The following is a 121896-nucleotide window of genomic DNA, read 5'->3' as shown; positions in this document are numbered from 1 at the left end:
CACCCCTAGTCCCGAGTGGTTTCTCACTTCCAACCTCATCTCAAATCTTTTGCCAGACTGGGCACAGTCGCCCCCCACCCTCACCCCACCTCCCAGAAGTCAACCGTCCCTCTAAGCCTGCCGTGGCTTTCTTCCCTCCTGCCTCCTCTGAGGCCCTCCAGGTGGCTTCTCCCAGCCCTGGGGGTGGGGAGGTAGGGGCCAGAAGGTGGGGTTAGTGGTTAGAGAAAGGAGGCAGGGTACGGTTCCTGCAGGGAGCTCCTCTGGGCCTCTGGGTCCCTGGCACTTAGCTCTACTGTCTGGGCTTCTGGAACGTCAGCAAGGTTGCGCAAAAATGGAGGAGGAGAGAAACAGTAGTACACAAGGGTGGGGGAAAGGTTAGGCACAGGAAGTGTGGGGCAGACCAGCCGGCACAGCCCATCCCGATTTCCCCAAAGTAACCACTGCTCCCCTTCCCCGGGAAACCTGTTGGTGAAGTCCTAGGCATCTCCTTCCAGAAGAGCCTCCTTGAGGTCACCTCGGCCACCCCCCTGCCTCCGGGCAGGCTGTTTTCTCTTTTCTTCCAAGCTGACTGGCTGAATGGTATGAGCCTTTCTGCCAGGGTAACCGAGGTCTGGGGAGGGAGAGGGGCTCGCGGGGGAACCAGGGGCCTTGCGGGGGGCGGGGAGGCAAGGGGCAGAATCGACAGGCCGCATCCCAGCTGTGACTCCTGCTCTTGCACTCCCACCTCCTACTTGCCTGGTGTTCGGCGGGGACGATGGTGATGTCACAGGTACAGAGTGCCAGCCACATGCTGGGCGCCAAGCAAAACAGCCAGGGCGAGTGTGTGCATCATCAGTGCCTGGGAAGGAAGGCCACCAAAAGAAGTGAGTCTGGTGGAAAGACTTGAAAGAAGGAAGGGAGGCACCTTCTGGATGGGGGCGGAGAAGACCAGCATAAAACGGCTGCAGCGAGGGCTAGAGAGAGAAGGCCCAGGCTGGCACTGGGAAGGGATGCCCCTCATCTTCCCCTTCTCTCCTTCTCCCAAAGCCTGTAAATGCCCCAGACATGAGCCAGCCCAGGCCCCGCTACGTGGTAGACAGAACTGCATACTCTCTTACCCTCTTCGATGATGAGTTTGAGAAAAAGGACCGGACGTACCCACTGGGAGAGAAACTTCGCAATGCCTTCAGGTAACGTGACCTAGCGCCCAGGCTCCTCTCCTTTGCTCCCCACCAAAATTCTTCTTGCACCAGGCATGGCTCCTGCACCAGTATTTCTAAGGCAGAGCTTGGGGAAGCACTGGAGCGCGGTGGTTCAGAACCCTGAATTGCAGATCCTACAATTTCATCTGTTCTGAGACTCCCAGGGAGGATGGAGAGTAGGAGGAGCAAGGACCACCCACAGCTTCAGAGGGACCAGCCCCAGCCCCCTGTATGAAGTGTTGCCATATTCTCTGTCCCTTCAAATCTTGAGCTCTTCAGGGAGCTGTAGATGGGCTTGCTGCAACGTGGGTACTGGGGCGCATCAGAGCTCCCGTGTCCTGTCTCCTCCTTATTAAGAAATTCTGAAGCCACCACCAGCTCATGCCCTTTGCCCTCTTTCCCTCCTGGATGCTCCTTTCTTCTCCTAGTCTAGAGAATGCCCAAAGCCAGCCCCTAAATTCCTGGGCTCTCCTAAAGTGTACCTACCAGGATGTGGTCCGACCAGCCCTCAGGCTGTTTCCGCTCTCAGATCCCTGGAACTGTAATTGTGGGTAGTGAGACCTTGCCTTTAAGGAGGGCCTCTACCAAGGTGATCTAGACCCACACCTCAGGAGCCCGAGACTACGAACTTCACCTTCCCCCTTCCCAGACTTTTGGCAGACTTCGCTCAAGCCTCACTGAGGGCTGGCTTACCCTTCCTCACTCCCCAGGGGAAACAGCTGATTCAGTTACCTGGATTGAGGTCACTGGCAATGGCTGAAGTGGAGATGCAGGTGGAACTGGTTCAGATCAGGGGAATCACCCACTTCAGTTTTCACCAAAATCCCAGGCCCAACCCTACCTCTTCTGGGAGGCTGCATCTCTGCCCAAGGTTTTAGGTGCCCGGTGTCCAAGCACTATAGCCCCTACTGTGCTCCTTGAATAGGTGGGCTCTGCTAGCCTTAGTGCCCAAGGAATTTAAGTTTGAGTTGTTTCTGTGCTAGAGGGATAAGGCTATCTACTGTTGTCCTAACAGATGAGGATGATGAAAACTCTAAAGGGATGCAGGGCACTATCAATTACTATGAGGCTGGCACAAGAGCCTCGAGCAGTGCCTGGCACACAGAAGGCGTTCCAATGGATACTTGTTTAATGAATGAATGAATGTCTAGAAAGCTAATCCTTCTGCTCATTTCCCTCGGCTTCTGGAGCCTCTGTATAGGTGGTTGGCATCAGTTTCTAGCTCTTCTCTTGGGCTTCAGACTGCTTTACTCAGCACATGGCAGGCTTGCAAGTGAAGCTGGGCAGATACAAGCTCTCAAATGGGTTGTTTTTCTTTCCCTAGCCAGCTCTCTATTCATGAGTCCAGTTTTCCCCGCCGTAAACAAACCTGAGAGAGTACCTGCAGGGCTGATTCTCTCTTAAGACAAGCCTTTAGAGATGGTTTATACCATTTGCCACCAGTCCAACTCCCAGTTCACCATCCCAGGGATGGGAGAGGCACCCAGCTGCCCCAGAGGAGACCGGGGAGTCAGACGTGGATGGTGATGCTGTTCCGTGGAGCATTGGTTGGGACAGGAAATCAGCCCGAGCTTTACAGGGTACGAAGCATTGTCTGTGTGGATTTCAGTCTTGGGTGACACCCAAGGGACCTAATGTCAGGAAACTATTGTTGAGCAACAGCGAAGAGCAGGAATTGGTCCCGGGCAGGAAAGGAGGCCTTAATCACAGAGGGCCAGTGAGTCACCACATGGGCCCTGAGTATGTGAGCTCCCTAGGCTGGGAGAAGAATAACAAATGCCTCCCACCCCCGTCTAGCCATCAATCCCCGGCTGTCACCCTCGCATTCGTAGGCCCTTGTTCTGCCGCCTCCGGATTTCCATGAAAGGACATGGAGGTGTTCAACAAACAGGGCAGGGATCAGCTCTCTCCACCTTGCACTGACCAGCAAACAGCTCTCTGTTCTTCCCTACCCCGGTGAATGAACAGCAGAAAGAACTCGGTATTGGAGTCATCACACGTAAAAGATGGTGGGTCCCCAGAGGCTCACCTGCAGGGGCAATAGAGCTTTCCTTTTGGGGGAAGTTCTAAGAAAGGTGACAGCAGTTCCTATTCAGAAGGTTTCTTTTTCTTTCCTTTTCTTTCCTTTTCTTTTTTTTTTTTTATACCGTTTGAATTTTTACAGCAAAAACATAGTCACTTTCTAGAAAGAAAGGTTTAGCAGCAGGCATGAAACCTCTTCCTTCTTTTAATCAGGGATACTTAGGGGGAAAAGAAGATCCCCACTCAATCCTATTGCAAACACTCTAGTAACCAGAGCTTCTGGTACACAAAAGCCTGGTTTTCACTAGTAGAAAGATAATTATGAGTCTATGGCTGTATAATGTGTTTAGCAATATATACTTACTTAGCCTGCCTGGATGGCTTATTGTAAATGCACTTATACAGACTGAGTTTCAATACCTGCCCACCCTTTCATTTGTTCATTCATTCATTCATACTTAGTAAGCATTCAACAAATGCTTACTAAGCACCCCAGTGTAATGTACAAGGTATACAAAGGCGAACAAGAGAGCCAGACTTCTCACCATAGTGGGTTTGCTGTCTAGTGGGGGAGAGATTGAGAAAAACAGACAGACAGAGAGAGAGAGAGAGAGAGAGAGAGAGAGAGACGAAAAACACGTCATTACAACACAGGACACACACAGAGCTGCAGGAGCCCAGGCAAGGGGGCCCAGGCCTGTGTTCAGTTAGGGGGGAACTCAGAGAAACCTTCTCTGGAGAGGGCCAACTGAGACAGGGGCTGGACCTGACACTTCAGAAGGTTAAGCCACCGTGAAATCCATGCCTTTAAGCCAAGTCTCATAGACTTCCCAGGCAAGCGGCTGGCAGTCAGAAGACCTTCGGCCCGTGCACAGAACCTGTTGATGGTTCTCAAGAGAAAGCCCCTGCCTTTTCTTCTCAGTCCCCCCGCACACAATACAACACAGGTGCTCACCAAATTTTGAATAAATTTTAAATGACTGGATAACCAGCAACAGGATATTGTAATCTCTCCCCGACTTCAGCACCCAAGCTAAGCAGTGCTGACTGGAAATACGCCCTTTTCTCTCCAGATGTTCCTCCGCCAAGATCAAAACAGTGGTGTTCGGGCTGCTCCCTGTGCTCTCCTGGCTCCCCAAGTATAAGATCAAAGACTACTTAGTTCCCGACCTGCTTGGGGGCCTCAGCGGTGGATCCATCCAGGTCCCACAAGGTGAGGGTCCCTTCGGCCAGGCCTATCGCTCTCCCACCGCCTACTCTGTGGCCTTCATAACCCACTGAGCCCCTGAGCCTTCTTCATCCCTCGTCTTCTGCAGGCATGGCATTTGCTCTGCTGGCCAACCTTCCTGCAGTCAACGGCCTCTACTCCTCCTTCTTCCCGCTCTTGACCTACTTCTTCCTGGGGGGTATACACCAGATGGTGCCAGGTAAGGGCTTTCCCTTCCCCGCAGGCAGGATGGCCTGGACCATGAGAACCGGTGGTGTGGAAAAGGGGTTCCGGTGATCTTCCATCTCCATTCTCTTCTAGTTGGTGCCATTTAATCCGAAAGGGACATTACTGTGTCAGTCCCAGGTCCTCTGTGACCTTGGAAAAACCACTTAGCTTCTGCGAGCTTAGCTAGCAGTATCTATTCTGCCTCCCTCCCCGGAATGTGGGGATGACTTGGTGGAACAAGATAAACCGTATGGGGTAAAGTGCTAACGGTTGTGAGAAATTGCCATCTAACCCCGAGGCTGGTCCCCGCACGCTGCTGCAGGGACACTTGGAGTTCTCTGGTGCTAAGTGAAATGGAGTAAAAGGGCTTGATCACAAGACCTGTTTCTGGGCTGGGCCCTGCTTGTATTTCCAAGCTTATTTCTTCACATGTCCAATGAAATAATATTAACAGTAAAGATAAAAAAACAACAAAAAACAAAACAAAATAAAAAGTATAGCTCATGGCTGGATGTGAGTGATGGTTGTTATGCTGGAGAGCAGCCTTAGAGACATAGGGCTCCATCCTCTTAGGGATCAGGGAGCAACCTGGGGCCCCTTGCTGATTTCCATGGGTGTGGTCCAAAGCTCTGACTCTTGCTGGCTGGGTGGGGCACCACAGGTACCTTTGCCGTTATCAGCATCCTGGTGGGTAACATCTGTCTGCAGCTGGCCCCAGAGTCAAAATTCCGGGTCTTCAACAGTACCACCAACGAGAGCTACGTGAACACGGCGGCCATGGAGGCTGAGAGGCTGCACGTGTCGGCGACACTAGCCTGCCTGACTGCCATCATCCAGGTGAAGGGGATGGCTGCTTCCCTGCCAGGACACCATACCACCCCGCCCCTGCCTCAGAGCCCCCACCGTGATATCAAAGCCGAGTTAGGGCTCTACCTCCTTCCTCTTTGCCATTCTCAGGGCTGCCAAAGACCTTGAGAAGTCGGATATCTCCTCATCTGTCTCCAGCAGGTCCATAAGACCAGCGTGCACAGTTAAGAACTGAGTTAAGAACTGTCTCACAGCCTCTCTTCACTCTCTTTCCAGAGCCTGGCTCTCTGCCAGGGCAGTCCTCTGGTTCCCTAACATCCTTTATTCCCCTCCAGCTTTCTCCGCTCCAAGCATGACGTAATTTTCAGTTCCAACTCATGCAAAAGACTCTGCATGCTAGATTTTGTGAAGGGAAATACAACCTGACAGAATGTAAGAGCAGAAAGCAACCTCATTCATTCATTCATTTATTCATTTAGTTAATATTTCTTGGTCCTTTCGCTGTGCCAGGAATGGGGCTAGGCCCTGGGGATAAAAGATAAGTAAGAAAGAGGCCCAGTTTTCCAGGAGCTCCCAGCCCAGCAGAGGAAGTAGCCATGTCAACAGATAAATTTGTAGGCAGTGAGATAAGCAACACAATAGAGCTATGTACAAAGAGCTGTGAGAACACCAGAGAAAGTCAGGGAAAGCCTTTCCTCAAAGAGAGGAGGTGACACTTACCTGAGTCTTAAAGCATGACCAGAAGTTGACCAGTAACCAAATGACAAGGCACAGGAGGGTGGTCCAGGCAGAGGAAACATACCCCAAAGCACTGAGGCATCGGACAGCATGAACTGAATGGAGAATGGCAAGGCAAAGAGTTTGGGGGAGCTGGAGGGAAGGGGACCTTTGGGGAGGCTGGAAAAGTAGACAGGAACCTGACAATGAAGTCTGGGGGAGCTGGAGGGAAGGGGACCTTTGGGGAGGCTGGAAAAGTAGACAGGAACCTGACAATGAAGTCTGAGGTCTGTTCCCTAATCAGTGGTGTTGGGTCCCATTGGCAGTTTAAGGATCATTTGGACTACGGAGAAAATGGTAGGTGGGAGGTGGATTAGAATCAAGGCAGGTGACCTGTTGGGAGACTGTGCAGTGGACCAGGCAAGAGTGTTGAGAGCCTAGACCAGGGTAATGGCAATGGAGAGGGCCCTGGAGATGAGGGTGAACTTGAAGAACATTTTGCCAGGAGTAAAATTAACTGGGCTTGGTGATAGATAGGACATGGGAGGTAAGAGAGAATGACTCCCAAAGTTTGGGTTGGCCAACTGGGTGGCTGGCAGTGTCATCCCCTGGGCCTCTTTCTTACTTATCTTTTATCCCCAGTGAGAGAGGAAACACTAGGGGAGGACCGGTTTCATTTAGAGATGAAGAAACTGAAGCCAGAGAGGTGGAGTGACAAAGAGACTGGTGTCCTAAGAGACCAAAGCTTTGCTAGCACAGTAAAGAACAAGACAAGGACTCGTTTCCTTAGAGCTGCTGTTGTCCAGGGCTGCATAGGACTCCAGCCCCGGGTCTGGGTCAGGCAGATGTAGGAGCTGATGTTTCTCTTGGTCATCCTCCTCCCCCAATAGATAGGCCTGGGCTTCATGCAGTTCGGTTTTGTGGCCATCTACCTCTCTGAGTCCTTCATCCGGGGCTTCATGACAGCCGCTGGCCTGCAGATCCTGATCTCGGTGCTCAAGTACATCTTTGGCCTGACCATCCCCTCCTACGCAGGACCAGGGTCCATCGTTTTTGTGAGTCTGGGACCAAGCCCCTGAGAATGCGGAGGGCAGAACAGACAGGAGAGCACAGGTCACTGTTCTAAGAAGTTGTGAGCTTCTCATCGTGAGATGCTCTCAAGAGCCAAGTGACCCAGTGTTCGGGAAGGATTTTGAGGGGCTTTCCACATTGGGAGGGAGGTCAAATACATGACCTTGAGGGTTCGCTGAGCTTCCCTGTGGTTAATCCCCGCAGTAAAGGAGATGTACGCTCTCCATCAGCACCCTGTTCTAGGGCCTGGGAAGTCCTTCCTTACGTCTAGTCTCCATCCCTCCTCCTTTAGCTTCAACTCTTTCTAGAGAAAGAGAAAGGGAATCAGCATGAGCTCCAGACATGCCCTTTGGGAGAAAGTAGTTGAAAATGGTACAGAGTCATGACCAGGAGTTCTGCTTTGGTGTGCCTTCATGAGCACTGACAGCATTTCTTCACTGGGTCAGACACCCAAAGGTGGGGGCGGTACGGGAAGAAGGGATGGGAGCCCATGAGCTTGATGCTCTCTCTTCCAGACCTTCATTGATATTTGCAAAAACCTCCCCCACACCAACGTCGCCTCGCTCATCTTCGCCCTCATCAGTGGTGTGTTCCTGGTGCTGGTGAAGGAACTCAACGCTCGGTACATGCACAAGATCCACTTCCCCATCCCCACCGAGATGATTGTGGTAAGGACTTCACCTGGGGCTGGGTGTCGGAGGCCAGGCTGGAGAGGCCTTGAGAAAAGGAATCCATCTCCAGCCAGGGCCAGGGAGCCCCTACCCTCTCTCACCGCTCTCCACTGTCAGCCAGTGGAATGGGAAGTTAGGGGTAAATTTCTTCCATTCCCCTGAATATGGCTCCCACTCTTCCAGCTCCTCAGGGTGTTCCCCCTTAAGAAGGCAGGGAAGTGGGATTTGGGGTCCCCAGAGAAAAAGGAGGTTTCAGAGTGACTCCTGCCCTGACCCAACTTCAAGCCAATCCCCATTCTCCACTTTGGGATTTGCAGGTGGTGGTGGCAACAGCTATCTCTGGGGGCTGTAAGATGCCCAAGAAGTATAACATGCAGATCGTGGGCGAGATCCAACACGGGTGAGTCCAGGGGGCCAGGAAGCCTGGCACCTGCCCTACCACACCCCCCACCAAGGCCTGGGCTCAGAGGGCGAGCTGAGAGGAGCTCTACGAAAGTGCAGTATAAACTCTATGACACTGACCAGCTGTGAATTGCTTATTAGGAAGAAGAGCCACACATCCAGCCAATGCTGGCTGTTTTATGAACAGTGAGTCTTAACTGCCGCACTTCCCCTAAAAGTCTCATCCAATGGATGCTGTTTAAGCAACATCTCTCTGATCAGCCCTCGTATGGCTCTTCATCCTAGTCTAATGCATTGCCTCTTTTTATCCATGTGGAAAGGAAGCTATTAGGATGAACCAAATTCATTAAACGTCTACTCTGTGCCAGCACCATGCTGAGCCCTGGGAGGGAACCAGCAATGCTCTGCTGCAGAGTAAGAGTGGGGTCAGGGACCTCACAGCACTGGGGCTGGGGCCGGGGGCCACCGAGCGTAGAGTCCACGACCAGAGTATGAACAGATGAGGCCCTACCACTTACTGGCTCTGTAACCTTGGACAAGCCAGGTCCCCTAAGCCTCAGTGTCCTGCTTTGTCCATGGGTGTGATGGCAGCTGCCCTACATACAGCATTATACTCAGGATTCGGACTGGAAGGGTAATTCACATGAGACCCTGGCACACAGTGGGACCCGGCTGGTCCCTCTGGGTTGCTGAAGGACTCGGCGCCCTCCCTCTCCTCACACCCTTGGGCCCTGCCTCCTCTCTGGCTCCTCGGCAGGTTCCCTACTCCCGTGCTGCCTGTGGTTTCGCAGTGGAAGGACATGGTTGGCACCGCCTTCTCCCTGGCCATCGTGGGCTACGTCATCAATCTGGCTATGGGCCGGACCCTGGCCAGCAAGCACGGCTATGATGTAGATTCTAACCAGGTAGGTCTGACCACCCCTGGCAGGGCTGGGCAGGATGGACTGGGGCCCACAGAGGCCTAGCAAGAGGTATCTTGGAGATCTAGACTGAGGTGAGTCAGGCTGCCTGCCAGTATGGAAGGGGGTCTCTGATCCCAAGAGCTGACCTCTGCTTGATTGGGAGTATATGGCTTTATAGCAGTAGGTCAGGTCCTGGGCCCAAACTCCAGCTTGCATGGCCTACTAGGTTTGGTCCAGACCCTGCCGTCACACAACCCCAGTGCCCAACCCTGCCTCTGTCCTCACAGGAAATGATTGCCCTGGGCTGCAGCAACTTCTTTGGCTCCTTCTTTAAAATCCATGTCATTTGCTGTGCTCTCTCTGTCACTTTGGCTGTGGATGGAGCTGGGGGAAAATCTCAGGTGAGTGCCTATGCTGGGTGGATGGGAGTGGGATGGGAAGAGACCAGAACAAATGCCCCAGAGAATCCCAGAAGCCAGGCCAGCAAGCCAGGTCAGCTGTTTCTCCAACCTTCCTCTCTCCTTTCTAGTCTCCGCTCCACCAAAGGCACCTAGTAGAAATGAATCAAGAGCAATTCTCCCTCTTCCCAACTCTTTCTCTCAATAGGTGGCGAGCCTGTGTGTATCTCTGGTGGTAATGATCACCATGCTAGTCCTGGGGACCTATTTGTACCCTCTTCCCAAGGTAAGAGCCCAGCAGGAGAGCAAAGGCCAGTGAAAGAGGCCAGTGAGAGCAACCCCTAAGAGCCATGCAGCACTTTATAAAGTGTTGTCATTGTCTCACTTTGTCTTAATCCCAACCTGTGAAGCAGACAACACAGATTTACTCTCCCCCATTTTACAGGTGAGGGAAACTAAGTGATATGCCCATGGTAGCACAGCTCACAAGTTCAGGGCTGGTCTCAGACTCTAGTCTGTTGACAAGTGTCCATGAGTGCCAGCAGAGGCAGGTTCTTAGGCATGGGCCATTGGGGTCAAGGGAGAAAGGGAAAGGCAAGATGGAGCCAACCCTAAGCCTGAGTGTAGAGATTTGGAGGCTCTGCAGGAGAAGTGTTCTGGAACTTTAGTTCTGCCCCACCAGGGTCCAGGGCCAGGTGTTGGTAGAAAGGGCAGGAAGAAGGAGACACCCTAGTGACAAGGAATGATTTTCTGCTTTCTCAGTCTGTCCTAGGAGCCCTGATAGCTGTCAACCTCAAGAATTCCCTCAAGCAACTCGCTGACCCCTACTATCTGTGGAGAAAGAGCAAGCTGGACTGTGTAGGTACCGGGCGGCCTCTGGGCACCTGTCTGTGCCCTGCGCCTCCTCCAACGCTACCGCCCCATCAGTTCTCTTTGTTAACGATTCCTCCATGGGCTGCTCCCTAATTCATGGAGCCACTTGCCAAAAGCTCAGGTTTTGGACCCATCTAGGGCTGCTTATGAGGAAGAAATGAGATAATATAAGTAAGAAGCTCATTGTCCAAATTGTATCTTGTGTTCAATGAAACAGCTTTTATTATTCTTATGGTTTATGGTTCCAAAAAAAAGAGAAAAAAAAATCTATAACATAAAGCCAACAGACCAGAGTCTTAAGAAAGTTATCAGACTTCTCTGGAGTTCTATTTCCTCATCTGTAATAGGAGTGACAATCATGGCTGACACACTGGTTCTGAGAACTAAATGAGAGTGGAATGGGAGAGCACCGTGTAACCATAGAACACTCGGCAAACATGTCTTATTGTTATGATTAGTCACATTCCCACTGCATCTTTCACTGGACAATAGTAAGGAAGCTACCATGAATTGACAACGCTGCTTTATCCCCACTTAAGCCCCACCATAACTTATGAGAGGGGACTTACTAGCCTCCTCTCAAGATGATGAAACCAAGGATCAGATAGGCTAATAATTTGTCAAAGGCCACAGAGGTAGCAAGTAGTACACTCAGGATTGGACCTCCAAGTGTTAGACTCCAAACCTCTAGGCTGTCCTGTCTCCTAGGGGAGGAGACTCACCTGCATGGTATGGGAAGGACATCCTCAAAGCCAGAGAAGGGATTGGTCCACCTGGAGTCCCCCCAGTGAGTGAGTAAATGATGAGGATAGGAGAAAACAATGTCTCAGTGATCTTCTGCCGTGGCAGTTAGTCTTCGATATTCACATTGTGCTTTGGATTCCCATCTGATCCTCACAATTCTCTATGAAATCAGGCAGATTTATTTCCTTTAGAGAAATTTGGGGAACTCTAAAGAACCATAGGGGGAAACTACCAAAACTGAATTCAGTCCTGCCCCCAGGCCCCAGGTTGTCAGGCCAGGAAGCATCATGAGCTCATGTTGGCCATAAGCAGCTTCCTGGTAGACGGAGAAAGGGAATTCATGTTTATCGATCACCCATCGGGTGCCTATCACTAGGCTAGGACATTTACATTCCTTAATTCTTTGATCCTTTCATGAGGCAGGTATTTTTATTCCCTCTTTGTATATTAGGCAACTAAGGCTCTCCTACCTAGGAAGTAGGAGAACAAAACCTGGAACTAAGGACTGACCCAAGATGCTTCCTCTTATCATTATGCCCTGCTGCCTCCCTGTGTGTGCCAGGCTTGTCTATTAAAAATCTGACAAAGTCAATCTAGAGGAAATGGGCAAATGTAATGAAAGCACAAAAACATGTAACATTACAAATATGTCACAAAAATAGAAGAGGGACTCTGGGTCGTGCCGGCAGAGAATGGCCTTGGCTAATACAGGAAGACTTCCTAAAAGAGGTGGTTCTCTCCCTAGCCCTGCTTTGGCATCTCTCTCCTCACAGTGTGTCTGGGTGGTGAGCTTCCTCTCCTCCTTCTTCCTGAGCCTGCCTTACGGTGTGGCAGTGGGTGTCGCCTTCTCCGTCCTGGTTGTGGTCTTCCAGACCCAGTTGTAAGTAACAGCCCCTCCCCCCAAGACACAACAGAGGCCTCTTGGCCAGTTTGCCAAGGTCTTCCATGCCAAGGCCTGGCCCAACCCACAGCACCCTGCCCTTTCTGGGCCTGGAACTGGAGGTGCTGCCAGGCCTGAGGAGAGCCCAACACGGCCAGGACTGTGGGCACAGGCTGGGCTGTCTGACTTCCATTGTCCTGAAAACTCCAGAAGAAGCCATTATGGTCTTGGAGAGCTCAGTGGGGAGAGGGGGCAGAGAAAGTAGGGGAAGAGCAGGTGGGTAAGACAGCATCCTTCCAAAGGCACTGCCAGACCCCAAACCAAACGTGACCCCATCCCAGGGGAATATGAAGCTAAAGGATAGATGCTATGTCCTTCTTATAAACAGAGTAAGCAGAATAGGCCAGGGCAGGAAAGTATCCTGAATGTGAGGGAACCCTCCCTCTTCCTGAGAACTCAGGCCCAGAAAGTGATGACTTCAGAGACACTTAAGTTTGTCACCTTGTGTACACCCCTCCCCCCCTTCTCCCTGTTGAGCCCTAGTCTGGGAGCTATGTCAAGGGCATGTCATCCCTCTAGTTATAGCTCAGCCACAGGCCACCAGGAATCTGCCTCCAGTGCAGAAAGCCAAACTCGACAAGATGAGGGGTGAGGCAGGCTCTGCCCTAGCCCCCACCCCGGTATCCCTTCAGGCTCATTTACTATTAGCATTTGCTTGTTTGTTTGTTTGTTTGTTTGTTTGTTTTGTATTCTTCTTCATCCAGTCGAAATGGCCATGCTTTGGCCCAGGTCATGGACACGGACATTTATGTGAATCCCAAGACATACAATAGGGTGGGTAATCCAAGCTTCTGACCCCCCTCTTTTGCTCTGCCCACCCCAAATAAAAGAGGAGGTTTTTTAAAGCCAATGAGCTCAGTCTCCCTGTCACAGGTCCAGGAAATCCAGAGGATTAAGATCATCACTTACTGCTCCCCTCTCTACTTTGCCAACTCGGAGATATTCAGGCAAAAGATCATTGCCAAGGTAAGGCTCAGTCCTTTGGTGACCAGAGGGGCTTGAAGATGGAAGAAAGAGGGATGAGAATCAGGGGCAGATGGTCCCCAAAGAGGCTAGAGGTCAAGCCTGTTGTTGCCTCTCTCCCTACAGACAGGCATGGATCCCCAGAAAGTATTGCTGGCCAAGCAAAAATACCTCAGGAAGCAGGAGAAAGGGAGAGCGATGCCCACACAACAAAGGAAGTCTCTATTTATGAAAACCAAGGTGAACTGAGGCCAGGAACAGCCAATACCCTCTCTTTTGCCCCCTCTAATCTTGTTCTCTGGTACCCCACCTCCCAGAACCCTTTGAGGCAAAGACAGAAGTCTGCATGGCCATTACCTGGTGGCTACTAGACATTCTCCTCCTTGGTTGAGGGACTTCCAGCTCTGGGATAACCACTGAACTCCCATGGCCACCCCCCCCCCCCCATTCTCTGGCTAACATAGGATATGGCTCATGGACTTATGGACAGCCCAGAAGGGGAGCAGCAGTAAATTTCATGGGGCACCCAGCCGACCTAGAGCATAAAAGTGGAGGTGGGTGTGGGAGTTCTGGGGAGAAGCAGGCAGTCAGTGACAAGCGCAAGGAGCTCAACTTTTCCCAAGGGACTTCCTCCCAGAGCAGAGCAGGCTGCCACTGCGGCGTCTCTCATGAAAGATTCCAACTTGGTCTGCTTTGTGAGAGACCAAGCTGCAGGCCCCACCTGAGGGAGGAGCATTGGGAGATTCCTCTTCCACGGGGGTTTCGGGACCAAGTTCAGGGATTCTCCTCCACCTACATGTTCCTTGCCCCCGCTCCAGCCAAGCCCAGTTCGGTTTGTGATCCTTGACTCTCTCCCCCACCCCCACCCTCTAGACTGTCTCCCTGCAGGAGCTCCAGCAGGACTTCGAGAACCCCTCCCCAACTGACCCCAACAACAACCAGACACCTGCTAATGGCGCCAGCGTGTCCTATATTACCTTCAGCCCCGACAGCCCCCCAGCTGCCCACCGTGAGCCGCCGGCCTCTGGCGAGGCCCCCAGTAAGCCAAGCGACGTGCTGGCCAGTGTTCCACCCTTTATCACCTTCCACACTCTCATCCTCGACATGAGTGGGGTCAGCTTTGTGGACTTGATGGGCATCAAGGCCCTGGCCAAGGTGAGGCCCTCGGCAGAGGGAGTGCCAGTCACCTCCCACTCGCCCTCTCCCACACTCCCTTTCCTCAGAGTATTCATTCCGACAAGTGGAGGGACACAGGCCCCTGAGGATCCCTTCCTCTCCCCCGGACATGACTAGAACAGGATGCTCTGTGCAGAGCAGGGCCAGATAGCCCAAGACAATCAGTGGCTGAGGAGGGAGGCCAGAGATCCAGGCCCTGCCGTTCCACTCTGCCCTATTAGCCCTCTCTAGCAAAGGCCATCCCAAGTTCCCTCTCAGGCCACCAGGAACCCACCTCAGGTTCCTCTGAGCAGAATCCAGCTTGGCCCTGGTTCATGGCCTGCCGCATCATCCCACACTCACCCGGACACTCTAGCATCAGCTGGTTCCAGCCAGCCAAGGAAAGAAGAAATGATATCAGTGTTCCACAACCTGAGGCTAAACAGGCAGCCCATAAGACACCTTGGATAAATGTATTCATCTGACAATGTTTCAATGGCCACCTTCAATAGCTAAGTCAATCAACCTCAGAGCTGGCTTAGACGGAGGAGAGCTGAAGAGAACAGAGAGCATAAGGGCTGACGTTATCATTGGCCGGGTACAAAGAAAGCTCCATCCCTAGTGAGGGGCTCAGCTTGCTTCCCTGGCCTGGACCTGGAGTTGAGGCAGGCCTTGGCAGATGCCCTGTCCTCTCTGGGCCTTGAGCCTCTCCTGCAGCTCTTGCCCAAAATCACAGAATCAAGAACGAGATAGAGTCTGTGAATCTAAGTTACAAAAAGCAAAGATCTGGCCCCATCAGAAGGAGCCATGGTGACTTTAAGTGCTAGCCTCTTTGGCAAAGCCCCATTTCCTCCCACTTTCCAGAAAAGCCGTCAGTCAACACTCAAGCGAGAAGTGGTGTGCTTTGCTGCTATTTTTATCATTGGCTGCCAGGGCTCAGAGGGTTGCTTATTTGTTTGGCTTCCCCTCTTAAGAGCATTTTGTGAATCACTTTTGAGACCCACTCAGAACATTCCTTTCCTTTTGTCTCCCACCCCAACACCTCTAGCTAAGCTCCACCTATGGGAAGATCGGTGTGAAGGTCTTCTTGGTGAACATTCATGGTAAGAGAAGGAAGACGTACAGAGGACTGAAGGACTGGCAAGAGGTTGGGCTTGGAGCAGGTTGGAGGGATGCTGAACCGTGAAGTGGTGGAAATGAGAGCACCCGTACGTTCCCCCCAACTACTACCTGTTCGTAGGAGCTTCAGACACAAGTCAGAAGAGAATGTGACCAGAGCGTGTAAACATCCCAGGGGTCTCAGTAGCAGAGTGGGAGATCATGGAGTTTAAAAAGAACAGCTAGGATTCTAATGTGCCCCACCACTAATTTGCCACGTATCCTTGGCCAAGTTACTTCATCTGTCTAGGGATCGATTGCCATCTATGTAAAATGAGGAGGTTGACCCATGAATTTCAGGATCTTCTCCGAATCTGAAAGTCCATCATACATGACCGTAACTACCCAGGAAACTCACAGATACACAGTTTTACATGCACGTAATCTCCAAAGGGCACATACACGCAGCCGCCTGAAGATGTGTCCACATAGCAGTGGACTTTCCCATCGTTAGCACGCACGTGGAGTGCAGGGTCATAGACGCACAGCTCGTGCACCCTGACACACAAGAGAATGTGAAGGGGCACACACTCACACACCCCACTTCCCAAAGAGGGTCCGAGCCCTTCCGGGGGGCCTGCCCAACTTTAGAACTGCCATGAGCACACCCCTCACTCCCCGGAGGCCTCTATCGGGGAGAGAATCTGCAGTGGCAGTGACTTGCACGTGCCTGACTTAGATCAGAGCATAGAGCATTCCCCCGACCCTGACTGACGCTCCTCAGGAAACCTGCTTTAAACTTGGTAGGAATAAGGGCCCCGCCACACACTGGAAGTTGCAGGAAAGGTCTAGGTAAACAAGAGAAAGGATGGACCTTCAGGGGATAGAACCGGCACAGCTCCTCACAGATGTTTTAGCCTTTGCCTTTCATATCGGCCACTAAGTACCAACTCCCTGAATCAAGCTGCTTCCTTCCGCCTTGGGTTGAAGGTTCAGTTCAGCATCCTCAAGCTCACGTTGCCCTCTGCCGTCCAGAACTGACATTGCAAGGCCGATGCCGTCACCCTCAGATGCGCAGCCCTCAGACCTCTCTCTCCTTCCCTTGCTGTCCATCCCCACTTGCAGCTCCAATCCACAAAAACTGTTCTCTTTCTGAAAGTGCTCTATTTCTCCCTCCAGCCCAGGTGTACGATGACATTAGCCATGGAGGTGTCTTTGAAGATGGGTGTCTAGAGCGCAACCATGTCTTTCCCAGCATACATGATGCAGTCCTCTTTGCCCAGGCAAATGCCAGAGAAGCGGCCCCAGGGTGTGACTTCCAAGGGGTAAGGTCCGGGCACTCGGGGAATTCTAGAACCCAGGGCACTGAAACAGCAGGACCAGGAGCCTTAGAAAGGACACAGGAGATGTTTTGGGTTCCAACACTAATTCTGAATCTCAGTTTCCTTACCTATAGAATGGGTACCTTAAACTAACATTATCTACCTCACAGGGTTTTCTTTTGTCTTTACTTTAGGAATAATTAACAGTTACAGCTTTTGTTTCAAGTGAAAGTGCTCCATATATTATAAAATCCCTTCTTATATTAATGCCTGAGTCTCGCAAACACCCAAAGCGCATTAGGTTATGCCCAGTATTCCGGCATTGCTCATCCCTCCTCCTCCTTCACTCTTTCTAGAAGAGGCTTTGGCGGAGAAAAGGCAGTAAGCCTGTCTGTTTTAATTTAGCAGAGCTTGAAGATTTCAGGCTGGTGATGAATGAAGAGGCTGGATCTGAGTTTTGTCTCAGTTTCTTGACATTTTATTTACTAGCTCATAAGTGGGATGCAAATGAGCTACCAATAACACCATCTAGGATTCCAGAAAGCTGGGGAGGCAGAAAAAGCCCACCCTACTGAGGTCTCTGCCCCGGCCTCCCAACCATTCCCAGGGTCCTCTCCAAGTTCAGCCCCTGCTCTTGGCCTCCCAAGACTCTAAGCCCGAGCCCTCTCTAAACCCTCCACTGCTCTCTGTGGGTCATAAGAAAGACTTTCCTGGCCCTAGAGCAACCATTTGCTCTTTGCTTTAAGAGACTGATGAAGGTGAAGCCATCTGTTTTAAGTGCTGAAAGTGTGCCCAGAATGAAAGAGTGCCCAGAACGAAAGCGTGCCCAGAAACACACAGGACTTTGACTCCCACTCTCAACACGTGGAGGAAAACTAACTGTGGGAACAATAGTTTTCTGGCTTATGAAGGTTGTCCACAGGGCAAAAAGAGGGAGATTTCGGAAGAATTTTCTCATTTGTTATTACAAAAATAATGTCCAGTTATGATCGTTTATATATCTACATGTAATAATTTATATCATATGTAATATATTTACATATTACAGAATATATTCATATATATAAATTACACACATACACCTTTTTTCAACAACATGGTGAGGTAGAAAGCCAGCAAAGCGAGTTCGATTGCGGAAACAGGGAAATGGATTCCCCGAGGTCAGGAGACTAGCCACTTGTCCTTTTAAGCTAGGCAAACCTTCCCTGCCTCTAAAATGCTGGCAGAAGACAGATTGTGATGCATACCTGTCTGGTGTCGGGAGGCAGACTACAGCAGTGCTAGAGTTTGTGAAGCAGGTGAGGGAGGGGAGGGAAGAGTCAAGAGGGTAGTTATGTGTCAGAAAACATGGTAACCGCCCGGAGCCTGCCGTTTGCAGCAGACTGTCACTAGATCATGGAGCTCATTCCCCACCGGTGTTCCCCCTCTAGGACCCAGTGGACCCTGAGCTCTCCTCATATGATTCCGGGGAAGAGAGTCCCAGCTACTGGGACTTAGAGCAGGTAAGCTGAGGGGTGGGGGGCTGTAAAAGAGGAAGAAAGGAGACTCTTTCAAATCTAAGATGTTCACCGGGCTCTCTCACCTCAGGCCAGAACAGTCACCTTGAAGGCAACAACATGTCTTTCTCATCTTTCTTTTAATAGCATATCTCAATTCTCTTCACTCCCTGAAAGGCACCTCAGGGGAAGGGAGAGGCACTGGACCAAGTCCTGCAGAATGAATATCTATTCTTAACTCTCCAACACATCAACCCCGTGACCCTGGGCAAGCCACATAACACCATCAGGCCCCAGTTTTTATCATTGCAAAATAAGGGAAATATAAGTAATATTCGTCCCATCTACCTCACAAGACTAGCGAAGGATTCATTTGTTCATTCATTAATTCAACAGGTATTTATGGAGTGCTTACTTCCTGCCTCCACAGTTCCAGGGTGGGCATACAGCCACGAACAAAATAAAGACCCCTGCCCCTATAAAACATATTCTTGTAGGGTCAGATGAATTTTGGGGTGCAAATTCTAGCGAGACAAATGTTAGTGCATGTGACAGGCCTTAGGAGCTATGCAGATGGGAGGGGTTAGTATTTCCACAGAACCCTGTTGTTCCAACTTGAAAAGTAGCGCTACCCCAATGCTCTGAATTAAAAGAACCCAGAGAGAAATAACATCTCACTCTGTACCTCTTCCCATTCTTTGTGGCCTTGAGTTCCATGTCCTCTGAGAGCACCTCTGGAAGTGTTAATGGCATGCAGGAGACATTAAGAAATACAGCTAGAGCTGCAAAGATTTGGCAGACTAATTCCTGGGCTCCCACGGAATCTCCAGCATGTTCCAAAATCCTGAGCAGGACCAAAATAGTTTATCAGACCCAGAAAGGGCTTTAGAGCTTGTCTGATCTAATTTCATCCAGCAAAGAAAGTGAAGCTACAAAGGGAGAGGGACATGTGGAAATCGCAGCACACCAGAGGGGACTCCGAATTAGTCTCCAAGCATGTTCTTCTGTCACCTCTGAACCCTCTGTCACCTCATAGGCTGACCCTGCCTCTCTCTTGTCTTCACACACACACACACACACACACACACACACACACACTCATGCACACGCTCTCACAATGCCTCCTTCTAGCCAGGGTCCGTAAGGTCAGCTCTTGGTCACAGCCACTGAATCCAACAGGTCTAACGCTGCTCCTTCCACGCCCCTTTCCTTCCCCGACAGGAGATGTTCGGGAGTATGTTTCACACAGAGACTCTGACCGCCCTGTGAAGGCCCAGCGGTTTCCATGCTGCTGCCAGAGTTCTTGGCACCTGGGACTTCGGGAAGGATGAGCCTGGGATCGCGCGGGTGGTGGGTAGAGGAGAGCACCTCCCGCAGGACTTCTGCTCCTCTCCACCCTCCTCCTCCTCCTCCTCGCATCTCTCATTCTCCTACCTCCCTCCTGGCATCTCTAGAGCAAGCCAGTCTCAGCAGCAGGGAGAGCCACCTCTTCGCCCTCCTGCTGACCCTCAGCACCCTGGCCAGCAATGAGCCAGCCTCCTGCTCACTCCGCTGCTCAATCCCTGCCCTGCCCTGTCCATGGCAACTGATGGGAACCCCTTACAGTTGAACTTGAAGCATGAGCCAAGAATAGAAGTGAAAGGGTGACTGCTGACCTAGAGTGCAAGCTTCAAAAGTGTCCTTGGACTTGCATGGCTTGTCGTCAGGTGGTGTCAAGCTGTCACAAGACACAGGGATGAAATCGCTTAGGACTCCACGCCTTACCCCCTCCAGCTGCCCCAACTCTGTTCCTGGCAGCTCTACACCTCTGGGACCATGTGCTCCCTACAACCCAGAAATCTCTGTCTTGGTGACTGCCATTTTCCTCTTCATCTCCAGGCTGCTGGGACTTCCATACTACTCAGCACATCAGACTTAAGCCTTGGGAGTAGCCAGGGCCCTCAAGGCCACCAAAACTACCTACCCAAGGGTAGTCTGCCAAGGCGGCTGGCCCAGCCTCCTGAAACATTATCGCTCCCCCTGCCCTCAGGGGCTACTCCCTTCCAGCTGAGATAATAGAAACCCAAAAGGGAGGGGAGGGTAGCTGACAGAATCCTCTGCCAGCTTAGCAACCTGTACTAGTTATTCTACACTAGAGCTTTTAGACTCCCTCTTTGTACTAGAGACTTGGTGGGGGAGAAGTGCTAGTGCCAACTTAGAGCAAACTGGTGGGAACTGGGTCCTAACAGTCCCCCTGACCTCAGGGCCCATTGGGGAAACACCTCCTCCTCTTGGAAAATCTGCCTTGTCCTTCTTTACTTGGCAAAGAGCCAATTAATTTAGCTCTCTCTTGCCAGCTTGGGGCCTGAATCCTTTGGCCAGGCAAAGGAGGACACCTCCCCACCCAAGGACCAGCTACATCCCCCAACTAGGTGCAGAACGTGGAGAAGGGCTGGCCCAGATTGGGTCTTCTTCCACAAGGATCCCTTAACAAGTTCAAGACCTGAGGTCACCTCCTTCTAGGAAAGATGAGAAGAGGGATTAACTTCTCTCTCTATATATGGAGGTATTAGAGGAACCCCACTGTGACTTGCAAATAAATAGGTTCCACGTGTGTTTGGGAAAATACCATGTACATGCACAGAAAACCTTTCGGCCTCTCACCACTGCTTCCCCAAGCTCCTTCAGCTTTATGACCCCTGCCCAACAGGTTGGGCTGGCCCAGCCTGGAAAATGTCCTAATTCTTAACTTCATCCTGACCTGAATTGTGTGTCTGTGTGCTGAGTGGGCTGGTCAGCTAGCAAGTCTTCTGAGAGTTAAAAGAGAGGGTGCTAACAAAGAGCCAACAGATTCTTGGCCTACGAGCATGGCTTCTCTGTGAATTCATTATGTCATCTGGCTGCCAATGGAACTCAAAATTTGGAAGGTGGAAGACAAAGTTCTGGGATTCACCATGCCCAGCACTCAAAGTACCAATTTCTAGGACAAGACCTTAGCCAATGACAACTCATTCTCCCCTACTCAATCTCCGTCAAAGTCTAGCTCAGGCTTAGGAGGTAGGGAAAGGTCACAGTCTCAGGTATGGTCTCTTTGTACCAAGTGTCTAGATCCCTTGAGGACTTGATGAAGTCACCATTAACCCATAAGGCAGCCCCAGCCCTAAAGGAGATGGCTAACTCACAATGGCCTGGAGTTGAGGTTCAAGGGGGACACCCTGCAATATGTCCAAGGTTATAAGTACTCACAGGGCCCACAAGTGGAGGTAAGACTGGAAACACACGGGGTGGAAAAAGACATTTAAAAAAAAAAACTTCATTGTTGGAAGACTTTGGAAAGAAAACACAGATTCGCACAGACTGCTCTCTGGACATGACTAAAGAAGGGAAGGAGGGCAAGGGCATGGAGTAATCCAGAATTTCAATACTTTTGAATGTTCTTAGTAATACTGACTTGTGATGATACAGTTCCTGGGGAAGGCCAGAACTCTTGAGATATTTGCGTAATTTATTTAATTTAAATACCATTCTCCTTTTGTTCATTTTGGTAATAAAGTGCTTTTGAAATGTGAACAAATTCATGTATTTGGGTGGTTTTATAGAGAGGCAAAACACTTGGCACCACTCTCCACCTCCGGGAAAAGCTGGTCTTGCTTTGCACTGTACTAGGGGGAAACGAGAAGCTAAGACTTCACCATGAGCCTCTCACCTCCTCTCCACGTTTTGGTCTTCCACTCCTGTGAATGAATAAACTGATCCATGATGCAGCTGAAGAGCAAAGATTAGGATGAGAAGACTGGACTAAGGGATCCGCACACTCGGGAGTACCTCCCAGACCTCACCGTATGGTTTCCGTGACTATCAGAGGAGCGGAAGTCCCATCAGCGCTCTGTATACCCCTCACACGCTGATTCTCCAACATTCGTGAGATGTCTGTAAGGGCCAATCCCAACAATACTCAACAAAGCTCGCAGAATCCTTGGTCTAGGGGAGCACACGATCGAAGCCCACCTTTTCCTCTCTGGTTTGTGAGACAATGCAAGGAGTGTAAGGACGTGGAACTCAAGTGTCCAACAAGCTATGTTGACTCTTAACTTTGTTTACTAACAATAGGAAATGAAAGGAAATAAGAGGAATCAGAAAAACAGCACAGGCATGAAGGAGACAGAAATATGATGAAGCAGAAAGAGGGGGCCTAGAGAAACTACAAAACAAAGGAAGATGAATGGTCAGTTGGATAGAGACATAGGAGAACAAAGATTAGGAGAGAGAGAGAAAAGGACAAAACGGGTGAAGGAGGTAGAGGACATATTGCAGAGGCAGAGGAGTCAGTGAGTTCTAAGTGATATTTATGTAAAATAATCTAATCTTGCTTTACCCTACTATTCAGCTGCCCTGCAAGATGTGAGTAAATTAGCAAGTAGCATCCCTCCCATTCGAATCATATATATATGTATATATAATGCTATCTTAGCCCGATGCTATCTTAGCCTGAATCCCTCTGAAAGTAGAACATAAGACAAAAGCTTGTGTCAGGCATTTGAGAAATGATCCCAAGGAGCAGGAGTGAAAGCGAGGAGGAGTGAAACAAGGAAAGAAGAAAAACAAACACAAGAATGAGTCACTGAGGTAGCCACCACGAAGGGCAGCTGGGGCTTCGCCCCGCTAGGCCTTCCCAGGAGTTCTATGAAATGAATCTGAAGACTATCTTGGAGAAACAGTTAACCATCATTTCCATTTTCCACCGCTCAAAGTAATCCCTTGAGTATTAACTCTCCAACAATTACAGGTCACATGAATATAAGTGCAGACCAATTCCCAGAGGATGAAGGAAGAGGTGAGTGCAGCTCCAGAGAGAGCCTACCAGGTAAGACTGCTCAAAACTATTACGCCAACGGAGGCTTTTGCAGGAGAGTATTGAGTGGTACTTAAGCAGCATCTAACTCAGATGCAATTCTTTAACTTCTCACCTTTAAAACCTATGTTTACCTTTTGTTGTAAAACTACAATGTGGCTTTAGCCATCTTTGAGATAGTGCCGAAACATTTATAAGATGATCATGTCACCATTCTAAACTGGAATGAGGTACCTTTGAGACTGTGAATTCCTCTGATACCATGCCTCGCTTAAAGAAACTAGAGTTCCTCAGGTCGCAGGAACCAAACTGAAGCAGCTTCTACTACTAGTCACATGTGAGACAATCTGAGCACCAAAATAATTACCTACAATGATTAATTTTATTTTATGTTTTAAAAACAAATCATTTATTGAAAGAATCTGAAAATAGCAACATTTTAACAACATTTAACAAATTTTCAGGATATTAACAATATGAAACATTAAGAATTTACCTCAAAAAATCCAAAGCCTTCCAGATTATCCCACCATCATGCTGCTTTAGGGCTAACACTTGCTTTTTGTCTGAACAAGTGACCTATTATAAATGCCACTCTCTCCTTGACCTAAAGCCAGGAGTTGGGTTTGGCTCCCTCGGCCTGAGGGAGGCTGGCCAGGCTGGCGGGCAGACAGCAGTGAGAGCCCACCTCCGATGGTCCAACACTAAGCTGACTCCTGAGCACACACTGAGGTCCAGATGCTGAGGCACACAGAGGGGCAAGAGTAGGGGACAGCACTTGATCAACATGTGCACAGATGGCAGAGATGGTGCTCAGGCTGTAGACCCTGCCAAGGGTGGCCACATGTGTGGCCCTGGACCCTCAAGTGGTCAAGGTACAGCCCTGCCCATCACTCCAGAAGTGAGGCCCAGGGTAGGCGCCCAGCCCTTCCTTTCCTGCCAATTTAGCAGATGAAAGTGCAGCTCAAAGACAAATAAGTCACTCAAAAACAGGCCCGTATTTAGGACGCCTAAGGCCATGGGCCAAGGCCAAGTGCAAACTGAGCCTCAACTCCAGCCATGGGCCCCACACAGGCTCTGGGCGCCGAGTGGCAAATACACGTGCACACGCTCGCATATGCCCCACCTGGCTGGCTGAGGGAGGAGCAAGTGCTGGAATGAGGGAGTCTCCGGATACCCCAGGGCCCACAGGGAGAAGCGAGCAGAATCAACACGAAATGTTGGCACCACTCTCCACACTAACCCGTTTGTCCCAATCGTGTCACAGCCGCAGAGGACCATGGCTTACTGAGAGTCACCCATTTCCCTCCAGGGACAGTCACCCACACCTGTAGCAACCATGCTGGACTAGACAGATGGTCCCAGCACATGTCACACAGAACACATGTAAGTACAGAGCAAGGTTCCATTTCATGACAGTACAAACCTCTGTCCCCTGAAATCTTCAATGTGTGCACAATAAAATCTGTATATAAGCACCTTGGAGAGTTTAAAAGAATCACTAAAAACTATACACAGGATTAAAATATCTTCTGGGGCACAGAAGGTGCCAATCCGAATTCATGAGGAATGTGAGTCCACCTCTTACCAAGGCACTACCAGGCTCAGGGGCCACCATGTGGAACTCTGCGGCACCTGTCATGCCAAAGAAGGGGTAGGAGACAAGGGCCAGAGACCAAGGCAGGAGGGTCTGGGCAACCTCAGTGCAGACCCTTTGAGCAAAAGGGAGGGAACCTACACCCCTCCTAGCCCCACCAATTAACCACCAACAGCTGTTCATGTAAGTGTTCTCTATGAGAAGTTTTAGGGAAAAGGTGCAAGCTTAAGGGGAAAATTGTGGTGGCTGAAGGAAGATCTTTGGCTATGAGACATGTATTTTCAACACCAAAGGATAGATCCATCCATTTTGATGCCCTGTGAATTCAATCAACTGATTTATGGACGTTTCCTAACAAGCAGCTCAGTGTCCCCGCCCTGGGGACAGGCTCTGACTGACAAGATGGGTTGGTGGTTTTGACTTCAGCGCTCTGGCTGCTGTTCACTTGGCTTATTTAGAAATGTAAAAAGAAAAAAAAAGTCAGATTTAAAATGTTGAAAATGGCTTATCTGGTCAACAAAAGGCAGATTCCAGGCTCTTTCTCTGGCTACAGACAAGTGATGTGACATCTGATGCCTGCACGGGTGTGTAACTGTTCACGACGTACATGTTCAGGCCAGCCTGCTCCCAGAGTGTTAGCAGAAAGGGGGCAGAAGGAAAAGACAAAAAGGCTTCAGGGCTCTGGGGCCCCTGAGTGCTGACGGCAGGAGCACAGCCTAGCCTTCTCCGTCCTCCTCGCCGTCCTCCTTCTCTGTGAAGTGGGCCTGCCTCTTCCACACATGCTGGTGCAGAAACTGGGCCAGGCTCTCAAACCAGCCACTCGCAGGGACTTGGACACAGATGGAGGAGAGCAGGCAGCAGGAGGTAGCGATGCTGATACTGTTTCTGTGACAGATCTCCTGTCCCTTTTGTTCATCAAAGGACACCAGGAGGTATTCCTTGCTTCCGGTGACAGCATGATCTTTAGTTTGACCGTTGCAGGGCTCACGACAGGGCAGAATGACAGCGAGTAGGGGCAGATGGGCACGGTCATGATGGCCAGCATGTTCAGGTGGATCATAGAAGCTCTGGCTGTGGCAGCGTATGCTGTGCTGTCCATCCAGGTGGAGACAATCACATCATCGCCCTGTACTGTGGTACTGAGGTGCCTGTCCAGTTAGACATCCATGTTGGACAGGTAAGAGGCAGGGCCTCTGTCGATCACACTTCCTTCAAGACCTGACACTGCATGACCTGCTTCCTGACCTCCGTGTCCAGGTCTGTAGCCAGCACCCTCTTCTCACTAGTCCCATCGGAAATGGCCAATTTCTTCTCTCTGAGCTCCTTCATAACCTTGACCTTCAGCCAGCTCCAAAGAACCACAGCTGGCTTCCCCTGTATCACCTGAGTAACTTGTATCTGAAAGTTCTCCAAGTTGTAGGGGGTCAGGAAGCCCAGGGAACCCAGGTGAAATGCCATGACCAGAGGCACACTGCCCTAGAAGAGCAAGGAGGCATAGAGGCCCATCTGCCACTCCAACCCGAGGCATACTATGACAACAGTCTGGTTGAAAATGTCATCATAGTCTTCTCTGAAAGTCCAGAACTTCTTCCCTGGTCTGAAGCTGTTGGTAATCACTATGACGGGGTCTTCTAGTACCTTCTCCACGTGCATGACCACGTTGTTTTCCATCAGGTACACACAGCTCCTTAAAGGGCTGCAGCAGGATCTTCTTGATAATGAGAACACTCTGGGGATTTGTTCTGTGTCAACCAGTGGCCGGCAGGGTCCTATATGTGCATGATGGCCTGGAGATTGGTTCTACAGCACACAGGTCTTTGGTCCGAAAGTGGTCGCTGGGTACTGCCAGTGCAGAGAGCTTGTCCTCCTGGACTTCTTGGTACCCGCCGGGGCAAGTGAGATGGGACTTGGCCCAACCCCAGATGGGCTGGCCAAGCACCCTGTCCTTGTCCCCAAGACACATGGGGCAGCGGTACGAGGCCATATTTGTTCTCAGTCCCTTCCTCGGTTTGACTTTTTCTTGCTCCATTTCCACCATTGATGAACAAGAGCTTCAGTCAGAAAAATATGGGTTCTGTTTGCTGCAGCAGGCACCTGTGGGACCACTACCTCTCCAAGCCAAGCCCATGGACCCCACTGCTGCTCATCATCACTAGCTGGCCCCCAGCGCCTTGGCCATCTCCTGCCCCATGGCCGCCCAGATAGTGGCGCTGGCCCCAGGGAGCAGCAGTGCCACAATGATGAATTTTAAATCATAAAGACAAGAATTGAGTTCATCCCAATGCTGATAGATGATAGGTAGGTAGATACATACATACATACATACATACATACATACATACATACATAATTATAGACACTTTGTAGTATTTTTTTTTACTTTCTGGGAGGATTTGTCCCCACCTAGAACATTTTTATGATACAGTTTTCTTATTCAAGACTATGGTATTCCTTTGATTACCTAAGTAGTATTCCCTTATATAGATCTTACAGATTTCTCAAGTTTACTCCTATTTAGATTCTACCTTGTTTGTTGCCATTACAAATGAAATCTTTTATTGTATTTTCCAAATTATTGTTTGTATCTATAAAGTCTATTGATTTCTGTATATTAATGTATACCCATTACTTATTGAATTTTCTTACAATAATAATAGTTTTGTCGTAATTTTCCAGTTGATTATTTCAGATTAGCCAAATATACATCTTATGTTTGCCAATAATTAAAATTTTACCTCCTTTTCTTTGCACCTCTAATCTCTAAATTTTGTACCTCCAAACAATATTGGTCATAGTAGACATTCTTTTTTTGTTCCTGACTTTAATAAAAAATGTTTCTTTTTTTCTCATAAACATGATTCTTGGTTTAACATTGGAAAAATATATTTTATTATTTTAAGACTTTTATCAAGAATGAATGTGTAGAGATCAATATCTAGCATGACAGTATAAGGAGTTCTACTCATCAACTCCCCCGTGAAACTAGTGACAATGTTTTAAAAAATAATAATAATTTAAGCCTCTAGAAATGGTCCTAAGGGCAAACTGCAAATGAAGAAACATCTGTTCAAGAAAATCTGGAAATTTTAGTTTTAAAACATGGGAATCTGTGATACCTAAACAAAGACTACTCCCTCCTTCCCTCCCCTTTCCCAACCCAGCAAGCCAAAGACTGCTCCAGACTGCTGCAGCCAGGAACACAGGCCTGCCCCTCCCACTAATTCCCAAACAGAAGGCTTTCTTCTCAATAGGAATAGGATGTCAGCATTTCTCATTATACCTCCAGGTACCTTTGTTGAGGCTAGGTCCCAGGTGAGTAAGGACTCCTTTACCTCCTATTCTCAACTTGTGTAATGCGGGTTCTACCTTGAGTACAGTGTGCTGAGACTAGTGGGGCCCCAATCACACTTGCCCCAGTGTGGGAGGCAATGGTTTCTCCATGAGGACAGACAAGCCAAAAAAAAAAGAAAATCTCAGGTTGGGCAGAGCAGCAGATTACCTAGCACCCAGCAAAATGGAACTCGAGGCCCTGAGCAGATACACCAACCCAGCGAGTCCGGCTGTCTTCCTCCATCTGACTGTGGTGCTGTTGGCCATTGATATGTTCTTCACCACTTGGTTCTTCGTTTATGAGGTCACCTCCACCAAGTACTCTCAGGACTCTACAAAGAGCTCCTCATCTTGATGGCCTCACTCTTCATGGGCTATGGAGTCCTCTTCCTTCTGCTGCGGGTTGGCATCTATGTATGAGCTCCCAAGGGTTCCATCTAGGCAGCTTCACCAAATCCCTACTTTTGTAAATTAATCATTTTTACTATTGCTAGAAGTGTTCCAGTTGCTTTAAATGCAGCTCACAGTAAAGATATATATGTGCGGGGAAAATTTTCAGGTTGCTGACCACCCCTCACATACTAAGTGCTGAGCTTCTAGAACAGAAGTATCACTCAGAGAGAAACTTACCATTGTTCCTACCTCCCAGTCCAAAGTTCTGGCTCAGGGATTTTGCATGGGGGAAGAAGCGGGGCATAAAGTAGATAATATAGATAGCTCCTTATTTTTTCCCAAAGGAACTGACTTCATTTGTAAAAGAGCATGGAAAAGCTCAAGCCTGAGGGTGCTCCCAAGAACAATGGAGGTTGTGGCATAAGTCAATTGGGAGGATATTTGTGGATTCTGAACTTAACAAAGATACAAATTAGACCATAGACAGAAGAGTTTGCAGGAAAAAAAAGCAGAGGTGGAAAGAGCTTTCCTGGGATCAAAATGAATACCGAGCAGTGAACTCAGAAACTATCCCTTCAAAGAAGTCACAAGATGATTGGATTAGTTTGTACAGCTATTTATACCCAAGGCATTAGGGAAAACAATAGAACAATCAGCCAACAGTTAGTAGAGTTTAACATCTGTGTGTGTTCAGGGAAAGAGAGGAAGAGAGCCATACCAATACCATTGTGACTGTGGGCATACCCTCAACTGTGCCTCCTTGAGGAACGTCAGAGGTTTAACTCTATGGAGTGAAATAGACTTTACTAAAATTATCCATCTAGTCACTAAACAAATAAATAAGCAAATAACACCAAGAAAGAAGGGAAGGAACCCATAGAGTTGCTACAATACATTACCTAAAATGTTCAGTTTCCAAAAATTATGAGGTGTGTAAAGAAAAATAAAGTATGATTAATACAACAGACAAAAAAAAAAAGGCAAGAGAAAATGCCTGTGATGGCAACCAGATGTCAGATTTAACAGAAAAAGATTTCAAAGTAGCCATTACAGATATGTTCATAGAACTGAAAAAAAAAAATGACTAAAGAAATGACAATGTTGCATCAAATAGAGAATCAGTAAAAAGATAGAAATTATTTTCTAAACATGGAAATTCTGGAGTTGAAATGTCTAACTGAATTTTTTAAAAATCCAGGTGCTTAATAGTAGATTTGAACTGGCAGCAGAAAAAATTGGTGAACCTAAAAGGAGAGTAGTAGAGATTGCATAAACCAAAGAACAGAGAGAAAAAGAATGAAGAAAAATGAACAGAGCCTTGGAGAAATGTAGGACATTATTGGGCACAACAACATATGCATAATGAGAGTACCAAAGGAAAGGAAAGAGAGAACAGAACAAAGCAGAAAAAAAAATATTCAAAGAAGCAATGAATGAAAATGCCCCAAACTTATTGAAAAGCAGTAACCTACACATTCAATTAACTCAAAATGGGTCAAAGATCTAAACATAAAACCAAAAGCTAAAACACTTAAAAGAAAACATAAAAGTAAATCTTTATGACATTAGATTTGGCAAAGAATTATTAGATATGACCCTAAAAACATGAGCAACAAAAGAAAAAAAAGGTAAGTTGGACTCACCTTAATTAAAAACTTTTGTACTTCAAAGGACACCATCAAGAAAGTAAAAAGACAGTTCATAGAATGGGATAAAATATTTGCAAATCATCTATCTGATAAGGAACTTGTATCTAGAATATGTAAAAATACTTACAACTCAATAATAAAAAGACAACCAAATTTGAAAATGGAAAAAAAGATCTGAAAGACCATTTCTACAAGGAAAATATGCAATGGCTAGTAAGCACAGGAAGAGATTTTTGACATCATTTGTCATCAGGGAAATGAGAATAAAAACCATGATGGAATACCACTTCATACACACTAAGATGGCTAGAATCGGAAAGTTAGATGATGAGTGTTGGCAAAGATGTGAAGAAATTAGAATCCTGATACACTGCTAGTGCGAATACAGCCGCTTTGGAGAACAGTATGGCAGTTCATCAAATGCTTAAACATAGAGATGTCATATGACCCATCAATTCACATAAAATTTTGTACATGAATATTTACACCAGCGTTATTCATAAGAGCCAAAAAGTAAAAACCCACAGGTCTATTAATGGATAAAGGATTAAATTAAAAGTGACATATCCATACAATGAAATATTCAGCCATTCAAAAGAATGAAGTACTGATACATGTTACAAAATCAATGAACCTTGGAAAATATACTAAGTGAAAGTAGCCAGTCACAAAGGACCACGTTATATAATTTCATTCATACAAAATGTCCAGAATAGGCAAATACATAGAGACAGAAAATTAATTAATAGTTGCTTAGGGCTGGGGGAAGGAAATGGAGAGAATCAGAGGTTGAGAGCCCAAGAGTACAAAGTTTTTGTTTGAAGTGATGAAATGTTCTAAAATTGACTGGGGTAATGATTGTAAAACTCCATGAATCTAATAAAATTAAAAAATTAACACCCACCCAGATGTCTTGTAGTGGAACTGAAAAACACTAAAGACAGAAGTTCTTAAAAGGAAATGGAGAGAAAATAGTTCATTACCAAAGATCAATAATTACATCATCAGCAAACTTCTTAGCAGGAAAAATTGGAAGCCAGAAACAATAAAATATCTTCAAAGAGCTAAAAGAAAACAAGCATCAAATTAAAATTGTATACTCAACGAAACTATCTTTCAAGAATGAAGATGAAATAAAGATATTTTTAGGTAGAGTTGACTCTCATCAGACTTTCAATAAAGTAGTTTCCAAACGATGAACATCAGGGGAGAAAATTTATCCTAGAATTAAGGTCAGATATTTAAGAAGAAAGATGAAGCAAAGAAACTGGTAAACATGTTGGTAAATATAAAAAAACACTGTCTTTCTATAATAATAGTAATAATAATGACTAATTTGTGGCATTTAAAAATAAATCAAAAGACTCAAATAATGGACAATAACATATAGAGAGAAGGGGATCAAAGTTAAATTATTCAAAGTATTCATATTTTTTTGAGAAAAGGGGCTCTGATATTCACTTTAAATTTATTAAAAATTTATACAAAAATTCCAATGGCAAAAAGGAGTCAATATGCGGTGACAGCAAGAAATCGAACTATGGGCGGTGAACACACAATACAATGTATGTATGTGCTTACTATTAAATTGTATGCCTGAAACTACTGGATTTTGTTGACCAATGTCGCCATAATAAAAATTTTAAAAATAATAAATAAAATAAATTTAATTTAATTTAATTTAATTTAATTTAATTCCCATGGTAAATCATAACAAGATAACAAAGAATGTAATTTCCAAACCAGTTGGGCAGAGGAGAATAGAATAAGAAAACAAACAATCAAAATTTAATTAATTTCTAAAGGAAAACAATGGAGAAAAGAAGCATAGAAAAAAGTAGTGCTAATATTATGATAGAAATAAGCCCAAATACATAAGAAATCACATAAATGTGAATAGACTAATCTCATCAGCAAAACAGAGAAATTGTCTAATTAGGTGAAAATTAGTCCAGAGATCCTTCTAAAACATAAGGACACTAAAATGTGAAAAAATATATATACAAGATAAATATTAACCAAAAGAATGAGGTTGCTATATGAATAGCAGACAAATTGTCTTTAGACAAATTATTAAGCATAAAGACCACTACATCATGATAAAAGTTTGAACTTAAGATGCAGATAGAACAATTCTAAACTTGAACGCACTAAAAAACAGTCTCAAAATATATAAAGCAAAATTGATTTTTTTAAAGACTGAAAAAATGAGAAATCTACCAACACAATAGAAATTTTCAATACATTTCTAGTTGTTCATAAATCATAAAGACTTTTTAAAAATAGTAAGGCATAGAAGAGTTAAACAATAAAATAAGTTTGATTTAATAAACATGGAATCTGCACATACAATTAAAATCTGGACTTCTTTTTTATCAAGTTTTCTTTATCTGATCACATTAGGATTTTTTACATTTTTGTACTTCTTGTATGTGACTACTTCTCTCATATGGTGTTTTTTTTTAATTTTTAGGATTGACAGTAATTATTATTTTATAATAGTTTCAGGTATAGAGCATAATAGACATTTATATAATTTAGAGAGTGATTCCCCTGCCTAGTCTTGTACCTGCCTTGCACCATAAGTCGTTATTACAATATTATTGACTGTATTCCCTATGCTGTACTTCACATCCCCGTGACTTTTTGTAACTACCAATTAGTACTTAATCCTTTCACCTTTCACCCAACTCACAGCCCCTCCTATCTGGCAATCACCAGTTTGTTCTCTGTATCTAAGAGTTTATTTCTATTTTGTTTGTTCATTTATTTTGTTTTTTAGGTTCAATTTATAAGTGAGATCATATGGTATTTATCATTCTCTGACTTATTTCACTGAACATAATATCCATTCATGTCATTGCAAATGGTAAATTTCATTTTTATGGCTGAGTAATATTCCATTATGTACCATATCTTCTTTACCCAATCATCTATCAATGAACACTTAGCTTACTTCCATTTCTTGGCTATTGTAAATACCACTGCAGTGAACATAGGGGTGCATATATCCTTTTGAATTAGTATTTTGATTTTCTTCAGATAAATACCCAGAAGCAGAATTGTTGGGTTGTAAGATAGTTCTGTTTTTGAGGCATCTCCATACTGTTTTCCATACTGGCTGTACCAATTTGCAATCCCACCAATAGTCCGCAAGGGTTCCCTTTTCTCCACATTCTTGCCAACACTTGTTTTTTGGTTTATTGATGATAGCCATTCTAACAGGTGTGAGGTTATACCTCATTGTGCTTTTAATTTGCATTTCTCTGATGATTAGAAATGTTGAATCTTTTCCTATGTCTATTGGCGATCTGTATGCCCTCTTTGGAGAAATGCCTGTTCATGTCATCTGCCCATTTTGTAACTGGATTTTTTGTGTTTCTTTTTTGGTGTTCAATTGTGAGTTCTTTATAAATTTTGGATATTAACCCCTTCTCAGATGCATCATTGGTAAATATCTTCTTCCATTTGCCATGCTGTTTTTTCGTTTTGTTGATGATTTCCTTTGCTGAACAAAAACTTTTTAGTTTGATGTAGTCCCATTTGTTTTCTTTGTTTGTTTGTTTGTTTGTTTTCTGTTTCCCTTGTCCAAGAAGATATACCAGAAAAAATATCATTAAGAGCAATGTCAGAGGGTTTGCTGCCTATGTTTTCTTCTGAGAGTTTTATGATTTGGGGTCTCAGATTTAAGTCTTTAATTCATTTTGAGTTTATTCTTGTATATGGTATAAAAAGGTGATCCTATTTCATTTTTTTTTCTGCATGTTTCTATCCAGTTTCCCCAACACCTTTTATTGAATAGAGTGTCTTGACGTCATTGCATATTCTGGCCTCCTTTGTCATAGATTAAATGACCATACAGGTGTGGCTTTTTTTCTGGGTTCATTATTCAGTTCCATTGACCTATGTGTCTGTTTTTGCACCAGCACCATGCTGTTTTATTACTATAGCTTTGTAGTATAGTTTAATATAAGATAGTGTAATACTTCTAACTTTATTTTTCTTTCTCAAGATCGCCTTGGCTATTCAGGATCTTCTGCAGTTTCATATAAATTTTTGAATTATTGTCCTAGCTCTGTGAAAAATGCCATTAGTATCTTAATAGGGATTGCATTAAATCTATAGATCGCTTTTGGTAGTACGGACATTTTAATGATGTTAATTCTTCCTACACATGAGCATAGTAAATGCTTCCATTTATTTGTATCTTCTTCAATTTCTCTCTTCAAAGACAATATTTTTTGAGTACAGGTCTTTTACCTCTTTGGTTAAATTTATTCCTAGGTATTTTATTGTTTTTGATGCAATCGTAAATGAAATTGTCTTCTTAATTTCTCATTCTGATAGGTCATTATTGGTGTATAAAAATGCAATTGATTTCTGAATATTAATTTCATATCCTGCTACTTTAGTGAATTCATTTTTCAGTTCTAACAGTTTTTTGGCAGAGTCTTTAGTGTTCTCTATATATAGTATCATGTCATCAGCAAATAATGACAGTTCTACTACTTCTTTTCCTAATTGGATGCCTTGTATTTCTTTTTCTTATTCGATTTCTGTGACTAGGGCCTCCAATACTGTGTTGAATAAAGTATTGAAAGCAGACTACCTGATCTTAAGAAAAATGCTTTGAGCTTTTCTTCATTGAATGTGATGTTAGCTGTAGCTTGGTCATATATAGCTTTTATTATGTTGAGATATGTTCCCTCTATTCCCACTTTGCTGAGAGTTTTTATCATAAATGGATGCTGGATTTTGTTTAATGCTTTTTCTGTATCTATTGATATGATCATGTGATTTTTAGCTTTCATTTGTTAATGTGGCATGTTACATTAATTGATTTGCAAACATTTAACCAATCTTGCATGTCAGGAATAAATCCCACTTGATCAAGTGTGTAATCTTTTTGATGTATTACTGAATTCAGCTTGCTAATATTTTGCTGAGGGTTTTTGCATCTATGTTCATCAGGGATATCGGCCTATAGTTTTCTTTTTTTGTAATGTCTTTGTCTGGTTTGGGAATCAGGATAATGGCCTCATAAAATAAGCTTTGGAGCTCTCCTTTCTCTTGAATATTTTGGAATAGTTTGAGAAATATAGGTGTTAATTCTTCTTTGAATGTTTGGTAAAATTCACCTGCGAAGCCATCTGGTCCAGGACTTTTGTTTGTTGGGAGTTTTTTTTATTACCCATTTGATTTTGTTAGTAGTAATTGTTTAATTCAGATTTTCTGTTTCTTGACTAAGTTTTGGGAGATCGTATGTTCTTAGGGATTTGTCCATTTCTTCCAGATTGTCCTATTTGTTGGCATGCAATTGCTTGTAGTATTTTCTTATCATCCTTCATATTTCTGTAGAATCGGTTGTCACTTTACCTCTTTCATTCCTGATTTTATTTATTTGGGTCCTCTTTTTTTCCTTGATGAATCTGGTTAAAGGTTTATTAATTTTGTTTATCTTTTCAAAGAACCAGATTTTGGATTCACTGATATATTGTATTATTTTCTTAGACTCTACATCATTTATTTCTACTCTGGTCTTTACTATTTCCTTCTTTCTACTCACTTTGGACTTTATTTGCTGTTCTTTTTCTAGTCCCTTTAAGTGTAGGTTTAGAGTGTTTATTTGAGAATTTTCTTGTTTCTTGAGATAGGGCTGTAAGACTATGAATTTTCCTTGTAGGACCGCTTTTGCTGTGGCCCATAGATTTGGAGTCATTGTGTTTTGATTTTCATTTGTCTCAAAATATCTTTTGATTTCTTCCTTAATCTCATTGTTAATCATTCTTGTTTAGGAACATTTAGCCTCCATATGTTTGTGTATTTTGGGGTTTTTTTTTCTTGTTATTGATTTCTAGTTTCATACCATTGTGATCAGAGAAGATGCTTGATAAGATTTTAATATTCATAAATGTATCAAGACTTGTTTTGTGGCCTAACGTGGTCTGTCTTGGGAAATGATCCATGTGCACTTGAGAAGAATGTATATTCTGCTGCCGTGGTGTGAAATGCTCTAAAAATATTAATTAAGTCCATCTGGTCTCATGTGTCATTTAAGGCCCCTATATCCTTGTTAATTTTCTGTCTGAAGATCTGTCCGTTGGTGTCAATGAGATGTTACAGTCCCCTACTATTTCTGTATTACTGTCAATCTCTCTCTTTACATCAGTCAATATTTCCTTTATATATCTAGGTGATCCAATATTAGGTGCATAAATGTTTACTGGGGTTATGTTCTCTTGTTGGATCTCCTTATCATTACGTAATGTCCTTCTTTATCTCTTACTATAGCCTTTGTTTTAGTTTATTTTGTCTGATATAAATATTGCTACCCCAGTTTTTTTTCATTTTCATTTGCATGACATATCTTTTTCCATCCTTTTACTTTCAGTCTGTGTGTCTTTCAGTCTGAAGTGGGTCTCTTGTAGACGGCATATGTATGGCTCTTGTTTTCTTATCCATTCAGCTACCATATGACTTTTAATTGGAGCATTTAATCCATTTATATTTAAAGTGATTATTGATAGGTACATAGTTATTGCCATTTTATTATTCATATTTATAGGTTTTTTCCCCCTCTTCTTCTTGAAAAAGTCCCTTTAACATTACTTGTAACACTGTTTTAGTGGTGATAAATTCCTTTAGCTTTTTCCTGTCTGGGAAGCTCTTTATCTCACCTTAGATTTTGAATAATAACTTTACTGGGTAGAATAGTCTTGGTTGTAGGTCCTTGCTTTTCACCACTTTGAATACTTCATGCTTATCTCCTCTGGCCTACAAAGTTTCTACTGAGCAATCAGCTGAACATCTTATGGGAGCTCTCTTATAAGTAACTAGCTGCCTTTCTCTTGTTGCTTTTAGGGTTCTCTTTTTGCCTTTTTGCATTTTAATTATGATGTGTCTTGGTATAGGCTTGTTTGGGTTCATCTTGTTTGAGACTCTGAACTTCCTGGACTTATATCTTTATTTCCTTCACCAGGTTAGAGAAGTTTTCCATCATTATTTTTTCAAACAGATTCTCCATCCCACGCTCTCTCTTCTCTCTCTCTCTCTCTCTCTCTCTCTCTCTCTCTCTCTCTCTCTCTCTCTCTCCCTTTCACTCTCTCCCCACCCACTCCTCCTTCTCGGACTCCTATGATGCGAACGTTGTTATGCTTGATGTTGTCCCAGAGATCCCATAAACTTTCCTCACTTTTTTTTATTCTTTTTTTTCTTTTTGCTGTTTTAACTGGCTGGTTTCTGCTATCTTGTCTTCTAAATTGCTGATTCAATCCTCTGCTTTATCTAATCTATTGTTGATTCCTTCTAGTATATTCTTCATTTCAGTTATTGTACTCTTCGTTTTTGATGGATTCTTTTTTATGGTCTCTATGTCTTTTTTTATGCTTACTGTTTCTTTGTTGAAGTCCTCACTGAGATCATCTATTCTTTTACTAAGTTCATTGACCATCTTTATAACCAAATTTTTAAATGCTACATCTGGTAAGTTTCTTGCCTCCATTTTATATAGTTCTTTTTCTGAAATTTTCTCCTGTCTTTCATATGGGACATGTTTATTTATTTTTTCATTTTGGCTGCTTCTCTGTATTCATTGCTATGTATTAGGTAGATTTGCTGTCTCCCAGTCTTGGCCAGGTGGCCTTATATAGTAGATGTCCTCTGTGGCCTAGTGGTGTCATCTCCCTGATCATCTGCACTCCCTGATCAGGTGCTCTGGGGGTGTCCCTTATGTAAGTTGTCTGCGCTTTCCTGTTGTAGTTAAGCCTTGGTTGTTATTGACACATCAGTGGATGAGACTGACTCTCAGTCTTGCTGGTTGTGAGAATTGGATGCACCCAAAGGGTATAATCTGCTGTATGGGGGCTGCCCCCACAGAATGAGATTCGCCCCAGTCAACTCGTGTGCTTATTGATACCCCCCTTTGGGTGTGCCGCTTGTGGGGCTAACCCGATGGTGTTCTGTTGTGGTCTAATGCCAGCCTTCAACTGTATTGGTTCTGAATCTGGCAACTTGGGAGGGGCTTCTGTGCAGACCAAGATCACCTGCTGCCTGTGACCACCCAGGGCTACCTGGCAGGAGCTACAAATTGATCTGAAGTTGGTCACTGCCTGTGCTGGACCTGGAGGCATTTGGGAGAGGTCACATAGCAAACCGAGACTGGCTGCCACCAACACTGGGTCTGGGGCAGCTCAACAAATACTTCAGGGCACCCCAAGATCTGAAGCTGTCTGCCAGCTGCCCACAAGGCTCAACATGTGAAGGGATCCTGGGTGGTATGCAGTTGGGTAAGGTGAGGTCCCAGGAAGTCACCAGCATAAGGTGAACGGCTCTCCCTAGTTTAGTGTTGACCCAGATTTGGTGCCAATGCTGAGCCTGTAGCCATTTGCGGAAGTCTCAGATCACACTAAGGACAGACACCACCTGCCTGGGGTCCACAGTCCCCCAAGATTTATTCAAAAAACACTGAAACTTGGGCTGAGGCTGGTCACCTGCCACCCAAACCAAGTCCAGAGGTGCTCAAGCCAAAGCCTGCCAACTACTGCCAAAATATTCTCCTCCCAAGAGGACTGGGCAGGGCTGGGTGCCCAGCTAGGAATATGCCTCCAGCAATTCTTGAGTTGGGTGAGGTAAGCAGATTTCACTAAATCAATGCATATTCAGATTTGGCTGCATTGGGGGAGGGCTCAACACAGGCAAGATGGTGCCTGCCTGTAGGCTGCACAGAATGATGGCTTAATACAGGGACAATGGCAGTCATCCCTCCAGTCCTTGTCCTGAAGCCACACAGTTCAGTCTTTCTCTGTATGTCTCTGACTCTTCTTAAGCTGCTGTCTCTCCACCAGAACCCAGGGTGAGTGCCTGCAATTGAGTGAGTCTGTGCACCAGCCATTTAAGGGGACCTTTTGGTTTCCAGTAGCCTTCCATCTTAGAATCCTTGCTGATTTTTACAGCAAGATTTTGTAGAAATTCCTCTTCACAGCACTGAAACCCTGGTCTGTGCCCCTTCACTCCTCCAGAGGGACCTCAGCAATCAAGATATCTTTCCCAATATTCAGCAACCCAATCCTCAACTAACAAAAGTAAGGCCAGCCCACTTTGTGTCTCTGCCCTTCCTACCAATCATAAGGTGAACTCTTCTTCATATCCTTAATGATAGGACTTATGTTCAGCCAATCTTCAGGTGGTTCTTTAGGTTGATAGTTCTATAATTTAGTTGTAATTTTAATGAAGTCATAGGAGGAGGCAAGTACAGCATTTACCTACCCCACTATCTTGACCAGAAGTCCTTTGGACTTCTCTTTAAGAACACATAAAAAATTTACAAAATTTGATCATATGCTAAGACCTAAAGCAATTTTCAACAAATGTCAAAGAATAGGTATCATTTGGCATTTTCTGACCACAATACATTGAAGTTAAAACTCAATTACAAAAAGATAACTTTTAACAAAAAAAATATGCATTTAGAATTTTAAAAAACACTTCTAAATAACTCATAGTCAAAGAAGAAAACATATGGAAAGTTAAGAATACTTAGGACCTAAGCAATGATGAAAATACCACATATCAAAATTTGTGGCATGCAAGGAAGTAGTGCTTCACTGGAAAATTTATAGCCTTAAATGTTTTCATTAGAAAATAAAAAAGATGACAATTAATGAACTATACTTTCAACTATAGTAGTTGGAAAAGAAAAATAAATAAACTCAAGGAAAGTAAAGGTAAGATGATAGTAATAGTATAGCTAACATTTATTGAATGGTTGCTCTAAGCATGCACTTTTCCAAGTGCTGTATATGTATTAACTCATTTAATCTTCCTAACGAGTTACATGTTCTTATTATCCACATTTTACAGAAGAGAAAACCAAGGTTCAGGAAATTTAAGTAAGCTTTTTAAGGTCATGTAGTACAACTCTATGAACATGGAAGAGCTAGAATTTTAGCCCAGGCAACCTAGCTCCAGAATTTAAGCTCTTAACTACAAAAAGGTAGATGATATGAATAAATTGCTAATAAAATATCATTTACCAAAATGAAATTAATAAAATAGCAAAAAGCCTGAAAAGTCATATAACCATTAAATGAAATTGGTGATTTAAAATCTTCCCACAAAAAATACCAGGCCCAGATTATTTTTTAGGATTTTTAGAAGACTATGTTAGATTTTTGGTCCACTTTTATATGCACATCTCCAGAGAATGAATAAAAAAATGAAAGGTCATTCCTTTAGTGATTTAAATTTGGTAGATTCTCTCTCTCTCTCTCTCTCTCTCTCTCTCTCTCTCTCTTTCTATCTATATGTGTGTGTGTGTGTGTGTGTGTATATATACACATACACACATATACACACAGGCGTGATAGAATGATTTAAAACATACATGTAGATTAATTATTTTAAATTTAAATAGATTAAATGCTTCAATCCAAAGACATAGGATAGTTAAATGGGGGAGAAAACAAGACCCACACCTATGCTACCTACAAGAGACTCACTTCAGATTAAAACACAGGGAGAGACTGAAAGTAAAGAGATGGAAAAAATACTTCATGCAAATGAAAATTTTAAAAAGCTGGGGTAGCAATACTCATGTTAGACAAAATAGACTTTAAAACAAAGGCTATAACAAGAGACAAAGAAGGACATTTCATATACAATAGCCAATATATGAAAGCAACCTAAGTGTCCATTTGTAGATAATTGAATAAAGATGATGTGGTAAATACAATGGAATATTACTTAGTCAGAAAAAAAGAATAAAATCTTATCATGTGCAACAACATGGATGGACCTAGAGGGTCCTAAGTGAAATAAGTCAAAGACAAATGCCATATGATTTCACTTATATGTAGAATATAAATAAATAAATAAATAAATAAATAATCAAAACAGAAACAAACTCATAGATACCGAGAACAAATGGATTGTTGCCAGATGTAAGGGGGTTTAGGGGTTGGGTGGAAAATGTGACAAGTTAAAAAGTATAAATTGGCAGTTACAAAATAGTCATAGGATGTAAAGTACACCATAGTGAATATAGTTGATAATATTGCAATAACCATGTGTGGTTTCAGGTGGTTACTAGAATTATCAGGGAGATTACTTTGTAAATTATATAAGTATCTAACCACTATGCTGTATACCTGAAACAAACATAATATTGACTGTCAACTGTAATTTAAATGTTTATTTTTTAAGAAATATACACACATAGATGCACATCGTTTCAGAGAGTAGTTACCTTGGGCAAGAAACTGAGGGACAGAGGCACTTGGACACATACATGCCTTCAACGTTATTGATCATTGAGAGGGACATGGGTAATCATGTTATTATTTGCTTTACATATTCATTGCTTATATTCTTTAAGTATTGAATGTTACATGATAAGAGAATTCAAATAACATTTAAGAACAGAGAAGTGCTTATGATATAATGCTAAAGGAAAGAAACAATGATCTATGATCCTATTTTATCAAATGTTTTAAAATCTTTTGGTATTCTGGAAAATCTTCCCCAAAATCAAATTCTAAATGAAATCTTATTGACTTTGAACTGGCTTTGAGATTTTTCAGATCATCTCAAAAGATTTGTTTTCAAAAAGTTGTGACGGAATCAAGGAGCAGCAGCGAGGAAAAATCGCCTAGGATATTGATGAACAAGCCATTCAACTAGGGAGAAGTCCAAGAAATCGCCCTGCAATAGCAGAAGTTAGGACTGGGCGAGGATGCAGGGCTGCCCCATCTCAAGCAGCTGAGTAAGACGGAGGCTGCCCGTAGCAGCAGACTCCTCTTAAAGGGGCTGCGTCCAAGAGCAGATTTTCTGGGTGATAGACCCGCTTGCTCTGAGCACCAGTGTTGATTCGGCTGTGCACAGGGGTCACCAGGGACTTACAGGGAGACGTCAGAGTGAGGGCCAAAGTGAGATTTGCTCCGTACAGAAGTGCCAGCAGTATCCATTAATCCCTGTTGAGCCCTGACCCCTCCCAATGTGCAGACACAGCGCTGCCATAGCCCTGATATCATCAAACTGGATAACAGAGGTCTCTTCATCCAGAAGATTCCCTGAAATCCCGGCTCCTCCAAATCGTGACCCCACCCAAGCCACATCCAGGTGTATCCTCAGTGAGTCCGGTACTTATTGCCGGCCTCAGTTTCTATGTGGCCTTTTGAGGCAACTATAAGCACAGCATCTGTGGTTTGCTTGCTGAATTTTAACAGGTGGCCTGGAGGGGTAGAGGCTTAGGCTAAGTTTGGCCTGCAGCTGACCCCCTCTCAGGACTGTGTCACAGGACACCTACTTCCCAAGTCTGCACTAATAAAACTGGGACACTTAGGAGCTTTGCTTAGTACATAGAAACAGACACAGAGAGACAAACAAAATAGGAAGACAAAGAAGCAGAAACCATATGAGAAAACAGAACAGAGATCCAGATATAATGGAGTCAAGTAATCTAACAGATGCAGAGTTCAAAACACTGATCGTAAAGATGCTCGAGATCTTTTGGGGAGTGTAGATAAATTCAGTGAGAATTTCAACAAAGAGATAAAAAAACATAAAAATAGAAATAGAAATTATAAAAGGGATCCAGTCTGAAATGAAGAACACGTTATCTGAGAAGTATGTTAAATGGAATAAACAAAGGAATAAACAAAATTAATAAAGAAAAGGATCAAATGCCCTATATAGGGGACAAGAAAGCCAAGGACACTCAATCAGAATAGCAAGAGATAAGATGCCAAGACTATAAAAATAATTTAAGGAGCATGTAGGACACCATTAAGGGTCCAAATATCTGTCTGATCAGTGTACCTAAAGAAAATCAAGATGTTGAACAGCTGTTTGAAGAAATAATGATGGAAAACGTCCCCAACGCAGTGAAGTAAAGGGACAGAAAACCGCAGGAAGCTCAGAGAATCCCCAAAACCAGAGATCCAAAGAGGCCCACACCAAGATGCATCATTATTAAAATGTCCAAGGTTAAATACAAAGAAATAACATTAAAAACAGCAAAGGAAAAAACAGATAGTTATCTATAAGTGAACACCCATAAGACTGGCAGCTGATTTCTCAAAAGAAACTATAAGGACAGAAGATCTTGGCAAAAAATATTCAATAGGATGAAGACCCAGGATTTACAACCAAGAATACTTTATCCAGCAAAGCTATCATTTAGAGTTGAAGGGCAGATAAAGAGCTTCCTAGACAAAAATAAGCTAAAGGAATTTATCACCACTAAGCCAGTATTACAGGAAATGTTGGAGGGACTTTTTTAAGAAGAAAAAAACATGTATCAAAAACAGGAATAAAGAATGGTAACAACTACATTCCTATCAATAAACACCTTAAATGGAAAAGAATTAGGTGCTCCAACCAAAAGATAGAGTGGCCGAAAGGATAAGAATACAAGACCCCTACATATATTGCCTACAAGAGACTCACTTCAGATTAAAAGATACACACAGACTAAAAGGAAGGGGATGGAAAAAGATATTGCTCTCATGGACCTAGAAGGTATTAAAGTCAGACAGAGAAAGATAAACACTATATGATTTTACTTATATGTGGAACCTAAGAAATAAAAAGAACAAACTAATCATTTGACATGTTAAATTACATGAGAATCATTGTCAAATAAAAAAGTAATACTAAACAGTCTTAATTTTGTAGTTATATAAATATGTGTTCCAGAAATTACAAGAAATTTCCAAAAATTCTGGTATATCCTGGTATAATGTTGTCAGTCATAATTCTAGTTATTATCTTGAATTGTTATATGTCATAGAAATAATCAAATTTACTTATTAATTGCATCATTTTCTTTATATGTGTATGTGAACTCTCACCAGATCTTTAACCATGGCAATTTTTAAGTATTTCGCCATTTGCACACAGTTATTTTTTTACTCTGATGCTTTTGCAAAAGTGTTCCTACAAAAATACTTCATCTTCAAAAAGGTTTCTGAAAAAGACCCTGACAAGTTCTCTAGAATGTAGGTTTCTGATAACTTTAAGATTATGACACTTAACAGGGTAAGATTTCTAAAAATCTAATGTAATGCTGATTGATTCATAAAACTACCAATCCAAGAAAAACAAAACAAGAATTAATCACATAAAATTGAATGAACTATAAAGATGGTTATAATTTTTATGATTTTATTTAAATCACTGCTGATTCTCCAATGTTTTGTATTCCATATTTAAAGGACCCCTTTTTCTCCTCTCTGTTAAGATATCTATAACTTACAGCAATTTGGTAAAGTGTATCTTCACAATAAACATTGAAGCCTTTATCTTTTTTTCTTTACCTGAAACCTTCAGAATTATGAAACTCTTTTTAAATATTCCTATTTTTCATGACAATATGTTTATTTGTGTAAGTGCAATAAGAATCCATTCTCCTTATAACAGGATATAATTGGATAAGTCCTTGGCTTTTTAGCCCAAAGAGACTTTCAAGACCTAATCTGAGATTCCTTGTGAAACGTCCCAACAAAATTTAAAGTCCCAACAGATTTAAAAGAGCCTATATGGACAGTCAGTGGTCTTGCTGCACTTATGTAAATAATCAAGCCAAGTTTAATAAAACTAGACTAATTTGCAATTAATCTTACTAGATTTCCTTTGATAGAAATGGGGATGATTATAGAAAGATTATATTTCAGTAATACACTTTTGTGGATGTTAGTTTCTACTACTGTTAATTGTCTTTTAGGTAGTTAACCTAAAAATAAAGGGCCAAAGTGAGAGGCAACAAGCACTTATCTGTGATCTAAAAGGAATAGCTATTCAGAAAGCACTGATTCAGGCAGAAGCCCAAATGATGTTCTGATTAGGAGACAAAAGCAAGGGATATTTATGAGAAAAGGAAGAACAATTAAGTCAATAGAAGGAAGGCATTTCTATAGGTGCGGTAAGCTAACATAGTGACACTAATTCTAAACAAAGTATTCAATTTTCAGACCAGTAGCCATTAGTCTGGTGGCCGTAATACCTCCTTTTTATTATCTTTGCAAACAGTTCTTTGGGACACAATGTTGCTTCAGATCCAAAGGTTATTTTTTGTTTGTTTGTTTTCGGCCCGTTTTAACATTCCAAAAGTTTGAGGCATAAGGCATACAAGACACTTCCTCTGGGATGGCAGCTCCAACTCCAATTGTTATTTTTTTACTAGGTTTGTTTTCTGCCTATATTCTTAACTGGATCCTGAATTCCTCTAGTTTCCTCCAATATTGGCTAGAACTCTCCAAATTAACATTTCCAATTTTCTCCCACCCTTTTGACTTGGAATCACTAGGAAAGCAAAACTGCCTTTTTCCTGTACAAGCTAAACCTAGACAACTTAACATAAATGTTAGAGAGATCACTCCAACGGCTGACATGTGCACAATCTTTGTGACTATTGCTATGTGGGCCACTCAGATCATCAGAGATATTCGAACTGCAAACCAGAAAAATCTGTCAGATTGCCACTGCTTACTCTCACTCCATCTAAAAATGCTTCAAACCCAAACTTTAGAACTCTTCTCAGCTGGCCACTCTTCAAACTCGGAAACTGAATTTATAATTTTCTCAAACTATTAACCTTTGTTTTTCTTTTATTTCCATAGAAATGCCTCTTGTTAAATTACCTGATTGCTGACATCATATCGAGGTCTAATTTAGGTGGAAGCTCACCTGCAACACCACTTCCTGAAATAAAACGTTCTTACATTCATCCTGTCCTAAGTACTCACGGGGATATATTTTTGCTAATACATCATGTTGTACTTATGTAAACAACTTTTAAAAAACTGAAACCTGCTTGATTTATTTAGTCGATTAAATATTGGCTCTTGGGAATCTCTGCTCTAGGAAATTCTCTCTATAGTAATTATATTAACCTTCCTAACATGCTATATACTCTCAAGGGTTTTAAGTGCCATTCTGCAACCATTCGCACATCAAATCAACATCAAGCCTATAGATGATGAGGATGGTGACTACATGGACCTCAGCCTGACGCTACTAATAGAAACAGTAAATGTGTGATTCTTTTGTTGTGTTGCATTCAAATCTAAGACCCACGGAGCCAATTGAGATTAATTATGAGCCTTTATTAGCTGGCCGGCGACTGCTATCTACCACGCAGGGTTAGAGGAGATCAGCCCCGGCTCTTTGTTTGAGGAAGTTTTATAAAGCCTCGGACTACATCTTAGAACAAAGGGAGAATAAGGAAATCACAGAAAGCAGAAGTTAACCGTTGATGTCCTTTACAAAGATAAATGTGTCTGGGGAATTGCTAGATCAAACATAGCCTGGTAGACAGTCTTGTTATCTGTATCTTGGACTGTTGTGGCTCTTCCTGGGACTTTGGTGTCTCGAGGAATCACTTCCTTGTTACTGATTTACTGGGAAGTCTTCACTCTTACAATTTCAAAAGAGGCAGCTCACAAAGCCCAAAACTACATTAAACAAGAAAGCAGTTTACAGAAGCAGAAGTCAACCATTAATGCAATACAAATACATCACCTTGTACAACACTCTGGTTAATAAGTGAGCAGATTACAGAAGCAGACACTGGTCATCTTCATATCCTATACAATGCATTTCCTAAACCCACACCCAAGCAAGCAGGACAACTTCTGGTATCTAAAGATATTTTTTTCCCTGTAGCTGACTTAGCTAGTTGGCTCACTTTGAAGATTTTCCACCCTAACACTTTGGCCTGACTACATCAACAGTGGTAATGGAGAACAAGGCTATACTGATTTGTCATACTCTCAGTCTGCTGAGACAATGATCAAAAGTGGTGAATTGTTAAAATAAAAAATAAATGGAGACCAGCCTTGAAGTTTCCCTGAGCAGATGAAACCAGTTTAGTAATACAAACAAAGCTTAATTTTGTTCTTTTGCAAAATTAATTTGACCTGGGTCATTTCTTGCTTATGCCTCTGAAAATCCTAAGCAAAATTTGAACTCTTTCCCAACGCTGATATGAGGTAACCACTGAAAATTCAAATACTATAACCGATCACTGTGAAGAATAAGCTGTCACTGCTTTTCTCACTACATAAATTTCTTTATAACAATATACCCCTGAGCCTTATTCCATATTTGGGTTTGAATGTTTCCAGTTTGCAAACTGTCTTTTTAGTATGTGCACAGTAAGTTTTTACTCATCACTATTTTAGTGATCGACTGGTTTTATTTCAGCTGTTTATGAACATTTGACAAGCTTCGCTCATTTTAATTTACTCCCTGCCCCTCCCCTTTTAATTTGATTTATTGTCACACAGCAAAGGGACTGGCCAGTATCTGGAAGCAGAAGATCAAGTAGAGCAACTATCCGCTTCACGCGGAGCGCCGCTTCACCTCTGCTCTATGTCAGTCTGCTGGAGGGCTAGAAACCACAACTCCCAAAGTCTTGTGGGCCTGGGCGGGCCATCCAGTCAATTGGAGCGCCCGCAGCTCCGGGCCAGCGACGATTGGCAAGGTTTGGTAAGAAGGTGGGGCTAAGGCCATCGCAGGAATTGGAGTACTGACTCGTGAAGGACACGGGGCTGGGTCTGAATTCTAGCCGTACACTAGCAGCGGGGACTTGAGGGAAGCATGGCTCGGCCGCACATTTGCGTACTGACCCTGGCTGCTATGCTACTGCTAGATTTCCCTGCCGTCTCCAGATCTACGGCTCTCTGGGGCAAGGAGCATCGGAGGGCGTCACGCATTCCTTCTGAGTTCAGCCAGGAGGAGCGCGTCGCGATGAAGGAAGCCCTGAAAGGTGAGACTGGGTCCCCTTTGCCCACCTGTGCTCACATATAGGCCCCTGTCCCCTCGGGCCAAACCGTGATTCCCCTCTCCCACCGCAGAGGATCTGCTACTCTAACTCGAGCTCCGCCACACACCCCAGCCCAGCCCCCATCCCTCCCCACTACTTTTCTCCCAATCCCTGCAGCAGCACCTCGTGCCCAGGCTTGAGGATGCCACGCTTCTGGCTTCTGGGGACTGCGGTGTTCCCCGCCTAGCTTGAAAGCTCCAATTTCGCCTCTGTTGCCTTGACCTTCACCCTACCCCCTCTGCTTTTACTTGCGCTTTTAACCTTTGAAACTTATTTACTTCTGTTAAATCTCTGCTTTATTTTAAAACTAACTAATTATCTACGGAAGCAGGGCACTGAGACTTAGGTCAGTTAAATGATTTTCCCCAGGACTCTACAGCAAAAAATAGGCACGGGGGGGACAAGATCTAGCACCTATAAGACCCATCCTACCCCAGACCCAAGAAGGATTGTGGGGGTGTTACTGGACACGTTTCTAATTTCTTCTCATAATTAAAGGACATCTCTCCCCTAGCCCTCAAATCTCAGGTGACCTCAGGTGAAAAAAAAGGGAAATTTTTGTTGAGTGCTACCTCCTGTGAGATAATGAAATCCTTCTGCACCATTGGACTTAGCTCTAGTCTTTTCTCTTTCATTAAGTAGTGGATTAAAAGAAACTGCCACCTAAACATGTGTAGGCAGGTGCAGAGGCCAAAAGCAAACCCCTGCAGTTAAATATAAATTATGCAAGTGCTGGAGTAACAGGCTTTGGAGGCAGAGAAGTACTTTTCTCAAGCATAGTATGAACAGTCCTCGGAAAGGCATTGGGCAGCTGCTCACTAGAGTCTCTTCCACAGAAGAAAGCAAAGCTAGATAAGAACCTAAGGTAGGGACCTTATATCAACGTGACATAGAACTGAGCAAGGGACAAAACACCTGAGTTCAGATCTTGGATCTATTTCTTATATAGGCAGTTTATTTAATTTTTTTGAACCTTGGCTTTTCCATCTATGTAGTGGGCTATGATGTAAGGTGGATCCTTGGCAAAACTGAGTACAGAAGTAAGTTTGCCTTTCAGAGGCCCTCCCTTGACATCAAGGTGCTCTTGGCACATTTTTTCCCACTGTGTTTTAGGGTAGCTATGTAATCGAATATTCCCATAATTCACTGTTTTCCCTCCTAGTGATATTTGCATTTGATAATGGAATTCTTTAAAAGTGTGAAGCCTTCCCAGCTCAAAGGGATGAGCCTATGGCAATGTAGGAGCTAAGACATCTGGATAGGGCGGATGAGATTATTGAGGACTGAGGAGCTTGTGTGGGAGCTTCTACATCTACCACGTCCCAGAGCACATGCACCCCAAAAGCTGGCTTTGGCCAAGAGACCAGTGAGATTAGATGAGCCAGTCTATGAGGAATAAGCCTACTCTGCACTCAGAAGCACATGAAGCCTCATTCATGAAGGGACCCAAGACAGTAGGCTCTTGATTCATCAAAGGGATAGTGGTTCCAGAGACAGAGTAAGGTCTTAGTATAGTAGCTTCCCACTCAGGGTCAGGGTCCAAAATTTACTCTCTCCCATTCCCCAGCCCCCACAGTCTTAGACTTCATTTTCCTTTAGGAACCATATTAGCCTAAACAAACCTGAAAGACCTACATTTAAATTCCAGTTCTGCTGCTCATTTCCGAACAGTCTTGAGCAGCTCACCTAGCCTCTCTGAGCTCGTCTCCTCACCTTCGAATTTGGGAAAACAGTCTGCCTACCTCAAAGGATTGTTTTGCCCTCCACAATAAGATAATGAATGCAAAAAAGTTTTTATGCACAGAGGGCTGTGGAAATACCGATGGCTTTCATCATCTGTGATCTCCCATTTCTGACTCTCTGACTCTGACAGGTGCCATCCAGATCCCAACAGTGTCTTTCAAGCCTGGGAAGTTCAACACAACAGCCCTGGCTGAGTTTGGAGGCTACATTCGTAAAGGTCAGCCACAAACTGTGGGAAACACGTGGGAGAGGTAGGACTGGGACATGGTTCTTTAAGAAAGTGATAAAGAGGATTTATTTTGTGACTGACCAAAGGACAGTCTGATTCTTCTGGGCGTCCTTTGCGTGTGTACATGAGTCCTCTCTTCTCACCCCCACTGCTTGTGAACTGAAGGAAGGGTCAAGGGGGAAAAGGGAGACTTGAAACTCCTCCCTTGCCATAGGAAAAGCTCATGGCGAGTATAAGGCCACCTGATTTAATGAAAAAAATCCAGCCCCTTTAAAGTTGTCGGGGTGGGAGAAGCTGAACTGGGGGCAGCAAGTAGCCCCTCCTCTAACGCTGTGGCACAGACAGATCTGGCAATCATCCTCAGCAGCCAGGCTGAAGCTAGACTGGAAGTCTTTACTAAATAGAAGACAAAAATATAGAAATAAATGTACAAGGACAGTAAACTAGATAAACTGGCTGACTAAATAAAAACATATTCTTCTTTGGGTTTTTGTCTTCAGGTATCCACAAAGGAATTTGTGAATTCTTCCAACAAAGCCCAGAGGGAAATCAAAATTCTTTCTCCCATATATCTAGGGCCACCTGTGTTAAGACTTATCTGTAACTGAATAATTGACCCTGGGAACATCCACACTTGGACGCAGAAGTGTGGCTTTGTACTAAACAGAACAATCTTGTATGTCCATATACCATAAACAGTAGGAATATTGTTTTCTAAAATAAAAATATCTCCTATTTTTACATATATTTGTGTATGTATGTGTATGTGTGTGTATATATATATATGTACATGCATTGATGCATTTGTCATGTTTGGTTCCAAATAATTTAGATACTGGGCCTACTGTGTTCAAAATTTCACACACCCCTAGTTTGCATAGTCTTAAAACGTGTACTTGTGAGCAAAACCAAGCCAGATCTTGAGCTATTGACTGTCGTAATGGTGGAGTCTTGATGTGCATGTTATTTATGACATGACAATAGCCCATTAAAATGTGGGGAAGAGGGATTTCAGAGATTGTCCAGGTAAATCAGAAATCAGACTGGCTTTGTCCCAGAAGGCTTCCTAAAGGAGGCTGCATAAAGAGCAGGTGCACCAAATAGTGGGAAAACCAAATGAAACTTAAATCTGGCTTTCTCTTCCTGCTTTTCATCCCTTTGCTTCTAGTCTTTCCCACTGTGTTCAAAACCAGCTTTATCCAGCATGAAGTCGTGGGAGAGTACAGCCACCTATTCACTGTCCGAGGCTCAGACCCCAGCTTGCAGCCCTACATGCTGCTGGCTCACACTGACGTGGTGCCTGCCTCTGACCATGGCTGGGAGGTGCCCCCATTCTCTGGGTTGGAACGTGATGGCTTCATCTATGGTCGAGGCACACTGGACAACAAGAACTCTGTGATGGTTTGAAATGCTGTGTTCTCTCTACCTTGGGACCCTACAAATCAACCCAGGATGGAGGGTGCTCGGCTGATCCATGGGAGACAGGAGGTTATGGGAGAAAAAACCGTGGCTCCAGGAGACCTAGGTTCCAGCCATTAGTTTGCACTTTCCTTTTTGGGGCCTTGATTTCTCAGCCATGAAATTCAGATTAGAGTAGGTGATCCCCAGGGACCCTTGCAGCTCTGACATTGATAAATTTATGCTTTTCTCCAGGTGGTAACAGTTTTATACAGAGCTCTGCTTCCCTACATGCTGTCCCCTGGGACTATTTGAATTTGTTCTCTTTAAAGAGAATCTATCTAATCCTAGTCCCACCAGCCCTGATGCAGGCAGCTGAGTGTCTCCCATGTGCTGATACTCCCATTCAGATAATAATTCTGGCTCCTCTTCTGTTGTGCTTCTGCCCCCAGGCAATCCTGCAGTCCTTGGAGCTCCTGCTGGTCAGAAACTACATCCCCCGAAGATCTTTCTTCATTGCTCTGGGCCATGATGAGGAGGTAGGGCCCCTTCACCCCATGCCTATCTCTGGGACCCCTATTGGCCAGTGTGGGGAAGGAGTCTTCACCCTAGTCCAGTTTGCTCCCCAGCTGCGGAGTCTGCAGGATATGACGTGGTGATTTTCCAGCTACTCTGTGTATCTGTGTTCTAGAGCTATCTAAAGTCCTTGACAAAAATGCAGATTCCTGGGCCTTGTGTCGTAGATCTGAATTTGTTTGTAAAAGACTTTATTGTTTTAGAGCAGTTTTAGGTTCACAGCAAAATTGAGAAGGTATAGAGATTTCCCATATAGCCCCTGCCCCCACACATTCATAGCCTCCCCCATTTTAACCAACCCCCACCTGCGTGGTACATTTGTTACGATCGGTGAACCTACACTGACACATCGTACTCACCCAAAGCCCATAGGTTAGTAACCTCTTGTTGTTGTACATGCAGCGACATCTAACCATCATTATGTTATCATACAGAGTATTTTCACTGTCCTTAACACGCTCTTTGCTCTGCCTATTCCTCCCTCTCTCCTTTCTCCAAACCCTGGCAACCACCGATCTTTTTACTGTCTCCATAGTTCTGCCTTTTTCAGAATGTCAGATAGTTGGAGTCATACAGTATTAGCCTTTTCAGATTGGCTTCTTTTACTTAATGATTTGCATAGATCTGTATTTTTAACTAACTCCCTGGTAATATCTGAGGCAAGCAGGTGGCCAATCAGCTAGCTATACCATAAGAGACACTGGTATGATGGAAAGTGAACCAACAAGGAGATCAGTGAATGTGTTTTATTTCCAGTAATGCCACTTACTTTGACCTTGGGCAACCACTTCATTCTCTGGGTCCCAATTTCTTGATTTGTGAAATGAGTGGCATTCTGCTCTTCTAGCTCTGTGATGTAGGATTGTCTAGGGCCCTGGGAACCCCCCTACACAAATACCCCGCAAAGAAGGGAGACTGGGCAGGGAGGTACTAGAGCTCCTAGCTAAGGTGAATAGGTCTCCGTTAGCTATCTCTAGAGGTCTGGCTGAGAAGAACTGTGGTTCTGGCTGAGTTCATTGCTTGCAGGTGTTGGGGACATATGGGGCTGAGAAGATGTCGGCCCTGCTGCAGGCAAGGGGCGTCCAGCTAGCATTCCTCGTGGATGAGGGTGCCTTCATCATTGATGATTTCATTTCCAGCCTCAAGAAGCCCTTTGCCATGTAAGTAAAGCACCCTCCTTTATTTTGGAAGGCATTCTCACCCATCTGAGATGACCCCAGCCTGCTATTTGTAAATTGTACTGAAACAACTCTATGTATTGCTCCTCTTGCTTTAATTTCCCTTAGCTGCCCTTTCTTTTCTTTTCTTTTTTTTTTTTAGTGTAGACTTCTTTAAGTAGAATGAAGAAGGTGACCTCCTAGCCCACCAGACAGACTACTGTGCAGATGGGCCTGTAGGTCTGTGGGATAATTCAGGGTGGGAGGAAGTCAGGAGGGCCCTCTCTGAACCTCTCCTACAGGATTTCAGTCTCAGAGAAGGGTTCACTTAAGCTTATGCTTCAAGTAAACACGACTCCGGGCCACTCATCAGCTCCTCCAAAGGAGACAAGCATCGGCATCCTCGCAGCTGCTGTCAGCAGGTGAGTGGCCCCTTCTTGCAAGGCTCAAAATGGAAGACCAGGCACTTTCCCACTTCGAGTTTAAGAAGGCTATGCTTTCTGCCCTGAAGCTGGGCTGAGAAGCCATGGTGGGGGCCATAGGGAGGACAGAACCACCAGTACCCAGGCAAGAATTAAAGGTCAGAGGGGATCTACCCATCCGACAAGCAAAGGCCAGCAAACAAAAGCTAGGTCAGGCAGCTGGCAAGAGGACAGGGATAAATAATGGCCACTGACAGTAGGATTCATATCAGGAGAGCTCACCACTTTCTGTTCATTGTTTTAGCAAAATGAGAAGAATTATATATAATATTCAACTGGCTAGCTACCATATTTGGGCTCTGTGCCCAGTGATGGGCGTACAGTGGTAGAAAAAAACTGCCCCTTTCCTCAAGGAACTCACAGTTAGCAGAGGAGAATGATAATTCTGCTACAGCGTGGAGGCGATATGATAGTGGGGGTGCCCTAACTCAGACGTGGTAGACGGAGACGGCTCCTACCGATAGAGTAGAGTGGTCCTGCTTGTGCTTCGAGATCTTCGAATGGTTAGATTGGTGGAAGTGTTAGGGAGGTGAATGGGAGACCTCTTAGGCAGGCCTATGGAAATATCCTGTCTCCCTTCTTCTCCTTCAGACAGCTGATCTTCGACTGCAGAAGGTAAATCTTTAGAACCCCATTTCTCTTCCAGACTAGAGCAGACACCAATGCCGAACATGCTTGGAGATGAACTGTTGAAGATGGCAGTGCAGCAACTGGCTAATGAGGTGTGGGAAGAAGTCTCATATAGCAGCAGTCCCAACCTTTTTGGCACCAGGGACTGGTGCTCCTATGAGAATCTAATGCCTGATGATCTCAGGTGGAGCTGGGGACCTACTGCAAATACGAAAGGTCATTCACTCACCTGCCGCTCATCTCCTGCTGTGCGGCCCAGTTCCTAACAGGCCATGGACCAGTACCAGTCTACAGCTCAGGAGTTGGTGTTCCCTATCATATAGTACTACTAGTCAGCTGTGGAAGAGGAAGAAAGGGTGACAGAGAAGTAGCCTTTAGAGTAATAAAAGGGCCCGACTGCTTACGAGTGCTCTGCCCACCCAATGGCTGAGCCAAGACACAAAAATCTGACTTATTTTGGGTGATTCTTGGTGCTTACCTGAGACTCTTAAGACCTAACACACCCAGGAGCTCTTTGGGAGCTGGTTCCTACTAGAGAGGTGATTCCCACACAAGATCTAAAGTAGGGAAAGACCCAGGCCTCAGGTACAGTGACCCTGGTATACTGACCCCTCTGCCCTCCTGCTGACCTGGCTCTTTCCCTTTCAGTTTCCCTTCCCTATCAATATAGTCTTGAACAACCTATGGCTATTTTGGCCCCTTGTGAGCAGGTAGGTTTTTTCTTTCTTTCACATTTCCCACCCCACACCTACCCACCACCTAGTCCCCTCTCCTTGGCTTAACTGGACCTGACTAATAATCGTCCCTCAGCCACCAGACATTATATGTAATTCATATGTAGGACATCCCTCCTAGTCTTAAAGATCTCCAAGTTTTAGGAAAACGAGTGATCCTCTGACCCATTTTTTCTCCTCATTAGACAACATCTGACCTTAGTCCTTTTGCCTTAGATTAATGGAGAGCAATTTTTTATCCAATGCGCTGGTCAGGACCACCACATCAATCACCATGTTCAATGCAGGGGTCAAGGTAATGTTGGCTGGTTCCTCATATATACCTTTTCCTTGCTGCGCATTCATGCCTTCATCCCTTGGCTTTATCTCCTGCCTCCTTCTTTCTTCTCTGGTTACAGTTGGAATAATAGGAAGGCCCAGTGCTGAACTGTCCTGTGTCATTTGTTGGGTATCCCTCAAGAGCAAGAGTACTGACATCGCAAACTCTCTGAAATTGTTGGTCAAATTTTGTACATCAGTATTTTAGGGGTGTCTGTGATTTCCCTCAGGTACTTTGGGTCTGTACAAAAAAACACAGATATTGTACTAATGTAAAGAGGGTTTATTTGGGAGTTAATTCTTGCAACCTATATTTATCCAGCATGTTATATATTTGCCTAGCGTTTTGTTCATGTAGCTAAAGGTTTCTAATCTTTCTACTGTCAAAGGTCTTTTTATTATTCTTCCTCATATTTTGAAAGATATAGCCACATAACAAATTTAACAAGTGATTTATATATTTTCCCCTAGTGTTACCCTGAGTTGAAAAAAAGAAACTCACCTACCATTTATACAAATCTATACCATTTGTGAAAAACACAGCACTTCAAATATATACATTATCATTCCCAAAATATATAAATATTGGGTAGCCTTAGCAAACATAAATTCTATATGAGGTTTACTTTTATAGAAATTAAGTTTCAGGTGAATTATTACTTTGATAAAATTTTTAAGAACTACTTTTCAGCAAATCGATCTGCTTCCAGTTGGATTGGCCACTCGGGGGCATCTCTGTTTAAAGGAAGTCAGGCCATTCTAGTTAGCATGGACTTAGGCCTTCCTGAAGTCTTGAAGGAGTTAAATCATTCCTATTACCACCAGCACCACCAACACAACTTCAAGGAAGATCATTCACCTAAAATACAATGTGGCCTTGTGGAGCTCTGGTAATCTGGAGCCCAGGTTGAGTGGAAGTGAATAGTGCCTCAGAATTAATTCCTGGCATAACTGACTGGAGTGTTCAGTATGTCATCCAGACTTGAGCTGTCTTCACCAGCTGCCTATAGTGTCCAGCAAAATAATAGTACTGTGTCCTTTCATCTGAATGGTGTTTTTATCTGTGCAGAATACTTTAATATTTGTTACTCCATTTGATCCTCCTAACAGCTCTATGAGAAACAAAGGCACAAAGAAGTTGTACTTATTCAAAATGAGACAACTAATTTTCAGCAGCCTAGGTCTCCTGACCCTAGTCTAGTGATTTTTTTGCACCACGTCAGTTCAAAGAGAAATCTGCCATTGAGGAGTCTGTTTTTTCATGACCTCCAAGGAAAAAAATCTATCCATAACTTAACTCTTTTTCTGCAGTTTGCCCTTGATTGTTCCTGGTCAGGCAAGGAACAGTGGAATTTTACAGTTGGATGTGAGAGGCCACCACAGGGAGCACCACCATGATCCCCCTAAGGAATCAAACAGGCCACGATGGGGCCTGGAAGGCTCCTGGTTTCCAGTCCTGAGTAGACACTAACACTAACCCCTGCAGAAAGGTCCTGGGCCCCTGGGAAGGAGACGGCACACAGAAGACTGTCAATGGCACTGCCTGGGGCCAAAACAGACATCTGGGCAGACACAGAGAAAGTAGTCTTGCTCTAAGCAGTTCCCAAGACCCACTCGAGACCCAAGAAGCACAAAGGTCTACCCTAAAGCAGAAACACGCCTCTAACTCAACACAACCGCGAGCCAAGGGCCCAGGGAGGACAAGGGTCTGACTTAAAAAATTAAGCCCCAGACCTTTAAATCAAATCAGCTTCTTCTCCCTTCACTGGTGGAGGTTGGCATTTCCTGGGCAGGGATAAGGTGTGGAGATTTGAGATCGGCTCAGGCCAATGTTTGTGGTTCTCCCTCAAGGCGAATGTCCTGCCCGCAATGGCTCAGGCCATAGTCGACTTCCGGATTCACCCTGCACAGACAGTCCAGGAGGTAAGTACCATGTGTTCCTGATGACTGGTTCAGCATCAGAGAGGTGTGGCCATTGGGACCTGGGGTTAGCTGCAATGCCAGGGCTGGCCCACTCTCATTTGTTCAACATTTTTCAGAGGCTCCTGGTGTACCAGGTACTTGGCTAAGATAGATCTCTGGTTTGAGAGAGCTTGGAGCAGGGTGGGCGTCGAATACTAATAAATGATAACAATAGTAGCAGACATACTGGGCTTGCTATGTGTGTGTGACACTCATTTAACATGCCCAAGATTACACATCTAGAAGCCAGACTCTGTGTTCTGTGCTTTAAGCTACCACACTATACTATGATTTTAACAGGTTGGACCATAGGACTGGTTAAAAGAAGGGAACTGATGCTACCTCTGAGGGTCAGGAAAGTCTCTTCTGACTACTGGAAATTTGAGCTGAGACTTAAAGGACAAGTAGGACTTTGCTAAAAGTAAGGCATTCAGAGTAAGGCTAAAGTCAAGTAAGGCTAAAGAGTAGGATACATTGGGAAGAAGTGATGGGAGATGGAACTGGAGGTGTAATTTGGGGATCAGGGCCTTGTATGTTGTGCTGATGAGTTTGGGCTCTCATCTGTGGACAGAAGGGAACTGTCAGATGTCTTCAAACAGGGCAGTGATCTGCTCAGTTTTGCTTTTAAGGAGGTAATGCTGAAGTAGGAAAATATAGGAAGCTGTGGTGACATCTTAGGCAGTGGATGTCAAAGTCTCAAGTTAGTCTCTGGTCAGGAGGTGGAGAAGAGGGTTCCCACAAGAGATGTGAGAGAGAGAGGTTGAGCCAGATGTGCATAATGGATATGGGGCAAGAGAAAGGCAGGATGGCTCCAAGGTTTTTCACTTGGGTGGTTGACCAGGTGTCGATGCCTTCAACCAAGACCAAGAATTTGAGAAGAGCAAGTTGGCAGAGAAATATAGTGGTCGAGAAGGTTGAGAAGCTTATAATATATTTATAGACAATTATAAATACCTCTGGTCTGGAGAGAGAATGAACTTGAGACATAGGCTGGAGGGCTATTAACATAACTGAAACTCTAGAGTCAATAAAATCCCAGAGGAAGGATGTGTGTACAGTTAGGAGAGAAGAGGGTTGAAGAGGGAGGCTTGCAGTGGTCTGCTACAAACAACTTAAAATTTATAACAATGGTCTACGGCCATACTACCCTGAACAAGCCCAATCTCATCTGATCTCGGAAGCTAAGCAGGGTCAGGCCCGGTTAGTACTTGGATGGGAGACCGCCTAGGAAGACTAGTTGCTGTAGGCATAAAAAAAATAAATGCAAATAAATAAGAGATTGTAAGCTGACAAGGTCCTTGCAATCTGTGAGGTCAACCAAGGGTTGCCTCGCCTAAAAAAAGTTGATAACAATGAATGTATAATGGCAAACCGTGATGGGTACTATGACAAAAAGGATCAGGTGCTACTAGAGAATATAACAAGGAACCAGGCCTTGTGTGGGGTCAGGCAGGGCTTTCCTGAGGAAGTGACATTTGAGCTGCAAGCTGAAGGGTGAGTAGAAGTTATACAGAATGTTTGACATCTACAGGAAAGGCCAGCTTATTTAAGCATCGAGTTGAGCTAAAAAGAATTCAAAAGGTAAATCTGATCCTTAAAAAAAAAATGACCAAAAGAGGCAACTAAACAACTATCAGGTGAACAACATGCCCCAGAATTGAGTAAAGTTGGGGTGGGTGGTGTTTCCTGGGTCTCTGGCACAGATCACTGGGGGTCAGCTACACTTAGATGTCTGTGGTCCTTTCTCCCTAAGGTCTTCTTTGTCTTGTCACACAGAGTAGGAGGCACAACCCTCACTGTAGAGAGAGGGGAACAGGTCAACAGCCTGCCCAGAGTCACCCAGCATTCCGGGGGAGCTGGGACCAGTGTGAGCCCTGGGCTCTGCTGCTTTTCATCAAGTGCCAACCTTTGTCCTCTCCCTGGGGGCTCATGAGGCCAGGAAATCACTGAATTCCCCTCATTGAGCTTCTTTCCACCAGGTTTTTTCCAGCCTCATTCTAACTCCATGCCTTTTCCAAGGGCTGTTTCCACCAGCTGGGGCTTTTATCTCCCCAGGCTCTGGCACTCTTCCCTCCTCTCTAGTCCCCTGCCACAGTGGCCTTCCTTCCCTATCTGATGGGAGCCCTGGAATCCCTAGGCACTTCCTGCCCACCTGCCCAGTGAGGAATGGAAAGCCTCCGTCATTCCAAAAGCACACAGTACCCATTGTCCTGGTCACTCCTCTCCCTCGTGCCCCAGTTCCATTTATCAAGGACAGTCCCTGCTGGTCTGAAGGCCATGAGTACTGAGTCCTGGACTGATTTTGCAGGAACACAGACAGCTCCCAGAGTCATCCTTTTCCATGTTTAATTGGTCTCTCCCATGTTGTGGTTGTAGATAGGCCTTTATAGTCTGTCAACGAGGAATAGGCCACCATGTGGAAAGGAAGGTTTGTTCTGAATGGGCCTCAAGGGGTAAAAAATAGGGCCACTGGGAGATCCTTCGGGAAGACCCCACTTAAAGTAGTGTTTTAAAACGTAGGGCCTTAGGTGATAATAAGCTCCTCAGAGACTGGATGTCTGCCTAGCTAGAGTGTAACACAGAAGATTTCTTCCTTCTCCCTTCCTTCCTTCCCCAAGTGTTCACTGAGTGGCTACTAGGGCATTATTATAAGCACTTGAAAAAATGGTGAGCAAGATGGCCAAGATGCCCATTCCAATAGTGCATGTATGCTGGCAGGGAGGAGACAGCAACAAGCAAGTAATCGAATAAATGAACAAGGTGATATTTTAAGGGGGGAGTACCACAGAGAAAATCACAGGATTTTGTGTCACCAAGTGATTGTGGGGTGGGGTGGGGTGGAGCAGTGAGCAGCTTTAAATACAGTGATCAGTCCCCTCTGAGGAGGCATTTACACTGAGACCTGAGAAGGAACGCAGACCTGGGGGACAGCATTCAGACAGCAAGAGCATAGGCCTCTAATTTCAGTAGAGGTGAAATTCTGCTGGGTGTTTATGTTGTGTCTAGTACTAGTATATCCTCTGGAGAACATGCAATATTAAAAAAAAAAAAAAAAGCATTGGGCTTCAATGATGCAGGAAGCCATATCTCAGTTCATTATAGGGAAGACATTTATAACTGAGTTGCTCAAAGGCGGAATGGAATATAACACGTGATGGTGAGCTTTCTGCCACTGGAAGTGTTTGAGCACAGGTTGCATGACAACCTGTCACAGATGTTCTAATGAGCAGCCTTCCAGCAGAACAGGAGCTGGACTTACCAATTTTTAAGTATTCATTATCCTTGCCTTCAACAAATTTACTGTCCACACGAGAGGAAAATATATCTACACATGAGACAGAGACTGTCAGAGTTTAGAGAAATGAGAGATTAATGTGCTCTAAAATAACCTTTGAGATCCCTCTTACCATTGACAGCCCCTCCTCCTAGTCCCATCCTCGTACCTCTGATTATTGCCCAGAGTGGTTCCTCTAATCTGTGCCTGGTGCTGGCCTATAGCACATTATATATATTAATTCCAGTAATGGTCATGACCACTTACCAGGTAGGTGCTACAATTATCCACATGTTGACAGATGAGGAAGCTGAAGCACAGAGAGGTGAAGGAGTTTACCCAAGGTCACATAACAATCAGTGACTATCCGAAGCACAGAGTTTGGTGTCACTCCTCAGTTTTCATGCATGTCCCTTTCCAAGTTCAGACTGCCTTTTCCCTTTTCTCCATCAGTTTCATATCCTTCCTTCAAATTCTTGCTCAAAAATCATACTATTGAGGAATCTGCCTTAAATGTAACACCATCCTCTACTCAGCACCTCAACCTGTATGCACTTTAGAAGCAGTTAAGCATTGTCCTTATGAAATCAGACCAGGTTCAGACCGTCAGCCCAGCAGTACTAACTATATAACTGGACGAGTTACTTAATGAGACAACTCCCAGTATTATTTTTATTGATTCACACCTTTTAAATTTCGTGTATTCAACATTTCTTGCATGCCTTTCATTTTCTTGATACTGGAAGTATAGAAATGAGGTAGACATACTTGCCTTGAGTCAAGAGCTGGGGTGAGCCCCTGGCCTCGTGGCTCATGAGAAGATTGAGTTCTGTGGCCTCTCTCTGAGGAGGTTCACTCTGTGTGCCCTCTTCAGTTTCTGGGGCAGAAGTCCAAGTGATTTGGGTCAGAAGACAGTGGGCACGGTCCCAACCCACCTCATAGAGAATGAACCTCAGGAATTTCCCAGTGAGTCGAGATTGTGTCAAGACTATATATTAATTCTTATATTACAGTATTTAGGACATAAGTGCGAGGGTGAAAATAAGCTCTAAGTGAGTTGACCACTCCCTCCCCCAAATCCAAAAGCAGGGAATTTGGTTTGGCTCAAATGGTGGTTTCTAAGCCAAAAGTAGGACCCCTCATTTCCTTTCCAGACTCGGCTCCCAACATGCTTCTAGGGAACACTGACCTAAAGGGGGTATTCTTGAGATAATGTTTCCATTTAGGTGATCCCTAACTATGGGACACTCCCCTTTCTAGAGCAGAGGTAGTTCTAAAGCAACTGCTGATACAATGGGTTGAGACTAGTGCTGGGGCTTTCTCTAGGTGGTTGGGTGGGTTTTGGGGGCCACCCAAAGCCAGCCTCCTGGTCCATTCCCCAAGGGCTTCATGTGACATGATCCTCAAGGTCTAGTCTACTTCCTGCCAGGACTTTTGCTGGGTTCAGCTCTAGTCATTTCAGACTGAATTTTCTAGGCACTTCCTCAAGTTCCTTCCTGAGGAAAGGAGGCAAAGAAAACTTGCATACCAGTCACCCAACTTCTGACTTTTTGTCTGTGTTGAGCTCATCTTCCTGGCTCCAGTGCAGTTGGTAACAAACAGGAAGCAAGGATGCCCAGAGAGGGGGAAAAAAAGTGTGTGGCCCATTCATCACCTGTCTGAGACTACCCCAGGTTGTAGTGAGGTCATCACATCCATCCTCCTGCCTTGAGATTTGCATTCTGCTGACTCTTCTACAGTCTCACCCAGCCCATGGCTCACAACCCAAGGGGAAAGACACATTTCCTGATTTTCCAGTCCCCCACCTGCCTCGTGGCTGTGAGGCAAGCCTCTCAAACATGTAACCTAAATCAACCATGCTATAGATCGCTTTCCAGGAAGACCCAGTTCTTCTATCTCCTATAGCCATTTGGCCAAAATTAGGTCCCAGTACTAAAATGAGTCTCCTCTGTGACCCTAGGGCTTAGTCTTGCTTGAGAGAAATTGGGACTGTTTAAATTCATATGGTACTTGGATAGCAGATCAATAAGAAATCAAACTCCCTTTGTTTCCTCCCCAAAGGTCCTTGAACTAGCCAAGAATATTGTGGCTGACGACCGGGTCCAATTCCATGTGCTGAGCGCCTTTGACCCCTTGCCTATCAGCCCCTCTGATGATCAAGCCTTGGGCTACCAACTCCTCCGCCAGACAATACAGTCCATCTTCCCGGAAGTCGAAGTTGTCCCAGGTAATGACTTCATCTGCTGTAGCTGGAGGGAGGTAGGGGCTAGAACTGTTTCCTATCTAATGTCCACTGCCCCACCCCCACCCCAGCTGTTCAGCCTGAAAACAGCTGGCTGCTTCCCCTCATGATGAGACTGGAACTCTATTTTCCCTTTGGAGTGGAAGTGAGAAAGCAAACAGGAAAGAGCAGAAACAATAAATTAGGTCAGTCAAGCCTGGGTCTTGCTTAACCTAGGCCAGCCACTCTGGCATGGAGTTGAGGATTGGCCCAGACTCCCCCTCTCCTGGAGAAGCCACTTCTAGGATACAGCTCAGCAGCTGAGAGCTCAGAATCAGAAGCCCAGCAGCACCTCCTGGCCTCTGCCATTCGTATAACCTCCTTCTCCTGTCCTAGCAGTGGCACCTCTGCGCCTTCCCCGGTCTTCCAGCACACTTTCCAGATCCATGCTTTGGAGACACTGGTTCTCAAATTTAAGAGTGGAAGAGGATCCCCTAAGGAACTTATTAAAATGCAGATTACCTGAACTCATTCCCAAAGATTTGGGTTAACTAACTCTGGAGAGGACCCTGGAATCTGCCTTTAAAGCAAATACAGTGCTCCCCCTCAGCCCCCACGGGATTCTGACATCAGATGGAGAAGATGCTCTAATGTTAGGACCTGGGCCTATTTTTCTTTCATCTAGGTTTAATCATGGATTCCCTCAAACATTGTCTAAGCTCATACTTAAGACCTGCCCCTCTGCTATCCATGGGCCCTTAAAGAGCTTACAGTGAAATTCTACATCCACTGGTCCCTCTCACTCTCTGCGTGAGAGGAGACCACACTCTATCTATGCAGTGTTAACCCTTTTCTAATAAACTTTCCTTTTGACTCAAAAAAAAAAAAAAATTCAACATCCACTGACTCAGGTGTGAAAAAAAGCAGCCTTGTTTGTTTAATCGACTTAAACCTGCCTATAAGCCCCACTCCTCAAGAAATTCAACTTTAGACGTTATTGAGGCCTCCAAGGACCCCCCATCACTCCCACCTTGAATTAGGCCCTCAAGGCCTTATGTAGCAACATAGCATTGGAGTCCTTTGGCCAGGGGTCATCAGTCCTTGTGGTTATCTTTGAGAAATCCATTGTCCTCGCTATGAGGTCACTTCAGGTTGGAGACTTCCTCGGATTCATTCCCTAGCCTGTTTGGTAAGTGGAACCTTTGACTCTAGACCTAAGATCTCACTTCCCCGAAAATACCAGGCAGCCATCCCTTCCGAGGTCTGCTACCTCCTCGGACTCTTGGGTCCCCACCATCCAGGGTCTCTGGCCCTCACCATTGCATATTCTCTCTTGGCCCTCAAAGGCTCTCTACCTTACCCTCTTCCTTCCAAGGCACCCGCCATAATCCCATTGACAGAGTTAGGCTTTTACAGAAAAAGGATAGGCAGCAGTTAACTGACAGAAATCTCCAAAGCAAGGAATTGTAAAGGGCCGAGTCACCTGTCTGAAACTAGGAGTGGAAAATGGAGCAAAAGACAAGTTACTGTCTCAGATCATCCCACTACACTTTAATTGATGCTTCAGGGGGTCTTTTCCCAAAAAACACTACTAGTGAAGACAAGTCCCAGCCCCAGCTGCTGATTGGGATGAGCTGCTTCAGGAAGGTGGGACACCAAAGAATATGAGGGGCCTTTCCAAAGCTGAAGTTTGACTCTCAGAAGACAGAGGATGAGAGTAACAGGAAGTTATGTTGCACTTTAAGAAATTATATTTTACAGCACTAAAGTTCCCCCAGAAGATGTTTATTTTTGATCTAGGATGATACAGAAGAAAGCCAAGGCAATAAAGAAGTGATATGTAGATTTCTGGCTATCTAGATTTCTAAAGTAGCCTGGTCGTGGGTAGGAAATGACCAGGTCTCCCTGGTCATCACAGAGAGAGTACACTTAGCTTTGGACCATTTAGTGAATATTTCACTAATGCCCTAAGGAGGACCCTCCATGTTTCTTGCTGAAATGATATTTCAGTAAAGTTTTGAGAATGGATAGGCTGAAGGACAAATATTCATAACTACAGCCTCCCAGGAGGACCCAGGCCTTGCTCTGCAGTGACCAAGGGTCCTGTTTTTTCCAGCCAGCCCACCTCCCAACACCTTCTTTGGCTCCATTCCTCTTGATCTTCCCTTTCTAGGTATTTGTATTTGCAACACAGACAGCCGACACTATACAAACCTCACCACTGGCATCTACCGGTTCAACCCCATCTACGTCCAGCCTCAGAGCTTCCATGGGTGAGTGAACAGGTTTGATACAACCAACCCACCTTTCTCCACCCTTTCCCTGGACAATCCGCAGAGTGGGGGAAGACCAGGGTCTGCACAAACTAAAACGGAGACATTGTAGAACCCAACTGGCCAGCTTCCCTCATTGCCATAGTCTTGCCACTCCCCAGAATGTGTGGGAATTGGCCACTATTTTTCAGGGATGGAGGTAAAAAAGGTGATTGGAGAGAATCTAGTAAAATGAAGGCCCCATCTGCTAACCCCAGCTCTTTCTCCCTTTGAGAGAGAGCCTACCCTCTGGACCTCATTGACTCCCTCCAAAACAGGAAACTCCAGAGTTCTTGATTACCATTCAGTGAAATGCAGACACACATGAAGTCAGAAGTGGGTATGTGCTTTGAATTGTCAGAATAAATCACACAATAGGAATCTAAGACATGATCACCTGCTTTAACTGCTGTGTGTGAATTACTATCTTGTGGGTTCCTCAGCAACTTTTAAACTCAGGGTGTGGGAGGACAATTTCCATGTGTCTCTCTGCTTGTCATATCCAGAACTGATTTCCCACCATTCAGTAGCCAACAGACTGAAATATTTGAATATGAGCTTAAGAACAGCTTTCCTGGATTTCATTTTGTTTTACATTTTGGTTTTGTTTGTTTGTTTGTTTTTAATGGAGAGACAGGTAGCTACTCTATTTCCTTTCTCTTTGAGGTTACAGAGCAGGAGATGATTTTCTGCTGCCCAGGGGTTTATTATTTACCCCTACCATTTTTTACCATGGGCATGGATCCCCGTGACATGAGCAATAATATGTCATATGAAACTTCACTTCTTATATGTGGCCTTCCCTGCCTTGCCCACATCCTTCCCCTGGAGGGTCAAAGGCCAGTGGCTTCAGGGGGTATAGGGTGGGGAATGATCTGTAATAACATTTGTGCTTCAGCAGTGGGTTCTCTCCTCTCTTCCCCCAAATCTGTTTCCCTCAGCATACATGGAATTAACGAGAAAATCTCAGTCCAAGCCTACGAGACCCAGGTGAAATTCATCTTTGAGTTTATCCAGAATGCTGATGCAGACCTGAAACCAGTTCCTCACAAGGAAGAACTGTGAGGTCCAGGAGCCAGCTGAATCAGCGTGCCTGACCCTAGGTCAGAACTAACCCAAGGGGGAAAGCCAATGTTGATGAAACTCTGGGGCAGAATCACATAGTAATACAACTCTCACCTGCCTTGCTCTCTTCTAAACTCACCCAGTAACAAGGCCAGGGAGTAGGGGAGCACCAGCAGGAATTGGCTTCTCCCTTCCTCCTGACATCTCAATCCCTCAACTGATCCGCATTTCCTGCCTTCTTGTCTCTGTCTTAGAAGGTATCTGGCTTGTCTATCTTACACTGATTATTTAACTACTCCACATTCCAGACCTGATTTACTAAAAGCAGACTTGAAAAACCTTAACCAGGTTCTACCTGCTGGAAGTATTAATTTAGGGCAATCTTGCCAGGCTACCTTCTCGTGGCTTACATCTCTCTTCTCGATGTAACTTTCCTTCTTCCCCTCTCCCCCGCCCCCAACTCTTGGATTATTTAGCTGGCTCTTCATCTCTCCTCCTGCCACTGCATCTCTCCCCCTACCTTCCAATTTGCTCTACATTTGGAGCAGGACCTAGTCAAACTGTGATTCTACCATAATTACCATAAATCATCAAATAAAATGATCTATGTAGCATCGCCTGGTCACTGAGGGGTGAAACTGAGGCAGGGGGCTTTGGAGGAACCCCAAACCTCTTGGCCCTAGAGCCTGGAGAAGAAATTCTCTGTTCTTGGGCTCCTCCCAAGGGCTCCCTCCGCTTTGCTCCCTCCCCTGCCCTTTCCTGCCACCTGCTTCTTCTGTCCCACCCCACGAGGCACTGATCGTGGAAACGTTTCCCTGGCAAGTCTAATGGGCTAAGCTCCCCCGAGGAAGTGTTTTCATGGTCCAGCCCCTTAGAGAAGCCCAGGACCAACAGGCCTTGGCCCTGGCATCATGTCCTGGTTCAGACTTATCAAAAGGAAGTGAAGGGCATGGGGTGGGGTGCGGAGGAGGAGACTGGCTTGAAGGGCTCTCCCATGGTTTGTGGGGCATGAGGAGGGGCAAGCTGCCCTCACTTAGGGGATGGCAGAGCTCCTGTCTTTTTCTGGAACCTAACTCTGTGTATATTTGAATCTGCTCAGTAGCTGCCAGGTGTGGAGCACTGGAAGGGAGCATTTCCTGGCCCAAGGCAGGGAGCTGTGTTTTGCGGATCACAAGGGATTTGAGGTCACGAAGGGAGACACAGAGGGAGCTGGGACTTGAGAGATTCCTATTTCTTTCTTTACCAGACAATGACCTTCCATGCCTTACTGGGGTTTGACAGCAATAGGCTCCTTTTTGCTCCTCACAATCCTCAATCCCCCTGCAGACCCCAATTCCCTACCTCCCTCCTGTGGTTGTGATCTATTCCTTGGAGCTTTGGTTTATTGGAAGGTGTTAGAAAAACAGTGCCAGGATTATTTGAGCTTTTTGTTACTGCTGCTAAGATTCACATTCTTTCCCTCATTCCCTCTTTTTTGCCCTATTCAGTACTTATTCAGCATTCATTAGAGGGGGAGCTCAAGAAAATAAATAATCCTTCACATTTGCACAGAGCTGTATAGAGTGCTCTCACACACCTTGTCTCATCAGAGCCCACAAGAGCCCCTTGAAGAAGGAATTCCTTGGAGGAGGAATTGGCTATCAGAGAGATTATACATATAGCTCGGGGTTACACATCTAACCCATGTCACCTGGCCCCAAACCTACTTTTACTCCATGATCCTAAGTTACAGATGAAGTCTACTTCCCATCTATCAACTTATTTGATCCTGGCAACAACTCTAAGGTACTGTTATTGCCTCTATTTCACAGATAAGACAGCTGAGACTCAGAAGTTAAATATTTGTCCAAGGTCATGCAGGTGTTAGGGGTAAAATCTATCTGGATCCAAAGCCTGTGCTAATAGTACTGAAGAGGAAACTGAGACTCAGAGAAGTCATTTGCCCAAGATCACACAGTTCTTATGAGGCAGATCCAGAATTCAAATGCAAGTCAAAAATCCCTAAGTTCAGTGCTTTTTCAATTGCACTGCGCTACCTGCCCCAAGAACCTGTAGTGTGTGGCTCATTCATTCCAATTCAGGGTGATCTCCAGGACAAAGGCTGTTCTACTGTTGGATTTCGTCCTTAACTCAAGCAGTCTGTGTTCCCCTGGCTGACCTCTCCCTGTTCACACCTCTCACTCTGTCTGCCACCATTTCCTACCACCCCCACCCCAAGATTCTGGGTTCAGCTCTTCTCCATTCTCTGAATCTGAGGGCAGCCAGGTCTCTAATGGTCCATGGGATAACTGGGAAAAGAATAAGCAGAGACCTTGTCCCCATTGGGTCTCACCACTCTCTTCTAGCGTCAGAAAGGATAGTCTTCTAAGCCCCTGCAGTGGAAAGCAAGTCTCTTCTTGAGCCAGGAAACTGCTCTAAATCCTGCCTCTGAGAATATAGACTGCAGCTCTATGGCTCCTGAAGAGGGTGACTGAAAGTGCTGGCCATGCCAAGACAATAGAAGCCCTAAGACTCTGGACAGGATGGGGCAAGGGAACTGGGACTTTCCTGTACCCCTAACCCCATCCACCTACCACTCCTCAAATCAACTTTGAGGAACTCCAGCAGATAATCACTGGGACACCCTATACCCTCATCAAGGACTTAGCTCAAGCTTCTTACACTCACTTCCTAAGGCTAAAGGAAGACAAAATATTCATAAGAAAAAAGAATGAGAAAGCAAGGGAGTAAAGTTTGGTTGGAGTTCCTTGATTTTGAACCTGGGTTGCTAAAAGACTTGGCCACTCTAGATCTGATTATTATTTTTTTCCAGAGGAGATAATAGAGACAGAGTTCCTACTGAAGAGCTGAGCACATCATTAGTTTTTTTTTTTTTTGAAAATTTAAATCTAATTAACTATTTTTTAGAAAAATAAAACTATTTATAATTTCAGTGCTCAGTGTCCATTTAATTGTCTTAGACAATGAGTATCATGTTTCATGTGTGTTACATCTAGACCTACAAATATAAAAGTGTAAGAATAATATAAATTGTTTAACACTACAAAATGTTCTTCAGCCACCATGTGCAATGTTGCAAATAATACACTAATTTATGAATACCTCTAGAACCAGAAATCGAACTCAAAGAAGAACAAGTAAATGGATGCTCAGCACTACTGGGAAATAACAAGTCACGCGAGACTCTCTTATGCTACCAGAGAGGAAGGATTTGACAAGTCAGTTTTCTTTTCTCTTACCACTATGATAGCTCAGCAACTCCCTGCATTCCAAAGCCATGTTTGTCTCTAAGTTCACACTGACACAACCCCAAAACCCTTCAGTGTTCAGATGTTTTTTGTTTGTTTGTTTTTGTCTGTTTTTCCCGAAAGCATAGGGCAAGATATATGGAGAAGTGTTTCTCTGGAGCCTGAACTGTGTTAGTCTCAGGAGTACGTGTTTAGGGTGACCAGTCAATCTGTGCTAGCACTGAGTACTGAATCCCCAGTGACAGAAACATCCTTGGGTTTTTAACAGATTCAGTTCTTTGGTGGTTGTAATACATGATACCTTCTAAAGCATGAAGCCCAGGGCAGGGGGACTCTCTCGCTCAAGTCTAAGAGATAAGGTCTTATTTTATATAACCCATGGTGCCTGGTCCAGGAAATCACAAAGGCCTCTATGGTAAGGAGGCCATGAATAAGCTGAGACTTCAAGATTGAATAAGAGTGATGCTATATAGAGAGAACCCTAAAGAGTCCACCAAAAACTATTAGAACTGAAAAATGAAATCAGTGAAGTAGGATACAAAATATTCAGAAATCAATTGCATTTTTATACATCAATAACGAACTATCAGAAAGAAAAATTAAGAAAACAGCCTCACTTACAATTGCATTAAAAAATACCTAGAAATAAACTTAACCAAGGGGTAAAAGACCTGTTCCTGGAAAATTATAAGACATCGAAGAAAGAAATTGAAGAAGATACAAATAGATGAAAATATATACCGTGCTCATGGACAGGAATAATTAACATCATTAAAATGTCCATACTACCCAACGCAATCTACAGTTTCAGTGTAATTCTTATCAAAATACCAATGGCATTTTTTACAGAACTAGAACAAATAATCCAAAAATTAAATGAAACCACAAAGGACCCTAAATAGCCAAGACAATCTTGAAAAAGAAGAATAAAGTTAGAAGTATCACAGTACCTTAGATCAAACTATATTACAAGGCTATAATAATCAAAACAGCATGGTACTGGCATAAAAACAGACACATAGGTGAATGGAACCAAATAGAGAACCCAGAAATAAATTCATACCTATATGGTCATTTAATCTATGACAAAAGAGGCAAGAATACACAATGGCATAAAGACAGTCTCTTCAATAAATGGTGTTGGGAAAACCAGACAGATATATGCAAAAATAAATAAATAAAACTGGATCACCTTCTTATACCATATACAGGATTAAACTCAAAATGGATTAAAGACTTAAATGTGAGACTCGAAACCATAAAACTCCTAGGAAAAAAACATAGGCAGTAAACCCTCTGATATTGCTCTTAGTGATATTGTTTTCTGCTATAACTTCTCATGCAAGGGAAACAGAAGAAAAAAATAAACAAATGAGACTACATCAAACTAAAAAGTTTTTTCTCAGCAAAGGAAACTATCAACAAAACAAAAACCTACCAAATGGGAGAAGATATCTGTCTATAATACATCTGAGAAAGGGTTAATATCTAAAATTTATAAAGAACTCATACAACTCAACACCAAAGAACAAAGAAACAAACAATGCAATTAAAAAATGGGCAGATGACATGAATAGGCATTTCTTCAAAGAGGGCATACGGATGACCAATAATCATGAAAAGATGCTCAACATCACAAATCATTAGAGAAGCACAAATTAAAAGCACAGTGAGATATCACCTTACACCTGTTGGAATGGCTATTGCCAATAAAGCAACAAACAACAAATGTTAGGACATGGAGAACCCTTGAGCACTATTGGTGGGATTGCAAAGTGGTGCAGCAACTATGGAAAACAGTATGGAGGTTTTCCAAAAATATTAAAAGTAGAACTACCATATGACCTAGCGATCCCACTTCTGGATATTTATCTGAAGAAATCCAAAGTACTAATTCAGAAAGATACATGTATCCCTACGTTCATTGCACCATGGGGTAAAGAAGATTTGGTATATATATATATATATATATATACACCAAATTTGGTATTATATATATATATATATAATGGAATATTACTTGGCCATGAAAAAGAATAAAATCTTCCCAATTGCGACAACCTGGATGGACCTGAAGGTTATTATGCTGAGTGAAATGAGTCAGAGAGAGAAAGACAAATGCCACATGATTTCACTTATTTGTGGAATCTAAAAAACAAATAAACAAAAATAAACTCATAGATACAGAGAACAAACTGATGGTTGCCAGGCGGGAGAGGATTGGAGGGCTGGATGAAAAAAAGATGAAGAGATTAAGTACAAAGTAGTAGTTACAAAAGAGTCACAGCAATGTAAAGTACTGCACAGGGATTATAGTCAATAATATTGTAATAACTATGTGGTGCCAGGTGGTACTAGACTTATTGAGAGGATCACTTTGTAAATTATATAAATGTCTTATCACTATGCTATACACCTGGAACTAATATAATATTGAATGTCAACTGTAATTGAAAATTATTTAACTTTTTTAAAGATTGTATAAGAGTTAACAAGACGAAAAGTCAGGGTGGGGCGTGTCCAAAGAGAGTAGAGTGTACAGAGACTATGAAGTGAATAAGAGCATGTACCTTCAGGAAACTGAAAGACCTATTTGGGCCTTGTAAGTCAAGACTGACTTAAGGGCAATGGGGTAGGGAAGAAAGGTTAATAAGAAGTTGTTTTTTCCTTCTTTTCTTCCTTTCATTTTTCCGTCCTGTTCTTTGTTTTATTCCTTCTTCCTAACACTTACACAGTGATTACTCTATCCCAGGCACTGTTCTAAATGATATATATAAGTCATATAATAAACTCATATAATCCTAATAATTACCCTATGAAGTAGACTGTTGCAATATAACAGTTAAAAAATCAAGTCAGTGGATTGGAGAAAGGTCAGTGGATTAAAAAGTTATTTAGGTTAGTCATTAGGGAAATGCAAATCAGAACCACACAGTCACATCTAGGTTGGCCACAATCGAAAAAAAATACTGAAAATAACAAGCGTTGATGAGGCACTGTTTCCCAAACTGGTGGGGAAATCGAAACCCTTGTATATTTGCTGGCGATAACGTAAAGTGGTGCAGCTGCTGCGGAAACAGTTTGTTGTTCCTCAAAAAGTTAAAATTACCGTATCACCCAGCAATTCCACTCCTAAGTATATTCTTGAATTGAAACAGGTATTCAAACAAAAGTTTATACAAGAATGCTCATAGCAGCACTATTTACAATAGCCCAGGTGTCCATTAGCAGATGAATGGATAAGCAAAATGTGGTATATACATACAATGGACTGTTATTCAGCCATAAACAGGAATGAAGTAGTGACACATGCTACAGCATGGATGAACCTTGAAGACTTTATGCTGAGTAAAAGGTCACATATTGCATGGTTCCATTTATATGAATTGTTCAAAATAGGAAAGTCCATAGAGACAGAAAGCAGAGTAGTGGTTGCCAGGAACTGTGAATGTCCTTCAATTAAAAAAAACCAAACGTCAAAAATAGTTATTTAGGAGGTGAAGTCACTGGATGGCATTTGGTGATTGATGGATGGCGAGCTGGTGTGGAAGTAGGAGTCAAAAATGACTCTCGCAACATGAGTCAATAAATATGAATTGAGCACCTAAAAAAAATGACTCTCAGGTGGCTGACTTGAGCAAATGGGAGGTTGGCTCCATTTACTAAGTTGGGGAAGACTACAGAAGGACCAAGTAGCTGGGAGAGGACGAGCTCCATTTTGGATAAAACAAGTTGGAAGTGCTGAAACATCTAAGTCTGGAGCTCAAAAGAAAAGTCTAGGACAAAGACATTAGGAACTCATCAACATAATACCATAAATTGGTATTATAAGAGCGAGACTCAATATCTAAGAGTATGATCAAGGAAGAAGAACCAAATTTGTAAGTTTAAATTAGAATGTTAAAAGACATATCTGATAGGAACCGTTATCTAAAACATAAACGAACTCCTAAAATTCAACAATAAGAAAACAAATAATCCAATTTTAAAATGGGCCAAAGACCTTAACAGATATTTCACCAAAGATATACAAATGGCAAATAAGCATATGAAAAGATTCTCCACATCATATGTCATTGGGCAAATGCAAATTAAAACAACTTGATACCACTACACACCTCTAACAATGGCCAAAATCTGAAACAGTGATAACACCAAAATCTGGTGAGGATGTGGAGCAACAGAACTCATACATTGTTGGTAGAAATGCAAATTGGTAGGGCCACTTAGGAAGACAGTTTGCTGGGTTCTTACAAAACTAAACATACTCAGCAATCATGCTCCCTGATATTTACCCAAAAGGGTTGAAAACTTAATTGCCCAAACTTGAAAGCAACCAAGATGTCCATCAGTAGGTGAATGGATAACTAAAATGCTATACACCCAGACAATGGAATATTATTCAGCACTGAAAAGAAATGAACTATTAAGCCATGAAAAGACATGGAGGAGCCTTAAATATAGATTACTAAGTGAAAGAAGACAATCTGAAAAGGCTACATATTGTATGATTCTAACTGTATGACACTCCAGAGAAGGCAAAGTACAGAGGTAACAAAAAGGGCCGTGGCTGTGGAGAGAAGGGGGGTATGAGTAGGCAGAGCACAGAGGATTTTTTAGGGCAATGAAAATACTCTATGATACTGTAATAATAAATACATATCATTATATATTTGTCCGAACCCATAGAATTTACAACACCAAGAGTGAGCCCTAAGGTAAACGATGAACTTTGGGTGATTATAATATGTCAATGTTAGTTCATTCTAAGCAAAAAATGTACCACTCCACTGAGTGATATTGATAATGGGGGAAGCTATGCATGTGCAGGGGTAGGGGGGTTAGATGGAAAATCTCTGTACCTTCTTTTCAATTTTATTGTAAGCCTGAAACCGTGCTAAAAAAAAAAAAAAAAAAAAGTCTAAAAAATTACATTTCAACAAATGTCATAGAAAATTTTAGATATGACATTTTGAAAATTAATATAAATTTAAAAATATAAAGTCTCTGTGTTTATGGCCTTGTAATCTAGTTGGGAAAACAAAACCAACACACAAAACAATAAGTGAATGTAAAATAAGTCTTAAGCTGTGTAATTTATCATGTCATCGAAGACTATCATGTTGTCTTTCACCCTGTACTTCTCTATAGGCATCCAGTCACATATTGAATCATCTACTGTTATCTGAAAATGCCACATTCTCCCTTGCCTGCCTACCAGTTCACTTTCTTCCCTCTAACCGGAGTGTCTTTCTCCTCTGTTTTCACTTCTTTTGGGCATATACTTAGGAGTAGAATTGCTGGGTGATATGGTAATTCCAAGTTTAACTTTTTGAGGAAACAACAAATTTTCTGCAGCAGTTACACCATTTTACATTCCCACAGCCTTTTTCCGCCTACCTTTTCCAATCTACTGACTTGATTTGGACCTGTTATACTGCAACGGCTTATTTCATAGGGTAACTGTTAAGACTAAATGAGTTAATATATAAATCTAGAGGTAGATTCCATCGAAGCATCTCCATGTCTTTGAAGATTTCCAGAGCCTTCCAAACAAAGTTCGGTGCTTCCTCCTATGACGAATGTATATTTTTGTTAACGCGTCCCAGGTTCTAATATGCAGCATGTTTGGGAACCACCAGGTTGAGGCACCAAACTAGCGGGAGCATGGGAGTCATGTGGGGCACTAATTAAAAGGATAGATTTCCTGGCCCCGCCTCAGATCTTTGGAAACAGAATTTCCAAGAGAGAGGCCCGGAAATCTATATTTTAAAACAAGTACCCACAGGTGATTCCTATGACCAAGCCAGTTTAGGAAACCCTGAGCTAGGGGATAATCAAATGGCAGTGAACACAGAGGGCAGTTTGAAACTAGATAATCTGCTTTGCAAAATACAACATTTTGCATCCTTGCTCTGAAAAGATAAAGCTTATTCATGTTTAGCTGATGGCCCACTTTGGGGATGCTGCTCCTGAGATAGGCTCCCCACCAGCACCCACTGGTGCAGAGAGAGGCTTTCTGTCTTTAACCCTTTGCAGTTAGGAGTACCCTCACGCTCTGCGAAGACTAGACTGCAGTGTGGATCCCAGAGAGCCCGAGCTGCCTCTTCCAGATGCCTAGTCTCTATTTGTGGCTCTTTTCAATAAAATCATAATATTCCTACTACGTTCATGGAATGTTCCAAATGCTGTATAATCTCTAATCCTCGCAGCATGTCTGAGAAAGGGAGTAGTGCCTCTATTTTATAGATTTAGCTCAGAGACATAAAGGAGCTTGCCCAAAGATACACACCTTATGTGACTGAGCATGGATTCAAACTCAAGTGATTGCAAAGCTGTGGCACGTTCCACTTGCCCTCTTACAGATTACTTCTCTACCTCCAGTTATAGTTCACCAGATTATTTTGCTTGCTGCTAAGTCTTCTCAGGTATACCCAGTCATTTCAGAACTGCAACTCCAAAATGCCTGGAACAATCCTGCCTAGAGGAATCCCAGGGAGAGAATCCAGGGGCCATTGGGAAAGGGGAACTTTGTTAGACAGAAGCAAAGGGTAAAGTGAGACCAACTAGCTCTGAGCACAAATAGCCATACTTCCCCAACCCACCCCCATCACTACATCCTCCTAGAACTGAATGAAGCCGGAAGGGGATATCACCTTAGCTCTGGATAGCAGGAAAGAAGTTGACATCTGAGAGGGAGATAGCAGGGGAGGGGTATAGCAAGGGAAAAATGGGAGGAGATACCCTCCCCCAGCAGAAACAAAGACAGAAAAGTTTCCATCCATGTTGGGCTAGTCTTGTGACTATACCACACTGGTTACAGGATCCAGGATTTATAGGGCTCTGGAAATTTATAATGTTTCAGGATGAGTATCCAGTTGGTCCATGGAGAAGCCACTGGTAGATAGCAGCTGTCCATGAAGGAAAGCAGTGGGTGCTGGAGGACCTCAGGATGGAGGCTAAATGAGCCATATAATAGGAAAAGTGCCAAGTAAGACTGAAGAAGGCCGCCCCACAGAAATGCTTTCCTCGGGCTTCTCCACAGGGCCCTGGTAGTCAGCAACACCTACCCAAAATCTCCCACCTCTACCAATAATCTCATATTCTAAGTGAAAACTTTTTATTTGCTACACGAAAGCCATTTCATGACATGTCATCTAGCCCTTCTCCAACTAGACTGCTACCCCAAGCTCATCCTATATAGAAAATTCTGGAACTGCTACTACTAGCCTCATTGCCTTCTGAAAAACCTGGGGAAGGAATGCTGTGAGTTTGTTAGAATGTTGCAAGAAGGAAATCTCTCTGCTATAGTAATGGGGATTGGTCAGAGACTTCTGACCTGATGCAGTAGCAGCTACAGCTAAAGGAGAAGGAGAGAACACTGGGAAAAAAGACAGTGACAGAAAAATGCTGTAGAGTGCAACAAGCCTGGGAAAAGACTTCCTGGAAAAGAAGGGGCTTAATGGTCTCCCGTCTTCAGGTTGGACATTACAGGCCATGAAAAAGTTGAAACCAGATCTGATTTTTAAAAAAATAAAAAATAAAATAAAAAAAGATTTCCCAGTTAGGAGGTAGGAAAAAGACCCTGCAAAGATACCTCCTTCAGAGAGGGGAAAATGTTTCTAAAGATAGAAGTGCTCTTTGGCTAACAAGTTTTAGGAGAGGGCATGTCTTGTGGGAGGAGGAGGGCCTAATTGACATTTGGAGGTTCTTGTCACACAAAGGTCCACTGTTATGCTCACCCTCACTGTCTCCTTGACACAACCCCCTCCACCCCACCTGAGTCTCTCTTTCTGAAACTTCTGGCTGGCTTGCTACCTGCTAGTAGTTCCTGTCTTTTCATCTGTGACCTCTGCTCCCTACATCTGTGCTTCTCTCTTTGCAGACTGTAGCTATTTCTGCTTTTTCAGTAGGGAAGGGCTGGGTGTCTTCACCATCCCAGAATCACAAGTGTCTGGGCCAGAAGGATCTCTCTAGCCCCTCTTCGTTTTTACCCGAGGGATCAGCACAGCACATGGCAAACTACCTGGATGAATCACATCCATCTCCTCCATTTCATTCATTCAACACATTTATTGAGTACCTACTAAGGACCAGGAGCTGGGAATACGCTAGTGATTGAAATAGACACGGAGCATATAGTCTTGTACCAATGGCTCTGAGGCTTCAGAAGATCCCCCAACTGAGGTCTTCTGTATTTATACACTCACAGAAATATTTCCAATACCTATTGAGATATGTATAAAGAACTCCTACAAAGCAATAAGACGGAAAGCCTAAGAAAAAATTGCCCCCCAAAAATGCACAAAATGCTTGAACAGATAGCCAAGTGGCAAATAAACATATGAAAGGTGCTTAAACCTCATTGGCTATCTCATTTAAACCACAGAGTGATAGATACCACTACGCACCCACCCAAATGGCTAAATTTTAAAAATCTTTTTAGATTGACAAGACAAAGTGTTGATAAGGATGTAGAACAAATGGAACTCTGAGATACCACTGGCAGGCGTGTAAATGAACATGAGCACTTTGGAAAATTATTTAGTAGCATTTACCAACATATACCTACTCTACAACCCAGTAATTCTGTTTCTAAGTATATATCCAACAGAAATGCAGACACAAACAAAATTGTTATAGCAGCATTATTCATAAGAACCCCAAACTGGGAACAACCCAAATGTCCATCAACAGAGTAATAGATAAATAGCTTGTATATTCATTTAATGGCATACAGTACAGTAATGAAAGTGAATGAGCAATTGCCACCACAATGTTGTGCATAAATTTCTCAAATGTAATATTGAGTGAGGGAAGCCACATACAAAATAACACCTACTAAATGGTTTCATTTATATAAAGTTCAAAAGCAGGCAAAACTAATCTGTGGTGTTAGAGGTTACCTTTAGGAAAGAGGGTGTGGTACTGACTGGGAGGGGATATAAGGAAGGCTTCTGGGGTGCTAGTTATATACCCATGTTCACTGTATCATAACTTGTTGGCCTTTACACTAAGACTTTGTGTACTCTTTCCATGTCTGGTATGCTTTGATTAATTAAAAAAACACAGGAGAGGAGAACTGTTTTCAACTGGGAAAAAAATAAAAGTGAGAAAGGAATAGGAGGGCGATCAAGATTCTACATTCAGGTGGCTGAACTGTGACAAGATGAAGAGGGAGCAAGAGGACTGCTGAAGGGAGCAGGGCAGGAAGTGTCTCCAACCCCTAACTGAAAAGTTTCCAGGTACTTCAGCCTTAATTCCTCAACCAACCCTACCCCCCCTTTTCAAAAACGGATCCTTTGGGGTGAAGCCCACTGTTTCCTAGTACAGCCGCTTCTGTCTCCAGGCTGAGACCCAGTATTAGAAGCCAAACTTGGGGCTCTAAGACACTGACTTTTTTTTCTGCTAGGTCCTATGAAACTGCAGGCCATTGATGCAAATGTCCCAGCAGCTAAACTGGAATAATCCTAAATAGAGGAGTGGGAGGTGGGGGGCCAGTATGTGTTTGTTACACTTATCCAAAGGAAATTACCTGCTCAGCGCGCTCTCGCTCTCTCTTCCCCGCCTTCTCACCCCCCCCCCCCCCCAGTCACACCTCTATTCCAAACTCCAACCAGGGATCTGGAGTCACACTCGAGTGCCCCCTGAGCCACTTTCCGGGAGGGAAAGGACAGGAAGGAACCACTGGTCACAGGTTCCAGTGACAAGAGGGGAAAACCTGAGGGTGGTGGTTCCTTTCTGGGGGAGGTCACACCCCTTGCACAAAAACATCCCAAAGAAAATTGGTACTGAGTTTGCGCTAGATCGGTAGAGATACCCCAGGGAGGAAGTGGCAAAAGGCGAAATGGGAACACCTCTCTTTGATCCCACAAGGTGCGTCAGGGAAAGTTGGATTTTGTTTAGTCCGGGATGGAGACATCTCTCCCCATGCTGCCACAGGATCGGTGGGGCAGAGGAAGCCAGGTTCCACTCCGCCCCGACCTCAGGTGGTGAGTGTGGGACTGCAGCCGTGAGTCTGACTTCTTTCCCTCCCACTCGCCCATCTCCACCCCTTTTAAGGCCGGGACTTTATTAAGGCCGGTTCTGTCGGGGCTGAGCCATCTGCTTAGAGGAACGCGGGATCTGGCGGAAGTGCGAGGTGACGAAGCAACCAGAGAGCAGCCGTGACCAAGAACGAGGTAGGGATGGATGGTTCTCTTCGAGCACGGAGCGCGGAGGTGGAGCACGGGGTGGCTGGTGGAGCCCGCGGGCTCTTCTGGGAGGTGTCCCGGTCTTCCAGAAGGCCAGAAGCGCAAAGAAACACTCAAGATGCCAGGGCAGCCGCGCACAGGCGCACACGCCTTTCGCCCGCGAGGGGCGCTCCGCGCGCGGCGGGCGGGCCCGAGGGAGATGACACCGCACGACGTTCGCCAGGCAGCGGGAACCGGGCGGCCCGCGGAGGGGCGCTGGGACCCGCGCGGTCACCCCGCCGCGGGACCGCCGGCTCCCAGTTCCCGTCACCCCACGCATCGCGTTTCCTCGGCGCCCCGCCTCCGGGCACAAAGCGAAGGAAAGGGGGCGGGGGAGGCGGAGCCCGTCCCTCTTCCGTCTCCAATTGGCTGCTTCAGCTGTCCATCCAGAATCTATTTTTGATGGAGGGGGGGGTGCCACCCAGTCTGCCCCAGATCACGTTTGCCACTAGCAGCCAACCAGTCGAGCCTCACTCCGCGGGCCACAAGCGATTGGGGGCGAGTGAGCTTGGCCACACAGTCTCCAGTCCGGGTCTCCCCCGCCCGGGCCCGAGGCACTATATCCTGCCGTACCCGGCCATCCCACCCTCCCGGTGGAAGCGAAGCAGCGGCCTCGCTGTAACGCAGAGGCGAAATGTAGCCAGCCGGGGGTCGCGGCTGGACGCTCGCTTTGGCTGGGGGTGTAGGGGGTCACGCGGGGGGCCGACGAGGACTGCCGAGGAAAAGGAGTGATGAGAAGAGGGGGAACCCTGCACCCCCCGAGACCACGGGCCCCTGCTGCCACTCGTCCCCCTTCCTTCCAAACGAGGGGCAGGTCAGTCTTGTTGGGTCGTCTTGTGTGTTGAGGGGTGGGGGGAGGCTGCTAGGATGTGGGGCGGGAGTCCTGGCGCGCAGCGCATTTGCTGAGTCTGAATCCGGGAGAGGTGGAGGAAGCGCCACACAGTTACTTCTTCCCCTCCCTGGGTTTGGGCATAGTGAAACAGGTCTTTTGTGCCTCAGGGTATCCTGGTTCCGTTTTGCTTTTTTCATCCCAGGGCCTTAGGCCCGTTCGAAGTCTCTTTACTGGAAAGACTAGAGTGAGAGACTGGCTTCTATTACTGCCAGTCCCCTTTCAGGTTAGGTGGCCTGCCTGGAAGACAGGAGGAGGAAGGAGGGTCGACTTTAAGCAGACGCAGAAACTTGCCTGGCACAGGAGCAATGGACTCTCTTGCTCAGAAATTTCCTTCTGGATCTCTAGTGAGGGTTTTTGAAAGAGCCACAGGACTAGATGGAGGAGACTAGAAAAGGGACTCCTGGTGACTTTCTATGGTGACTCCATAGAAAGACAAAACAATTCCCATGGGCCAGTTCCTGTAGTTTGACCTACCCTTTCCCAAACTGGAGTTGACTAATTGTGTGTTTAGAATACTTAAGGACCTAGTCATCTCGGGAAATTCTCTTTAAAATTATTATTTTTTTATTTCTAAGGGCTGTTCTGGTGAAATGGAACAGGGTGGGATCAAGTCCTCTGGATTCTCTTAGGCAAGAAAAGTGGAGTCATTACAGCTAAAGAGGCGTGCACTTGGGAGCAAGTGCATTTTGGCTTATGCTACTTTGTTTTTTGTTTTGATTTTTTAAATTTTTTTAGTTGGTGCTTTTGTTTTTTGTTATTTAAGAATTCCACTATATCCAACTCTCAGTAACCCTGGGGAACAGGGCGAACCTAGAGAACTGAAATGTGTGCATAATAACCAGTAGTTTTCCCTTCTTTCTCTTCGAACTGAGATAACTCCCTTGTCCTATCTGACAAGCTCACAGGGCCCAGAGCAGGGGGAGAGAAATAAGGCTTGTATCCAAGTCAGCCAGCCTCTGAGCTTTTTGTAACACTGTTGACTTTCAAGGGCAGGAGTGGGTTGTCCGCCTCTGGCTCTTGGCCTTGGTCTGGCAGGCTTGCCCCATTGCCCAGAGAGTTCTCCTATTTTTTTTTTTTCCTCAGGGGCGAGGGCACTTGGGGGTCTGGGGACCTTCACTCAGTGATCAGATTCTCCATTTATTCACCGCGTGTGGCTGTCTCGTGACTGTAAACAGTCATATTCTACAGTGTGGCAGGGAGTTTGTGACTAAATTTGTAACTGATCCCACTAGGAGACCACACCTAAATAATCTTAGCTTCTTAATTCAAGAAGGGCTCTCCCCCAGGACATCCCTGCCCACCCCAGGTTTCTGAGAAGACAATGCAAGTTCTGCACAGCATCTTCCCCATCCCAGGCTGCTGACCACAGTGGTGATCCCTATGGGACAGTGGGTTGCTGGTCGGGGAAATGGCAGGGATAGCACCTGCTGGGCCTCCACATGTTGCAGTGCAGGAATGGGTAATTTTAGCGGAAAGACGAAGACAAATAGAAAGCTCTTTATGCCTGCTTTGTGTCTGCTTTTATGCCTCCCAGTACAAGCTGTCCCTTGCTGTATCATAGTGTTCTCTTTTTCTTGTCTTCTTCCTTCCCACATAAGGTGTTCCAGACAGGTTCTTGTGACTTGAAGGGCCAGGGATTTGGGGAGGTACAAGGTCTTCCCAGGAAGGAAAGAAATCTCCAGAAGAAAGGAGGAAGACGGCAGACGCTGCCCTGGGACCAGCAGAGACGGAGCAGCTGTGAGGAGTTTGAGGAGCTTCAGGAGCTGAGCCAGAGGCGTCAGAAGGAGCCACAGCCCCAGGCCCAGGCTGCCTTCTAAAAGACTTGAACTTAGGCTACTTTTCATGAAAGAAGGGCCACCTCAGAGGGCACCCAAGACATAGCTGGGCTCTTCCACTCTGGATGCCCTCTGCTCTGAGGAGTCTGCTGCTGAGAACCAAAGATAAAGAGGCCAGATAAATTTCCCCCCCGACCAGCACTGGTCGGCCAGAGTCAGGCATCCAGGCATCCAGGCATCGGCACCCCTAGTGGCCGACTGTGGGGTCTGGTGAGGAGTTGCTGGTTCCCTCCAGCTTGTGGCTTCAGTGCTTGATGGGGCTGCCTGTTAGTAGATCAGTTTTTGCAGCTCCTGGTAGGAGCAGAGAGCCGTGGGAAGAGATCCTGCGGCACCCAAGCCTGGGTTCACCCCAAGACTAAGTTCTTTCCTGAGCTAGAGAGGGAGAGAGAAGGCAAAAAGAGAGATAGAGGAAATTCCCCCCTTACCCTCCTCCCTTCCCGTCATGTCCTCTAAGTCAGAGCCGAAGGACGTCCACCAGCTGAATGGGACTGGCCCTGCTGCCTCACCCTGCTCTTCAGATGGCCCTGGACGAGAGCCCTTGGCTGGGACCTCTGAGTTCCTGGGGCCTGATGAGGCTGGGGTAGATGTGGTGGTGATTGAGTCTCGGGCCAACGCCAAGGGGATTCGGGAGGAGGACGCCCTGCTGGAGAACGGGAGCCAGAGCAATGAAAGCGACGACATCAGCACAGACCATGGCCCTGCACCACCCTCACCACTCAAGGAGACCTCCTTTTCCATCGGGCTGCAAGTGCTGTTTCCCTTCCTCCTGGCAGGCTTCGGGACTGTGGCTGCAGGCATGGTGCTGGACATTGTGCAGGTAGGACCTGGGTAGGGCACCTCTTGACTATGAATCCGGGGCCGCTTTTCCTCCTGGGAAGCTGACTCTTGGAGCTTTCTCTCCACCTCCCTGTCAGAAGCAGCCATTGCTTCCTGGAATACTGTTTCCCTTTGGATCATGTCCTCGATTTCTTCTTGGTCTGGTTACTTTCTACAGAAGCCTCGAGAAAGCCCAGTAGCCCTGGGGAAGTAGTCGGGGCCATATTGCTTAACAGCTGCAGAATCAGTTCCAGAGCTCAGGCTTGGAAGAGGAGCGATGGACTGGGGCTATCCCCCTGGGGCATTCCTGCTGAGCTCTGGCTCAGCAGGAGATATATAAAATGAGTCTTCTCTTTAGGGTTTCTTTTTCCTTCACTCGGGGTTTCAAGGATACCCATAGTAGAAAGCTCAGTTTCAAGTCTCCCCTCTATCCCCCTGCTGGGCAGGAATTTGTCAGGCTGCCAAGAGGGTCTCAAATTAAGTGAGAAAGTTCTTAAAGGCATTTGTGTTGCTAATCTGCCTGTAACCTTGGCACTGATCTCCTTGGGGAATGGGGGTGGGAACATGCCATCTGATGCAAGATTAGGGGGGCGGCATGATAAGACATAAAAGTGCTAATTATATGATATAAGTGGGGGCAAATGTAACCAGACCTAGGCAGAACTCTCCTCTTTGCTCCTTACCTGTCTTCATGAACCTGCCTTGGGTAAAGAAGGCTCTTTTGGAGGCAACTGGGTAGAATTAAGGGTAAGAATTGGCAGGTCCTGGAAGATAAGAGCCAGGGATATGCTATGTTTGCATATTGTGGGTTAAGACTAAGCCAGAACCTCCAGATTCAAGAGACAATGTTTTCTTTCTAGATTAAAGTTTTTGAAATACAAAGGCACACAGAGCTTTCCAAAGATTCTGGGTTTATCTAAGTTAATTATTAGCAAGTATCATATTCCTGCTGAGTGCTGGGCTCTGTCCTAGGTACTTGGAGAAGAACAAAAGCCACTGCGTCTATGGGAGCATCTACAGAGATGAAAATGGATGACAAGCGTGGGCTTGGGCAAAAGTGGATTGGCAAAGAAGCATTCTCCCCTGTCTGGCTTGTTCCTGTGGCTGTGGACATTCCTCAGCAGGACACTTAGTTTCTGTCTCACTTGACCAATCCTTTCTCACACTTTGTACAGCTCTCTGTATCTTGGAGTTGCCCTCTGGCCCTTCTCCTTGGACCTAGAGGATACCTGTGGGTGGGAGGGTGGCTCAAGCAGGTAAAGGCTAGGCTTACTTTAATCTGATCTGATCTTACTTTAATCTGAACTCCAGCCCCACTTTCCAGATTCTCTCACAGCCTGTGCTTAGAGTTTGTCTCTAGGGATTTCAGTCTTAGTGTCTTGACTCCAGCTCTTCCTGGCTGTGACTTTCTCCCCTGCTGCTACCCTCAGGAAGGGGTCGGAGGCTCAGGAAGGAACACTGTAAGGCAGGTGGGAGGAGCTGAGAGATAGAAGGATAAGGAGGAGGTATTGGCAGGGCCACCGAGGTGGGAGACAGAGTGGTTGCTCTGAATCAGGATTATTTCTGAGTGAGGGGTGGCCAGTATCATCCCTCACCACCAGAATATCAGGGATCGATCAGCCTCCCCCCCCCCCACCAAATGACAAAGAAAGACCAGGGAGAAGAGCTGCATTTCTGAGAAGCAGTGAAATATGTAGCTTCTCCCCCCCCCCCACTCCCCCCAACCCCCCCCCCCCGCCCCGCAAATTGGGGCTATTCTTCCTGGAACACACCCTTTTCCACCCCCAGCAGAGCAGGAAGACGTGGGTGAAGATTTGGCTGACTAGCTTAGCTGACCGTTTTGACTTCAGGGGCAGGCACTCCCAGCCAGGATGGATAGGATGGGCCCGAATTAAGCCAAAGGAGGAAGGACACACTGTCTGCCCCTGCCACATACTACCCACTGCTGACCTCAGGGCCACCCTGCTTCTGAGCTGCTTCTCCATTCATCACCAACGTTTCTTCCTGGAGCATGTTCACATGTCTGTCAGAGGCTCTTCACTCCCACCCCACTCCCTACCCGCCCCCCGCCCCTCTCCTATCCTCCCCCTGAGTTGCATCTTTGAGAGGATTTTGTGGGTGAAGAAAGTACGTGTTTAGGAACTGGCTACTCTGACCCAAGTGCCAATTCAGAGCTTTGCTGAGCTGGGGTCTGGTCATGTGGGGTTGCAGGCAGTATTCTGTGCAGATTGGGAAGACTTGCATAGGAGCTGTTATTTGGCTGCTTGTTCTCCTTGCCTGTCTCTCGTGGTAACCAGTGCTACTAAAACCCCACGCATTCTAGGTCCTTGTGTAGTTAAAAGGAGGGGAAGGAAAAGGGATTTGGGGAGCACTTATAGTGGTAGCCAGAGGGGCTTAGCTGAGTTTCATGCATTTTTTTTTTTCTTGAAGAATCATGAAGGCAAACAATATTCCTTAGAAACACTTGAGAAACTATTACTTATGTACACATGGAGTATTTCTTTCTGGTCTCATTCACTGGGCCAGTATATACACATCGCATATGCCTACCTGGAAAACCAAGCTTTTCACAGAGCTGGCAGCTGGGAAGCTGGAGGGGCAGATACGTTTGCAGTGAGGAGGGGATTGGAGGCTGTGCTCAGAAGAGGAGAGTAAAAGCCCACAGTCAGCCACCTTCCTGAGGGGAGCGGGGCGGAGGGGAGTTCTTGCCTCTCTGGAGCTGTTTGACCAGTTTAGGAAGAGAAGGAAGAAGCAACGCAGAGCAAGGCCAGGCCTGCAGGAGGAGGAACTGCAGCAGTGTGCACCAGCCTCCGGTAGTAAACAGTCCCTGAGTTCTTCCAGGACAGATGGGGCTCACTGAGGCTGCCTTCTCTCTGGGTGCGCCAGGGGTGAGAAGGGATTTGTATCCTTCATCTGGAAGGGGCTGGCTCTTCCTATGGGTAGTGGAAGCTCAGCTGCTATTATTGAGGGGGATGGAGCAGGGCAGAGGGTTTCTTGCGCATCCTTCATCTTCAGAGGAGGCTTCCCTAAAGAAAGTCCTAGGCCCTCCACCTGTGAGGGGCCAGGCCAAGGGCCCAGGTCGCAGCATATATACTATAGCTCTAATGAGATGAGCCCTTCCCCAGGGTCCTGGTAGGGACACTCCACCCCAAACACATATACAGAAAGAACTCGGATGAGAAAAGAAAGGTCCTTGCCTTATGAGACCCCCCCACACACACACAATGTCTAGCCTCCCCTGGTCTCTAGGCCTGGCCCCAGCCCCTCTAATATCCTTGCTCATCTTCTTTTTTAATTACAGTAAAAACATAACATGAAGTTTGTCATTTTAACCATTTTTAAGTGCATACTTCGTAGTGTTTAGTACATTCACACTGTTACGCTTTCACCACCACATCTCCAGAATGTTTTCATCTTGCAAAACAAACTGTACCTACTAAACATTAACCCCCTTTTCTCTCTTCCCCCAGCCCTCGGCACCACCATTCTACTTTCTATTTCTATTAATTTGACTACTTTAGATATCTCATATAAGTGGAATCATACAGTATTTGTCTTTTAAGACTGGCTTATTTTACTCAGGATAATGTCCTTAAGGTTTATCCGTGTAGCATGTGACATGATGTCCCTCCTTGTTAAGGCCATCATATTGCATTGTATGTATATACCACATTTTGCTTATCCATCCACCGATGGACACCTGGTTTGCTTCCACCTCTTGGCTATTGTGAATAATACTGCTATGAACATGAGTGTACAGATATCTCTTTGAGACCCTGCTTTTAATTCTTTTAGATATATATCCACAAGTGAATTTACTGGATCATATGATAGGTTCCATTTTCCATTTTTTGAGGAACTGCCATACTGTTTTTAATAGTGATTACACCATTTTGTATTCCCACCAACAGTGCGTAAGCGTTCCAATTTCTCCACGTCCTTGCTAACACTTCTTTTCTAGGCATTTTTGATAGTAGTCATCCTAATGGATATGAGGGATATCTCGTAGATTTGATTTGAAACCTTGCTCATCATGAAAATAGAGTGTCGGTGCTAGAATTGCCTTTACAGACCATCTCATCTGGCCGCTAAATTGTATGTTCTGCAGTCAGAAGCTTGAGGCCCTTGTAACTTGTGTAAGGTGCCCCCTGGTCTGTGTGGGGAGGATGCCAGTGAGACAGCATGAGGCCCCTCCCTGTGGTTTCTTGTCGGAGACCTAAGGCTTTCAGTCCAGTGCCCTTGTACATTACAGCACTTTGCCCTCTGTCATGATGCCCTAATCAACCTATGTACTTCTGCCTGGCTGCCTGCCTCCTCTTCCCTCTCCAAACCTGAAGGCTTTCCATTCTTAAAACAAATAAAGGAACTCACATTGCAGCCAGGGCCAGGGAGGGAGACACAATCCCAGCCTTTTTTGCAAGTCTTCAGTTTCATTGCAATTAAACTAGCTTTTAGATAGCCAGTCCTGGCTCCTATGTTTTTCCCTCTTAGCAATAATGAATGTAATACTCTCTGGACCTCAGTTTCCTCATTTACAAGACAAGGATAAAAATAGCCCTTACCTCACTGGGTTGTTGATAGAATGAAATGGAAAATACACATAGAGCACTTAGCCTAGTGCATAATCTACTTAATAGGTATTTGCCCAAGGAACTGGTAGAGAGCCACACCTGATGGTCCCAGGGCTAGAACCCATGTCTCCTGACTCTCAGCCCGGTGCCTTTTCTTCAAGAGTACACTTGACTCTCCCAGCTGAGAGAGTGGGGAAGGTGTATGGGGTGAGAGAGTTCACAGGAGGAATAAAAAGCCTCTTCCAGACCAACATTCCAAGTCTTGGGGACCCTGGTCTTAATTCACAGCCCTTTCAGAAAGAGAATTGCTATGGCTGAGGCCCAAAGCCCTTCGAAACCAAACAAACTCTAATCTCAGCCCCGTGGAGCTCAGCTTGCAACAGCTGAGACAACACAACCCAAGGCTGAGGCCACTGAGAGAATGGACTAAAGGCATAGGGGTCGGAGATTGTAATTTGAGGGGGGACCACAAAGGAGTTTTGAGGTGTAAGCCACCTGGGGTGACTCAGCTATGTGGGTTCTCACCATCCTTTTACCCTTGGCTTCAAAAAGCAGGCAGAGGAAGTAGAGCCAGGCTAGGGTCTCCTGGCCAGAAGAGACCCTCTAGGTCACCCATATGTTGGGTAGAAAGACGAGGGGCTGTGTTGTTTGGAGCACTGTGGGTTTGGTTTGGTTCCAGAGTTCTTGGAGGGAGGGTGGCTGGTGTGCTCACTTCCTGCTGATTCTATTTCCTCCTCAAGCCCCTGATCCCAGACTACCTTTTCAACCTTGACACTATCCTCCTGGGACACTGAAATTCCTGGGTTCTGTTTTCACCTTGTAGCACTGGGAAGTCTTCCAGAAGGTGACGGAGGTCTTCATCCTGGTGCCTGCACTGCTGGGCCTTAAGGGGAACCTGGAAATGACCCTGGCATCCAGGCTTTCCACCGCAGTAAGTGTCCTGGCTGGGAGGAGTGGGGCATGCAGAGGGCTCCAGGCAGCACAGGGCCAGGCTGGGAGATCACTACTGGCCTTTCTCAACTGTTCAGGCCTGGAGTGTGGGGCTGGGGTGGGAGGGCGTAAGGAGATCCCAGGCGGGGTGTCCTGCTCCTGGCAGGGGCTCCCTGCCCCAAGTGGTTCCCAGGCTCAGTTTCTGGACGTCCCAGCCATCCCTGGACTCTTGCCCCACCCCCTGCTTCGCAACCTGCCTCATGACTGTTTGTGCAGCTTTGACAGGCAAGCATCACGCTGGTCCCTCCACCTGCACAGATGGGGGCCTCCTCTGATCTCCAGCCCTACTCTGCAGCTGGGCCGGAGCAGAGCCAGGCCTTCCCAGCCCCCCTTCTATCCCGTTCCCTTTCCCCATGGCTTTTAAAGGGATAGATAGGGAGGGTTGCTCATCACTCCTACCTCCCACAGCCCCTTAGATCAGCCATAATGGTTCAGAGGCTGAACCAGATACAGGGCCATGAGGTGGGAGGCGGGAGGCAGTAAAAGTTCGGAGGCCAGGGGAGCTAGGTGGCAAGGGTGTCCTTATGTGGCCACAAGTCTGGAGCAAGCAATAGAGCCATCCTAGCCTCCCCCAAGTTGTCCTACTCCTGGCCTACTCCTGGCCTACTCCTGTTCCATCTCACTCCTTCCTAAACACTCTTGCAGCCTCAGTCCTGCGCCAGGAGCTGGCTTTTCCTTCCCTAGGACAACAAGCTGGCTGCAGAACTGGGGATCCATCAGGTCATTCTAACCCATGCAGAAATGGGCTGCCCCAGTGAGCAGGGTGGAGAATGGAATCTGCCTCTGCTCAGCAGCTGTCTGAGAGGAGCAGAGAAAAGGAGGCTGCCTGGGGAGCCTCCTTCACGCCTCCACCCAGCCACAGGAGCTCAAGGTTCTTTAACTCCTTCCCTCACTCAAGGCCCCTGATCCTGCTTCACTCTGCATAGGGGTCATGTCCTGGTCCCGGTGTCGTAGGCCACATGCACTGTCTCCTGATCTAGGCAAGGTTCTAATGGATGGAGCTGCAGGCCTTTTCCAGCCTGGAACTTCAGCCCCCTTTTCCCCCTCTCCCAGGCCAACATTGGGCACATGGACACACCCAAGGAGCTCTGGCGGATGATCACTGGGAACATGGCCCTCATCCAGGTAAGAGATCAGGGACCAGAGAGGTTGGGTTGAGCATCCTTCTTGGTCAGGAATCTGAAAGGCTTAGGTCAGCCCCAGCTGGCTCCTGAGTGAAGCTCCGTTATCCTGCTGAGCTGGCTTCTCCCAAAGCAGCTTTAGGAGGTAACCAGGTTTCCCAGGAAAACAGCCAAAATGGAAAGTACTCCAGTATCTCAACGTCAGTTTTCAGCTCTCAGTACTACAGGGGGCTCGTGTCCCCACAAATCAAACTTGGGAGTGCTGAGGTATCCTTGACCACTGTTGTCCCATGTCCCAATTAGGCCACATGGGTTCTGCACTGGAGTCTTCCCCCTTGAGGCCCAGGCCTTATCTCTGGACTGAAGTCTCAGGCACTGTTGAACCTCACCCCAATCCCCAGAGGAACACATTCAGCCAGTAACATGTCCTGGGCTCCTGCAGGGTATGCGGCCCAGTTTCTAGTGTCTGGTGTGAAACTAAATAAATAAAGACAGCATTCCCGCTTGGGAGGACTGGACAGTCCCGCCCAGCCTACCTCCTGGGGCTGCCGAAGACCAGGAAGAGGTCTGGCCAAGTGCTCAGCGGCCTTAGCTAAGAAGCTCTCTGCCCCCTCCCCAGGTGCAGGCCACAGTGGTGGGCTTCCTGGCATCCATTGCAGCCGTCGTCTTTGGCTGGATCCCTGACGGCCACTTCAGTATCCCACATGCCTTCCTGCTCTGTGCCAGCAGTGTGGCCACAGCCTTCATTGCCTCCCTGGTGCTGGGTAAGGAAGGGGCAGGAGGGGCAGGGGAGGAGGGAGGGCTGCCCGGATGTGTCAGCAGGGCCTGGCGCTCCCAGTCCCTTTTGCTGCTATCCCTTTACCTCTTCTTACCCTGACTGGCCCCTCCCCGTCCTCCCCAGGTATGATCATGATTGGGGTCATCATTGGCTCTCGCAAGATTGGAATCAACCCAGACAATGTGGCCACTCCCATTGCCGCAAGCCTGGGTGACCTCATCACCTTGGCCCTCCTATCAGGCATCAGCTGGGGACTCTACCTGGAACTAGGTGAGGCTGAGGCCACCAAGGGTGTGACCTGGATGGACTCCTGGGTGGGATTGGGACAGGTGATAGTGGATTTGCAAATGTGTAAGCATTTCTTCTACGTTCTTTATTTGGTTGGAACCAGTTGTAATAACTCCCCACCTTAGAGAGGTGAGACTAAGTGCTTATCTCAAATTCATGTAGGCAGCAGGGGTTGGGGGGGAAGTATCTAAGAAATATATTCTGCTGGGTCCTGTGGATTACCGCTTCCCTTGGAAAGGGTAACAGAAAGGAACTAGAAGCTGGAATCTGCTTGCAAAAGGAAGAAGAAGAAGAGAGTGATTTCTGGGGATCAAAGCAAGAAACCTAGAATCTGGTCTCTGCCCCAAGAGTCCAATGCTAGGGAAGCTTTTAACCTTGGTCTCCTCATCTACAAGATGGAAGAGATTGGCCCCACCTATCTCCTGGGCTTAGCATGAGGATCAAATGAGCTAATATATTTTCAGGCATTTAGTGAGGCATTGCTGTTGATCTATTGGGATGTTTGCAGACTGAGCCATGGGGAGGCAGGGAGCAGGGAACCACAGTGCTCACCTTCCTCTGTTCTCTGCCTCTCTCAGATGACTGGCAGTACATCTACCCCCTGGTGTGTGCCTTCTTCGTGGCCCTGCTGCCTGTCTGGGTGGTGCTAGCCCGACGGAGCCCAGCCACAAGGGAGGTGTTGTACTCAGGCTGGGAGCCTGTCATCATTGCCATGGCCATCAGCAGGTAGGCCCAGGCCCTGGGTCCACACCCCCACCCTCCTCTACCCTGCCACAGACTCTCTTTGCAGCCCTAAAGAGAGGGAGCTTGGCACAGAAATGCCTTTAATAGTGCATCAGTCACATGTCCTTCTTGCAAGTGACAGAAACCATCTGAAATGGGTGTCATTGAAAAGCAGAATGCTTTGGCTTAGGGAACTAAAAAGGCACAGCTAGATGCAGGAACAGAAATTATATCATCAGGGTTCCACTATTCTCCATCTCTTGGTTCTGCTTTACCCTGTGCTGACCTGGCCTGCAGTTCCAGGCTTATACTTTTCTTATTCATACCAATTCCAGTAGGAAGAGAGAGATTTCTCTCAGTGATTTCACGGGGTCCCATTATAGAATTTCATTGGCTGTCCTTCAGTCACAAGACTATCCCTGAACCAATCACTGTGGCCTCAGGGTTATGATGCTCAGATTGGATGGGCCTGGGGCCTAACCGTCATCGGAGCAATGCCGAGTGAACCACAGCAACTGAGTCTGAGTTAGGAGATTCCCTCAGGAAGAGCTCAGCACTGTTACCAGAAAGAGGAATAAATACTGAGCAGGCAGAACAGCAGAGGTTCTCACAAGCAGGTCACCTGGCGGGCGGCTCCTCTAGCCAGCTTGGGAAAGCGGCTGCCTGACCTGGCACCGCCAGCTTGCTCGGGGGCCACTGTGCCAATTTGAATGTTATGAGCAGCAGCAGCAGCTGGTTCTAGCAAAAGAGGTAAGGACTAGAAGATGAGGAACCCTAGGAGCCACTTTGCTTCCCTTCCTCCCCAAGGCCACATGGGCCTGTGCCTCTAATCCTGGGAATTGGAACAGAACTTTTCAGTGGTCTTTGTGTCATTTGTCTTTGTGTCTGTGTAGTGTGGGAGGCCTCATCTTGGACAAGACTGTCTCAGATCCCAACTTTGCAGGGATGGCTGTCTTCACACCTGTAATTAATGGTGAGTCTTGGCCTCAACTGCCAGGGGGAAAGGAGAGGGCAGGAGGAGAGGACTTGGGAGGCTTTGTATTAGTGAGGGTTCCAGCAGGCAAGAGAATTCAGCTCAGGTAGCTCAAGACTTTAATGAAGGGACTGTTTCCAGAGGTGGGAGCAGGGTAGAAGGACCAACAGGAGATGTTGTGGATCCCAGAGATTAGCAACAATAGGAAGCCCTAGTTTCCAAGGGTAAAGAGGAGGAAACAGGGTTACAAGAGCCCAGAGAGAGTCATCCTCTGCCCCCAACAGGGGTAAGCCACTGCCATAAAGCAGAGGATCAGGAAAGAAATGCCTGACCTCTCCCTCCTCCCACCCTCTGTGATCGCCTACTGGTTGGTTCTCTCATTAAATAAACCCAGTGAGAAGCAGCCAGCACGGGAGGTTGGGTGAGAGGACGATAGAAGTCAGCCTCGCAGGGCCCGGAGCAAGGCCAAGGAGAGCAGGGAGTAGGTTGGAAATGGGATGGCAACAATAACAAGCATAGTTCCTGGCAAGGGACTAGATTCCAGAGTGAAGAGCTCAAACCTGATACTTGACATTTGTCACTGGAACCAGCGCATGAGCGTCGGGTGCCTGGGTTTGCTCAGAGCTTTGGCCGAGGCAGGGCAGGCCCTTGTCCACGTCTGTGTGCAACAGGAGGCGCACACACTGTGCTGGCGGAGCAGCCAGGCTCCCTGAGTCTGTAGATCGGCCTGTGTCCCTTCTACTCTCAGCCACACCAGGGACACTTGGGACTGCCATAGCTCCATAGCAGGGAGGAAAGGAGGTGCCTGGAAAACTACCTCCCTGGAATGGAGGAGGTCGTCTTCCTCCTTAGTGTCTCACTCTTCTTCTGGGGACTGTGAATGGGTCATGCCTTCCCCACTCACCCCTACCCCCATGTCTAAGGTCTAATGTGTCTCTGCAGGTGTTGGGGGCAATCTGGTGGCAGTGCAGGCCAGCCGCATCTCCACCTTCCTCCACATGAATGGGATGCCAGGGGAGAACTCTGAGCAAGCCCCTCGCCGCTGCCCCAGCCCTTGTACCACCTTCTTCAGTCCTGGTAATGGCAGAATCCCAGCCTCCTAGGTCCATTCCAGCCCAGGAGGGAGGGGGCGAACAATCAGTGAACTTCACTTAAACTGGCGGGGCCCAGATATACAGGTTCTTCTTCTCTGCTGGGCTGTGCCACCTGTTGTGGAGGGCGGAGCCCAGGCAGGAAGGTTGTCCTTTCCTGAGGCGCCCTAGGGGCTGGTGAGCAGGGGATGGAGAAATAGAGGCAGTCAGCTGTCTACTGCGCTAGAGTGTAGCATGGTACCTCCTGACTTTGAAAAACCTTCTGGGGCCAGGTTTCCTTCTCCTCCTCACCCCCTTTCTCCCTGGTCCCAGATGTGAATTCTCGCTCGGCCCGGGTCCTCTTTCTCCTCGTGGTTCCAGGGCACCTGGTGTTCCTCTACACCATCAGCTGTATGCAAGGCGGGCACACCACACTCACACTCATTTTCATCGTCTTCTATATGACAGCTGCACTGCTCCAGGTATGGACTTGACAGGGGCACGGGGGGCCAGGGCTGCCCTGCAGGGATGGAAGGGGAGGCCCCAGCTTGGCTCGTCAGACACTGCTGCCTCTTTCTCTGGGACTGATAAACACCAGACAGAGGCTCAGGAGAACAAGCTATAGCTCCAACAGAGTCACTGACATGCTATGTGACTTTGGCCTGGTAGTTTTATCTCTGAGCCCAGTGATACATTTGTAAATTAGAGGAATGGACCAGAGGTGGTGGTTTCAGGAAGGTGGTTATAGGGTGCTGAGTAGGTGGGCTTTGGCCACAGAGTTCCACTTGGCTCTGTTTTGCATGCTGGGCTTCCTCAGATTTTATATGAATAAAGCGTTTCACAGATTGAAAAAGTGTCAAAACTGTAAGATCTTGTCCAGCCTTGCCATCCTGTAATACTATGACACTGTCTCTCCTTTGTTGTATTATTACAGTTTTTCAACCTTTTATTTTAAAATGATTATATATTCACAAGAAGGTGCCAAAAAGTGTGTAGAGTGATCCAATATACTGTCCATCCAGTTTCCCCCAGTGATAACCTCTTGCATAACTATAGTTCAATGTCAAAACCAGGAAATCAGCACTGATACAATCTTCGAGTTTATTCAGATTGCACCAGTTTTAAATGCGCTCATGCATGTGTGTTTAATTTTGTGTAGTTTTATCACATGTTTAGATTTATGTAACCACCACCACAGTCAAGATACAAAGCTGTTTAATCATCACAAGACTCCCTCATGCTACCCCTTTATAGCACACTCACCCTTATTATTGCATTTTAAATTTCTGTAGATTTATTTTTTGAATAGGTAATAACAATCACCGAGTTCAAAATTTTTAAAGATTCATAGTGAAACCTCAGTAAAAGGTCTTCTCTTCTGCCCTCTTGTCAGCCATCTAATTCTTTTCCTCACAGGCCATCAGTGTTATCCAATTCTTAAGTATCCTCCAAGCTATTTCATATTTATATATGCAAACATATTTTTTCTTATTTTCCTCCTTTTTTTACACATAAGTAGTATACTATATACACCGTCCACACCCTGCTTTTTTCACATAATTTATCTTAGAGATCATTCTACATCAACATGTAAAGAGAACAGCACCCTGATTTTTTTATGGTTGCACTCTACACTATTGTAGAAATGTACCCTAATTTCCTTGAACCAGTCCCCTGGTGGTAATTCCTTATCCCTCCAACCCCTCACCCCCACCTTGAGAAAGGTTGTATGTTGAGGACATCTTGACAAGAGCCAAGCAGAGAGTCAGCCATGTGCTTTATCCCTGCAGCAGTTACCCAGATCGTGACATTCCCTTACAAGTGGGAGTTAAGTGCACTTGGTGAGAAAGGGGAGGGTCTATGGCTGGAGGTTAGTCCTTGGCCTATTTTGGGAAGGATAAGCCTTGGTTTCGTGACCCATGACAAGCACACTGGGAGACACTCTCACCTCTGCTCTCTTCTCTAGACCTACGGAGGGCCAGAGCCTGGCACTTGTCCCCTGTAAGGGTTCTTCCCAGTCCTTTGCTGCCTCCTCTCAGCCATGTGTGCCAGGGCCTGCTCAGGAGGCTGGAATGTGGGGACAGCTGCTGCTATTCCCTTCCTGGGACATGTCCCAAAGTCCACCTGGCCATACTCTTTATTTGGAACTCTCCTGAAGCTGCTGGAAAGGATATGAAGTTATGGGGATGGGAGGGCTGGCCCGGGCCAAGGCCACGGGAGTAACAGGCAGCTATGTGCAGAGCAGTGGGGAATGCGAAGGGTGCTAAAGCCATAACCTCTGGCTCCTTGGAATGAAGACAGAAGAACAACCAAGTTTGCCTAAGAGAAGATATTATTTATGGCTTCCGATTCCCATATCTGAGCCCCCTAGGGCAGAATTTATATACCACGGTATTTGCAAAGTACAGTCAAGAGTAAAAACTCCTAGATGACTGTGTTGGAGCTTTATCGTTGGAAACCATTTCATTCTCACACAGATGCAGTCATTTAGGGAACGCAAATGTCAGGGACAGTGCAGAGCTTGTAGAAGATGTGGGTCTGCCCACTCCCCCATAGTATCTAAATCAAATGGATTTCCTTTTTAAAAGTGCGTGTGAATCTCTTTAAAATGCAGAGTCTGTTTTAGGAGATCCAGGGTGAGGCCTGAGATTCTGCATTTTTAACAAGCTCCCAGCTGCTGTTGATGCTCCTGGTCCTGGGCCACTAGCAGAGTTCGAATCTAGATCGATCTTAATTGTCTGGAGTAGTGGAAAGAAAGCAAGGGTACAGATAAATCAAAGCAGCAGATAATTCAAAATGTCTTTTGAATTGCTATGCACTGTTTGCTTTCTATTTAGCAGGCTTGTTGGTAATTGTATTTTGCTAGGACTAACGATAAAACACACTTGAATTCTTTGAGCCCACAACAGCAGAATGGAAAGGGTCAGGAGGAAGCCAGCTTGGGATAATCAGCTATTACTCAGACAACTGTGCCAGCAGCAGCCTCAAACACTGTCCTTATTCCACTCTGCTCCAAGGAGAAATAACTCGTATGAAAAGCCAACTCCAACCCTAGCCCCCTGCCAGGCTCCTGGAGAGGCCAACGTGGCAAGAATTGGAGTGACCCGAGAATAGGATGACCTAGAATTAGAGGCAAGAGGACTGAATTCCTGCAACATGTAGGATTTCAGTCAGGAAGCCCCTCATTTGGTAAATTTGAGAGCAGAATGTCATGCCAATGTGGATGACCCCAGGGAGTAGAGCATCTCCCTTTCTAAAGGGCCTACATTACCTCTGTCATCTACTCAAGGTGATAATTGCTGGGATGGGGGAAGGGCACGGATATAGGGAGGTCACCTTGTAGAAAGATGAACTGTCCCAGCATTTAGGACTGGAGAGCCAAGGCTTGTGATGCAGTGATGGGTCCGATCTTGTGGCCTCTGGCTCCCCCTGGAGAGAGGGATGGCCACAGGCCCTTCTGTCTCTCCAGGTGCTGATTCTCCTGTACATCGCGGACTGGATGGTGCACTGGATGTGGGGCCGGGGCCTGGACCCAGACAACTTCTCCATCCCGTACTTGACAGCACTGGGGGACCTGCTTGGCACTGGGCTCCTAGCACTCAGCTTCCATGTCCTCTGGCTCATTGGGGACCGAGACACGGATGTCGGGGACTAGCCTGGTCACTCAAATTTCTCCCACCCCTCTGCACTTTCTCTTTGAATTTAGTCTTGTTTCCCTTCCCCCACCCTATTCCACACCCCCACCTCTTTCTAGGACTTCACTTTGATACCAAATTCTCATTATTTTCAATGGGAATTTTTATACATTGAGCCAAGTTTGTAAAGCAAGAATTCAGGCAGGACAGATGGACTGAGACAAGCAGTACAAGTAGATTTTCGAGACAATCACCAAGTGCAATTTCATGGTGGGTGCCTCCAGGTGAGGTGGGTTGGGGCAGGAGTTTCCATCTGGGATCTGGGGACATGCTTTAGCAAACTTAGTCTTGGCCCTAATGAGAAACCCCTTTGTAAGTGGGATCTGGTGTTTTTCTTTTTGGTTAAACAGAGGGATAAATATCACCACACACACATACATACTTTTCTAGAACTGGACCAACTTCAGAGCACTAGGCAGGAGACAGCTGCTCTTGGCCCCATATAATCCTAGCCCTGTTTTCTGCCCTCTGGACCTAGGCCCCTACCCTTGTGCTCTCTAAAAGAGGGAGGTAGACTGACTTATTTGAATTATGCATATGTCCCTTACCCAATTATCTGGTAAGCCCCACCAACCCCTCCCATTGATCTTTTTCCAGTGGATCGTCGCATCCCAAAAGAAATGAACAGTGGCCTGGTTTCCTTGTTGACCCATGTCCACTCATAGGTTTGCCAAGATCTGCATCCTCCCTGGGCCCAGAGGACTAATTCTTTATCTCTGTTCAACCTTCATGTCTAATTTTCCCTAAGCATTACCTTCTCCAGAGCTTGCCAGGTTGGGTTCTGAGATTAGGGATGGGAATGGGTATGTAGAAAATGGTTGGGAGGTTGAGGACTACCAGGGGTGTTTCACCACTGCTGTTTCTCCTGAGGACATAATCATGTGGTCACCTTAGACTGTCACTTCCTAAAATCACTCATTCTGACATGCCGCGAAGGTCAGTTGTCCTCTTTCTTGGCTTCTGCCTACATTCATCATTCATTCATTCATTCATTCATTCAGCTAATACACAGCCTCCCCAAAAGGAGCGCTCTGCAGGCATGGTCTGAAACTCTCATTGAGCAATATTTATCGAGTGCCTACTATGTGTTAGGTACTGTGCCAGGCACTGACTAGCTGGCAGAAAGGGAAACACAGCTCTAACCTCATCTCATCCCCCAGATAAAGTCCACATGCTCCTTTCAATCTGGCAGAGAAAGTCTCTAAGTTGTTAAGTATTTGCATTTTTATCACCAAGCCAGGTTCTGCCTGTGGATCCCCCTCCGGGACCCCACCTCTATACAATGCTGACCATAGCTAGAGCCCCCAACCCCATTGCTCAGCCCGTGTTCATCTCCTTAAATGACCTTCACCTTCCCTACCCTCCACCTCCTCACCAGCCACCCAAAAGAGGATTCAGAATTAGAAGGTTGGACATCACCCAGCTGCCTCTACTTTCCTCTGCCTAGCACAAAATTGGGAGAACACTGGAGTCTCTGTGTCTTACCCACACGTTATTCTGAATAGATCAAAAATCTGTCCACACTCACACGTATACAAATATGGGCATTTGGAAGCAGAATTTTTTTCTAGCCTCTCTAGTCACAGCCTCCCCAGAAACCCTTTTGTCTGTCACCTAAAGGGCCCACCTCCCAGGGGAAAGCCAGGGAATGACCTTGTCTCTTACCAACACTGTGCCTCATCCCAGGAACTCACCCTGTTCCTCCATACTGTCTTTTTTCTCTCTCTGTTTCCACCCAGGTACCTTCTGGAGGCTAGAACCTTAGAATTAGAGGGAATTATTGGAGTTATCTAGTTGAAATTGTGTCCAACAGAGTTTATTAATACCAACCTGGGCTTGTTCCTGCTCGTCCCTCAGGCCCTCTTTCATCTTGTCCTCCACCTCCAAACACATTTGCACACAGACTCATCTGGTCCAGGCACCAGAACCAACTCCTCTGCCCCTGAGGCTGTGCCCTATGATCTCCAGTCACCCCTGCCCCAGTCACTCACCCCTTCCTCATCTCGAGTTCAGCCAGGCTGCCCTGGAAGACTATAGCATCCTCCTTTGCCAGCAAAGCAGGAAAGGAGGTATGCCCCTAGCCCTGAGTGTGAGCAGAGGGAGGCTTATGGGTGAGATATAAAGAAAATGAAGTTGACTTTCCTGGAAGATTCATTTCTTTTCCCCTAATTGCACAAACTGCATGTACTTTTGGCCTGGCTGCAAGGAGCGACCTTGGTTTACTCTTGTATCCTTAAAAAGTTACAAAACTGTGTCTTAAGAGAATTATTTATAGTTACTATAACTGAATTGACAAATGTCAACATAACTGATAAATTATATTTGGTAAAATAAAGAGGACGTTTATTTAGGTGGTTGGTAGTTCCTATGTGTCTCATCGAAGAAGCTTCTGCTGTTGTTTTGGGCCCCTCTGTAGTCCCACCCCCTCCTCTCTCAGACATGGAAAGGAGCCAAAGTGCCACAAGAAATGAAACATCTCTTAAATACCGAGACCTGTGATAGAAGACACACATCAGTCATTCACTGAGAAACGATGGTGCCATGGGAAATCTAGAAGCTACTGCAGTGTGCTTGCTTTCCATTCACTGACTCACCCTTGGGTGCGGTATTGTGCCAAGGGGTTAAGATTCCGTCTGTGTAGAGGCATACAGTCTGGTTGGGTCAAAATAATAATAGCTGTTATTTGTTGAGTACTTAACTACGTGCCTTGTGCCTTCGCTGTGCTCAACCCTTTAAGCCCTTAGAAATTTACAATGGACAAAGGGTTTGGAGTCAGACAGGCCTGGATTCAAATCCCAGCCCTTCTGCTTGTGTTTGTGAGACCTTGGTTAAGTTATTTACCTAACTGAGCTTTAGTTTCCTCATGTGTGCTAAAACTATTTCCTAGGGTTGGTAGGAGTCGGCAATAAGGTCTTTTACATAAAGCACTAAACACTGTGCCTAGCACACACTAAACCTGAAAATACTAGTCAATATTAAAGTGAGGGGGAAGGGAGGCCGATGGCTAGGCAATGTCAGCGCACTGACCATAGGGTGAATAAATTGAGGGTAGCTATGGGAACGGGCAAATGGAAAGTCTTGAGGGTCAGGAAAGTCTTGGAGGAAGCCTGGAAGAATAGGAGTTCCAGAAAGTGGGAGAAGAACCTTCCTGTAGGGGGAACAAAAGCTAAGCAGGAAGTGAGCCCGGTGCTTTTGGGAACTACGAACGGTCCATATGATGAGTCTGGAGGGCAGAGAGTGACAACATGACCTTATGAGGCACATGCAGCCCCACTCAGGTCTGACTCCAAAGCCTGTGCTAGGAACCACTGTGACCCAGGACATGTCCCCCACAGGGTGCATGGCAATATTATATAGCATATACCGAACACTGAGCATTACCCATCTCGTATTCAGCCTTTTTTTTTTTTTCAGCTTTATTGAGGTATAATTGACAAAATTGTAAGGTATATAAAGTTATAAGGTGATGGTTTTATATCCATACACATCAGGAAAGAACCCCCTCCCCACTGAGTAAATTAACACATCCATCACTTCACATGCTCCTCTTTTTTTTTTTTTTAGTGAGAATATTTAGGAAATCAGCATTTTATCTCAAGCCTGGGCTCTAGTACTAGCTCTTCAAAGGAACAATATGTTAGTAAGTCTATTAAGGGTTAATGGAAAGAGGATAATGGCATGCTAATTATTATTTGCATGTTTTAATATAAAGTACATTATACCGTGCAGTATACTTTTAAATAATAATAGCCTCATTTACAACTTTAATATCTCTAATAACTGCAAAGTAGATGTTATCACCATTTTGAGGGAGAAACTGAGGCTCAGAGGGGTTAAATGTCTTGCCCAAGGTCATATATTCACACCAGGTTTCTCTTAGCCCAATGCCTTCCCACCATGCCTGCAGCAGGATAAAACAGCTGGCCAAGGGGCCCCTGCACAGAGAACACAAAAATATTCCTAAAATAATCACAAATATGGTGCCTGTCATCTTTGTTTTGCTCATGAGACACCTTACATTAGTGCAAAATGTTAATTACATACTGAAATAGACAGTATCTTCCAGTGGACATTCAAAAGCATGCCTCCCTGTTGCCAGTTTATCTTCCATGATATTTTTGCAACATAATTACGGACAACACCACCAACCCTGAGATCAGCCAGCTGACAGTCTCCTCAAGTTTCCTATCTCCCTCAGCTAAAATTCAGAGACTGAATAAAGCACAGTATAGTGCTGTTTACTGCACTATATTGTATTTTATTGCATTAATTATAAAATCTTTTAATATGGCTTCCAAGAAAATGTCTGGCTTGGAAAATTCTTAAAAGATTTTAAAAACTAGAAAGAAAACAAATTGCAGAGAAGTCAGAACAGTATGGCCAGCCAAAAAGAGAAATTTTAAAAATAATTTGAAAACTTTGGCTATATTCATGTTTAGTTTAGTGTGAGTAACTAATGGTATCTAGCTATTGGTGATTAAAAAACAAAAAGTTAAATGAAATATAATTCCAGGTAAGTTTAAATATGGCATTCAGTGCATGGCATAAATTCCCTTTATTGAACATGTTAGAACAAATTTCTTATTTTGAACATTATAGAAATTATTTTTTCAGGGGGATGGGGGAAGGGAGATGGGTTAAAGGGGGTCAAATATGTGGTGACAGGAAAAAAATCTAACCATGGGAGGTGAACACACAGTGTAAATATATATATGCCCGACTGTTAAAATGTACAACTGAAACTTATTGGATTTCATTAACCAATATTACCATTAAAATATAATAATTAATTAATTTTAAAAAATGTTTTAAAAAGAAATTATTTTCTCTTAGCTCCTATCAAAGAAATGTTGGACTAGTAGATAGAGAACATTGCTTTATGGGAGCTCCAAATTCTGGCCTGCCTGGGACACCCACATGTTTATTTGTCTTTGACTACCACAGACTGTCATGTGTGTGACTTTCAAGTACATTACCTAATTGTTGAGTAACTCACATTATTCAGAAATGACATATTTGATATTTAAGAGTTCGAAATCCCTGGAAAGAAACTAAAGCTTTCAGAGAATAAATGACCTGCCCCAGGTGTCAAACATTGAATAATAACTAAGACCTCCTGATCGTCAGGCCATAAACCAAACTCCCCTTCCGTATAGGTTCAGGAAGGTTGACGGGGGGAGTGGGGGCAGGGGGAATGTCCCCATTGCCCGAGGTTTGGGGAATCACTCCCAAGCCAGGAGCATAGCCACTGGTTATTCTTCCTCATAACTGCCATGCTATGGAGGACAAAACCATGTATCATGTGCCCACGTGCAAGTCTGTGTTCTCTATCTCTTGCTTTGCTTAGCATCTAGGTTCTCTTTCCTGCATTGGGTCAAAGCTGGCAGCCAGAATCCTCTGGGACACCCCAGGGGCTTGCTAGAATTCTCCTCCTCCAGCCGGGCACGACTGCCAGGCTGCCTTCTCCAATCAAGGCAGACTCTTATTTTTGTTTTTAAATGCCAGTTTATTTTTTTTCATACTATATACACATAATTTTTTTTAACATTTTATGTTTTTTATTCCCCCCCTTCTGGTAACCACTAGTCCATTGTCCATGTCCATGAATCTTTGTTTGTTTGTCCTGTTCCTTTGTTGCTTTTAGGTTTATATCCCCCATATGTGATATCATGTGATTTTTCAACCTTTTCTGTTTGGCTTATTTCACTTAGTATGATTATTTCAAGGTCCATCCATGTTGTTACAAATGGCAGTATTTCATCTCTTCTTATGGCTGAGCAATATTCCATTGTATATATGCACCACAGCTTCTTTAGCCGATCATCTGTTGTAGGACACTTCAGTTGCTACCGTGTCCAGGCCACTGTGAATAATGCTGCTATGAACATTGGTGTGCAAATATCTTTTTGAATATGAGTTTTCAAGTCTTTGGGGTAAATACCCAGTAGAGGGATTACTGGATCATATGGTAGGTCAATTCTTAGTTTTTTGAGGAACCTCTATACTGCTTTCCATAGTGGCTGTACCACTTTGCAATCCCACCAGCAGTGAATGAGGGTTTCTATTTCTCCACATCCTCTCCAACATTTGTTATTACTTGTCCCATTGATTCTAGCCATTCTAACAGGTGTGAGATGGCATCTTGTGGTTTTGATTTGTATTTCTCTCATCGCTAGCCATGCTGAGCATCTTGTCATGTATTTGTTGGCCGTTTGTATGTCTTCTGGGGAGAAGTGTCTGTTCAGGTCCTCTGCCCGTTTTTTGACTGGATTATTTGTTTTTTTGTTGTTATTGAGTCATATGAGTTCTTTGTATATTTTGGATATTAGGCCCTTATTGGAGGTGTTGTTTGCAAATATATTTTCCCATTCAGATGGTTGTCTCTTTACCTTGTTGACGGTTTCTTTTCCTGAGCAGAAAATTGTTAGTTTGATATAGTCCTATTCATTTATTTTTGCTCATACTTCCCTTGCCTTTGAGGTCAAATTCATAAAACGCTCTTTAAACCCAAGGTCCTTGAGTTTATTTCCTATGTTTTCTTCTAGCCATTTTATTGTTTCAGGTCTTATATTCAGGTCCTTAATCCACTTTGAGTTAATTTTGGTGTGTGGTAATATACAATAGGGAAGACTCTTCTTTTGACCTCAATAAATAAGAATCCTGATGTCCACTTTTGGAATGAGGAAGCTCTTAGAAAACATGCCGAGGATGCTGTACTCGTTTTTTTTTTTAATTATTTATTTTTTTATGGTGCCATTGGTTAACAAAATCCAATAAGTTTCAGCTGTACACCTTAACAGTAAGACATATATATATTTACACTGTGTGTTCAGGATGCTGTACTCTTGTTCTGGGTAGTCTCCCTAGCCTGCTTATGCAGCTTAATTTAAAAAATAATAGCGATTAAGCATTAGAGGTAGACAGACATAGATTTGAATCCCAGCTCTGTCAGCTGATGGCCATAATTAGTCTCTGCTGATCCCCAGTTGCCCCATCTGTTGAATGGGGCAATAATACCTTCTCAGTGGGGCTATTGGGCACGCAGAAGATTCAGTAAACAGAAGCCTTTATTATTATTTTATAATGTTGATTGAATTAGTGGTAGTAGCAAACTGAGAAGAGAAATACTCGAAACATACAGTTTGGGATGATATGAAGGAACTAGTGAACGAAAAAGTGAACAGACCCCGACTTACCCTGGGTTTTACTCCTTGGTGACATCAGTGCAGCTGAAGTTGGACAAAGCTGTGCCGTGTGGACCAGCCAGCTTCACAGATAGGTCTATTTGGGGTGAATGTACTATGACCCTGTGCCTAGCCTCACCCTCAGAGGCTCAGAAATTCCATCCTACCCAGAAATCATCTCAGGGAGGCTGACTTAGAGACACAACTCGAAGAGGCCTGTGAAAAGACCACATGGTGAGTAAACTCGACAGATGTGTCAGCCTGACCAGCACATTCACTCCCTGGAAGCAAGCCGCATGGGAGGGCAGGTGATGAGAAGGTATCTAGAGAGTTTAGAATCCAAAGAAGTTAGTTTTACAACTTGAAAGTGGAATGGCAGTAGGCCTTATTAGTTGGCTGCACGAGTTTCCACAATTTCCCATAAGACTCTAATCTCTGCCAGACAGTGCCCAGAGGTATGGCCAATATTCTCTCAGCACCTCCTTTCTTTGCCTCTAAGGCTGACCAACTCCCCTTCATATCAACGCATTCCTTCTTTAGATATGTTTATACCTGCAGTCAGTCCAGCCTCCCGTCTGGGAACCTTTCATTACATATTGATTTCGTTTAACTCTGAGAAAGCTAGGAAGACAATGGTATTTCCAAGTTCTTGGTAGAGGGGTGGGGATTTTGGGGGGTAACTAAAATGGCCTATTGATGCAATAATTTCTGCCTTCCTCCCCTCTTACAGAGTTAAAAAGACATAAGAGATCAGAACAGGATCATCTGTGCTGGAAGGGAATGCCTTCATTTTATAGAAGTGGCCGTCCCAGTGCCGCATAAACAGTGGGACCACACACTCAGTTCCTTAACCCAAAATTTCCCCTCTAGCTTCTGCCCTTTCCCTATTTTTTCACCTGGCCCTTATTTGGGGTGGAAAGGAGAATATCCATGAAAGGAGGCAAATGCAGTGAAAACTATAGTTTGGTGTTTTTCCTAGGCACTCCCAGACTAAAGGCTAGCCCCTCCTCTTGGGCACAAGCCCACAGAGGAGTGATCAGCAACTTGCTCTGTGAGCCTGCCAGTCTCTCTCCCTAGGGCACCTTGCTGCTGAGCCTTCCAGCTGAATGCTTAGCTGGGACACAGGCATCTCACCAAGCTGCTTCCTGTGCCCATAGCAATCACCAAAAAGTTGAGATTATTAAAATGAGCCTGGAGTTTGGGGCTGAGAGACAGCTGTAGCCCCATGGCCTCACCCTTCTCTGGGTCCATCCCTCTCCTCCATGCTGCCAGGCCACTGGCTGTGTCACTTCAGTCTCCCTTTCATGTTACAAAGCATTTTTCCACTCTGTTCCCAGCACAGTGATGGAGGATCTGAAGATTCAATGAACTCTTTCTTTTCTATTTAAAGTGAAGCTCCCAAGTCCTTAGGAGATTGCTGGGCGAGATCATTCCTTTAATAAGTGTGTATTGAATTCATCTGTAGGCATCACCAACAGCCACCTGAAATTAGTGACATAATAAGATATACCACATCCTCTGCAAAGGGCTCTTGCCAAAAACGTTTTTCCAGAATCTAATTTTGAGGAAAAAATCAAGACAATCCAGAATGTGGGACTTTCTTCAAGACAATGGCATGGACTCTTTGAAAAGAAATTTAATGTTATGAAAAACAATAAAAGGTGGGGTGGGGGGTGGGAGATTATTATAGACTGATGCCAGCCAATAGAACTGTCTGTGGTGATGGAAATAGCCTGTATCTGAGCTCTTCAATATAGTAGTCACTAGCCACATGTGGCAATTAAGCACTTGAAATATGGTCAGCGTGACTAATGAGCTGATTTTTAAGTTTATTTAACTTTAATTAATTGAAATAACCACACATGGCTACTGGCTCCCGTATTGGACATAGCATAGTTCTAGGTTTAAAAAGACTAAAGAAGTAAAACAACCAAATGCAATGCATGAACTTTGTATTCTGGGTGTGGATATGAGAAAAAAACTATTTTGAGGGCTATAGATAAATGTAAATTTAGACTTTATAATATTATTGAGCTAAAGTTAATTTTCTTAAGTGTGATAATGGTATTTTGGTTTTGTAAGAGAATTTCATTATTAGGAGCTATGTGCTGAAATATTTAGGGATGAAGTGTGTGCTACTTACTTTCAAATGGTTCAGGACACACAGAGACAAAGCAGACATGGCAAAATGTTAGTAATTGGAAATCCAGCTGAAGGATATACTGGTGTGCACTATACTCTTCTTTTAACTCTTCTATGGATTTGAAATTTTTAAAAATAAAAAGTGAGAAGTGAAAAGGAGAGAAGTGGACACCTATAAGAAGTATGACAATAGCAGAGCAAGGCTAACCACTTTCCCTGACTTCCAAAAAACTGTGTTCTAAGTATGTATGTGCAGATGAGTTGTTTGGCACTCTGAGTGAGCTTTTCCTCTCTTACTTATAACTGTCTCTCTGGGAAACCACAACTTACTATGGAAAAAAAAACACCCACACTTTGTTGAGGGGAAGGAGAGAATTCCCCTTTGAGATCAAGATAATTCAACTTTGAGATAAAATTGATTAGGCAGGATGGGGCCAGGACATAGAAAGTTTTGGACACCAGCTCAGGGAAGTTGGCCAATTTTGGGATAGTTGATAGACGATAAAAGAACAAACAATATTTTAGGGAAACCATCCTGACCAATTGTGTAGGATAAATTAAGAGAAAAGGAACTAGAATCAGGGAGACCAATAAACAGATTATTCATACACTGCTGGTGGAGCTACAAATTGGTACAACCTCTATAGGAAACAGTTTGAAGTTTCCTCAAAAAACTAAGAATTGAATTACCATATGATCCAACAATTCCTCCTCTGAGTATTTACCTAATAAAACTAAAAACATTAATCCACAAAGATATATGCACCCTGATGTTCATAGCAATGTTATTCACGGTTGCCAGGACATGGAAGCAACTAAAGTGTTCTGTCACAGATGATTGGATAAAGATGTGGTACATACATAAAATGGAATATTACTCAGCTATAAGAAAAGATGAAATACTGCCATTTGCAATGATATGGGTGGATCTTGAGATAATCACACTAAGTGAAATAAAACAGACAGAAAAAGTTGAAAACCACAAGATATCACTCATATGTGGGATATAAATCTAAAAGCGCCAAACAACCATGACATACAAATAGAGGCTCATGGGCATGGACAGTAGATTAGTGGTTACCACAGGGAAGCAGTGGGGGGAAAGGTAGATAGGAGTCAAGGGGTCAAATATTTGGTGACAGAAGGAAATCCAACTATAGGTGGTGAACAAACAATGCAATATATATATGTGTGTGACATACCACTGAATTGTACACTTGAAACTTATTGGAGTTTGTTGATCAATGTCTCCCCAATAATTTTTAATTAAAAAAATAATAAATAAATAAACAGGTTATTGAAGATGATCCAAGTGTGAGATAATGAAAGCCTGAACTAGCAAAATGGCACTGGATGTAAAGCAGAAAGGATAGGTGGGAGAAATGTTTTCGAAGGCAGAATCAGTCGGATGTAGTGACTGACTTTTTAAAAGGCAGGGAGCTATAAAGGGAAGTGTGTAAAAGGAAATGTTAACAATTCTCAAGATCTGCAATAGAAAAAAAAAACTTTTAATGTGATCAAAAATTAGGCAAATATTTGAATAATATCTCCAAAGAAGACATACAAATGGCCAACAGGTATATGAAAAAATATTCAACATCACTAACCATCAAGGAAATACAAGTCGAAACCACAATGAAATATCGCTTCATACCTGCCAGGAGGCTATTATCAAAAAAAAAAAAAATTAAAAGACAAGTGTTGGTGAGGATATGGAAAAATTGGAACCCTTGTACACTGTTGGTGGGAATGCAAAATGTGTAACCACAATGGAAAACAGTATGGAGAGTCCATTTAAAAATGAAAAATAGAGCTACCATATGATCTAGCAATCCCACTTCCAGGCATTTATCTAAGAACGGAAATCAGGATCTTGAAAAAAATTAGCACTCTCGAGTTTATTTCAGCACCATTCACAATAGCCAAGGTATGTCCATCAAGAGATGGACACATAAAGAAAAATGATATATGCATACAATGAAATATTATTCAGCCTTTAAAAAGAAGCAAATTCTGCAATGAGCAAAAACATAGATGAACTTCAAGGACATTACACTAAGTGAAACAACCAAGTTACAGAAAGACAGCTACTGCATGATTTTACTTAAATGAGGTATCTAAAACAGTCAAATTTATAGAATCAAAGAATGGAATAGTGGTTGTCAAGCAGTAGGGGAGGGAGAAATGAGGAGTTACTAATCAATAGGCATATGTTTCAGTTAAGCAAGATGAATAAATTCTGGAGATCTGCTATACAATATTGTACCAATTTTGCATGCTTAACTTTTTATATATTTTTTATATTGTATCACACACTTGCAAGTGTGTTAAAAGGGTAGACTTCATGTTAAATATTCCCACCACAGTAAAAGAAATTAAAAAAAAATATTCGAAGTCTGAAGACTGAGTGGAAGGAAGAAATAATGAGGCCAGTGACAGAATCGAGAAGCTGAAAAAAGGAGCTCTTTCATGGTGATATGGTGAGAGGCAGGCTGTGGCAGGTCTTTCAAGTGGTGGTGCCTTTATGGCAGTTGAATATAACTGATTGGCTATAAAGATATAAAAAAATTTCAAGACTCGGAGAGACATTTGAGGCCAAGAGCAATTCACTAAAGTTAAAGAGTTTAAAGAATGATCAGCTAAAAGTAAAGTCTAAGGAAATATTTAGGGGGTGATGGGATGGAAAGAAACCATGAAAGAAAACGGTGATCATCGGAGAGGTAGAGGGAAAACAAGAAAGAACAGAAGCTATGTGAGAAACAAACTCAAGGAGTGGTCAACCATGTCAAAGCCAGAAATTGATGAAAGACCATTGGAATGGGGTTTGAGACATCTGAGAAGATAAGCAACCGGCCAGACCTTCCTGACCTGGGTAACAAACATTTTGGGCTAAGTGAGTTGTGAACGGAGCTGATGTTCCTTCCCCACAGAATGTAACTGGTAGCCTCTCTATCAGCAACTCAGGCAGGGCTGTTTTCCCATGGCCCTGCTACCTTCTCTTTTATCCCTGAGAAAAGCATAGGAAACGAAGCTTATTTTGCTTGCCATGAAGCTCATGTCACCTTAACTCTTACCTAAAAGACAGGCAGGTCAGAAAAGTTACAGGCTGAAAAAATTTTAATTATTTGCAAAACTGTAGTTTAATTATTATTCACGAACAAACAGCAGCAACAAATGGAAGAGGACTCCCAGTGTCCTCCAATTAGTTTCCAGCTCAAATGATATATGAGTAGTGTAGCTAGACCAGAGATTGTGGAAGTGAGATTGAGGACTGTCTCTTGTTTTCTAACCTTACTACTGTAGCTAGTTATTAAATGTTAATAACTAACATTTAGCAGCATAGGCTTTTGTAAGGATCAGTCTCTTGAAGAGTTCCTGAGGTTGACTGATGTTGGAGTCATGGGGGAAATATAAGTAGGCTTTTATCATGTTCACGAGATACTACCTTTGTGTACCTAATTGAAAAAATAGGAAATGGACTTCACTTGGAGCATGAGGAATGAGGTTTGAGCTTTCATTAGTGGAATAATTTATAGAATTTGTGGAATAATTTTTAAACTTAGCTCCATAAAAACCTTTAAAGACAATGAGAAATCCATCTGTGGACAGATTTAGGCAGGTGAGATCATATAGAACAAAATCGCTTCTGAAGGAGCTTTCCTATTCCAGAATTATTTTAAAATAAGAGTTCGAATGGTTGAAGGTGTTCGAAAGCCTTGAAACTATGTAGTTTTTTAAAAACAAAAATACTGCATAAACTACAGTTCCCAGGAGGCATCTCGAGAGAGTCTGTGCACTCGGCTGAGTCTCTTCGCCACGAGGTAAGCTGGGAAATGTAGTGCTCCAAGCAACCCTGCACGTGACGCGTCGGAGTAGCCGAGAGGAACACCATATCCTGGGTCCTAGAAGTTAAGGTGTGAGTCGCTCCTTTCTCGAAGTTTGTTTTGCTCAGTGGAGGGAGGGCCCCCATCTTCTGGCCCCAACCGGGAAATGAGCTGGCCCGGGTTTAGTCGCTTGCTGGAGCGGCTCAGGGGAAGTCCCGGCGGGTGAGGCACCCCGGAGCCTCATACCGTTTCTCGGCAGCCCGGTTGGGAGGGGGAGAAGGTGCGAACTGCCCGGGGCTTGGAGCTCGCGCCCTGCGCCCCACCCAGGGCTGCGGCCGAGCGTAGAGGAAGCGCGTAAACGTTGAGTGCAAAGTTTCCCTTTTTGTTTTCTCCTCAGAGCAGCCGGAATGGGATGCTGAACTTCAGTTTGAACGGGGTTCGGAGCCAAAAGGGTTAAAACCAGCGACATCCCCATTTCCCGCCTCCCTAAGACGTCCATCCCGCTAGCCATGAGCAGCCGGGATCACCTGTTCAAAGTGCTGGTGGTGGGGGACGCCGCAGTGGGCAAGACGTCCCTGGTGCAAAGATATTCCCAGGACAGCTTCAGCAAACACTACAAGTCCACGGTGGGAGGTGAGCCGTCGCGGCGGGGCGGGTGGAAAAGAGGCCCGTGCCACCGACTTGAGCTGTGGGCTCTAGTGGAGTGGGGAGCGGGGGAATGGTGTCCTTGGGTCCTTCCTCGGGTCAAGGAAGTAGGTGTCTGGGATCCTGGAGGGAATAATTGCTGGGTGTTAGATTTGCATGCCTGTCTTGAGTTTCTCCAGTTAGGTCTTCCCAGCCCGAATTTACTGCCTGGAAAGATAGGGCGAAGGTGTGAAGATGAGGCATGGGGAAGAATTGAGGAGAAAATGAGCCATTGCTGCGTTTTGCGGGGGAACCCTGAACTCGAGGGAACTCTCAACTCCTGCAGCCCTGCAAGCGGTCAGGGGCAAGTCTCTGCGACCAGCAGAAGTTGCTGGGACCCTGTGGAGGGTCTGGTGAGGTGCCAGCTGGGTCTGCTCCCCTGCCTTTCACATGAGTTCCAGGCAGCTGTTGACGGAGCAGAAAGGTGTTTTACCTGGCTTAGCTTTGTTTTGGGCATGCCTCGGTGGGAGAGCCCCTTGGCCACACAATCAGATGCTTATCAGGGCTGATGAGCTGTGTGTGTTTTTGGCCATTGATTGCCTAATAGGAATTCTTTAAAGAACGTGAAATATACCACTTCTCTGACCTAACTTACCCACTTATTTTTCTCCAAACCGTGGGAAGGGAGGAAGGAAGGAAGAGAACACGAAGAGTTAATTCATTTCTTTCCCCATGTGGTCTTTGGACTGTTTTTTTTTTTTAGAAGTAGAAATGCCTTTTTTCTTTTCTTTTCTTTTTAACTATAGGGTACTGAGCTCAGCAAAGATGGTGAAGGGAGAGAGTAACAAACATTTATCTCCGTTAAAATAACTTTTTTTAAAGGAAAGAAAAAATTTGCACCAATATAAATTTTGAAAATGTGTGCTGGTGTTCATTATGGAGTTTTTAAAAGTTAACAAGCATTTACATTGCATTTAAAACATCCTCAAGTACATCCAGCAAAATTAAAGGCTTAAGACTGTTTCCTGACCACTGTGCTCACAACTCCTAAATAATATGAGGGTCACTATTTCATGGAATTGGTTTAAAAGTGCTCCCACTAGTTAATTTTTAGTGCTTTCTCTAGTTTTCCTGTAAGAAAGAATGTAATTAATTTTTAGTGTTTATTCTAAATTTCTTCTAGCTTTCATTTCGGTCACAGATGTGAAAAAATATATTTCCAACCCTCAAAAAAATGATCCTATTTCTCTCCTTATCAGAAAGCTCTTCCCCTGGCATAGTCATTGAGCCTTAACTCATGGGGTCTCAGCATCTGCATATGTGGCGATGGGTTCCAGCATCATCATGCAGTGTCTTCTTTCTGGGAATCCTCTGAGACCTTTTTACTTTATCCCATTCCTGCCCAAGATAATTCCTGTAGTCTTACGGAGTATGTAGAATTTCCCCAAGGGTGTGTTTTATAATTGGATTAGAAACCAAGAGTGAAATTGAATGTGGAAGAGGCAAAAGCCACCACACTTACCTCATTTCCCACTTCTACCCCATCATTCCTTCTCTGAGAAAACCCCCTAAATCTCCCAGAAACTGTTTAACCTGAGATTAAGAGTTATTTTCATAATTACCCCTACCGTCCTACCCCCAGCCCTGAAGACAAGCAGTATCCAATAAATGGGTTTGACAAGAGAGTAAAAGCTAAAGACCCCCTTTTTGGAAGGTGAATATGAATGATCTGTCCCATACTTAATACATGAGTGTGGGCTCATCTCAGCTCAACGAGGACTTAAAAATTGAATGAATGAATAAGAGTTGTGTGTCCCTAGTGTTGTGACTGCATATTTGATCTGAGTTTTTCTGTGGATTGTTTAAATTTTGTTCAACTATACATATATTTTCAGTGGATTTCGCCCTGAAGGTTCTCCAGTGGTCTGACTCAGAGATGGTGCGGCTCCAGCTGTGGGATATTGCAGGTAGGGTGGGCGGACTGGATAGGAACAAGGGAAGAAATTTTGGTTTACCCAGAAAGATCCCAGTCAGCAAAATCAGAAGGTTTTTTCTGAAGCTGGAGGTGCTCTGAGAACGCATGAGCAGAGCTTTTGTAGATGTTTTCTGCAGATGTTTTGCTCTGAATAAGTGTGGAGTAGTCTCTAGATGTGTGGAGGAGCTGGCAAGGTGGTGGATTGTCCAGACCATAGGTAGATGCTCCCACAGCAGGGAAAACCTGCTTTTTCCAGGTTTTCAGCTGACCTTGATGAGAACCAAGATTCCCAGAAAATAGAGACAATAATAGTAGCTAGCCTTTATTATGTGCTAAGCACTTTTCTAAGCCTTTTAGATTCACTGACTCTTTAATCCTCACAACAACCTATGATAAAGCTACTGCTTTTACCCCTACTTTACAGTTGGGAAATATAAGGCCCTGAAAGCTTGACTTGTCTAAAGTCACATAGATGGTAAATGACAGAGCGAGGATTAGGACTTGGGCAGTCTGGGTACAGAATCTGGACTCAACCATTATGCACACTGCCCTCTCTCCCACAACAAAGGTAGAAAGGGCAGAGTGTCAGAGGGGGTTCTGGGACTGGTTCTCAGGATCACCTTCTCAAAAACTCTCCTCTCTTCTCAGGGCAGGAGCGCTTCACTTCTATGACTCGACTATACTATCGGGATGCCTCTGCATGTGTTATTATGTTTGATGTTACCAATGCCACTACTTTCAGTAACAGCCAGAGATGGAAACAGGATCTGGACAGCAAGCTCACACTGCCCAATGGAGAGCCTGTGCCTTGCCTGCTCTTGGCCAACAAGGTAAGTGGTCAATGTAGGAAAATGGCCCCTGGCCTCAATCTGTGACCAGAGAGTAAGAGTAACTAAAATGCTCTCTGATTCTGGGCATCTACTTTTCCTTCTCAAGTTGGCAAAATCATCTCTACCTCTTTTTAATTTAAAAATTAATTTAATTTTTAACTAATAGATTATTAATTAATAATTAATTAATAGATGCTTAGCCATTGCTGGAAAGGTTTTAAATGTATAAATATCTGAGCAGTGTTCCTATTCCCAGGAATTTTATGGTGTTGCCTTCCATTTACTCTTTTTACCAGTGTGATCTGTCCCCTTGGGCCGTGAGCCGAGACCAGGTGGACCGATTCAGTAAAGAGAATGGTTTCACAGGTTGGACAGAAACATCAGTCAAGGAAAACAAAAATATTAATGAGGCCATGAGGTGAGTAGCTCATGCTGTTCTGGGGATGGGCACACAGATATACCCATCTTCCACTGAGGCCCTGGGACCTTCTTTTCTTATTTCTGAGCAAACAAGAACAGACTGAGCCACTGGAATGCCAGCTTCCGAAGGTCAAGGATGCTGTTTCCTCTCCTAAGATAACTGGGACAAAGGGGCATTTAAACCTATGACTTTACTGAATACTGTCTGGTGCTAAGACAATGTCTGCTGTTTCTCCCTTTCCTCCATCTAGCTTCTCAGCCTTTTTTTGAATTTGTTTTTCAGAGTCCTCATTGAAAAGATGATGAGCAATTCCAGAGAAGATATGTCTTTGTCCACCCAAGGGGACTACATCAACCTACAAACCAAGCCTTCCTCTAGCTGGACCTGCTGCTAGTAGTGTTTCTTTTCGTTCTACGAGGTCTTTCCATCTCTTCCCTTTGGTTGCCCACCCAGCAATTTTATTGACTACATTGAATTGTCTCCTGCTGACTATCTAGTAAGGAGGGCCATCATCACTAAGAAAAGACACCCGGAACCCATATGCATTTCTGCATCTCCTGCATCTTGGTTCTCACTTGCTGCTTGCTTGTGTGGCCCAGTTAGTGTCTTTTGTATAAGAAATATCATCTCATCACTGAATTTGTAGTCTGGATTTTGTGGGAAGAATTAGAAATCAGTATCTGCGCTTGGAGGATCATAACTGTCAGCTGCTTTTGAGCATATTTTTCCATATGATATACGTTGATATCTCAATCTGACTTCAGTTGAGGTGAAAATGAGATCAAAGGTCATTCCTTAAATTCTTTGTTGGTCTTGGCTTTCATATTCTTTCTTTCTTGGACTTTGAACTTAAACATCTGATTCTGAGATTCAGGAGTGACACAATGTCTTTGGGTTTGGGGCTACTGGAGGTGACCCAAAAGTCACTGTATTTTTGAAGCTTCTAAAGTCATAATTAGCTTTCTGTTGTCTTGGCCTCAAGAATAGTCAAGATTTTGAACTATCTATTTTGTGTGGTGAGAGAGTTTCTTTCCCCAAAGAAATTAATTTTCATATTGGGGTTTTCTAAGTATCCCTACCATTGGGACAAGGGTGTCATTTCAGATTTCTGGGTTGATGCCTTGATGCAGAATTCTGCAAGTGACATCAGTTGGCTGTGGTGCCCACTTGTCTGTTCCTCACAGCTCTAGGAACCTGAATAGGAGAAGAAGGAGAGGTTAATAAAACAAAACCCTGTGGGGCAACTGAGTGTTAGGTGGCTAGCACTTAACAGCCATGGAAGTATTCTAAGTCGGTGGTGCCCAAGTGTGATTAATCAGAACAGCCTGAGAAGTTTGTTAAAATTTTTAAAAATGTTTTAAGATTTCTGGGTCCGAACCTCAAACCTACAGAATCAGAATTTCCAGGGATGAAGCCTGGGAATTGGTTGTTTTTCAAAGCTTCCCAGGTGATTTTGATCAGCTTGGTTTGGAAACCATTGCTGGAGAACTTAGTAAAGACACAAAGACCCGAGCCTGGGCTTCTGTGGGCTCTGTTAACTCTCCAGGTGATTCCGATGCTCACCAGACTTTGAAAATGGCCATCCTAAGAGAGAGATCAGAGGCTAAATACCAGAAAGAGAATGGGAGCCATTCAGTACTTGGTTTGTTGGTTGGTTTTTAATGCCAATTATTATAGCTTTTGTACAACTTTTGAGACCTTGACGTTCTTTTGTAGTACCCTTTTCAGGTAGGATTTTTCTTACAGTGATTCTGAAAATAATAGTGGAGTAATAAATTCTCTTTATGTAAGAAAATTAAACCCCCTAGTTTGAACCCACACAAAATCACAAATGGGAATTAAGTCGTGTATTCAGGGTAGTTATTGACCTTTAATATGTTTGTTGAATTGTATTTTATGCTGATTGTTCAAAGGTATTGTGAAATTGGAGACTTTATTTTTTAAATACCTTCTTTAAAAATGAAGGTAAATGTTTATATTCACTAGTACCAGTTGCCTAATGCCAAGTCAGTACTTGATGTAACATCCCAAATACTGCTTGGACATGTGATCATTTTAAAAAATCGAATATGCTTTCTTTTCCCATTTGCTGACTCAGGATATACCTGCCTTTTCAAGCATTGCTAGAGGCTAGCTTGCTAGCTCTTCTGGATTTTCTCTCCCAATTGGTGAACATTCATTATAGGCCTAAAACTAAAGAAGAAATTGAAATATAACTAATTCCTCTCTATGTCTCTATCCATTAAAGGCAAACAAGAAAATATTTACATGATTCAATATGTGATTATACTAAAAATAATTAGATCCTGTCATTTGATTGGCACCTCTTGGGTAAAATTGTTTGGAACATGGATATTGCTGTAGCCCTTCCCTAGAGAAGTTTCCATATTTGAGACAAGACACCCCTTCAACCACTAAGCTGGTCTGTGGCTCAAAAGAAAACAAGCATTCTCTGTAGAGTGTTCTAAGAGACCGAAGGAAGGGTTGAGAACAGAGCTATGGGATTATGACTGCCCTGGCTGTCTACCATGGACTTAATAGCTGAATGACCAAACAAGCAGGAAAAAAGAGACCACAAGTCAAGGAAGGCCCCTCAAGCAGTAAGTGATGGTTTGTTCTTTTGTTACTACCAGCGAGCCAACATTACTCCAAGATGCCTCCCCTAATTCACTTTCCTAGCTATTGCTAAGGTATATTTGGGTTCTTCCTTTTTTCCTATTGTCTCCAGATTTAACTCTTTTCTTTAGGTGGTCTGTCTTCCGGCCTCAGGACACTGTCCCATCTAACTCAAGGCTTTCCTGCCTCTCATCTTTCTGTAGGCAGTGGCCTGCTTTAGACATAATCTAAGGCCATGGTTAGAAGATCTAAAAATCTCCACAGTACCCTATAAAATCCAGTGACTAGATTGCCCAAGGAAACAAACCTCATTGCCTGTTTGCCCTCCACCTCTCTTAGTTCACTGTATATGGAAAGAGTCCTCAGCTATATAAGTGACTTTTTAATCAAGCCAAACAATCCCCAAAGCTGCAAGTTGGAATAGGTAGGAAACCACTAGAAAATGATGTGTGTTTGGAAAGAATTATACATTTATCTTTGATTCAGCCGTAAATACCAGAGACTTAGAATACATTTACATATAATCATCATTGTTGCTAGAAAAACCTGACCTTCTCTTTGGCTTTCAAGCAGAATCTGAATTCTCTCAAGTGGTATCTGTATAGTTTCAGTGTAATAATGATATTGCTCTGTGTTAGGGTACTCGGGAAAACAACTTACATACGTATACATATGTAAAGGGATTTATTGTAAGGAACTGGCTTATGTGATTATGGAGGATGGCAAGTCCAAAGTCTACAGAGCCGATGTCACAGTTCAAGTCCCAAGTCTGGCAGGCTGGATGATATTCCAGTTTGAAGACCATGAGGTAGGAGAATTCTCATTTACTAAGCCAACAGTTTATTCTGTGTAGGCCCGCACCTGAATAGATGAGGCCCACCGACATTAGGGAGGGCAATCAGCTTTACTCGGTCTACTGATTTAAGTGTTAATCTCATCCAAAAACACCCCCACAGAATAATGTTTGACCAAATATCTGGATACTTGATGGCCCAGTCAAGTTGACACATAAAATTAACCATCACACATACTTAACAGTACTTTACTATATGATGGTACTGTTTTGGTACCTTTTCTTTACACTCTAACTTGATTCATGCACAAAGCCTATGTGATTGGGAACTAACTGTGTAAATGGGAATGACAAGGAGAAAGCAGATAGAAAGAGGAAGGAGGTATAGGCATTTTATAATTTATCATGATAAGAGAAGGGCAGCATAGTAGCACCAGATACCAGTGTCTGGTTTGATAGAAACTTTTCCTTCAGATCTATCAGTTTGTGCTTCTTACACTATCTTGAAAATAAGAAATCAAACAGTTCTTCCCATTTTATGTGTGAGAGAACAAATGTCTCAAAATTTGACTGAAAAGGCAGACGGTTGAATTTGTAATAAAGCCAAATGTAACTGGCAAGCCATCTAATTCCCCATCTCCACTCTGTCCTTTAGATTTCTGGAGAACATTTGACCTCAAAAACCTATTTCAGAAAATAAACCCAGACATTTGGAGAAACAGAATTGATCCCTTTTGCGTTTAAAACTCTTGGTTTGTGTTAGATTTTGAGACCATGTTCATATATGGAATAGAGACTTGCATGTAATTAAATATGGGGCCAAAATAAGCACAGTTTGAATAGCATGCAGTACAGATATATCCAAAGATGCTTAATTGACAATATCCATTTTAAGATATAGCACCCAAATGCAGTGACAGTCATTTAATTTTGAATATCAGCTCTCTTGTTTGCAAGAACGGAGATTTTTAACAGTCATTCTATTTTCAATTGTTGCTGCCAGTAACTAACATCTGAATGTTGCTATAAGGCAAGTATTCTGAGCACTTCACATGAATTACTTTTATTTTCACCATGACCCTATGATATCTCTAAATGAGGAAACTGAGGCACAAAAAAATCAATACTTTGCCCAAGGTTAGACAGCTAACAACTGGCAAACTGATTTTTAACCTTAAACAGTGTGACCCCAGGAACTAGGCCCTTTACTGCCATACACTGCCTCCCACTTTGCATGTGTGTGGTTTGGTAGTGGCGTCCTTGAAGTTTTTCCCATTTAACAATTTTCAGTATGGCAGATACAAAGAGTAATTATTCCATGGACATACAGATTTTCTAATAGTTTATAATGAAAAATTTAAATCTACTTGTTAAAGAAAACAGAGAAAAGAAGAAAAATCCAAACCGCCATTTACTTACATTTTGATAAATTTGTTTTCAATGTATTTTTAATGCAAATATTTTTTTTTCACATAACTGTATTCACACTTAAATTGGCTTAGATTACTTACCTTTTATGTATCTAGTATTAAAGTAGGAGTTGTGGGGGATATGAAATTCTGTGCCACAGACGTTTAAAATAACAGGAGATCAAGAAAGATTTCTTAAAAGGAAGTAGGACTTGGATGGATACAAACTGAGAAAGAGGTGGAATAGGATTTCAGGTTAGGAAGGAGTTTATAATTCTTACACAGGTTTGGGAAGTAGCCAGTAGACCAAAGGGCTTATTCTGTAAAGCAATGGGAAATAAGGTTAAAAAAGATTGTTGACAGATTGTATAGGTCATTAATTAATTTAACTGATAGTGGTAGACCTACCGTGTGCCAGGTACTTCTTTAGGTGCATGGGTTGAAGGCCTGGGGAAGAGAAGGTTCCTGCCCAGGAAGGGCAATCCAGAAGGGAGCGGGTCATATAAAAAAACTGCTTCTTGCATCAGGGAGTGCTAGTGTACTTGCAGTGATGGAATACAAGGAGGGAGGTCAGGAAAAGCCTCGTGAAAGAGAGGGCACTTGGGCTGGATAAGTGTCGCTAACTGGAGGATGTAGAAGGAAATGCATTTTAGACAAAATAAAGTTGAGTAAGGGCATGAGGGTATGCAGTAAATAAAGCTCGCTCAGAGAACAGTGGATGTGCATTATAGCTGGAGTTGGCTGGGGTTGTAGGAGGGGACTGTGAGAAAATGAGGTTGGAGACAGGGCCGGATCAAGGAGCGCTCTATAGGCCATACTGGGGCATTTGAACTTTATCTTGTAGTAGAGAACTATGAAAGGGTTTAATTCTTTTTTATTTTTTATTGGAAAATACATAAACATTGCCTTTTTAAAATGGCTTAGAACAATAGAAATTTATCATTTTATCACTCTGGAGGTCATAGGTCCAAAATGAGTCTTACTGGGCTAATTTCAAGATGTTGACAGGGATGCATTCCTTTCTAGAGTCTTTAGAGAAGAATCATTTTCTTAACTTTTCTAGCTTCTAGAGGTTGCCCACATTCCTTGCCTTATGGCCACCTTCTTCCATCTTCAAAGCCAGCAATGGCTGGTCAAATCTTTTCTCACATCTCATCGCTCTGACCTGTTCTGCCCACCTCTTCTACTTTTAAGGACCCTTGCAATTACATTGGGTCCACCCAGATAATCCAGGTAAATTTCCCCATATCAAGATCAGTTTATTAGCAACCTCAATTCCCCGCTCCTATATTCACAGTTTCCTGAGATTAGGTCATGGACATTTTGGGGGTGTCATTATTGTGCCTGCCACAGATAGGAACACGAAGAGTAGAGGGGGGGGATTAAGGAACTTACCTAGGGTCACACAACTAGCTGGTAGTGGAGTTAAGAATAAACATCATTTAATTCAAATAATATAGACATTTTATTTATTTTTTTAATTTTTTTTAACGCCTATAGCACCCAGTATTCTTAGATGGTCTCCCATCCAAGTACTAACCAGGCCCAACCCTGCCTAGCTTCCGAGATCAGATGAGATCAGGTGTGTTCAGGGTGGCATGGCTGTAGATAATACAGACATGTTTTAGAAGGAGGTAGAATTCTTTGAATTTCGTCCAGGTTTTTGTCTACACATATAGTCCCAACTGTCCACCCTACCTCTTAAAAGGCTCATATCTGGCTTCCTGAAACTTATTTTTTCTTTTTAATGTATCTTTGGTATCTCCCTATGTAAGAACATATAGTTCTACCTCATTCTTTTTAATTGCTGTATAAGATTATATGGATGTATTATAATTTATGTAACCAATTATCTACTAATGGATGTTTGGGTTATTTTTCCTCTCTTAATGCCACAAACTAACATCTTTATTTATTTATAATTTTATGAGAAAAGGTCTTTAGAAGCTCCTAGAAGTGTGTCAAAGAGCATATACACTTTAAGTTTAAATACAGTGCATATTTCCCACCAAAATGTTTTTACCAATGTGTAGTCCTACCGATTGGTCTGAGGGGCCAGTTTACCCATATCCTTAGCAAGACTGTTTCGACATTTACCAATCTGAAAAGTGAAAAAAGAATTTTAATTATTTTTTATTTTGTTACAAGCGAGTGTATTTTTAAATGTATTAGTCAGTTGTACTCTGTTAGTCACCTGTTATGTCCTATATCTGTTTTTATTTTGTTGTCTTTTTCTTAGTGATTTTGTAAAAGCTGTTTGTATATTAAAGATATTAACCCTTTGTCCTACATATTGCAAATATTTCCTCCAATTCATGGAGAGATATTAATTAAGCAGAGCGATATTAGATTTGTGCTAGAGACATCTCTGTGGTAATAACTTAAATGCTAGTATAAAGTGTTTAGACTTTATTATGGAAACTGTATGGACATATTGAGCCCCATGCTTTAGGACGGTAGCATTGTCTGTTGTGTCTACCACAGGATACAAAAGAAGTTAGGGGGGCAGGGCACGGAGAAAAACTGTTATGGTACTTTAAGTATGAATGGTGACAGTGGAAATGGCAAATGAAAAATAGATTTGAGAAATGCGTGAAGAAAGAATCAAGAGGTTTTCACGTTAAAGACTAATAGGCATAGGGTAGAGTCAGCACCAAGGATTTGAGCTTGGGTGATTTAGATGATACTGCTGGCAGAAATGGGGGAGTCAGGAAAAGAATGGAGGTAGGAGAGATGATTTGTTTGGCATAGAGATAAATTAAGCTTTATGGGGATCTTCATGGAGATGTCTGTTAGGCATTCAAGATACTGAACCGGAAATCAGAGAGAGGCGGAGAGACCAGCATAGTTGGCGGACATATCCCTCTACTGGGTATGGATCAGTTTCCCAGGAATGGTTAGGAGATAGTGGAGAAAGAGCAACCACA

The 121896-nt window shown here is 44.5% G+C and overlaps 4 protein-coding genes and 4 pseudogenes across 11 annotated transcripts; 6 read left to right on the top strand and 2 right to left on the bottom strand.

Annotated features, from left to right (window-relative positions):
• The first annotated feature begins 282 nt into the window (after positions 1–282).
• Positions 283–21725, top strand: SLC26A9 (solute carrier family 26 member 9). The gene is made up of 21 exons (XM_016140857.2): positions 283–579; positions 1027–1169; positions 4277–4416; positions 4520–4630; positions 5300–5475; positions 7053–7217; positions 7749–7901; positions 8222–8304; positions 9064–9211; positions 9496–9609; positions 9815–9892; positions 10369–10464; positions 11997–12103; positions 12868–12937; positions 13037–13129; positions 13253–13366; positions 14000–14281; positions 15330–15384; positions 16559–16704; positions 18132–18203; positions 19419–21725. The coding sequence occupies exons 1-21, from the start codon at positions 577–579 to the stop codon at positions 19464–19466; spliced, it is 2397 nt and encodes a 798-aa protein (XP_015996343.2). The 5' UTR covers positions 283–576; the 3' UTR covers positions 19467–21725.
• Positions 21726–25341: 3616 nt separating this feature from the next.
• On the bottom strand, positions 25342–26666 carry LOC107508918 (annotated as a pseudogene).
• A 1473-nt stretch (positions 26667–28139) lies between these two features.
• On the top strand, positions 28140–28375 carry LOC107508963 (annotated as a pseudogene).
• A 19133-nt stretch (positions 28376–47508) lies between these two features.
• PM20D1 (peptidase M20 domain containing 1) lies at positions 47509–66530 on the top strand. 5 transcript variants are annotated; one of them, XM_016140835.2, is made up of 14 exons: positions 47511–47761; positions 49692–49778; positions 50959–51191; positions 51641–51727; positions 52791–52924; positions 53224–53343; positions 54050–54125; positions 54682–54743; positions 54984–55062; positions 56937–57008; positions 62383–62548; positions 64716–64815; positions 65133–65194; positions 65796–65893. In XM_016140835.2, exons 1-13 carry the CDS (start codon positions 47593–47595, stop codon positions 65149–65151), a joined length of 1404 nt encoding a protein of 467 aa, XP_015996321.2. In that variant the 5' UTR covers positions 47511–47592; the 3' UTR covers positions 65152–65194; positions 65796–65893. The 5 variants fall into 5 exon arrangements, with proteins under 5 accessions (XP_015996298.1, XP_015996314.2, XP_015996306.2 ...); XM_016140828.2 differs by lacking the exon at positions 65133–65194 and having other exon boundaries at positions 47510–47761; positions 65786–65900; XM_016140820.2 differs by lacking the exon at positions 65796–65893 and having other exon boundaries at positions 47510–47761; positions 65090–65174.
• Positions 58178–58296, top strand: LOC118613197 (annotated as a pseudogene).
• A 12507-nt stretch (positions 66531–79037) lies between the features above and the next one.
• SLC41A1 (solute carrier family 41 member 1) lies at positions 79038–99505 on the top strand. 3 transcript variants are annotated; one of them, XM_036234427.1, is made up of 11 exons: positions 79038–79348; positions 81890–82943; positions 88337–88444; positions 89557–89628; positions 90244–90388; positions 90526–90672; positions 91269–91416; positions 92307–92386; positions 93329–93463; positions 93790–93938; positions 96892–99505. In XM_036234427.1, exons 2-11 carry the CDS (start codon positions 82569–82571, stop codon positions 97264–97266), a joined length of 1734 nt encoding a protein of 577 aa, XP_036090320.1. In that variant the 5' UTR covers positions 79038–79348; positions 81890–82568; the 3' UTR covers positions 97267–99505. The 3 variants fall into 3 exon arrangements, with proteins under 3 accessions (XP_036090320.1, XP_036090319.1, XP_015996272.1); XM_036234426.1 differs by lacking the exon at positions 79038–79348 and adding an exon at positions 79715–80213; XM_016140786.2 differs by lacking the exon at positions 79038–79348 and adding an exon at positions 79727–80213 and having other exon boundaries at positions 96926–99505.
• A 10749-nt stretch (positions 99506–110254) lies between these two features.
• Positions 110255–116455, top strand: RAB29 (RAB29, member RAS oncogene family). Of its 2 annotated transcripts, none has more exons than XM_016140761.2 (6): positions 110255–110391; positions 110704–110934; positions 112821–112892; positions 113549–113730; positions 114027–114148; positions 114434–116455. In XM_016140761.2, the coding sequence occupies exons 2-6, from the start codon at positions 110811–110813 to the stop codon at positions 114543–114545; spliced, it is 612 nt and encodes a 203-aa protein (XP_015996247.1). In that variant the 5' UTR covers positions 110255–110391; positions 110704–110810; the 3' UTR covers positions 114546–116455. The 2 variants fall into 2 exon arrangements, with proteins under 2 accessions (XP_015996247.1, XP_015996239.1); XM_016140753.2 differs by having other exon boundaries at positions 110699–110934.
• A 4005-nt stretch (positions 116456–120460) lies between these two features.
• On the bottom strand, positions 120461–120579 carry LOC118613202 (annotated as a pseudogene).
• Between the last annotated feature and the right edge of the window lie 1317 nt (positions 120580–121896).

This window comes from Rousettus aegyptiacus, unplaced genomic scaffold (assembly GCF_014176215.1).
Source record: "Rousettus aegyptiacus isolate mRouAeg1 unplaced genomic scaffold, mRouAeg1.p scaffold_m13_p_17, whole genome shotgun sequence".
Lineage (NCBI taxonomy): Eukaryota > Metazoa > Chordata > Mammalia > Chiroptera > Pteropodidae > Rousettus > Rousettus aegyptiacus.
Note: the sequence above shows the minus strand (reverse complement) of the source record. Positions and strands in the feature narration are given on the sequence as shown.

Excerpts from the sequence above, each read along its gene's own strand:
- SLC26A9 (XM_016140857.2), top strand. Across the intron at positions 13,130-13,252 it reads GGCAAAAGATCATTGCCAAG|ACAGGCATGGATCCCCAGAA; the intron begins GTAAGGCTCAGT and ends CTCTCCCTACAG. Across the intron at positions 15,385-16,558 it reads CTTCTTGGTGAACATTCATG|CCCAGGTGTACGATGACATT; the intron begins GTAAGAGAAGGA and ends TTCTCCCTCCAG.
- PM20D1 (XM_016140805.2), top strand. The coding sequence starts at position 47,593 with ATGGCTCGGCCGCACATTTGCGTACTGACCCTGGCTGCTATGCTACTG. Across the intron at positions 51,192-51,640 it reads ACAACAAGAACTCTGTGATG|GCAATCCTGCAGTCCTTGGA; the intron begins GTTTGAAATGCT and ends TTCTGCCCCCAG. Across the intron at positions 54,744-54,983 it reads TTTTGGCCCCTTGTGAGCAG|ATTAATGGAGAGCAATTTTT; the intron begins GTAGGTTTTTTC and ends CTTTTGCCTTAG.
- SLC41A1 (XM_036234427.1), top strand. The coding sequence starts at position 82,569 with ATGTCCTCTAAGTCAGAGCCGAAGGACGTCCACCAGCTGAATGGGACT. Across the intron at positions 90,389-90,525 it reads CATTGCCTCCCTGGTGCTGG|GTATGATCATGATTGGGGTC; the intron begins GTAAGGAAGGGG and ends CGTCCTCCCCAG. Across the intron at positions 93,939-96,891 it reads TGACAGCTGCACTGCTCCAG|AGAGGGATGGCCACAGGCCC; the intron begins GTATGGACTTGA and ends CTCCCCCTGGAG.
- RAB29 (XM_016140761.2), top strand. The coding sequence starts at position 110,811 with ATGAGCAGCCGGGATCACCTGTTCAAAGTGCTGGTGGTGGGGGACGCC. Across the intron at positions 110,935-112,820 it reads CTACAAGTCCACGGTGGGAG|TGGATTTCGCCCTGAAGGTT; the intron begins GTGAGCCGTCGC and ends ATATATTTTCAG. Across the intron at positions 113,731-114,026 it reads GCCTGCTCTTGGCCAACAAG|TGTGATCTGTCCCCTTGGGC; the intron begins GTAAGTGGTCAA and ends TCTTTTTACCAG.